The sequence below is a fragment of the Hippocampus guttulatus genome, chromosome 2 (assembly GCF_054856545.1).
Source record: "Hippocampus guttulatus isolate MCC_2025c chromosome 2, RoL_Hgut_1.0, whole genome shotgun sequence".
Taxonomy (NCBI): domain Eukaryota; kingdom Metazoa; phylum Chordata; class Actinopteri; order Syngnathiformes; family Syngnathidae; genus Hippocampus; species Hippocampus guttulatus.
In genome coordinates, this window is record NC_141262.1 from 18584593 (window position 1) to 18723222 (window position 138630).

Consider the following 138630-nt stretch of genomic DNA (forward strand, 5'->3'; position numbering starts at 1 on the left):
GAGGAGAACAATCAGTGCTTGATGAACGCTGGCGCGTTTTGGCTGCCGCTGCTCAACCCATATTGTTTTGTGTTTTTTGTTATTGTAAAGTGTCCTTGGGTGTCTTGAAAGGCTCTTATAAATAAAATGTATTAATATTATTATTATATTGATGGGTGCGCCTTCCTCGGCAGCACGCGTGTACCAGCACTGATTTTGATTTCGACGGGGGGAATGTCAGTGCTATTTGACTGTTGTTGTTTGACAAACCCGGGGCGCGTTTGTTTTTTGCGCCTGTAATGGGCAGTATTTTTCACAACCCCGTTTTTTTCAGCGGAGATGTCGGCACTGTTGGACAGTATCCATTGGTGCGACTGGATGGATGGATGCCGAAGCTGAGGATGAGGAGAGAGCAGCGTCGGTGTGGAGCACGGATGCGTTTTTTGCGACCTGAGAGTCAGCGCTTGGAATTGAAGCGGACTTACATGGGACAAGAGAAGTGAACCAATCTCTTTTTTCGTCAATGGACGGTACAGCTTCTTGCTTACTTTCAAACTTAACTTGTAGCAGACGTGTGCACATTTTGAGCATGATGTCCATGATCCACGGGTGAAAGGACACTTTGATTCTCTCCTCTTTCTTCTACTTTATTTTCACTTCACAGTAAGCTTACAAGTTCCACCTTGAAACCATTAATGTCTTTTAGATGATTTGATTTTGAAAAAGCACAGTGGACGCCGGCCACTTTGCAAACCTTAAAAATATCAATTGAAAAGCAATAACAAGACCTGTCATTGTTAGCTTGCGCATTTCAATAGACACTCAAAAACATACATATGTGGCAAAGACTTTTTTGCAAACAAACCAGACTAAATTAAACTGCTCTCCACAGTCGACAGTTATTGAAAGTGGTTAAGAGTGCACGATTGTCTGTGTCTCATGTGTTGTTTTGTATTGTTTTGTCTTTTTTTTTTGTTAACTTTTCTTTTGATAGCGGCGCGGACACCCGCAGCGGCTCCTCTTGTTTTATGTTGAGAGGGAAGAAATTTCATCTGTGCTGTATGTTACACATACAGTACATTTGACAATAAAGTTTATCCAATCCAATCCAATATTTTAGCATACTTCTTAGACTCCGATTACTGCCTTCCTATTCACCAGTGCCACCATCGTGTAGCATCTTGGAACGTTTCTGAAATATCTCCCAAATATGTGGGTATTCTGCGAATAGGTGAGTATTTCAGCATGTAGTGGTGTATAAGGTCCACAGGAAAGAAAGAAAAAGGGGTGACTTCATGAATGGCACACTCGGCATATGCAGGGTCCTTCCGTCCACCAGGAAGCACCACACTACAATGGACTGTGTTTTATGTTCACTGTATTCAAGCAACCTGGTTGCAAAAACTACTCAGATGAAGTCTGTCTTCCAATCCTCATAGAATATGTGAGACCACTGGACCGTAAATGAATTAGCTGTTCACCAAATTTAGATATACAAAGCGTCACTCTTCCGTTGACTGTGCATGTGCAGCAGTTATGTGCACCCCGTGTCAGTAAAACATCTGTGGCACGATGGGTCTGCCATCGGTGCAAGAAATGCCCCTCTTTCGCTGCTGGAGAAAGGAGCAAATCTTTGCATTCATCCTGCCACATTGTCCTTTCTCCTTGAATTCATCATTCAAGGGTCATGTCTTCAAACCCTTACCTACTGCTGTGCAGTATGAAAGCTGTCAGGATTTTAACAATGCCCTCAGGAGACGACTGGCTCCCTTATTATCATTAAATCCCTGTCAGCTTCCGTTTTGGACTTTTAAACCAAGTGGGGTTTCATTACCTTAGCATGAAAGAATAACATTACTCACGGGTAGAAGGGAAATTGGATGAACATTTCATATCACGGTTTTCATGAACAAATGAAACAGTTTTCATGATCAGTATTGATCATAATACAGTGGAGCCATGAGATACAATCGACCCAGTTTAGGAATTTTATGAGACATGTGCTGAACTTTTTGGGTTTGACTTGCAAGATTTGAGATCCAAGTGTCACATATTCATTATTAACTCATTTGGCCCATAACTACACTGCTATTTGTTTTCTCATAAGTTTTCATAAACAGCAGATAAAGAGCGAGAGAATCAATAGGTTTCGTGTTTTCTGCTATCCCCTCACCAGTGATTAAGTTGGTAAAATGCAGTGTTGTAATATAATGGAGTGCACATACATTTTACATACTAAAGGTGAGATTTAGTGAAGACTTGACTTAACTTGATTGATCTTAGCCACGGTGACTTTGCGACATGCTCAAAACTATGAGGTCAAGACTTGAGACTTTCTTGTAACTTACGAGCACTTCTGCAAATAAGTCTGTGCCACATCCGTTCTTTGCCACAGCTAAATTGGTTCTGGAGGGATTTGACTGAACATGGCACGCTAATCAGTAAATACCGTAAATTCCGGGCTACAGACCGCACCTGATTAAGAGCCGCATGCTCAGATTTATGAAGAAAAATCAATTTTGTAATTATATGTGCCGCACCGTACTATAAACCGCTGGCCAATGAGTAGGCGGGGGTTTGCTTCTGCGTCCCTGCCGCCGTGGAGCGCCTCTGGGTGAGGCAGCTGACGCGGTCCCCCGCTGAGAAAAAAAATGCTAAATTTCTTAAGGTTAAAATAATCCCCATATTTTTATGAGCATGATAAATGCATTTGCACAACGAAAATACGCTGAAACACATAATAAGAGGCCAGACAAAGAGAGATCTTGATGTGCATTTGCGTAATTACGAGGAGAAATACTGCAGCCCACTAAGCTTTAAATAGAATAATGCAAATCATATAGATGGGAAAAGATATATGAAATTATTACTATAGTCAGCCGCTTAAAAATGGTCATCGTTGGCAGCTTTAGGCCCGATGCTGCGCGGCTCAAAACACAGGTAAAATGTGTTCTCTCGTGGCCGCTTGTTTTCAGTATGACGGGGGACGGGGGGGGTGTCACCTTTTTTAATTACAGTCCGAGTGAAAGGCAAATCAAATGTCAGAGGGTCTACGTCCATATTTATTATTTCATCTGGGCTGATGGAATTCTCCGTTATCTTTGTTTGTGTGAATGTGCGGAACGAAGCAAGTTTGTCCTCGTAATTGGGAGGGAGCTGCTGACATAACGTCGTGCGTGCCCTAGTAGACAGGCTTTTCCGTTTCATGAATCTATAACACCATGACGGCCCACCTTTAAAAGCTTTGGTTGTCTTTTTACACTGGCTCAGGAGCCGGAGCCTCCACCTTCGCACCATCGACTCACCAAGATTACGGGCAGCAGCTTGATTTCCTCCTTTAACTGCCAGAGTGATCGCTTTTAGTTTAAAAGCTGCATCATATGCTTTTTGTCTGGTATTCTCCATGTTGATCAGTGTTAGAAGAAAGACTGAAATAACGTAGTTGTGATTACCGGTAATCATACAATTTCATTGGACCCCTATGTACTACTCATTCATTTTATTGGTCGACTGTTGCCGGGTAACACGTTTTTCCCCCGCTACGGCAAAAAGAGCGGAAGTTGTGATAGTCATACAATCTCATTGGACCTCAGTGAAAGAATCATTCATTTTATTGGTCCATGTTTTTCCCGCGATGGAATTTTTTTTTTCATATTTAAAAGTTTCATATTACATGCCGCAGTGTTGAAAGTGTGGAACAAAAGTAGCGGCTTGTAATCCGGAATTTACGGTAATCAGTTTCATATTTCTGTCGCTCCGCCTTGTCACTGTTTTAGATCATTTGTACAGATCAATAAACTTACTCTATCGTTGTCGCCATCAACATAATACACTGTAAAATGTGTGTGTGTGTGTGTGTGTGTGTGTGTGTGTGTGTGTGTGTGTGTGTGAGATTCATTAATTTTGTACAATCAATTCAAAGTGCACTACACAGCAGACACACACAAACAAACTTGCCTTCCAAAAAACAACATCGTGTGCACTTCGCACACGATGTTGAAAATTCTGATTTTAAAATGTAAATTTGTCCAAGGCATGCAATGCAGTTCAAGTCTAAGTCAAGTCTCATGAATACCAAGTGGAGTTTTGATATTTGTGCATGAGCTGCATTATGATGCATGCACTATGCAAGACGGGACTATTTTTGAGGGAAATTATATTCCCAGCATTTGTATATAAATCACCTACACACTGGCTTCTCCATTGAACAGGACATTTCTCCAATGAATTAGTATCAAATTGCAAAAAAAAAAATGTTGCTAGCAGTATCAAAAATTTAAAGTGCATTGATCAGTTTTACTCCATGCTGCATGTTTACGCTGTCCTCTTTATTTCTCCCAAAAAAAAAATTACTTTCTGTGTCTGTCCTGATACAGCCGCGTTTTGGATCTTGTTGTCTCGAGCTGCTGCTTAAAATGTCAACAATGAACGAAGTAGTCAGGTCATGAACTCATTGTGATGGGCGACCAATGGACTTTGCTTGATTGAGCCCCCTTTCGCTATAAACTGAAACGTACATCCAGTTTATTCAAAGCTGAAGGAGATTTCAGACTCTGTTCTTTTCCTTTATCCTCCATTATCAAAAGGTGGAACAAAAATTTGTCTGTGTTCCCCTCCGTCAGTAATTAACTCATTCAGTACCAGCCATTTTCAGACATGTTGAAAAACTCTTTTTTTTTTAAAAAGACTTTCAGTCTTGCAAAAAAGCTAGGAAAAAAGAAAACCTAAGTACATGGGATTGAATGTGTGAAGTCTGAAAAGATATACAAATATATCTTTGGGTGTGAATAAGTTAATGTGGCGCTCCCTCTTTAAATTGTGATCCTGACATCTTGACTCTCCCCTTTTTCTGTTGATGTCTATGAGGAGGTAAGTGTCTTTTTGAGTAGAAGAAGTAGAAACCGTTTTTTTCCATTTACAAGTTTCAGTATTTTAATATATTGCTGTGCCGTATAATTTGTGGAGGGGCACGCTGTATTCCCAAAACGACTGTTAACTGGCCGTTTACTGTTTTGATGTTTTTAAATTGTTGTTTTCACTGTGGGAGCGGCCCAGTGGGCGACTGGTTAGTGCAGTGGCCGCACAGTGCAGAGGTGCAGGGTACGATTCCCTGCTCTGGCCTTCCCGTGTGGAGTTTACATGTTCTCCATGTGCCTACGTGGGTTTTCTCTGGGTACTCCGGTTTCCTCCCACATTCCAAAAACATGCATGGTACCCTGATTGAACACTCAAAATTGTCCCTCGGTGTGAGTGTGAGCACGGGTGGTTGTTTGTCCATGTGTGCCCTGCGATTGGCTGGCAACCGGTTCAGGGTGTACTTCGCCTAATACCTGAGAGACAGCTGGGATAGGCTCCAGCACGCCCCGGCGACCCTTGTCAGGATAAAGTGGATCAGAAAATGGATGGATGGATGTTTTAACTGTCTTTGTTATTATATGTCTGATTTTACTCCGTGTATGGCATGTTGTATGCAGTGATGGTAGTTTTTAAAGTGTTCAAAAATAAAGCTGAGTTCAGTGAGAAATATTAAACACAAGCTTTCTGCTACTTAAATTTAGACTGATGTTTCAGATTTCAGTTATTATTTTACCTTTATTTTAGAATGGTTGTTGTATGCGTTCTCTCTTGGACAAACCAGAAGCTGAACTTTCGAGTCCAATTCATTTTTGTGGTCTGCATTGTGCAGAGTGTAGTGTTCACCATGTTCACTCTCGATAGCATCTGACAAAATAAACGTGGTTGTACATTTTAATCATATTCGAATCAGTTGTACAGCTGCAATGCAGAGAGAGATTCTGACCCATTGTGACCACCTGTCACTTGTTTTTTTTACCTTTCTACAAAATCTTGCACTCCCAAGCGACAATCCATGTCTCCTGTTTCTTGTATGTCTGACCCTCCATTGTCCTGTTATTGTGCAGGTTTGCGAGCAGGCTGCACAGGGAGAGGATGTAAGCAGGACAAAGAGGAGGGAGTTACAAAAGTGCACTGTGGAGAAATTCGTTTGGAAAAGACAGTGCTGTGTGTGTGTGTGTGTGTGTGTGTACGGAATTTTGTTCTGAGAATTTTGTTACCGGGATTTTTGTGTGAAGGTGGACACACACACACACACAAATACTTTCTCTCTCTCTCTCTCTCTCTCTTTCTCTCACACACACATACACACACGCACGCACACACACACACACACACACACACACACACACACACACACGATCTGTGGGTTTAACTGGGCTTGACAGCGACCAAAATAGGTCACAGGGGGAAGTTAGGACATGTTTCTCACACATTATAAGTTGTTTTAGCCGAACTGACTTTGCATGTCGCAGGATTTTTCGGGGAAAAGTCCTAAACCCTATATCCTGGAGTGTGAAACCACCACCTCCCACCTGCCACCCCCACCCCGTAAAGTAACCACAAGCATCCCTTCAATTTACAACAAAAGAATTACCATTTAAGATATGGATCTTATCAGCTTTTTAATGACTTAAAATTAGTTTTATTGTTGGTAAGAGCAAAAAACATCGTATTAAAAGTCACAGCTAAATGCAATCATAAAAATAAATTTGTATATTTGTCCACTATGTACAAATATATACCGGTAATATACTGTAGGTGTAGATGTTAGGATCCGGAATCATTCGGATAGGAGTGGATCCCACAAACAAATACAATACAATACAATACATGCTGATTTATATAGCGCTTTCACAACAGCGGCAGCTGTAACAAAACGCTGAAGAAAACAGTTAACATAAAGTAAAATAATAAACACAACACATAACACAAACATAAAGTAACGAACAAAGACAATTAAGTTAAAGGTCTTTTCACAAAAAATGGTTCATTTACAAAAAGTGCATGACAGGCAATGTACAAATTTGGTCGCTGTTACTCAGAGCCAGGAAAAACCGAAATGAACAAAAAGTGCTTGCAAATGGTGGCAAGGAGAAATAAATCACATGAATCGCTTGTCATAAAAAGAAAAGTAAATCCAATCATAAGAAAACATAAATGAGCATGATGTGAGCCTAAAGTGAGAATAATTTGAGAGCCACGGTCACGCGTTAACTAAAATATTCAGTTAAGAGTAACTATGTGCATTGATTAAATCGGAGCACCCAATTTTGATACCTGGGAGATAAAACCAACGCAATGGAAACGACAATCTGTCATAGGGTTTCAACTTTTTCTGCAATTCTGTGCCATGCCCAGTCCAAAATATGGCATCAAACTCAAATTGGGCGTATTTCCCCGTTAGTGTGAGAGCAAAAATCCATTAAACCGGGATACAGAAGATGAGGAGTGTGTCCGAGCAGTTGAAGTTGCTGGATTTTGGCTCCAGTCTCGTGTGAAGCGTGAGATGGAATTATACCAGTTTTCATATGTGCTGCCAAAGCTAGCACTGGAATTATACCGCTTCAGTCAAATGCAAAAGGATTGTTATACTGTATCAGAGTGGTAAAGTTGCGCAATGACCACACAAATGTACAAGTTTCTCTGGAATGAAACTTGTTGGTACCACAATGGTCCTTATATTTTGAAGCAGAAACCCCATTTAGGTTTTATTTCCAGGCTCTTTTTTGTCTGTCAAAAAACCAAGCACAATTCGGGGCCGGGAAGTCGACTTTACACTGTGCAAACTTTTCTCTAATGAAGCTTGATGGTATGTACCTGTGTGGTCATTAGATTTTGAAGTGGAGACCCCATTTTGATTTCATTTCCAGGCTTTTTGTGTGCGTTAAAAAAGCCAAACAAGATTCTGGACCGGGAAGTCTATTGTACAAATTTACCCCTTTGATCATTGACAGTTTGTGTTTCAGCACAGATTTCAGTGACGAGTAACAATGTTCGTTGATTTGATCAGAGAACAGCAGTACAATTTCACCTCAGGATTGTGGTGAGGAGACTCAGACAGCAGACCCCTTTCTCCTGGTGGACTGTGCAGAGAGAGCAATTGCCAATTGCATGTAGCGCTGATCTCGAATACCGTCGGTGCCGTCCGTCACGCGTCAGAACCATAGTGACACCTTGACCGTTAGGTGTATCGCCGAAAGGCTATTCTTTCTCACAGCTGACAGCTATCATAGCTCATATTTCTCTTCAAATCGTACAAATCTTTCGCCTTTTACTAAAGATTTCCGTGGAGAGAGACAGAATGAGAAAAGATCCATTTTTGCTGTGCTCTGTTTTGTCAGAGCATCTTTCAGTGTTCATGATAAACTTGCCATTATTCCAATTTACGGTTTCAAAAGTGTGCAAGTTTCTCTGGAATGAAACTTGATGGTACCTCCATGGTCGTTAGATTTTGAAGCAGAAACCCCTTTTTGATTTTATTTCCAGGCTTTTTTGTGTCTGTCAAAAAACCAAGCACAATTCTGGGCCGGGAAGTCGACTTTACACCTTTACCCCTTGATCATAGACAGTTTGTGTTTAAAAACAGATTTCAGTGAAGAGTAACAATGTCCGTTGATACGATCAGAGAACAGGAGCATACCCGGGAGGGAGAAATTGAAGACGAGAAGTTGCTGGATTTCGGCTACAGTCTTGTGTGAACCGAGGGTGGGAATTACAACGCCACCATATCAATCTCACTTCAGTACAGTATTCTGCTGATAGCAGACCTGTTTGTCCTGGTGGACTATGTAGAGAGAGCTATTGCCAACTCTGCAATGGAGCGCTGATCTCGAATACCGTTGGTGCCGTCCATCGTGCGTCAGACTCATAGTGACACCTTGACCGTCAGGTGTATCAGCGAAAGGCTAATATTCCCCACAGCTGACATCTATCATAGATCATGTTTCTCTTCAACTCGTACAAATCTTTCGCCTTTTACTAAAGATTTCCGTGGAGAGAGACAGAATGAGAAAAAACAATTTTTGCTGTGCTCTGCTTTGTCAGAGCATCTTTCAGTGTTCAAGATAAATTTGCCATTATTCCAATTTACGGTTTCAAAAGTATGTAAGTGTAAGCTTTTGTTAAATTGTTAATTATTATCATTTTATATTTAAGCATTATATTCTTTTATGTTAGTTACCTTAATTATACTCTGTTTAATACGTCCTGAAATATTCTTATGTTGCTTACATGTGATTGGGGAAGAAAAGCAGGAAGGTGGGTCGTTACCGGAAGGGGGAGTGTTCGTTGGGGAGTGAGGAGGCAGCCGTTAAAAAAAATAAAAAATAAAAAAGAAAGCTGTGTTCAAACGAAGTCGTCCTCTCCTTTTTGCCCATTCTAAACGTAGAGCAATCCATCTAAAACCTACGAACCCCTCAACTTACATTGGTGGCAGCGGTGTTGGTATGTTTTGTGTGGCTTTTTGACTCTTTTTCTACGATTTTTTCGTGCTAATTGTCATATTGCTAGCCACATGGATTTTGCGCTCTACCGAATGGCTGCTGCTAATCGCTAATTTGGATGAGATTTTGAGGCTTCCTGCAGTTTGAATTTTTCCTACCTTCTTCTTGGCCATTGTTTCCATCATTATCCACAGTTTTTGAGCTCGCTATGTCCAATACTGAGACTTCCGTTAGTCAACCCCCTGAAGTGGCTCATTCCACTGCTGCTTCTATGGCTGCTGCGAATATTACTCAGCTAGGCCGCCTCAACATTGATTTACCACCAGCTTTTAAGGGAGATGGGACCGTGTCTTTTACTAGCTGGTCTCGGCGTTTTGAGGTGTCGATGCAAGCCATGTATGACCGACCAACCACTGAAATGTCATCTGTACTGGCTTCAGTTTTACCGACAAAATTAGCTGAGGCTGCATTTCTGTACTGGGATAGCCTTTCCCCCGCAGTCAAGGAGGACTACGGGGCTGTCAAGAAGAGGCTCCAGGATGTTTTTGGTCCTAACCTGTCCCTGCCATTTTTCCAAACCCATATAAATGCCCGCCCCCGCAAGCCTGGTGAGAGCTTAGAAGTGTACAGTGCTGACGTCACCCGCCTCGTTATGGAAGCCTTCCCTGACTACGGCCGCGTAGCACAGGAAGGGGAGAAGTTTCGCCGCTTCGTGGCTGGTTTGGATCCTGCCCTGCAAGCAAAGATCCACGAGATGGGAGCAGGTGACCTTGACGAGGCCCTCGTTGTTGCTGGGCGCTGTGAAAGAGCACGTGCGGCACTGAACCTTCATGCTTCATACCCACCTATGCAGACTATGGACCAGGTGTCAGTGACATGTTCTGATACTGCTTCTGTTGAGCTTCTAGAAGCAATGGAACAACTGACAGTTAAAGTGAGTGGCCTACAGAGTGACGTCCACCAGCTACAGGAGAAGGACACCTACCGCAGCCAGCGCTTTGACCACTGGGCCAATCGATCTTCTGCATCTGGTGATCCCCTCGGTGGTGCACGCCGCCGTTCTCCATCCGACCATTGTGGTCCACACCAGTCCAGAAACTGCTACTCACCTGACAGATGCTACGGTCGAAGTCCAAAGTTCTATCGCAGGCACCGTCCAGACTCTCCTGAGTTCCGGCGCAGCAGACATGACTGGATCCCTGATGATGTCCAGCATCGCCGCCATTCTCCACGCAGACCTGACTGGGACTCCTCTGTGCATGAACGCCAGCGACGGCATTCCCCAAGCAGACGCAGCTGGGACTCTCAGGGGGATGCCCAGCGCTATCGTTCTGCAGATAGTACATCGCAAGGTGACTGCGGTGACTACCAGTCCAAGTCCGATCGGCCATACAGGAAACACTACAGCTCGCCGTCTCGGAGGGAGAGGGATGGGGACCTACCAGCCAGACGCAGTGTTCACTTCCAGTCTCCTGAGAGGCGAGTGCCATCCGGCACTTCCCGATCGACGCAACAGGGAAACGCCCACTAGCTGATGTTGAGGGGCAGACCTCAGCTTGTGAAATAGCGCCCCCTGCCGACAACCTGGAACCTGACAATCAAGACAATAACAAGTATATTCACTCGGAAACTGTGTCCCCCAACATCCTTTCCATTGTGGAAGGCATTGAAGTATCTGCTCTCCTCGACACTGGGTCCACCATTTCTATCATCAGTGAGGATTTCAGAGTATCACATCCAGCACTGAAGAAGCGCCCAATGAAGACATCCTTCACTTTGGCTCGCTCTGTCAATGGTCAATGCTTGGACACACTGGGGATTTTATCATTAGGCATCCGCTTAGGAAGAGAACTGTTGCAGCACGACTTCCAGGTCATCAGAGGAGCTCATCATTCCGTGATCTTAGGATGGGACTTCCTGAATCAGCACCATGCCCTGCTAGATGTCAGCAAAGGCCAGCTGATACTCTGGGACATGAATCTCCCTCTACTCCCTAAGAACCACGAAGTAGCTGCCTGCTGCAACGTCTCCGTGATGTCACCTGCCTGCATTCCTGCCCGGAGTGAAACCATCATCACCGCATGTGTCGCGGGTGCGACGGCCGCATCTCCAGTACCAACCGACTATGTTGGAGTCCTAATGCCCAACCCTTCATCTGAAGTTGTCGTGGCCCATACTCTCAGCGAAGTACAGAATGGAATGACTGTTGTTCGTGTTCTAAACACGACCGAAGAACACATCGAGCTGCATGTCGGTCAACACCTTGGTGAGTTTCATTCCATCTCATCTATTGACACTGTAGCTGTAGAAGAGTCACGCGGTGCTGCTTCGCATGTTTCTGATAAGACTGCTCCTCCTGTTGAGATAGATGAAACCTGTCTGACCCCAACCCAAGCTCAGTCACTGAAAGCCTTACTGTCTAAGTACTCCGTCGTGTTCAGCAAACACCAAGACGACCAAGGTAGAACAGGTATCATCAAGCATCGCATTCGCACAGGTGATGCATCACCAATCAAGCAGAGAGCGTACCGGGTGACACCAGACCAGCGACAGGAAATCCAGCGCCAAGTCGACAAGCTTCTGAAAGCAGACGTCATCGAAGAGAGCTACAGTCCTTGGGCCGCGCCTGTCGTTCTGGTCCGCAAGAAGAATGGATCTTGGCGTTTCTGTTTAGATTATAGAAAACTTAACGCTGTAACCATCAAAGATTCACATCCTCTGCCAAGAGTGGACGATGCCTTGGATGCGCTGTCAGGTTCCGCTTGGTTTTCCACCATGGACCTCCAGCACGGATACTGGCAGGTGGAAATGAAAGAGGAGGATCGCGAGAAGACCGCTTTCACGACAGGGAGTGGACTCTATCACTTTAAAGTGATGCCAATGGGATTGACCAACGCCCCAGCGACGTTTCAAAGGCTGATGGAGATGGTTCTCCGTGGCCTCCCATGGCAGACATGCCTCGTCTATTTGGATGATGTCTTGATCTTTAGCCAATCCTTTGAAGAACATCTCCAGCACTTGGAAGAGGTCTTCTGCAGATTCCAGTGTAGCGGCTTGAAGTTAAACCCTGCCAAATGCTACCTTGCCAAGGACAATGTACTCTTTCTTGGGCACATCGTCTCAAAGGACGGTGTAAAGCCGGACCCCAAGAACGTACAAAGTGTGAAAGATTGGCCCACTCCTCACACTCCAACTGAAGTGAGAGCCTTTCTCGGACTTTGTTCCTATTACAGAAAGTTCATTAAGAATTTTGCACATCATGCAGTACCCTTGCATGGACTGACAGAGAAGAATACACCATTCCGGTGGACACCAGCTTGTGAAGAAGCATTCGCTTATTTGAAACAAGCTCTATCACGTCCTCCTGTAATGGCCTTGCCAAACTTCGCCCAGCCGTTTCAACTATACACAGATGCCTCCTGCTCTGCCATTGGGGCAGTGTTAGCTCAGAAGCGTGATGAGAGGGAAGTGGTCGTTGCCTATGCCAGCCATGTCCTCACCAAAGCAGAGAGGAAATGGTCGACATATGACAGAGAGCTGTGGGCGATCGTCTGGTCTGTCAGACATTTTCGGCATTATCTCTACAAGCAACCTTTTGTCATCATTACAGATCACAAACCCCTCTTGGGCCTGAGAAGAATCCCCATCGACAGCGACAGGACTGGTCGGCGTGCACGTTGGGCCCTGGAATTAGATCCATTTGAGTGGACTGTGATCCACAGAGAAGGATATCGGCATCAGAATGCAGACTCATTGTCGAGGCGCCCAGAGGTAACAAGTCCACCTGCCACCACTGAAAACCCTTCTGTCGTCCCGCTGCCTTTTCATGTCGTCACAAAACCCAGCTATGTGTGCACCGCCGATCTTCAACTGGAACCAGAACCAATACCCCATCAGCCGGTTCCAAACCAGTCCGAAGGATGCCCCTCATCGACTTTCCAGCTTTCCACCAGTGGATTGGAGCTGCAGGAGAAGCAACAGCAGGACCCGATCCTGGCGGAGGTCATCAGATGGAAGACCAAAGGCTACAAACCCCCACTCTGGAGGATGAAAAACAGACCCGCTGCAGAGAAGTCACTCTGGCGTGAATACAGAAGGCTCACCTTTCACAATAAGCTGCTCTGTAGGAAAGTTCATAACCGAACATCCAAGTCAGCAGTCTATCAGGTTATCATACCTCAAGAGTTGCAGGAAGACGTCTTCAAGCTGCTCCATGGTAATCAGGTGGCAGGCCATTTGTCAGCGGAGAAGGTTCTGCAACGTGCTCAGGTATTGTGTTACTGGCCATTCATGTCCCGGGATATTTGTCAGTTGTGCAAGAAGTGTGTGCCGTGTGATGCTCGACGCAATCCTGTCCCACATCAGAGAGCACCCATGAAGACAGTGACTGCAACCTCACCATTCCAGAAAGTGGCAGCTGACATCTTGGAATTAATTGCCAGTCACCAGCCGTGGCAACCGGTATGTGCTGGTGGTTCAAGATTACTTTTCTAAATATGTCAACCTCTACGCCATTCCAGATCAAAGGTCAACAACTGTGGCCAAATGCATTTTTGAGAACTTCATCAGAGAGCATGGAATCCCGGAGAGTCTTCACACGGACCAAGGACGGCAGTTCGAGTCGGACCTAGTCAAACATCTTTGTGGTCTACTAGGAGTGAAGAAGACAAGGACCAGCCCATATCATCCACAATGTGACGGTATGGTGGAACGATTTAACCGGACACTCATCGACCAATTAGCTAAGACTCTTCACCAGCAGTCTGGAGAGTGGGACGACTGCCTCAATCAGGTGGCCTTGGCCTATAACACCAGCCCTCACTCCTCTACGGGATACACCCCCTTTTTCCTGACCCATGGTCGAGAGGCGCGGATGCCTGTTAATGCCCTGTTCCCCGCTGATGTGCCGTTTCCAAACTCCACCCCCGGCACTTCAGCTGACTATGCAGTACAACTGACCCGAAAGCTGCAATCTGCCTTCAGGTCTGCTACTGTGAACAGGGATCAAGCTCACGTGCGACAGAAACATCACTATGACCAACTTGTCCATCACACTCCTTACACCCCAGGGGATTATGTGTGGTTGAGTGACCCTACAGCTTCACATCAAAAGCTGTCTCCACACTGGAAGGGACCTTTTGTGGTTCTGAAGTGTCTTGGATCGACTGAAGAGGAATCTGGCGTGACCTACAAGATCAAGTATCTGTTGGATCCACCTGATAAAGTCCAAACAGTCCACTACAACCGATTGCGTCCTTATTACCCTGATGTAAAGACCGTGCCTTTGGATGCTTCATCAGCACCTGTGGGTCACACACCTCATCCACCCCTGGCCCTATCAGCGTTATCAGGTGCTCTACCTTTCCAGCCCTCCAGATCTTCAGTGACCCTGAGGAGATGCCTGCCTGGCCCTTTATCACCTTGTCTGGCCCCATTGGAAAGGCCTCAGCCGACTGATACAGACTTGCCTGTTCCCTCATCTGTGGACCAGAGGCCTACCGTTCTGCCTGCAGCACTGGGTTCAAACACCGGTTCCTCTTCACGGCCAGGCCACCGCCAAGTTAAACTTCCTTCGCGTTTCAAAGACTTTGTTCTGATGTGATTGTATGTTTCTGATGCCTTTTTGTTTTACCCCCCCCCCCCCCCCTGTGCAATGTTAGTTTGTTGTAACCTGAATTCTACATTAAGTGATCAAAGTAGAAATGAGGGCATTTCTCTGGTGAGAGGGGGAAGAATGTAAGCTTTTGTTAAATTGTTAATTATTATCATTTTATATTTAAGCATTATATTCTTTTATGTTAGTTACCTTAATTATACTCTGTTTAATACGTCCTGAAATATTCTTATGTTGCTTACATGTGATTGGGGAAGAAAAGCAGGAAGGTGGGTCGTTACCGGAAGGGGGAGTGTTCGTTGGGGAGTGAGGAGGCAGCCGTTAAAAAAAATAAAAAATAAAAAAGAAAGAGCTGTGTTCAAACGAAGTCGTCCTCTCCTTTTTGCCCATTCTAAACGTAGAGCAATCCATCTAAAACCTACGAACCCCTCAACTTACACAAGTATCTCTGGAATGAAACTTGATGGTACCTCGTACCTCCATGGTCGTTAGATTTTGAAGCAGAAACCCCTTTTAGATTTTATTTCCAGGCTCTTTTTGTGTCTGTCAAAAAACCAAGCACCATTCTGGGCCGGGAAGTCGACTTTACACCTTTACCCCTTGATCATAGACAGTTTGTGTTTAAGCACAGATTTCAGTGAAGAGTAACAATGTTCGTTGATACGATCAGAGAACAGGAGCGTACCCGGGAGGGAGAAATTGAAGACGAGAAGTTGCTGGATTTTGGCTACAGTCTTGTGTGAACCGAGGGCGGGAATTACAACGCCACCATATCAATCTCACTTCAGTACAGTATTCTGCTGATAGCAGACCTGTTTGTCCTGGTGGACTATGTAGAGAGAGCTATTGCCAACTCTGCAATGGAGCGCTGATCTCGAATACCGTTGGTGCCGTCCATCGTGCGTCAGACTCATAGTGACACCTTGACCGTCAGGTGTATCAGCGAAAGGCTAATATTCCCCACAGCTGACATCTATCATAGATCATGTTTCTCTTCAAATCGTACAAATCTTTCGCCTTTTACTAAAGATTTCCGTGGAGAGATACAGAATGAGAAAAAAACAATTTTTGCTGTGCTCTGTTTTGTCAGAGCACCTTTCAGTGTTCAAGATAAATTTGCCATTATTCCAATTTACGCTTTCAAAAGTGTGCAAGTTTCTATGGAATGAAACTTGTTGCTACCACCATGGTCCTTATATTTTGAAGCAGAAACTCCATTTAGGTTTTATTTCCAGGCTCTTTTTTGTCTGTCAAAAAACCAAGCACAATTCGGGGCCGGGAAGTCGACTTTACACTGTGCAAACTTTTCTCTAATGAAGCTTGATGGTACGTACCTGTGTGGTCATTAGATTTTGAAGTGGAGACCCCATTTTGATTTCATTTCCAGGCTTTTTGTGTGCGTTAAAAAAGCCAAACAATATTCTGGACCGGGAAGTCTATTGTACAAATTTACCCCTTTGATCATTGACAGTTTGTGTTTCAGCACAGATTTCAGTGACGAGTAACAACGTTCGTTGATTTGATCAGAGAACAGCAGTACAATTTCACCTCAGGATTGTGGTGAGGAGACTCAGACAGCAGACCCCTTTCTCCTGGTGGACTGTGCAGAGAGAGCAATTGCCAATTGCATGTAGCGCTGATCTCGAATACCGTCGGTGCCGTCCGTCACGCGTCAGAACCATAGTGACACCTTGACCGTTAGGTGTATCGCCGAAAGACTATTCTTTCTCACAGCTGACATCTATCATAGCTCATATTTCTCTTCAAATCGTACAAATCTTTCGCCTTTTACTAAAGATTTCCGTGGAGAGAGACAGAATGAGAAAAGACCAATTTTTGCTGTGCTCTGTTTTGTCAGAGCATCTTTCAGTGTTCAAGATAAATTTGCCATTATTCCAATTTACGGTTTCAAAAGTGTGCAAGTATCTCTGGAATGAAACTTGATGGTACCTCCATGGTCGTTAGATTTTGAAGCAGAAACCCCTTTTAGATTTTATTTCCAGGCTCTTTTCGTGTCTGTCAAAAAACCAAGCACCATTCTGGGCCAGGAAGTCAACTTTACACCTTTACCCCTTGATCATAGACAGTTTGTGTTTAAGCACAGATTTCAGTGAAGAGTAACAATGTTCGTTGATACGATCAGAGAACAGGAGCGTACCCGGGAGGGAGAAATTGAAGACGAGAAGTTGCTGGATTTTGGCTACAGTCTTGTGTGAACCGAGGGCGGGAATTACAACGCCACCATATCAATCTCACTTCAGTACAGTATTCTGCTGATAGCAGACCTGTTTGTCCTGGTGGACTATGTAGAGAGAGCTATTGCCAACTCTGCAATGGAGCGCTGATCTCGAATACCGTTGGTGCCGTCCATCGTGCGTCAGACTCATAGTGACACCTTGACCGTCAGGTGTATCAGCGAAAGGCTAATATTCCCCACAGCTGACATCTATCATAGATCATGTTTCTCTTCAAATCGTACAAATCTTTCGCCTTTTCCTAAAGATTTCCGTGGAGAGATACAGAATGAGAAAAGACCAATTTTTGCTGTGCTCTGTTTTGTCAGAGCACCTTTCAGTGTTCAAGATAAATTTGCCATTATTCCAATTTACGCTTTCAAAAGTGTGCAAGTTTCTATGGAATGAAACTTGTTGCTACCACCATGGTCCTTATCTTTTGAAGCAGAAACTCCATTTAGGTTTTATTTCCAGGCTCTTTTTTGTCTGTCAAAAAACCAAGCACGATTCGGGGCCGGGAAGTCGACTTTACACTGTGCAAACTTTTCTCTAATGAAGCTTGATGGTACGTACCTGTGTGGTCATTAGATTTTGAAGTGGAGACCCCATTTTGATTTCATTTCCAGGCTTTTTGTGTGCGTTAAAAAAGCCAAACAAGATTCTGGACCGGGAAGTCTATTGTACAAATTTACCCCTTTGATCATTGACAGTTTGTGTTTCAGCACAGATTTCAGTGACGAGTAACAACGTTCGTTGATTTGATCAGAGAACAGCAGTACAATTTCACCTCAGGATTGTGGTGAGGAGACTCAGACAGCAGACCCCTTTCTCCTGGTGGACTGTGCAGAGAGAGCAATTGCCAATTGCATGTAGCGCTGATCTCGAATACCGTCGGTGCCGTCCGTCACGCGTCAGAACCATAGTGACACCTTGACCGTTAGGTGTATCGCCGAAAGGCTATTCTTTCTCACAGCTGACAGCTATCATAGCTCATATTTCTCTTCAAATCGTACAAATCTTTCGCCTTTTACTAAAGATTTCCGTGGAGAGAGACAGAATGAGAAAAGACCAATTTTTGCTGTGCTCTGTTTTGTCAGAGCATCTTTCAGTGTTCAAGATAAATTTGCCCTTATTCCAATTTACGGTTTCAAAAGTGTGCAAGTATCTCTGGAATGAAACTTGATGGTACCTCCATGGTCGTTAGATTTTGAAGCAGAAACCCCTTTTAGATTTTATTTCTAGGCTCTTTTTGTGTCTGTCAAAAAACCAAGCACCATTCTGGGCCGGGAAGTCGACTTTACACCTTTACCCCTTGATCATAGACAGTTTGTGTTTAAGCACAGATTTCAGTGAAGAGTAACAATGTTCGTTGATACGATCAGAGAACAGGAGCGTACCCGGGAGGGAGAAATTGAAGACGAGAAGTTGCTGGATTTTGGCTACAGTCTTGTGTGAACCGAGGGTGGGAATTACAACGCCACCATATCAATCTCACTTCAGTACAGTATTCTGCTGATAGCAGACCTGTTTGTCCTGGTGGACTATGTAGAGAGAGCTATTGCCAACTCTGCAATGGAGCGCTGATCTCGAATACCGTTGGTGCCGTCCATCGTGCGTCAGACTCATAGTGACACCTTGACCGTCAGGTGTATCAGCGAAAGGCTAATATTCCCCACAGCTGACATCTATCATAGATCATGTTTCTCTTCAAATTGTACAAATCTTTCGCCTTTTACTAAAGATTTCCGTGGAGAGTTACAGAATGACAAAAAAACAATTTTTGCTGTGCTCTGTTTTGTCAGAGCACCTTTCAGTGTTCAAGATAAATTTGCCATTATTCCAATTTACGGTTTCAAAAGTGTGCAAGTTTCTATGGAATGAAACTTGTTGCCACCACCATGGTCCTTATATTTTGAAGTAGAAACTCCATTTAGGTTTTATTTCCAGGCTCTTTTTTGTCTGTCAAAAAAACAAGCACAATTCGGGGCCGGGAAGTCGACTTTACACTGTGCAAACTTTTCTCTAATGAAGCTTGATGGTACGTACCTGTGTGGTCATTAGATTTTGAAGTGGAGACCCCATTTTGATTTCATTTCCAGGCTTTTTGTGTGCGTTAAAAAAGCCAAACAAGATTCTGGACCGGGAAGTCAATTGTACAAATTTACCCCTTTGATCATTGACAGTTTGTGTTTCAGCACAGATTTCAGTGAAGAGTAACAACGTTCGTTGATTTGATCAGAGAACAGCAGTACAATTTCACCTCAGGATTGTGGTGAGGAGACTCAGACAGCAGACCCCTTTCTCCTGGTGGACTGTGCAGAGAGAGCAATTGCCAATTGCATGTAGCGCTGATCTCGAATACCGTCGGTGCCGTCCGTCACGCGTCAGAACCATAGTGACACCTTGACCGTTAGGTGTATCGCCGAAAGGCTATTCTTTCTCACAGCTGACAGCTATCATAGCTCATATTTCTCTTCAAATCGTACAAATCTTTCGCCTTTTACTAAAGATTTCCGTGGAGAGAGACAGAATGAGAAAAGACCAATTTTTGCTGTGCTCTGTTTTGTCAGAGCATCTTTCAGTGTTCAAGATAAATTTGCCATTATTCCAATTTACGGTTTCAAAGGTGTGCAAGTATCTCTGGAATGAAACTTGATGGTACCTCGTACCTCCATGGCCGTTAGATTTTGAAGCAGAAACCCCTTTTAGATTTTATTTCCAGGCTCTTTTTGTGTCTGTCAAAAAACCAAGCACCATTCTGGCCCGGGAAGTCGACTTTACACCTTTAACCCTTGATCATAGACAGTTTGTGTTTAAGCACAGATTTCAGTGAAGAGTAACAATGTTCGTTGATACGATCAGAGAACAGGAGCGTACCCGGGAGGGAGAAATTGAAGACGAGACGTTGCTGGATTTCGGCTACAGTCTTGTGTGAACCGAGGGTGGGAATTACAACGCCACCATATCAATCTCACTTCAGTACAGTATTCTGCTGATAGCAGACCTGTTTGTCCTGGTGGACTATGTAGAGAGAGCTATTGCCAACTCTGCAATGGAGCGCTGATCTCGAATACCGTTGGTGCCCTCCATCGTGCGTCAGACTCATAGTGACACCTTGACCGTCAGGTGTATCAGCGAAAGGCTAATATTCCCCACAGCTGACATCTATCATAGATCATGTTTCTCTTCAAATCGTATAAATCTTTCGCCTTTTACTAAAGATTTCCGTGGAGAGAGACAGAATGAGAAAAAAACAATTTTTGCTGTGCTCTGTTTTGTCAGAGCACCTTTCAGTGTTCAAGATAAATTTGCCATTATTCCAATTTACGCTTTCAAAAGTGTGCAAGTTTCTATGGAATGAAACTTGTTGCTACCACCATGGTCCTTATCTTTTGAAGCAGAAACTCCATTTAGGTTTTATTTCCAGGCTCTTTTTTGTCTGTCAAAAAACCAAGCACAATTCGGGGCCGGGAAGTCGACTTTACACTGTGCAAACTTTTCTCTAATGAAGCTTGATGGTACGTACCTGTGTGGTCATTAGATTTTGAAGTGGAGACCCCATTTTGATTTCATTTCCAGGCTTTTTGTGTGCGTTAAAAAAGCCAAACAAGATTCTGGACCGGGAAGTCAATTGTACAAATTTACCCCTTTGATCATTGACAGTTTGTGTTTCAGCACAGATTTCAGTGAAGAGTAACAACGTTCGTTGATTTGATCAGAGAACAGCAGTACAATTTCACCTCAGGATTGTGGTGAGGAGACTCAGACAGCAGACCCCTTTCTCCTGGTGGACTGTGCAGAGAGAGCAATTGCCAATTGCATGTAGCGCTGATCTCGAATACCGTCGGTGCCGTCCGTCACGCGTCAGAACCATAGTGACACCTTGACCGTTAGGTGTATCGCCGAAAGGCTATTCTTTCTCACAGCTGACAGCTATCATAGCTCATATTTCTCTTCAAATCGTACAAATCTTTCGCCTTTTACTAAAGATTTCCGTGGAGAGAGACAGAATGAGAAAAGACCAATTTTTGCTGTGCTCTGTTTTGTCAGAGCATCTTTCAGTGTTCAAGATAAATTTGCCATTATTCCAATTTACGGTTTCAAAGGTGTGCAAGTATCTCTGGAATGAAACTTGATGGTACCTCGTACCTCCATGGCCGTTAGATTTTGAAGCAGAAACCCCTTTTAGATTTTATTTCCAGGCTCTTTTTGTGTCTGTCAAAAAACCAAGCACCATTCTGGCCCGGGAAGTCGACTTTACACCTTTAACCCTTGATCATAGACAGTTTGTGTTTAAGCACAGATTTCAGTGAAGAGTAACAATGTTCGTTGATACGATCAGAGAACAGGAGCGTACCCGGGAGGGAGAAATTGAAGACGAGACGTTGCTGGATTTCGGCTACAGTCTTGTGTGAACCGAGGGTGGGAATTACAACGCCACCATATCAATCTCACTTCAGTACAGTATTCTGCTGATAGCAGACCTGTTTGTCCTGGTGGACTATGTAGAGAGAGCTATTGCCAACTCTGCAATGGAGCGCTGATCTCGAATACCGTTGGTGCCCTCCATCGTGCGTCAGACTCATAGTGACACCTTGACCGTCAGGTGTATCAGCGAAAGGCTAATATTCCCCACAGCTGACATCTATCATAGATCATGTTTCTCTTCAAATCGTACAAATCTTTCGCCTTTTACTAAAGATTTCCGTGGAGAGAGACAGAATGAGAAAAAAACAATTTTTGCTGTGCTCTGTTTTGTCAGAGCACCTTTCAGTGTTCAAGATAAATTTGCCATTATTCCAATTTACGCTTTCAAAAGTGTGCAAGTTTCTATGGAATGAAACTTGTTGCTACCACCATGGTCCTTATCTTTTGAAGCAGAAACTCCATTTAGGTTTTATTTCCAGGCTCTTTTTTGTCTGTCAAAAAACCAAGCACAATTCGGGGCCGGGAAGTCGACTTTACACTGTGCAAACTTTTCTCTAATGAAGCTTGATGGTACGTACCTGTGTGGTCATTAGATTTTGAAGTGGAGACCCCATTTTGATTTCATTTCCAGGCTTTTTGTGTGCGTTAAAAAAGCCAAACAAGATTCTGGACCGGGAAGTCTATTGTACAAATTTACCCCTTTGATCATTGACAGTTTGTGTTTCAGCACAGATTTCAGTGACGAGTAACAACGTTCGTTGATTTGATCAGAGAACAGCAGTACAATTTCACCTCAGGATTGTGGTGAGGAGACTCAGACAGCAGACCCCTTTCTCCTGGTGGACTGTGCAGAGAGAGCAATTGCCAATTGCATGTAGCGCTGATCTCGAATACCGTCGGTGCCGTCCGTCACGCGTCAGAACCATAGTGACACCTTGACCGTTAGGTGTATCGCCGAAAGGCTATTCTTTCTCACAGCTGACAGCTATCATAGCTCATATTTCTCTTCAAATCGTACAAATCTTTCGCCTTTTACTAAAGATTTCCGTGGAGAGAGACAGAATGAGAAAAGACCAATTTTTGCTGTGCTCTGTTTTGTCAGAGCATCTTTCAGTGTTCAAGATAAATTTGCCCTTATTCCAATTTACGGTTTCAAAAGTGTGCAAGTATCTCTGGAATGAAACTTGATGGTACCTCCATGGTCGTTAGATTTTGAAGCAGAAACCCCTTTTGGATTTTATTTCTAGGCTCTTTTTGTGTCTGTCAAAAAACCAAGCACCATTCTGGGCCGGGAAGTCGACTTTACACCTTTACCCCTTGATCATAGACAGTTTGTGTTTAAGCACAGATTTCAGTGAAGAGTAACAATGTTCGTTGATACGATCAGAGAACAGGAGCGTACCCGGGAGGGAGAAATTGAAGACGAGAAGTTGCTGGATTTTGGCTACAGTCTTGTGTGAACCGAGGGTGGGAATTACAACGCCACCATATCAATCTCACTTCAGTACAGTATTCTGCTGATAGCAGACCTGTTTGTCCTGGTGGACTATGTAGAGAGAGCTATTGCCAACTCTGCAATGGAGCGCTGATCTCGAATACCGTTGGTGCCGTCCATCGTGCGTCAGACTCATAGTGACACCTTGACCGTCAGGTGTATCAGCGAAAGGCTAATATTCCCCACAGCTGACATCTATCATAGATCATGTTTCTCTTCAAATCGTACAAATCTTTCGCCTTTTACTAAAGATTTCCGTGGAGAGTTACAGAATGACAAAAAAACAATTTTTGCTGTGCTCTGTTTTGTCAGAGCACCTTTCAGTGTTCAAGATAAATTTGCCATTATTCCAATTTACGGTTTCAAAAGTGTGCAAGTTTCTATGGAATGAAACTTGTTGCCACCACCATGGTCCTTATATTTTGAAGTAGAAACTCCATTTAGGTTTTATTTCCAGGCTCTTTTTTGTCTGTCAAAAAAACAAGCACAATTCGGGGCCGGGAAGTCGACTTTACACTGTGCAAACTTTTCTCTAATGAAGCTTGATGGTACGTACCTGTGTGGTCATTAGATTTTGAAGTGGAGACCCCATTTTGATTTCATTTCCAGGCTTTTTGTGTGCGTTAAAAAAGCCAAACAAGATTCTGGACCGGGAAGTCAATTGTACAAATTTACCCCTTTGATCATTGACAGTTTGTGTTTCAGCACAGATTTCAGTGAAGAGTAACAACGTTCGTTGATTTGATCAGAGAACAGCAGTACAATTTCACCTCAGGATTGTGGTGAGGAGACTCGGACAGCAGACCCCTTTCTCCTGGTGGACTGTGCAGAGAGAGCAATTGCCAATTGCATGTAGCGCTGATCTCGAATACCGTCGGTGCCGTCCGTCACGCGTCAGAACCATAGTGACACCTTGACCGTTAGGTGTATCGCCGAAAGGCTATTCTTTCTCACAGCTGACAGCTATCATAGCTCATATTTCTCTTCAAATCGTACAAATCTTTCGCCTTTTACTAAAGATTTCCGTGGAGAGAGACAGAATGAGAAAAGACCAATTTTTGCTGTGCTCTGTTTTGTCAGAGCATCTTTCAGTGTTCAAGATAAATTTGCCATTATTCCAATTTACGGTTTCAAAGGTGTGCAAGTATCTCTGGAATGAAACTTGATGGTACCTCGTACCTCCATGGCCGTTAGATTTTGAAGCAGAAACCCCTTTTAGATTTTATTTCCAGGCTCTTTTTGTGTCTGTCAAAAAACCAAGCACCATTCTGGCCCGGGAAGTCGACTTTACACCTTTAACCCTTGATCATAGACAGTTTGTGTTTAAGCACAGATTTCAGTGAAGAGTAACAATGTTCGTTGATACGATCAGAGAACAGGAGCGTACCCGGGAGGGAGAAATTGAAGACGAGACGTTGCTGGATTTCGGCTACAGTCTTGTGTGAACCGAGGGTGGGAATTACAACGCCACCATATCAATCTCACTTCAGTACAGTATTCTGCTGATAGCAGACCTGTTTGTCCTGGTGGACTATGTAGAGAGAGCTATTGCCAACTCTGCAATGGAGCGCTGATCTCGAATACCGTTGGTGCCCTCCATCGTGCGTCAGACTCATAGTGACACCTTGACCGTCAGGTGTATCAGCGAAAGGCTAATATTCCCCACAGCTGACATCTATCATAGATCATGTTTCTCTTCAAATCGTACAAATCTTTCGCCTTTTACTAAAGATTTCCGTGGAGAGAGACAGAATGAGAAAAAAACAATTTTTGCTGTGCTCTGTTTTGTCAGAGCACCTTTCAGTGTTCAAGATAAATTTGCCATTATTCCAATTTACGCTTTCAAAAGTGTGCAAGTTTCTATGGAATGAAACTTGTTGCTACCACCATGGTCCTTATCTTTTGAAGCAGAAACTCCATTTAGGTTTTATTTCCAGGCTCTTTTTTGTCTGTCAAAAAACCAAGCACAATTCGGGGCCGGGAAGTCGACTTTACACTGTGCAAACTTTTCTCTAATGAAGCTTGATGGTACGTACCTGTGTGGTCATTAGATTTTGAAGTGGAGACCCCATTTTGATTTCATTTCCAGGCTTTTTGTGTGCGTTAAAAAAGCCAAACAAGATTCTGGACCGGGAAGTCTATTGTACAAATTTACCCCTTTGATCATTGACAGTTTGTGTTTCAGCACAGATTTCAGTGACGAGTAACAACGTTCGTTGATTTGATCAGAGAACAGCAGTACAATTTCACCTCAGGATTGTGGTGAGGAGACTCAGACAGCAGACCCCTTTCTCCTGGTGGACTGTGCAGAGAGAGCAATTGCCAATTGCATGTAGCGCTGATCTCGAATACCGTCGGTGCCGTCCGTCACGCGTCAGAACCATAGTGACACCTTGACCGTTAGGTGTATCGCCGAAAGGCTATTCTTTCTCACAGCTGACAGCTATCATAGCTCATATTTCTCTTCAAATCGTACAAATCTTTCGCCTTTTACTAAAGATTTCCGTGGAGAGAGACAGAATGAGAAAAGACCAATTTTTGCTGTGCTCTGTTTTGTCAGAGCATCTTTCAGTGTTCAAGATAAATTTGCCCTTATTCCAATTTACGGTTTCAAAAGTGTGCAAGTATCTCTGGAATGAAACTTGATGGTACCTCCATGGTCGTTAGATTTTGAAGCAGAAACCCCTTTTGGATTTTATTTCTAGGCTCTTTTTGTGTCTGTCAAAAAACCAAGCACCATTCTGGGCCGGGAAGTCGACTTTACACCTTTACCCCTTGATCATAGACAGTTTGTGTTTAAGCACAGATTTCAGTGAAGAGTAACAATGTTCGTTGATACGATCAGAGAACAGGAGCGTACCCGGGAGGGAGAAATTGAAGACGAGAAGTTGCTGGATTTTGGCTACAGTCTTGTGTGAACCGAGGGTGGGAATTACAACGCCACCATATCAATCTCACTTCAGTACAGTATTCTGCTGATAGCAGACCTGTTTGTCCTGGTGGACTATGTAGAGAGAGCTATTGCCAACTCTGCAATGGAGCGCTGATCTCGAATACCGTTGGTGCCGTCCATCGTGCGTCAGACTCATAGTGACACCTTGACCGTCAGGTGTATCAGCGAAAGGCTAATATTCCCCACAGCTGACATCTATCATAGATCATGTTTCTCTTCAAATCGTACAAATCTTTCGCCTTTTACTAAAGATTTCCGTGGAGAGTTACAGAATGACAAAAAAACAATTTTTGCTGTGCTCTGTTTTGTCAGAGCACCTTTCAGTGTTCAAGATAAATTTGCCATTATTCCAATTTACGGTTTCAAAAGTGTGCAAGTTTCTATGGAATGAAACTTGTTGCCACCACCATGGTCCTTATATTTTGAAGTAGAAACTCCATTTAGGTTTTATTTCCAGGCTCTTTTTTGTCTGTCAAAAAAACAAGCACAATTCGGGGCCGGGAAGTCGACTTTACACTGTGCAAACTTTTCTCTAATGAAGCTTGATGGTACGTACCTGTGTGGTCATTAGATTTTGAAGTGGAGACCCCATTTTGATTTCATTTCCAGGCTTTTTGTGTGCGTTAAAAAAGCCAAACAAGATTCTGGACCGGGAAGTCAATTGTACAAATTTACCCCTTTGATCATTGACAGTTTGTGTTTCAGCACAGATTTCAGTGAAGAGTAACAACGTTCGTTGATTTGATCAGAGAACAGCAGTACAATTTCACCTCAGGATTGTGGTGAGGAGACTCGGACAGCAGACCCCTTTCTCCTGGTGGACTGTGCAGAGAGAGCAATTGCCAATTGCATGTAGCGCTGATCTCGAATACCGTCGGTGCCGTCCGTCACGCGTCAGAACCATAGTGACACCTTGACCGTTAGGTGTATCGCCGAAAGGCTATTCTTTCTCACAGCTGACAGCTATCATAGCTCATATTTCTCTTCAAATCGTACAAATCTTTCGCCTTTTACTAAAGATTTCCGTGGAGAGAGACAGAATGAGAAAAGACCAATTTTTGCTGTGCTCTGTTTTGTCAGAGCATCTTTCAGTGTTCAAGATAAATTTGCCATTATTCCAATTTACGGTTTCAAAGGTGTGCAAGTATCTCTGGAATGAAACTTGATGGTACCTCGTACCTCCATGGCCGTTAGATTTTGAAGCAGAAACCCCTTTTAGATTTTATTTCCAGGCTCTTTTTGTGTCTGTCAAAAAACCAAGCACCATTCTGGCCCGGGAAGTCGACTTTACACCTTTAACCCTTGATCATAGACAGTTTGTGTTTAAGCACAGATTTCAGTGAAGAGTAACAATGTTCGTTGATACGATCAGAGAACAGGAGCGTACCCGGGAGGGAGAAATTGAAGACGAGACGTTGCTGGATTTCGGCTACAGTCTTGTGTGAACCGAGGGTGGGAATTACAACGCCACCATATCAATCTCACTTCAGTACAGTATTCTGCTGATAGCAGACCTGTTTGTCCTGGTGGACTATGTAGAGAGAGCTATTGCCAACTCTGCAATGGAGCGCTGATCTCGAATACCGTTGGTGCCCTCCATCGTGCGTCAGACTCATAGTGACACCTTGACCGTCAGGTGTATCAGCGAAAGGCTAATATTCCCCACAGCTGACATCTATCATAGATCATGTTTCTCTTCAAATCGTACAAATCTTTCGCCTTTTACTAAAGATTTCCGTGGAGAGAGACAGAATGAGAAAAAAACAATTTTTGCTGTGCTCTGTTTTGTCAGAGCACCTTTCAGTGTTCAAGATAAATTTGCCATTATTCCAATTTACGCTTTCAAAAGTGTGCAAGTTTCTATGGAATGAAACTTGTTGCTACCACCATGGTCCTTATCTTTTGAAGCAGAAACTCCATTTAGGTTTTATTTCCAGGCTCTTTTTTGTCTGTCAAAAAACCAAGCACAATTCGGGGCCGGGAAGTCGACTTTACACTGTGCAAACTTTTCTCTAATGAAGCTTGATGGTACGTACCTGTGTGGTCATTAGATTTTGAAGTGGAGACCCCATTTTGATTTCATTTCCAGGCTTTTTGTGTGCGTTAAAAAAGCCAAACAAGATTCTGGACCGGGAAGTCTATTGTACAAATTTACCCCTTTGATCATTGACAGTTTGTGTTTCAGCACAGATTTCAGTGACGAGTAACAACGTTCGTTGATTTGATCAGAGAACAGCAGTACAATTTCACCTCAGGATTGTGGTGAGGAGACTCAGACAGCAGACCCCTTTCTCCTGGTGGACTGTGCAGAGAGAGCAATTGCCAATTGCATGTAGCGCTGATCTCGAATACCGTCGGTGCCGTCCGTCACGCGTCAGAACCATAGTGACACCTTGACCGTTAGGTGTATCGCCGAAAGGCTATTCTTTCTCACAGCTGACAGCTATCATAGCTCATATTTCTCTTCAAATCGTACAAATCTTTCGCCTTTTACTAAAGATTTCCGTGGAGAGAGACAGAATGAGAAAAGACCAATTTTTGCTGTGCTCTGTTTTGTCAGAGCATCTTTCAGTGTTCAAGATAAATTTGCCCTTATTCCAATTTACGGTTTCAAAAGTGTGCAAGTATCTCTGGAATGAAACTTGATGGTACCTCCATGGTCGTTAGATTTTGAAGCAGAAACCCCTTTTAGATTTTATTTCTAGGCTCTTTTTGTGTCTGTCAAAAAACCAAGCACCATTCTGGGCCGGGAAGTCGACTTTACACCTTTACCCCTTGATCATAGACAGTTTGTGTTTAAGCACAGATTTCAGTGAAGAGTAACAATGTTCGTTGATACGATCAGAGAACAGGAGCGTACCCGGGAGGGAGAAATTGAAGACGAGAAGTTGCTGGATTTTGGCTACAGTCTTGTGTGAACCGAGGGTGGGAATTACAACGCCACCATATCAATCTCACTTCAGTACAGTATTCTGCTGATAGCAGACCTGTTTGTCCTGGTGGACTATGTAGAGAGAGCTATTGCCAACTCTGCAATGGAGCGCTGATCTCGAATACCGTTGGTGCCGTCCATCGTGCGTCAGACTCATAGTGACACCTTGACCGTCAGGTGTATCAGCGAAAGGCTAATATTCCCCACAGCTGACATCTATCATAGATCATGTTTCTCTTCAAATCGTACAAATCTTTCGCCTTTTACTAAAGATTTCCGTGGAGAGAGACAGAATGAGAAAAGACCAATTTTTGCTGTGCTCTGTTTTGTCAGAGCATCTTTCAGTGTTCAAGATAAATTTGCCCTTATTCCAATTTACGGTTTCAAAAGTGTGCAAGTATCTCTGGAATGAAACTTGATGGTACCTCCATGGTCGTTAGATTTTGAAGCAGAAACCCCTTTTTGATTTTATTTCCAGGCTTTTTTGTGTCTGTCAAAAAACCAAGCACAATTCTGGGCCGGGAAGTCGACTTTACACCTTTACCCCTTGATCATAGACAGTTTGTGTTTAAAAACAGATTTCAGTGAAGAGTAACAATGTCCGTTGATACGATCAGAGAACAGGAGCATACCCGGGAGGGAGAAATTGAAGACGAGAAGTTGCTGGATTTCGGCTACAGTCTTGTGTGAACCGAGGGTGGGAATTACAACGCCACCATATCAATCTCACTTCAGTACAGTATTCTGCTGATAGCAGACCTGTTTGTCCTGGTGGACTATGTAGAGAGAGCTATTGCCAACTCTGCAATGGAGCGCTGATCTCGAATACCGTTGGTGCCGTCCATCGTGCGTCAGACTCATAGTGACACCTTGACCGTCAGGTGTATCAGCGAAAGGCTAATATTCCCCACAGCTGACATCTATCATAGATCATGTTTCTCTTCAAATCGTACAAATCTTTCGCCTTTTACTAAAGATTTCCGTGGAGAGTTACAGAATGACAAAAAAACAATTTTTGCTGTGCTCTGTTTTGTCAGAGCACCTTTCAGTGTTCAAGATAAATTTGCCATTATTCCAATTTACGGTTTCAAAAGTGTGCAAGTTTCTATGGAATGAAACTTGTTGCTACCACCATGGTCCTTATATTTTGAAGTAGAAACTCCATTTAGGTTTTATTTCCAGGCTCTTTTTTGTCTGTCAAAAAAACAAGCACAATTCGGGGCCGGGAAGTCGACTTTACACTGTGCAAACTTTTCTCTAATGAAGCTTGATGGTACGTACCTGTGTGGTCATTAGATTTTGAAGTGGAGACCCCATTTTGATTTCATTTCCAGGCTTTTTGTGTGCGTTAAAAAAGCCAAACAAGATTCTGGACCGGGAAGTCAATTGTACAAATTTACCCCTTTGATCATTGACAGTTTGTGTTTCAGCACAGATTTCAGTGAAGAGTAACAATGTTCGTTGATTTGATCAGAATCAGAATCAGAATCATCTTTATTGGCCAAGTATGTAGAACACACAAGGAATTTGTCTCCGGTATAACACGCTGCATTAGTATCATCGTAAACAACAAATCATTGAACCATTTTAGAGTAACCAGTAGCAGTATTTGTAGTACAAGAAGAGTGACTACGTCAGTGACTGTTTAAGGAGTTAATGGCTAGAGGGAAGAAGCTGTTTAAGTGTCTACTGCATTTGGTGCGCAGGGATCTGTAGCGTCTGCCTGAGGGGAGTAGCTGGAAAAGGTGGTGGGCAGGGTGCGGGGGATCCAGGAGGATTTTCCGTGCCCTTGTCTTGATTCTTGCAGTGTGCAAGTCCTCAAGAGTGGGTAGGGCGGTGCCAACGATTTTTTCCGCCGTCCTAACTGTCCGTTGAAGTCGGATTTTGTCCTTTTTTGTGGCGGCCCCAAACCAAACCGTGATGGAAGAACACAGGATTGATTCGATGACTGCCGTGTAGAACTGTCGTAGCACCTCCTGTGGCAGGCCATGCTTCCTCAGCAGCCTCAGGAAGTACATCCTCTGCCAGGCCCTTTTCAGGATGGAGATGGTGTTGACTTCCCACTTCATGTCCTGGGAGACTGTGATTCCCAGGAACTTGAAGGTCTCGACGGTTGACACAGGGCAGTTGGATAGTGTGAGGGGCAACTGTGGAGAAGAATGTTTCCTGAAGTCCACGATCATCTCTACAGTCTTGAGCGTGTTCAGCCCAAGGTTGTGTCGGCTGCACCAGAGCTCCAGCTGCTCCACTTGTTGGCGGTACGCAGACTCGTCGCCGTCTTTGATGAGACCGATGACCGTGGTGTCGTCTGCGAACTTTATGAGTTTGACAGCTGGATCTGTTGAGGTGCAATCGTTTGTGTAGAGAGAGAAGAGCAGTGGAGAGAGGACACATCCCTGTGGGGCTCCAGTGCTGGTGGTGCGTATTGATGATGTTGTTGCTCCCAGTCTCACCTGTTGTGTCCGTCCCGTCAGGAAGCTGAGGATCCACTGGCAGATCGTAGGGGACACACCGAGGTGGAGAAGTTTGGGGGTGAGGAGTTCCGGGATGATGGTGTTGAACGCAGAGCTGAAATCCACAAACAGAATCCTTGCATAGGTCCCTGTGCTGTCGAGGTGCTCGAGGATGTAGTGCAGACCTATGTTGACTGCGTCTTCCACAGACCTGTTTGCCCGGTAGGCAAACTGGAGAGGGTCCAGCAGGGGTCCGGTGACGTTCTTTAGGTGGTTCAGCACAAGGCGTCAAAGGACTTCATGACCACAGACGTCAGGGCGACAGGCCTATAGTCGTTCAGTTCCGATGTTGCCGATTTCTTGGGAACTGGGATGATGGTAGACTGTTTGAAGCAGGATGGGACCTCACACAGATCCAGAGATCTGTTGAAGATTTGTGTGAAGACCGGAGCCAGCTGGTCAGCGCAGACTTTCAGGCAGGAGGGGGACACTTTGTCGGGCCCCGCAGCTTTCTTGATCTTCTGCTGCTTGAAGAGCCGTCTCACGTCCTGTTAGTGGATCTGTAGAGGAGAAAAAGAGGGTGGAGGGGTAGATAGAGTAGTCTCTGGTAGAGGTGGGTGTGTGTGGGAAATGGGGGTGTGCTTTTCAAATCGGCAGAAAAACATGTTTAGTTCATTAGCAAGACCCTTATTGTTCACTGTTTGGGGGGATGGCATTCTATAGTTAGTGATTGCTTTCAGGCCATTCCATACAGATGCAGAGTCGTTAGCAGAGAACTGGTTTTTCAGCCTCTCTGCATAGCTTCTCTTAGCGATGTTAATTTCCTTTGTCAATTGGTTTCGGGCGTGTTTGTACAGTGCCCGATCTCCACTTCTAAATGCGGCCTCTTTCTCTTTCCTGAGTTGCCTGAGTTTGGGAGTAAACCATGGCTTGTTATTGTTGAAGGAGCGGAAGGACTTCGTTGGTACACACATGTCCTCACAGAAACTGATGTATGATGTTACAGTGTCTGTGTATTCATCCAGTGTGCCCGTTGAAGTTTCAAAGACGCCCCAATCAGTGCAATCTAAGCATTCTTGTAGAGCTAGCTTTGCTTCATCTGTCCATTTTTTCACAGTCTTAACAACCGGTTTAGCACATTTGAGTTTCTGTCTGTATGTAGGTATTAAGTGGATTAAATTGTGGTCAGAAAGACCCAATGCTGCACGGGCGACCGATCGGTATGAATTTTTGATTGTTGTATAGCAGTGGTCTAGAATGTTGCCTTCTCTGGTGAAACAGTCGATGTGCTGCTTATATCTGGGAAGTTCACGGTTAAGATGTGCTCTATTAAAATCGCCCAAAATTATCAGGGGTGACTCTGGGTATTTTAGTTCGAGTTTGTTTACTTGTTCGGCTAGCGTTTGTATCGCCGTGTTAGCGTTAGCTTGTGGCGCAATGTAAACACCGATTAGTAAAAAGGAGGTGAACTCACGTGGCGAGTAGAATGGCTTGCAGTTTAAAGACAGCGACTCCAGGTCCGGGCTGCAGTGTGCGTCGAGCTTCGTGACATCAGTGCACCATTCTTCGTTGATATAGAAGCAAATCCCGCCACCTTTCGATTTCCCTGATAGCTCCGTGTCGCGGTCGGCTCGGAGAAGGCGGAAGCCGGGTAGATGTAGCGCGGAATCCGGGTGGCGGTCACTGAGCCAGGTTTCAGTGAAGCAGAGCGCAGCAGAACGTGCAAAGGTTTTGTTGGTCTTTGTGAGGAGAAGAAGTTCATCCATCTTGTTTGGCAGAGATCGTAGATTAGCAAGCTGGATCGATGGGAGCGGGGTTCGAAATCCGCGCTGCCGGAGCTTGACGAGCACGCCGGCTCTCTTCCCCCTCCTCCGGCGGCGTTTCCATGCTCCGTACAGCGCAGCCGCTCCGCTTGCGATTAGCTCCGAAAAACCTTGTGGGTTTTCGCGTGCTGGTGAAAAAAGACCGAGCGTAGACTCCCCAATGCGCAGCAACTTTTCCCTCGTGTAAGTAAGCCGCTAAGGGTCGCCAAAAACTAACGAAAATGACAAAAACAGGGATAATACTAGGGAGCGTGTGACCGAGGCTGCGGGCGCCGATTGTTAGATCGGCGCTGATCAGAGAACAGCAGTACAATTTCACCTCAGGATTGTGGTGAGGAGACTCAGACAGCAGACCCCTTTCTCCTGGTGGACTGTGCAGAGAGAGCAATTGCCAATTGCATGTAGCGCTGATCTCGAATACCGTCGGTGCCGTCCGTCACGCGTCAGAACCATAGTGACACCTTGACCGTTAGGTGTATCGCCGAAAGGCTATTCTTTCTCACAGCTGACAGCTATCATAGCTCATATTTCTCTTCAAATCGTACAAATCTTTCGCCTTTTACTAAAGATTTCCGTGGAGAGAGACAGAATGAGAAAAAAACAATTTTTGCTGTGCTCTGTTTCGTCAGAGCATCTTTCAGTGTTCAAGATAAATTTGCCATTATTCCAATTTACGGTTTCAAAAGTGTGCAAGTATCTCTGGAATGAAACTTGATGGTACCTCGTACCTCCATGGCCGTTAGATTTTGAAGCAGAAACCCCTTTTAGATTTTATTTCCAGGCTCTTTTTGTGTCTGTCAAAAAACCAAGCACCATTCTGGCCCGGGAAGTCGACTTTACACCTTTAACCCTTGATCATAGACAGTTTGTGTTTAAGCACAGATTTCAGTGAAGAGTAACAATGTTCGTTGATACGATCAGAGAACAGGAGCGTACCCGGGAGGGAGAAATTGAAGACGAGAAGTTGCTGGATTTCGGCTACAGTCTTGTGTGAACCGAGGGTGGGAATTACAACGCCACCATATCAATCTCACTTCAGTACAGTATTCTGCTGATAGCAGACCTGTTTGTCCTGGTGGACTATGTAGAGAGAGCTATTGCCAACTCTGCAATGGAGCGCTGATCTCGAATACCGTTGGTGCCCTCCATCGTGCGTCAGACTCATAGTGACACCTTGACCGTCAGGTGTATCAGCGAAAGGCTAATATTCCCCACAGCTGACATCTATCATAGATCATGTTTCTCTTCAAATCGTACAAATCTTTCGCCTTTTACTAAAGATTTCCGTGGAGAGAGACAGAATGAGAAAAAAACAATTTTTGCTGTGCTCTGTTTTGTCAGAGCACCTTTCAGTGTTCAAGATAAATTTGCCATTATTCCAATTTACGGTTTCAAAAGTGTGCAAGTTTCTATGGAATGAAACTTGTTGCTACCACCATGGTCCTTATATTTTGAAGCAGAAACTCCATTTAGGTTTTATTTCCAGGCTCTTTTTTGTCTGTCAAAAAACCAAGCACAATTCGGGGCCGAGAAGTCGACTTTACACTGTGCAAACTTTTCTCTAATGAAGCTTGATGGTACGTACCTGTGTGGTCATTAGATTTTGAAGTGGAGACCCCATTTTGATTTCATTTCCAGGCTTTTTGTGTGCGTTAAAAAAGCCAAACAAGATTCTGGACCGGGAAGTCTATTGTACAAATTTACCCCTTTGATCATTGACAGTTTGTGTTTCAGCACAGATTTCAGTGACGAGTAACAACGTTCGTTGATTTGATCAGAGAACAGCAGTACAATTTCACCTCAGGATTGTGGTGAGGAGACTCAGACAGCAGACCCCTTTCTCCTGGTGGACTGTGCAGAGAGAGCAATTGCCAATTGCATGTAGCGCTGATCTCGAATACCGTCGGTGCCGTCCGTCACGCGTCAGAACCATAGTGACACCTTGACCGTTAGGTGTATCGCCGAAAGGCTATTCTTTCTCACAGCTGACAGCTATCATAGCTCATATTTCTCTTCAAATCGTACAAATCTTTCGCCTTTTACTAAAGATTTCCGTGGAGAGAGACAGAATGAGAAAAGACCAATTTTTGCTGTGCTCTGTTTTGTCAGAGCATCTTTCAGTGTTCAAGATAAATTTGCCCTTATTCCAATTTACGGTTTCAAAAGTGTGCAAGTATCTCTGGAATGAAACTTGATGGTACCTCCATGGTCGTTAGATTTTGAAGCAGAAACCCCTTTTAGATTTTATTTCTAGGCTCTTTTTGTGTCTGTCAAAAAACCAAGCACCATTCTGGGCCGGGAAGTCGACTTTACACCTTTACCCCTTGATCATAGACAGTTTGTGTTTAAGCACAGATTTCAGTGAAGAGTAACAATGTTCGTTGATACGATCAGAGAACAGGAGCGTACCCGGGAGGGAGAAATTGAAGACGAGAAGTTGCTGGATTTTGGCTACAGTCTTGTGTGAACCGAGGGTGGGAATTACAACGCCACCATATCAATCTCACTTCAGTACAGTATTCTGCTGATAGCAGACCTGTTTGTCCTGGTGGACTATGTAGAGAGAGCTATTGCCAACTCTGCAATGGAGCGCTGATCTCGAATACCGTTGGTGCCGTCCATCGTGCGTCAGACTCATAGTGACACCTTGACCGTCAGGTGTATCAGCGAAAGGCTAATATTCCCCACAGCTGACATCTATCATAGATCATGTTTCTCTTCAAATCGTACAAATCTTTCGCCTTTTACTAAAGATTTCCGTGGAGAGTTACAGAATGACAAAAAAACAATTTTTGCTGTGCTCTGTTTTGTCAGAGCACCTTTCAGTGTTCAAGATAAATTTGCCATTATTCCAATTTACGGTTTCAAAAGTGTGCAAGTTTCTATGGAATGAAACTTGTTGCCACCACCATGGTCCTTATATTTTGAAGTAGAAACTCCATTTAGGTTTTATTTCCAGGCTCTTTTTTGTCTGTCAAAAAAACAAGCACAATTCGGGGCCGGGAAGTCGACTTTACACTGTGCAAACTTTTCTCTAATGAAGCTTGATGGTACGTACCTGTGTGGTCATTAGATTTTGAAGTGGAGACCCCATTTTGATTTCATTTCCAGGCTTTTTGTGTGCGTTAAAAAAGCCAAACAAGATTCTGGAAATTTACCCCTTTGATCATTGACAGTTTGTGTTTCAGCACAGATTTCAGTGAAGAGTAACAATGTTCGTTGATTTGATCAGAGAACAGCAGTACAATTTCACCTCAGGATTGTGGTGAGGAGACTCAGACAGCAGACCCCTTTCTCCTGGTGGACTGTGCAGAGAGAGCAATTGCCAATTGCATGTAGCGCTGATCTCGAATACCGTCGGTGCTGTCCGTCACGCGTCAGAACCATAGTGACACCTTGACCGTTAGGTGTATCGCCGAAAGGCTATTCTTTCTCACAGCTGACATCTATCATAGCTCATGTTTCTCTTCAAATCGTACAAATCTTTCGCCTTTTACTAAAGATTTCCGTGGAGAGAGACAGAATGAGAAAAGACCAATTTTTGCTGTGCTCTGTTTTGTCAGAGCATCCTTCAGTGTTCAAGATAAATTTGCCATTATTCCAATTTACGGTTTCAAAAGTATGCAAGTATCTCTGGAATGAAACTTGATGGCACCTCGTACCTCCATGGTCGTTAGATTTTGAAGCAGAAACCCCTTTTAGATTTTATTTCCAGGCTCTTTTTGTGTCTGTCAAAAAAACAAGCACCATTCTGGGCCGGGAAGTCGACTTTACACCTTTACCCCTTGATCATGGACAGTTTGTGTTTCAGCACAGATTTCAGTGAAGAATAACAATGTTCGTTGATTTGATCAGAGAACAGCAGTACAATCTCACCTCAGGATTGTGGTGAGGAGACTCAGACAGCAGACCCCTTTCTCCTGGTGGACTGTGCAGAGAGAGCAATTGCCAATAGCATGTAGCGCTGATCTCGAATACCGTCGGTGCCGTCCGTCACGCGTCAGAACCATAGTGACACCTTGACTGTTAGGTGTATCGCCGAAAGGCTATTCTTTCTCACAGCTGACATCTATCATAGCTCATGTTTCTCTTCAAACTGTACAAATGTTTTGCCTTTTACTAAAGATTTCCGTGGAGAGAGACAGAATGAGAGAAGACCAATTTTTGCTGTGCTCTGCTTTATCAGAGCATCTTTGAGTGTTCAAGATAACAAATTTATCATTGTTCCTTTTACTGAAGAATTCCATGGAGAGAGATGCAGTGAGATTAATCAAAATTTTCCATGCTCTTTTTTTGTCAGAGCATCTTTGGGCGTTGAAGACAAACATAAATGCTATTCTTGTGTGCAGTTGCAAAAGGGCAAAGGCTTTGCTACAATGAGCCTTAATAGCACCTCCATGGAAGTTAGATTTTGAAGCAGAAAACCAATTTTGGCCTTTTTTCCAAGCTCTTTTCACATGCAGTGTGCATATACTCACTGTGTTAAAAAAGTCAAGCACGATTCACACTAACAGGGAAATCCACCCAAATTGAGGTTGATGTCATAGAATGGACTGGGAGTGGATCACAAGTGGCGAAAACGTTTAAACCCTATGACAGATTGTCCTTTCCATTGCAGAGGTTGTTGTTTTTTGATTTTTTTTTAATCCCAGGTATCAGACTTGGGTGCTCCAATTAAGATAATACACAGAGGTAATCTTAATCCAACACTTTAGTAAAATGCAAACGAATTGTTATATTAGGGTGATAAAGTTGCGTAATGACCGTTGCTTTCAAATCATTCTCACATGCGGCTGTCTATCCTCAGTCACGCAGCAATTGGTCGTGGAGCACAAAGCAACTGCATTGGTAAATGTCCCACGGAAACCAAATGAATTTTCAGCAACTCAGGTGCACATGAGGCCAATCTGGTGAAGTAAGTGATGTCTGTTATGACAATGAGCGAAGAAAAACTTACGGCGTGGAGCTTGTTGACAAAACTAAGTGTGCGGCCTTCAAAATTTGGATCCGCTTCACGAATTTGCGTGTCATCCTTGCGCCAGGGGCCATGCTAATCTTCTCTGTATCGTTATGCAATTTTTCATATGTGCTGCCAGAGCTAGCACTAACAGATCAACCTACGGGCTTCATTTTAAAGCATCTTTGAGAAAAAGACCCCTCAGTGGCGGTGGTGAACCTTGCCATGGAATCATGGGTGAGCAGCAGCCGGATTCCAGACAAATCCCAAAAATTAGGAATCTGGACTCTAGTCTTGTGTGAAGCGTGGGTTGGAATTCCACCATCTCAATGACACCTCAGGATTCTTCTGAAGAGACACTGATAAAGGACACCTTTGATGGTTGACTGTATAGGGAGAGTTTAGCATGGCCCCTGCGCAAGGATGACACGCAATTTCGTGAAGCGGATCCAAATTTTTGAATTTTTACCTGCCTGCCTGCCTGCCTGCCTGTCTGCCTGCCCTGCCCTGCCCTGCTCTGCCCGGGTCCTGCCCTGCCTTGCCTTACTGCGCGTGTATAATTGAATGTATGTACAGCAGGGGTGCCCAAACTTTTTTGACCGAAGATCTACTTTCCGATCAACCAACCTCCCACGATCGACCCGTTACCACGCACGCGTGCATACGCACACACGTACATACGCAAGCCATGACGGCAATAGCCTGACGCTGAGGCATGCGATGCACTTAGGCAGCCTGTTAACGATCGTAGCTCACACGTACCGTTTTGAAATGCTTCTCTCGGCCCTCCAGATTTCCATTCTTTGCCCGTCCCCTCTGTGAATTGTACAAAACAAACTCTAAATGAGAATAATGATAACGATAAAAGATATAGCGCAACAACTCTGATCACAAGCTGCAACTGTAGACTGCTGAGCGCTAACAACTTCCGGTGACGCATTACACGTCACCGTAGGTTAAAGATGACCTGCTCTATTTTCTTTTCTTTTTTCAATACTTTTTGTGAAAGTGAGACTGACAGAATGATTAGGGTGCAGTGTGTATTAACACAAAAAAGATATTACTAACATGCACAGAGACACAAATGTTTGGGGGGGTTCCCTCTAACACCCCTCGGATTGACTTGGGACCAGTCCTTGATCTACTGGTCGATCGCGATCGACGTAATGGGCACCCCTGATGTAAAGTATACAGATATGTATATTTGTATGACAATAACTGCTTTTTCACAATCAGGTCCTCTGCGAGGAGGGACATTATTATCCATGGTCATGTTACACATCTTTGGTCTACTGTACGGTTTCACTGAGGTTCTGAGTTACTTGGGTGCTTGTTAGTTTGTTTTGATCCATGTTATTTGGGTAGACTGCGATTGGTTGGCAGAAAATGGATTTATTGATGGATGGATTGATAGTAGTTGTTAAGGTAGATGTGTTTGTTTCTGAATTTGATCACCACAATCAAGGCCGGATTTGGATCGGAGGATATCTGATTCCATGCGTTTGTTTCCGTTTATACTGCCATGACACATAACCAAATTGGGCAACATGGGAATAAGGATATTGGAATTGTGTTACTTGGCCCATGTAATGTGAACGCAGCCTCTATGTCACTCCTGTGACTGACTGGTAATAAGTACATGGTGTACCCTACCGTTCACCCAAACTCAGCTGGGATCGACTCCATTTTATCTCATGATAATTCCACCATAAATTGCGCAGGTAATGGATGCTTTGGCGGATTTGCTCCGGTACTAGATATCAATCTAATTAAGACCCTTCAACTGCACTTACAGCCTTGCATGACTAACTGGCCTCTACTGTACTTGGTAAACGTTGGTCGAAATTCACACTTCAGTAGCACGTAAGATCAGTATAGTTCACAAAGACAGCAGGTGAAAATAAATAAATGAATACAGATATACATACATAAATCTAGCTTTATAGATACAAATTCGACAATGAGAAGCACATTTTAAAATGCTCTCTATATCTGTCCGAATAATATTTTGGTTAATGTATCAATATCTGATTCTATTGGGTAAGATTTGTTCTATTGGAATTTATCTTTAGCACGTGTACGAGGGTGAAATATTTTCACAATTATCCATTACAGCTGATGTTACAGGAATTTATCCTCGTTGCGTGAAATGAGCCCCCCCCCCCCCATCCCAGCACGATGCGCACACGACAAACTGAAGCTTGTTGTCTAATGTGGTACTGCCCTCATGTGGCTCTGAATATATTAAACTAAAATCGTACCTATTCCAAGATGCAAGCATTGAAATGGATATGATTTATGAAGTTGAAATGAAATGTGACGTTTATTACATTAAATTGGTCATGTATTAAAACATGTACAGTATATGAATAATGTATATGTAATGTATAATGTAAATAAAATATGAATAATTTATTTAAAAATAAAATTTGTTTTGAACACAATAGAATAATAAACTACTGCTCTTTACAGGTGATCACAGAGAACCTTTTAAGATTCATAAAACCCTCTGATGTTATTGGGCCAGTTTTTGTTCTGTTCTGCCCCAGACAAGAAAGGGGGGGGGGGGGAGATAACATTGGCAACTAACATTTCAGTGCTTATTGGATACACTTTTAATTTACACGAGAATAAATTTTAGACTGACATTTTCAAATCACTCTACAAAAAAATGCCCAAGATAAAAAAAGACAGTTTTGAAGACAACATATCATTGCCAAGGTCTGTGTATAAAAAAAAAATTATGTTTAATTTTGTGGTATCTTTCTTTGCCTTAACTACTCTCCTTGATCAGGTTTCATTCAAACTGAAAGACCTGCAGAGACACCAAAGAATACAATTCAGTTTAAGACATAACCTTTTTGGCAGAACTACAAATTTCAAATATGCAACTATTATATGCTTCACCTGATAACTGGATTATCATTGTGGATTTGTCTTTTTTTTGTTGCTGCTGTTGTTGTAGATAATGAAATACTCTCTTAGACAAACCACCTTCCCTGTATCGAACCAACTACCCCTGACACAAATAACCAAAGTCCTAATATGAAGAGCTTTTTAACATTGTTATCTACATATCCATGCAGGACTCATCATTTTGTTGGTTTATGTTGTCCAAGAGTGACCATTTTTTAACAAAATCTGATTATTTTGTGAATTGTATATTTGGATGCATGCCTGCACACATATGTGTGTATCTGTGCGTGTGTGTGTTTCAGCCATATCGTGATACTAGGTGTGCTCTAAAATACTTCAGGCTAACCAGGTCCATTCAGCTTGTGGCTGTGTGTGACTCTCCTACTCATAACACATGGAATAAAGCCAGCTGCTCACTTAAGCAAGCAGATGCAAATACAAGAGGCTGTGGGGGCTGAGAGCTCTTAGATCTGCAGGCAGCTCGTGACCAAAAAGGTCATTATGATGAATCCCAGGAGCAATAAAGAAGTTGAAAACATAAAGGGACAGCTGCTGATTCCACTCACATCCATAAATAGCATTGGCATGGCATCGCTTTGACCAAGACTATTGCTTTAGATTAGAATTGGATGAAGTACAGCAGGTCGAGCAATGTTCAATGTGCTGAGACATCAAAATGACTTGGCAGGTTTTCGAGGTCTTAAAACATTTAACTCGTGGGTTAAACCAATTGTTGTTTGTCTTGTTGAATGAATGATTGAACATTCAGCAGTGCAGGAGTTCACTGTGAGGCACATCTACACAGTTGTTTCATCCTAAATACACAGGTACTTACAGGTGGACGTGCTAACCAGTTGGCCCCAATTCAGAATCTTACTGAACTTCCTCACTATACTGCTTTTGGACATTCATCCCCATGGCCAAAATTGATAGCAAAGTTTAATCATCTGGGGTCAACATTTAATTTAACATTTGAAGTCATTAACTCATTTAATCCCAGCCATTTTCACTGGAACAACCCCCTCAATCCCAGCATTTTACTGGATTTTGACTGATCTTGCAAGGCCCACAGAATATTTGGTTGTAATGCGATATAAACATGGAGACTACCAAAATAAAGTTTGGACTCTCTTCTTTCAGCTCTCGTCTTTTTCCATTCTTCAGCAATCGGCATTACAGAATGGCTACATTTCATGGAAATGGAGATTCCTGGGCAAAAAATGGAGAAAAAGAGCTTTTTGTAAAAGCATGCATTTCAATCATGTGAGGCGCCACTGCCACCTACTGGTCGCTTTTTACATGATTTACAATGCAAACGGCTTATTCTCATTCACAGATTGCATCCGACCCTCCTCCTCTCTATGACGCAAAAAAATGACTTAGACGTACAAGTACGTCCTTGGTAGGCGGGGCCTAATTTTAAAAAGATGTACAAGTACGTCGTATGGAATGAAAGAGTTAATAATGACTGCTGAGCAAGTCCGCCTCACAGTGCAGTGGTGCAGGGTTCGATTTCGGCTCTGGCCTTCCTTTGTGGAGTTTGTATGTTCTCCCTATGTCTGCATGGGTTTTCTCCAGGTACTCCGGTTTCATCCCACATTCCAAAAACATGCATGGCAGGCTGATTGAACACTCTAAATTGTACCTTTGTGAGTGTAAATGGCTGTTCATCTATGAGTGTCCAGCGATTGGCTGGCAACCATTCAGAGTGTAGCCCGCCTACTGTCCAGAGACAGCTTGGATAGGCTCGAGCACGCCCGCGACCCTTGTGAGGATAAACAGATTAGAAAATTGATGGATGATGGATGGAATAATGATTTGATTTACATTTAAGTCATTTGAATGTTGATTGATATTTGGAATGGTTGCAGTATATCTGGCCTTCATATTCCCAAATAACTGTATTTGCTGAGCGGGTTTTAAATTGTGTGCAAGCTGTCATTATTTGGTAGCCATCACAATTAAGTGGGTTCCCATATACCTCAGCTCAAGCGGTGAAAAACTTTGCAGCCAGTAGTGAAGCTACCATTCAGGTGCAATTATTGTCAACGCACAGTCCTGGCACACAGTGGGATGGTGTGCAAGTGTAGCACACAGTCGTGGTCCCACAGGCAAAGCAATCCAGCAGAGATACTTGTCAGGAACAAAGGTCAAATCCAGTAGAGGAGGAACGTGTGAGAGAAAAGGCAAAAGATACCATAGCAATAATGAATTAGTCTTGTGGAATAAAAACATGTGCACATACAGTACTTCCGTGAGTGAGTGAGCCAACCAATAAGCCAGTCAATAACTGGGTGAGTGAGTTAGTCATTCAGTAACCTTGCACACTAGGTATGGAACGATAACCAATTTGACTATTTACTGTACAGTGATAGAATATGCCTCGTTTTTTTGTTGTTTTTTTACTACTTCTTCAATACCCTGATTACTGTCAAAACACTGCTACATTCTTAATTCACGATTCTACTGCCTGCAATTAGCCACCTTTCATTTGTGCTTTGCCATGACCTGCCGAATCAGCACTAAATGTGGGAACATCATGCATTGCAAAAACATGGGTGAGGTTAGCCCTTAGGTATCACAAACTGGCTATCCAGTACTTCATTGATTTGTTTGGGGGGTTACCTATGTGCAATGTAGAATATATCAGTATCTCTCCACCTCATTTCCCCTTCAGCTCTTTGTGCTGTTGTTCCTGATTGTTTTCCAATATTTACAACAATGCAACAAGCTCACGATAACTTTCTCAGAATTGGTAGGTTGTATTGGGGAATGGTTATGAATATTTTAAATCCCACCACGTCAGGTGAAAATGTATTGCTTAGTCTGAAATGATAAATATGTATCTGAATGTGGGGTTTTAGCTTGATAACCAGAAACATTCTCATATATTGTGAATGTAAATGATGAATAATTGTAAATATGTATGAGGTTTCAAGATATGTTCTCAAACACTTGATTTCCCGGCTCATCCTTTCTGGCTGGGGGTAGGATTTATTCTCATTAATTAATTCTGCAATATGTACTGTAGTTTATCGAATCAGTTCTAGATTCCTGGAGCTATTTCTGTTACTGAAGAAGGTCTGAGGGAAATCACCTTTCTTCCTGCTCACATGTATTACCTTATTTTACATTGAATGACAGATCTTTTCACATTTCACATGGTGACCTCTCACTCTTATTATGTATACTTATCTAATCAACTTGGTGCAGGATTTAGCGGTGATTATCTTCTGACCTTTAAATATCTCTACAATTTTCCCTTATAGTTCCAAAAAGGAAAAAAAGTCCTCCACATTACCGCACATTCGCAAATGCAGTTTGTTTGTTTTTGTTTTTTGTTATAGGGCTCTTGTGCTTGCATGCTGCCTCTTCATTATCACGATTCATTCGCAATCACATTGTGGTTTCTGTTGCTGCATTTGACTGCAGTGTTATTGAGAACACAACGGAAAACTGGAATAAATCCACAAAGTCGTGAGGACGCATACAAATGCACTGAAAAGTAAAACGGGTGAGTGCGGTGTTGAGTTTGGGCCTGCGTTGAACGGGGGAAGAGAGGGATAATCGCATCGAAGCACCGTATCGTAGGGCTGTCCCACTGGCAGTGTGATCTAACGTCTAAAACCGTGATGTGTTATTTTCGAAATGAATCTACAACTTGGAAGTCATCCAGCTATGTGGACAGGATTATGGTGAACTTTGGGGGTTCTGCTCTTGGGGAAAATAATCACACATAATGCGTTGGCTTTGAGAGTGAGGTGTCCACTTGTGTATTGAAAAGCTTCACAAGTGACATCGAAGACATTTTATCTGTAATGCACAAGTTTATTATTTACTCCAACAGACAGCAGTCATCCTTGAGCCAATAGCAGTCATACCACAGTGGTTGCTAACAACCTTGTCTAACTGGACCCAAATTTACCATTCATTATTTCTCCGATATTCCCATTTTCGGGGTAATGACCGTATTTTCAATGAATGCCTTATTTCAAAACTGTTTTCATATATAGGGCACACTGCATTATAAGGCACATAGAATTCAAGCTTCAATAGTGGCTGTGGTTGAGCTATGCATCCACTAGATGATGCTATGCTAAAGAAAATACAATACAATACAATACAGCTTTATTTATATAGAGCGTTCGCAACTGCTGCAGCTGTAACAAAGCTATGTGAACTGGTCACAAACACGGACATGAAACATAAATACAAATGGCATGACAGAACAATAAATGAAAGACAAAGTTATGAAGACAACTGATTCAACAAAAATGCACACAAACCTTGTGGGCTCACATCCTCAAGGGGATAATTATCCTTAGAAGTCTTGCTCGTCTCCTTCTTAATTTGTTTAGTCAGATGTTAACTCTGCTTTTGGTATTATCTTTGTTTCTTAATGACTGACAAAGTAGTTGTCTGTTTGAGTATGTGTTGGCGAATTCACATGTCAATTAGTGTCAGGCAAAACCCTTTTAGGTTATAATTGGTTCCTGCGAATAAACATATATATATACTGTATATATATAAAGTTGTACCTGACTTGACTTGAAATGATCCGATTTCTATTCGGTGGTTCCTACACAATCTACCTTAAGTGTGTTACAGCGATCAGAAAATGACGTTTGTTTATCTGTCCAACAGTGTGCATTGCAGTATTGCCTGGATGGATGGATGGATGGATGGACGGATCAAGCAATCGATCGATGGATGGAGTAGTCCATCCAAGTGAGGCAATGTTACATTATGAATTAATATCAAATGTACAAATAACAGAGAGAGAGAGAGAGCTAATAAAAGAAAATATGGACAAGTCTATTTGCTTTGCACATTTTGATTTACAAGAAATACTAAATGAAAACGAAGTGCAAACATTTGCTTTCATACAGACAATGAGTCCTGACCAGAAATCAGGTTAGAGTTTGCCTCAAGGCTTTCGAGACAAGTTCGGGACATAAGAGAACGACTGTGCTCAAAATACATGGGAAGATTCTCGTCGACATAATGAAATGACAGATCAAAGTTTCCAACATGGCAGATCAAAGATGCACATCAGCAACATAAATAGATCACTCCTCCTCCCGTTCCCATCTCTCGGGGATGAATGAGCTTCGATGGTATGAAAGGAGATTGATGCAACATTTTGAAAACATGAGAGGCAATAGACTTGAGCGCTGCCTTTGACACAATCTCTCACCCTATCCTCCTCAATAGACTCTCCTCCATTGGTCTCTCCCACACTCCCCTCAGTTGGTTCCACTCCTACCTCACTGGCCGCACTCAGTTTGTCCAGCTCAAATCCTTCACCTCAAAGCCCTCCCCAGTCACCACAGGTGTACCACAGGGATCTGTCCTAGGTCCCCTTCTCTTCATCATCTACCTCCTGCCTCTTGGCCATATCCTCCGCAAATTTAATATCCACTTTCACTGCTTTGCTGATGACACCCAGCTCTACCTCTCCTGCAAGCCAAACTCCATACTCCCACCCCCCTCCCTCACCTCTTGCCTCTCCGAACTCAAAACATGGTTCACAACAAACTTTCTTAAATTAAATACTAATAAAACGGAAGTCCTCCTTCTTGGCACCAAATCCACTTTATCCAAAGTAAACAGTTTTTCCTTCAACATTGACAGCTCCCTAGTGTCCCCCTCCCCCCAGGTTAAGAGTCTGGGTGTCATCCTGGATAGCATGCTCACCTTCCACTCGCATATCAACACCATCACCCGCACTGCTTATTTCCACCTCCGCAATATTACCAGACTTCGCCCTTCCCTCACCCCCCGCACCACTGCTATTCTTGTCCACAGTCTTGTCACATCCCGCCTTGATTACTGCAACGCTCTCCTCTTCGGCCTACCTCAAAAGTCCCTTCATAAAATCCAGCTGGTCCAAAACGCCTCTGCTCGCATCATCACAAAAACATCTTCCCAGCAGCACATCACCCCCGTTCTCCAACAGCTTCACTGGCTCCCTGTTCAACATCGCATCAATTACAAACTGCTTCTATATACATATATGGCCATCCACAACCTGGCCCCTCCTTACCTATCCGACCTTCTCCAGGTGCATATCCCCTCTCGCTCCCTCAGATCCTCGTCCTCCCTCCGCCTGTCAGTGCCCCCTGCCCGACTGAGCACCATGGGAGCCAGAGCCTTCAGTCACGCTGCTCCAAAGCTCTGGAACAACCTACCTCCGGACCTCCAAAACTGCACACCTCTTTCCACTTTCAAGTCCCGTCTAAAAACATACCTGTTCAGGATTGCCTACAACACATAGCTCTTCCATTTCCTATGTTTTTATGATTTTATGATTTTATGTCCTGTTTTTATATAATATCTCGTTTACTAATTTTTACATTGTATTTTCTTATTGTCTGTACAGTGTCCTTGGGTGGCATGAAAGGCGCTTTTAAATAAAATGCATTATTATTATTATTATTAATAGAGAATGTAAAAAAAAGTCTCTATAACTCTTTATTGGTCTATCACTGTAGAAACTGCATAAAATCAATCAAGGAACTCGCAGAACAATAGTTTTTGAATGATGCATTTGTATCACAAACTAACCAGGTAATTGTGTCACACAATCAAGGTAACGTGACTTGTAAATTTTAAATCCTTACTGTATTTATTTATGTTTCGATTTATGCATTATTTTATTTGGTGTTCTTCAGATAGCTGCATAGCTCCTAAGTGCTCATCAAAACAAATGTACAGTACTTGAAGTGATAAAGCCTAAGCAGGCCTTTCCGCGGCAAAACAAAGTGTCGCGGCTCTGTTCTGTTGTGATTCAGCTTCCGATGGGATCGGTGGGTGTTCCCTCCAGAGCCGCACCTGTCATTCTTTACAAACGGCTGCCTTTAAAAGATCAGCCACGGCAAGAACTTGCTGTCGGATAATTCAGCCTTGCTCAGTACTTCTCTACCAAGTGCTTGATTATCTAGACCAGAGGTGTCAAACTCCATTTTGTCGTGGGCCACATTTTAGTTACCGTTTCCCTTGAGGGCCATTATGACTGAAACCAAATTTTAAAAAGTCAATAATAACAGTTTATTCAACTATTGTTTAAGTTACTGCAATGAGGGGTTTGGTTCCAATAACATGCTTACAATATGTCTCTTATTTATTACATATGAGAATTTTACATTTTGTTAGAGATTTTAGCAAGCATCATGGAAGTTGACATGTTTGATTTGCTTTCGTGGGCCATATAAAATGATGTGGGGAGCCAGATCTGGCCCCCGGGCCTTGAGTTTGACACCAGTGATCGAGACATTCATGACCTTGTTTCACAGTGCTCTTCTTCATGTATTGTATTTTCGGTTGAAGTAGTGCTTTTGTCACTTTGTTTATCTTTCTCATGATTGGATCACCTTGTCTGTTTATGACAAGCAATTTTGCGTTCTTTATTCTCCTTGCCTTTTGTAAACACTGTGTTCTTTTCGTATTATCCTGGCACTTACCAGGGACCTTTGTTGTACTTTGTAGGTATTTTGGTTTTCCATAATAAAACCTTTTGTTAAATCTTTATGACACAAAACAGAATATTGACAGTTGTACTGTATATAATAACACTATAATGAAAAAGGGTTCTATTGAAGTCTAATTGCTGCCGAGATCTATGCAGTGAATGAATGCCTTGGGAGCGTGTCAGCCGTTAAACGCTCTGACAGGTCCTTCATACAAACAGTCAAAGGAGAGGTGAGTGACAGACTGGAGCTGTCAATCACCACAAACTCATATATACAGCTGGCACACAATTATCCTTGGGACATGTTATAATGACGCTGCCAATGTGAGTGGCAGAATCATCCAGCAGGTGTTTGTATGTATACCAAGTAGGGAGTCTACTTTTAGTAGACTTTTCTGCATATCGTTGGCCACAAAGCATAATTGCTTAAGTCATTTTGGGGGGGCCAAAAAGTGATACATGTATCTGGATAACTTTGCACTCCTTCCACTGCTGCATCAGTCTTCCTTTCTTCCTATGTCCTTGGACAATCAAAACAATTCTTAGAGTCCAAAACCACCATCTGTACAAGTCATCTCTTTGAATTAGGCAGTTTTGATGCTAGACACAAAATGGCAGGAAAGCTGGTTAAGCTTAAACAAGAAGAAATACCTTTGGCTCAGTTCATGTTTGCATTTATATGTAAGAGAAAAACACGCCTAAGTTATGGCACATTCTCCCTAAGTCACTTTTATTTGTCAATTAATGACCCTTGTCTTGAGTGTTTGCTTCAACCCACCCCCCCCCCCAAAAAAACATTGTGTTTTCTAATTATTGTGTTTGTCTTGTTCTCCCAAAACATTGAAAAAATTAAATGACCTTATTTGCTGTGTTTGTAGTATAATTGTTGTTACTATACTGCCTCGTTTTGTTATTTTTGATCACCTGAATGACATTTCTCTTACAGTAAAATTATTCATCTAGCCTAAGGCGCTGTCTAAGGAGAAGCTTTAGTAGCATGCCCACATGCATTAACATTGACTCTTTCAATGCTTGCCATTTTCAAAAAAAGAGAACCTCTTGAGTGCCAGTCAATTTAGAGCATTCTGACTGATCTTCCAAGGTTCACAGAATATTGTGCTTTATGACTATTTAAACATAAAAACTATCAAATGAAAGATTAGACTCTCCTCTTTCATGAATAGTTTGGTTTCACCCAAATCCCCTATTTTGCATGAAAAAAAGCAGAAAAACCTTCGGTGAAAAAATACATTTTACACACAACAGTGACTTTGACGCTAATAATTTTGCTTGAGTGATGCCTCAAACATCTGAACAGTCCTATTCTATAAAATACAAACAATAATGAAAATGTGCTTTGATGGCAAAATAACGGATTTACAATGATTCGCCAGCGTAACAGTTTTACATTTGACAAACTACAACCTATTTGTGCGCTATTTAGTTGTAATAGTGGTATTTAGTGGTGTGTGCGCGCATGAGTGCCATGCAAGAGTGTGCGTGTGTCTGTGTGTGTGTGTGTGTGTGTGTGTGAGAGAGATCTTCTCACACACACACGTCTCAATTTAAATAATCACAGTCATATTTTCACTCTTTGTGAGAGTTTTTGCAGTAGATTTAAGGTGACAAACATTTGGATCAGTCACAAGCTCTTTCTAACAGTCACATTTCCGAGGGTCCGCCATGTATTAGGTGCTTAAGCATTGTTATGAAATATGGTGATCTCATCCGAAACAAATCTATTTTCTACATTTCACAGCAAAATGATCAAACCACAGTTTTTGCAATTTAAAAAAACAAAACAACAACAACAAAAAACGTAGTTGACAGCAATTGACATCGAAGGGGGTCCTCATTAGGATTTCTCTTGATGAGATTTCACATTAACGTTTGCTCAAAATTGAAAAGGTTCACCTTAAAAAAAATTATAGAGGCGTGGCACTTATGAGGTAAAAATCGTTAGTTTATTTTTAAAATCAAATCGATTTTGGCCACACTCAATGGGTCCTTGTATTGTATTTCCCATGAAGCAAGTTGGTCACTCATTAATGGTCAGAGAGGGCATAGTGGTCATCGTCTTATGTTTGGGGCAGTAAGCATTGGTTCAATTCTCATTCAGTGAGTGTGAGTGTAACTGGTTGGACATTTCTCAGTAACAGCCTGTGTAAATGGGTATCTATTTTAGAGGATATCTGTATGAAACTACTCTTCGACCAACAATCACAGCTCACTCTTTTTCTGAAGACGAGTCGTGATTGGTCATTACCCCAGCAACTGTCATCTCATTTTCAGTCGACAGCAAGTGGCAAAATGGTCGCCCTCTGAGATGGATACAAATGGGTGGATTTTGATGCTTTATACAAATTCCACAACGCAAAATTAAACAGAGGACTGCGCTCAGACTAGTGAGACCGCATAGAACATGTTCTTGTCAAGACTTTTTTTAGGGGGGGACTCATACAAAAGAGCAACATTCAGCTACCAACGGGGGACTTATTCTGTCTGACCTTGAGACGTCAAGAAAAGCCTTCCCAACAACTTAATGCCAGCAAGGATCATGTGTGTGAAGTGTGTGCGTAAGTACTATTTAGTAAGCGGTACATCACCCATCACTCACATCCTCTCACACAGCTTCGACTCCTGTGGCTTGTCACCGTTGTTCACCAGGATGTGGACAAGACGTGAGGTTAAGATGGTGCCTGTCAACCGTCAGGACTTCTGTCTGAGCTGTCCTCCTGATTGCCCTAACTGTAGCAAAAGGTGCTGCATCACACCAGCAGCTTGCCGAGTTCATTTCATACCTGACTGCTTCCAAATGGTCATTCCAGACCACTTTTAGGTACAACAAATGCTGCTGCAAACATCTTATTGTCCTTATACAACAACGCGCTTATCTACAAAAGAGCTGATAAGATGCAACGGCAAGTCATCGATAGTCGGCTCACGCCATTAAATCGACTGAGGAATTGTGCTAACATTTGCAGAAATAATCGTGCTTCTCTTGCATTCTACAGCCTCGCTTTTAATTCCGTAAGCTTTTCCCTCAAACGGATTAACGTGACATTTAAGTCAACAACCCTCCAAAATTAATAATGCTTATCTCCGGTTGGGCAAAGGACAACATGAATCCTGACGAGTCAAAGTATGCCGTAGTGTTGAAAAGAACATGAAATGAAAAGCCAACTTTTTAATTGCCTGTGTTCTCTTCCGCCCACCCATCAAATGTGAACCCACACCACCATGTCAATCTCATCATCATCTATCTCCCTTTTACATTTTGAATTTTGTGTCGTCAGGCACTTTCATGTCAAGCCAGAAGGTAGGCAGATCGAGAAGGTAAGCAAGTTCAAAATGCTCCACTGGCGGTTGTAGACAGTTTGGGATGGCAGGAAGTTGTTGAAAGGATGGAGCCCCCCCCCCCACACACACATATATACATCATTTTATATATATATACACACATACGCGTACGCAACAATATATATTCATAAACACGCATGCACACACATACACACTTCTAATTCAGGTTTCCTTTTCTGACTCTCACATTTTATGCATGCCATCTGAATCCTGTAGGCTAATGTTGAGCACTAACCCGGTCATGGTTGCGCCTTCTCGGCAGCACACGTGTACCAGCACTGATTTCTTGATTGGGAGGAATGTCGGCGTCATTTGACTGTCGTTGCTGGACATTCCCGGGGTGCTTGTGTCTTGCGCCTGAAGTAGGCAGCATTTTCACAGCCCCGCTTTGTTCAGCGAAAAGGTCGGTGCTGATGGAGAGTCTGGGGCTGGATGGATGCATGGATTGAGGAGCCGACGATGAGAAGAAAGGAGTGTCAGCGCAGATCGCCGATGCGTATGTGGAACTGGGAGTCGCGGCTTGGAATTGAAGCGGACTTACATGAGACAGGAGAAGAGAGCCAATCTCTCTTTTTCGTTAATGGATGCTACAGCTTCTTGTTGCTTTCAAGCTTAGCTTGTAGCAGACGTGTGCACATTGCAGCACGATGTCTTTGATCCACTGGTGAAAAGGACACTTTGATTCGCTCCTCTTTCATCTATAACTGCTTCAGACAACAAAGTGTATGCAGGAAAGTGGTTAAGAGTGCACGATTGTCTGTGTCTCATGTGTTGTTTTGTATTATTTTGTCATTTGTTTGTTAACTTTTCTTTTGATAGCGGCACGGACACCCGCAGCGGCTCCTCTTGTTTTATGTTGAGAGGGAAGAAATTTCATCTGTGCTGTATGTTACACATACAGTACATTTGACAATAAAGTTTATCCAATCCAATCATTGTATGCTATCCAATCATAATTCTCACCTAAGGGCTACCACCAATGACTATTTTGCTAGTCGACTAGTCACGGATAGCGGTTGCAATTAGTCGACTATGGTAATTTGATCACCTGTAAATTGCAGCATATTGCACCAGAAAGCAGCTGCTCTTTTATAGCCATCATTATCCATCCATCCATTTTCTAATCCACTGATCCTGATAAAAGGTAGCGGGCATGCTGGAGCCTATCCCAGCTGTCTTTGGGCGGTAGCCGGGGTAGACCCTGAACTGGTTGCCAGCCAATCGCAGGGCACATGTAAACGAACAACCATTTGCGCTCACAATCACAACTAGGGACAATTAAGTGTGCTCCTTCAACCTGCCATGCTTGTTTTTGCATGTCACAAAGATGCACTCTTTCACTCCCTCTCTCCCCCAGCCGTCCATTCAAGGTGCCAGCTGGCTATCGAGAGGCCATGTTAATTAAATTGGAGTTATAGAGTATTTTAGTGAAAATTAAATACTAAAAGTTGATTTTACTAAGAAAATAATTAACTTATCTAACTAATTAGACAATTTATCATGATTAAAATAAAACATTGGGAATTGTATATGTACTTGCTTTTATTAATATTCAACCAATTAGATGAGAGAAATGAATCCAAAATAAAATGGCATACATTTGACCACATATTAGGAAAATCAGCTCGATTAACGCAACAGATATCGGACTCCATCCATCCATTATCTGAAGCGCCTTCTCTGCACAAGGGCAGTGGCCGTGCATGCTGGACTGTATCCCAGCTGTCTTCGAGCAGTAGGCAGAGTTCACCCTGAACTAGTTGCGGGGCACACATGGATAACCACCGTTCACACTCCCGATCACGGTCACACCCAAGAACAATTTAGAGTGATCAAAATCATGTAAATATTCGACCAGCTGGATGGATGTATGCAATGCATTATCAGACGTTGCCCTCAGTTTTCACACAACCTCCACAATACCCCTTGTGTAAAATCGCAATTCAAACCTACATTTTAAACACAGACAATGTGTCAACTGAAGATTCGATCGCAATTCAAACCTACATTTTAAACACAGACAATGTGTCAACTGAAGATTCGTAGTAACAGCTGCAGCTGTTGTTCAAGAGCTTTATTAAATAAAGCTTGCTCGTTTGCATTACATGGGTCCTGGCTGGCATCCAGTGCTGGGTGTAACCCATCTTTCGCCCCAGGCAGGTGCAAGATCACCTGCAACCCAAATGAGGACAAGCACTACAGAAATCGGATGGATGGGGATGGGGGTTGAGGGCTCGCTTAAGATGCAGATAAACGTTTTCCTCTGCTGGACAACAACAGTAGGATCCATCACCACGGCTCAGAGAGGCTCATCTTTGTCCCATCACAGTTACAAACCACAATTGGTTCCATCAGTGTCAGGCCTAAATTCTTTTTTTTTATTACAAAACAAAAATCAACATAATTGTAACCCACCTGCCCATATTTCACTTTGAACGCCTGCATACATCTATAACACATACTTACATCCGTACATAATTCTGCTTCACAACATTCACACTTTCACAATCGCCCCCCCCCCCAACAGTCCTGTTGTCAAACTCTGTGACAACAATGCAGTGCAAATTCAAAAGTCTACTGCTGGCCCTCTTTCTTCTCGCCTTCTGAGCCGCTGCCGCTGTCACCACTGCTGCTGCTGCTGTCACGCTCTGACGCCATCTGGAGGAGAAAGAACCAAAGAACACACACAAAAATTATACTTTGAAGTGAGACGGGAAAATATAGGTGTGTATGTCACGAAAAGCATGGACAAACTTTTTGAAACGAACTACACAAAGATTAATCAAGCCATCAAGGCAGACCTTGGGAGATGGTCAACACATGTCCTAGACTTAAGCTCTAGAATAGAAATGGTCAAAATGAACATTCTGCCGAGATTGCTATACCTCCATCAGTCGCTACCTATACCCATACCACAGAAACAATTTATAGGATGGGATAAACTGACCTCAAGATTTATCTGGGGGGGTAAGCGGCCGAGGATTAGACTGACGACACTACAGTTGCCCAAGGAGAAGGGAGGATTGGCGGTACCGAATTTTAAGGATTACTACCGTGCAGCACAACTCAGAGCAGTAGCATGTTGGTGTAACGGAGAGTATAGAGCAAAATGGAACGAAATTGAAGTGAGGGCTGAGGGATACCTGACTCAAACACTGTTGGGGGACAGAAGATTATTTCGGGTAAAGGAGGGCTTGGTAGATCAAATAACAAAATTCACTTTAAATACGTGGTTCACTATAGTAAAAGAAAATAAATTAGAAAAGGAGGTGAAAATCCTAAGGTGGCTATCACATGATGAGGACTTTCAACCAGGGAAAGATTATGGTTTCAAAAGATGGGAAAGAAAAGGTATCACAGCGATGAGTACGATGATAGAGAAGGGGGAGATGCCAACCTTCCAAAAAATGAAAGAAATGTTTGATCTAGAAAGGAGCGACCTCTTCAGGTATCTACAAGTTAGAGACTACTATACAAAAGAAATAAAAATGGGTACGACAACTGAAAGACATGATGTGATACAGATAATGATGGAAGCATATAACGGGGGCAAGAGTAACGTGATTTCGTCCCTCTACAAAGGGCTCCTGTTGAACAAGGGGAATTCGACTCTGTATGTAAAAGAGAAATGGGAAAAAGAACTCCAAACCGAGATAACGGAAGAAGAATGGTTAAATATGTGCAGGATACAACAATCAACAACCGCTTCGAGACGTTGGCGGGAGTTTGGTTGGAAAAATATCATGAGATTTTTTATAACCCCAGAGATGACCGGGAAATACAAACAAGGGCAGAGTGAGTGCTGGCGGTTATGTGGACAGGACAGATCTGTGGATCATGCACACATATTTTGGAAATGTCGAAGGCTGAAAGGTTATTGGGAAGGGGTTTGGAGAGAACTGAAGAAGATACTCGGATATCTTAGTGATGTATCTGGGCGATATAAATCAAGGAAATGTACTGACGAGTGACGAGTACCTGGTAAATGTGTTGCTGGGTGCCAGCAAGAAAGCCATAACAAGAACATGGTTTAAAACTGACCCGCCAACAAAGAACCAATGGCTGGAAATAGTGGAAGAAATATTTGAGTTGGAAAGATTCACATACATATTAAGGGTCCAAGTAGGGAAGTTTAAAACGAGATGGGAAAAATGGGAGGAGTACAAAAACAAATGAAGGAGGGAATGACACCACAAGTCGGGAGAGGTCACTATAGATTACGGATATAAATCCATTAAAAGGGACACTTGTCACTGTTGTTCACAATATTCTGCTATTTTTATTTTTTATTTTTTTATCTTTTCTTTCTTTTTCCTTTTTCCCCCAAATATGTTTTGTACGTCATTTGTTGTTTCCTATGTTAAAGGGCCGTCACAGCCATTTATGGACGCTGTTGTGGAAACTGAACACGGGCGGAAATGTACGACGTCCTCTGTATTCATATGTTCGGATTTGTATGGTCCTATGTGTGGTTGAAATAATAAAGATGCTAGTTACAAAGAAAAATTATACTTTGTAACCTGGCTGTAACTATTCATTTACAGGACGCTTCCTTGTTGAGTGGGCTATTAAACATGCATCTAGTCCAGTGTTGGGATCTGCTTCATGCAAGTATTATTATTTTTTTTTTGGTGTAAATTTGGTACGAGTTTGTTTCTCCACAAACGGCAGAAATAAAGTCCAAATCACTCGAGTGGTGGCGTATATGAAGCCGCCTCATATGCAAGTCTGGGCACTCAAAGGCCAAGGTACCATAGTATTTCTTCTGGATTATTGTTTCAAACATTGGTAACTTTTCATTTCCAAATATCTCTGACTCTCGTTTTATGCTGATGTACATAATCACTATGAACAGTTATTATACACACATAGAAGATAAATTAAAGCAAAATCCAATTAGGCTGAATGTTTCCCCCTGAATGACAATAATCCTGACACCCCTGCGCCAAGCTATCACTTGAATGCTTTTGCTCCTAGGATTGGAACTTTTAAACTAGTCGTGATGGTCTTGTTTCCTAAGACCCACAAATGACCAGGGTTGACGACACCATTGCACACACCTTCTTGTAGGCCATTTCAAAAAGCTTGAGCGACGCCTGCTGAAGGTTGCTGGCTGCCTGCTTGATGTTCTCTCCCGTTTCCGAATCCTTATTGGTAAGAAGATCTCGGACCTTGGTGATCTCCTCCTTTAGCTTGGTGCACTGTAAGGAGGAGTTACAAAAGCTTTCAAGCTGGATTTCAAGGTTATTCCAGAACGGCCAAACATCCCACAGTGTGGCCCTGCGCATACTACACTGCACAATTCCAAGCCCCAGATTATGTTTGTCAACACTTCATACAAATTAATACAATGCTATTTACTGTAACTTCCTCCCGTTTGTGGCTTATTCAAAGTTGCTTCGTTTATCCAAACAACTTAGTATTCTGAAACCTGTGAAAAGTAGCACAGCTACAAGAACGGTGTGAAGAGTATTATCTTCATATGATATAGTAATCTTAATTGGGCAAAACTGTTGTGAAATTCTTTGTTTTAATTCTGGTTACTTGAACTACTAAAAGTATTTTTCGAAATCAAATGACAATGTTGACAAAAGTAACATTTCTTTTTGCCCCAATAGTCTTTTGTTCATGGTGGGGCAGCTGTCAATAACTTTCAGGAACAATCACGTAATTTTTGCCATGCGTCCAAATTGAAGGCCCAAGCATGAACTTGAGCACATAAGCGTCATTTACCACCTCATCTAATCGTATCATCAAGAACAATATTTACATTCTATTTCTTCAAGATTATACATGAAATTGTGATCTATTTATTAAAAACAACAAGCTCCCTATATATAAATCACACCAACAAAAAATAGTAGTTTACTTCATCAGCAGGAAGCTGGTCCTTGAATTCCTCCATCTTTGATTCCGTATCATGAACAATGCCCTCTGCCATATTAACAGCTTCCACACGCTCCTATCAGACACAATGAGTTCAGGAGTCAGACAGACCAATCATAGGCATGATTGAATCGGAAAAAATAAAACAAAATCTTAACATACAAGTTACCACTATTAAACCTGGAATCCTGCGGTGACTATATACGCCCACATTACGATGTGCTGAATGACTCAATGTGCAAATACGCAGACATAACATTATCAGTTATAAATTCTAGTAGTTTAAATAATGAATTATGAATACAATTCATGTTGCCATTTAATCCGACAGATTTGAAGCAATCGTCAAGGAAAATGTTTCATCTACATACTCATTTGGTGAACATGCATTATAATTCAGAGCAAATTGATCACACCGAAAAGGAATCAGCAAAACGTCATGACTCAATGTAATGTAGCTGTAATGTAGCCCCAAAGGAAGCTTGTGATGACCCCTGGCCACTCGAGCTCCTCCCTCAGCAATGCCTTGACTATCCACTCCTTCAGCACGAGGCCCTCACCTTTCTCCTTCTGTCCTCTTCTGCATACTTCTCTGCGTTCTTCACCATGTTCTCAATGTCGTCTTTGCTAAGACCTCCTGATGACTGGATAACAACTACGGACAAAAGAAAAAACAAGCAACACCGATTATGTTTCTAAATCCACTTGTGAAACGTACCATTGCAGAAGTAGTAGTCAAAGTCGGCGTAGAAGGAGCAGCTGTAGGAAAAACTTCACTGCGGTGTCCCATCTACTAACTTTTCATTCTGCATTAGCATTTAACTGTTAGCCCCAGGGTGCAACGACTCTTAAAAGTTCAATTTGAATTGAATTCAAACCTGAATTGGAATGTTTGCACAAATATGTAACATGTCTTTACGTCATTGGGTGTACTAAGATTTGGATCGAACCGGCCGCACTTGCAACGGGGAGAAAAACTCACTCTGCTGTTCCCGGCCTGTCCCTTTGTCCTTGGCGGACACATGGACGATGCCGTTGGCATCGATGTCAAAGGTGACCTCGATTTGGGGAACGCCGCGTGGGGCAGGAGGGAGTCCCACCAAAGTAAACTGACCCAGCACCTTGTTGTCTGCCGCCATCTCCCTCTCACCCTGACACACTTTGATCTCCACTTGAGTTTGTCCATCTGCTGCTGTGGAGAACACCTGAGGGGGAGCGGGAAGAAATGCAGCACTTCAGTGTCCTTTTCTCAAGATTAACAGGCTAAGATGTCATGTGTCTATGTAGACCTTCAACACGTCTGTACCTGGCTCTTCTTAGTGGGAATGGTTGTGTTCCTGTTAATAAGTTTGGTGAAAACCCCGCCCAGAGTCTCAATTCCAAGCGACAGTGGCGTCACATCCAGAAGCAGTACATCCGTGACATCTCCTGCGAGGACGCCTCCCTGGATGGCTGCCCCTATAGCCACAGCCTCATCTGGGTTGACAGATTTGCTTGGTGCGCGGCCAAACAAGTCTTGAACAGTCTGCTGGACCTAAAAGAGGGAGACTGTGTTAATGCAATGAGGCATCAATACGCCTGTGCCAACTGGATGGGCAGAGCTACAGTATAGCATTTATCTTGGGCCAGACATCGAGAATTCCATCAAACATATTGCTGCATACCTTGGGCATGCGTGACATGCCTCCAACCAGAAGCACCTCTCCAATGTCACCCTTGGACACCTCTGCATCTTGCATGGCCTTCTGACAGGGTGCGACCGTGCGACGGATCAGGTCGGCCACAAGGCCTTCGAACTGAGCACGAGTTACTTTCATATTGAGATGCTTGGGACCAGATGCGTCCATGGTCAGGTAGGGCAGATTGATGTCGGTCTACAAGCGAGAGCATACAATCAAGTTACAGAGCAGGCCGGCTAGGAAAATACCCAAATGACTTTATTGACATTAATGGGGGGAGTGAATGATGCTACAGCATTTCGAAAGGAAAGATGCCTCTGAACAATGTCTGCCTGCCCAGAAGATCTTGGTGAGTGGTTGCTAATCCAGGACAAGGTTGTCTTTCTAAATGAGACACCTGCCACTTACAGTTATGTTCAGATTAATCATGTCACGTGCTTAAAAATGTAAGTAAAGATGTAAAGCTCTATGAAGTAATAGCTTTTATTTCCACTGCGTATTTTATTCAAACCAGGACTTACAGAACAATCTAATAATCTTTTTCAAAGTATCAATCCATTCATTCTCTGCATCGCTTATCCTCATAAGGCTCGCACTAGTGATGTGTCGTTCGCGAACGAGCCGGCTCTCAGAGCCGGCTCTTTGAAGTGAACGATGGGAGCCGGTTCCTCATTGGGAGTCGGTCCGAATAGGAGCCGACTTTTTTTTTCTCCTGTCCCCCCCCCCCCCCTTCGGTTAAAGCCGCACGTGATTGGTCAAGACACACACACACTGCAGTTTAGAGAAGGGGGAGGGGTTAGAGAAGAGACACACACAGCAGCACACTGAGCAGCACGCGAACAAGTCAGACGAGGAGACGAGAGAGCTAGTTAGCGAAAAAAACAACACGGTGGAAAGCGGAAACGTGAGAAAATGGATAGGAAACGCAGTGAAATTTGGACTCATTTCAATTTAATTGATAGTTCAAAGGCAGCGTGTAGACTGTGCAAGGTTAAAATATCCCATAGATCAGGCTCCACAAATAACCTGCACAGGCACATCAGAAAAGTCCACCCATCAGTACAATTTGAAGAGAAAAGACAAGCAAGGGAACCAGCTATTAATGAAGGTGCTAGTCGCTAGTGTGTCTGCAAGTGTTGCTGCTGCTGCAATGTCAATGTACAACCCAGAGCTATATGAGCCACTTTATGCAAAAAGCTATAAAACCAGCAAAACAGAACACAATTGACGAGGAACTGGGTAAAATGATTGCAAGTGATTTTCAGCCATTTTGTGTTGTCTGTGTGTTGTCGCAACATCTGTCCCCTCAGAGAAAATCTCCAAAACAGAGAGAAAATCTCCAAAACAGGGCAAATATTAACAGAGGAGAAACAGGATCAACCCCTCAAAGCTGAGACACTTGTTTTTTCTTCATGCCAATCTTCGCTAAAGACAAGCTAAAACCTTTACCTGGATGCTGCTTTTTTCTTTTTGTTTTACAAATTGTAATTTATAATTTGTTGTGTGGTATTCAATGCTTACTTATGTTGTTTTACTGTAAATAGTTAAAAGCTTGTAAATATACACATTCAGAGATTGGAACTTTTTGATGACCTTGTTTTGAGATGGGTCTTTGTACTTTGTTGGTTTTTCTTAATACTTACTTGTTTTTTCTTAATGCCAATCTTCGCTAAAGAGAAGTTAAAACTTTTACCTGGATGCTGCTTTTTTCTTTTTGTTTTACAAATTTTAATTTATAATTTGTTGTGGTATTCAAAGCTTACTTATGTTGTTGTACTGTAAATAGTTAAAAGTTTATAAATATACACATTCAGATATTGGAACTTTTGTTGACCTTGTTTTGAGATGGGTCTTTGTACTTTGTTGGTTTTTCTTAATACTTACTTGGTTTTTCTTAATGCCAATCTTCGCTATAGACAAGTTAAAACTTTTACCTGGATGCTGCTTTTTTCTTTTTGTTTTACAAATTTTAATTTATAATTTGTTGTGTGTTTTTCAAAGCTTACTTATGTTGTTTTACTGTAAATAGTTAAAAGCTTATAAATATACACATTCGGAGATTGGAACTTTTTGTTGACCTTGTTTTGAGATGGGTCTTTGTACTTTGTTTTTATTTTTGTAGCACTCCATGTTGTACTCCATGTTGAGTATGTTCAGAAGAATATAAATAAAGCCATATAAATAATAAATATTTGATGTACTGTCTATTTTTTGCATTAGTAATTCATTTTACACATAATATTACGTTATTTTTGGTAGTAAATTAATTTAAGCAACAAAAAAACTGAGGAGCCATTTGGGAGCCGAAAGAGCCGGTTCTTTTTAGGGAGCCGAGCCAAAAGAGCCGGCTCTCTAAAAGGAGCCGGAATTCCCATCACTAGCTCGCACGTGTGCTGGAGCCTATCCCAGCTGTCATTGGGCGAAAGCCCGGCTGCACCCTGATCTGTTCACCAGCCAATAACTGAAAGTACCGTATTTTCACGACTATAAGGTGCCATTAAAAGTCTTAAATTTTCTCCAAAATGGACAGGACGCCTTATAATGCGGAGCGTCTTTTGTATGCCCTGAGTTCCAAAACCTGACTGACAGCCGACACGCTGTTTATATAGAGAAAAGGCGGAAGTGAGTGTGGACAGGCATGCGGCAAAGAAGTCAGCCAATCAGTGAAGGGTGGGCGTGTATATATACATATATGGAGAGAGAGAGAGAGAGAGAAACGGCGGACGTGAGTGAGAACAGGCATGCGGCGAAGAAGTCCGCCAATGAGTGAAGGGTGGGCGTGTAAGTGGACGCTAAAGGGACGCCCCTAGCAGGTACCAACACCTGTATAAAGTGTGGCTATGTGCACTACTTCTTCCTTTCATAACTTTGCTGCTGTGAATTGGGAATTTCTCCATTGCGAGACTAATAAAGGTTTTCTTATCTTTTCTTATCTTATTATTGCAAAACAACTTCGGTTTTGGTTTCTAAGAACCCCCGAAAATAAATTCTACAAAGAGACACGCCTACGAAGCTCAGTTCAAACTTCAAGCCATCGGTTATGCTTTTGGCATGTGTGCCCATCTCACAGCAGCGGTGAAAAACCAAGTCAAGCAAATGAACTCTGAGCTTGCCGTCATTCCAGGAGGCTTGACTAAAGAACTCCAACCGCTGGACATCGGCATCAACCGGGCGTTCAAAGTAAAGTTGCGAGCGGCATGGAAAACAATGGATGATCGATGGCAAACACAACTTTACAAAGACTGAGAGGCAGCACCGGGCGAGTTACGCCACAATTTGCGAATTGATTGTGGCTGCTTGGACGAACGTGTCTGCTTGCACTGTTGTTCGAGCTTTTGGCAAAGCCGGCATCATTTCTGTGGAGCCACATGGCAATGAGAGTGACTCTGACAACGAGAGGGAACCCAGCGTTTTTGATGGATTACCGGTACTTGCACAATTGTTCAATTCTGATAAATAAAATACAACCGAACTAAGTTTTGCTTCCGTTGCCTTTTTAAAAACGTGTTTTTAGCGTGTATCCGTATGTCTTGGCATGCTACCGTATGCTTCAAGCTAACGTGTTAGCGTGCGCGCATGCATGCCGTATGTTTAAGCTGGCGTATCTTTTACCACTGTAAAACTGCGCCCAATAATACAGTGCGTTTTGTCTATGGTGTCAAATACAGAAATAGCACCCGCTAATGAGACTGCGCCCAACAATACGGTGCGCCGAAAGGTCGTGAAAATACGGTATACTTAGGATTTTCCAAAACTTCACCCTTTTTGAAAACCCGGCGGAAACCCTGCCTGGACAGCTGTCAATTCCTCAAATGACGCATGCATACCTGCAGTGACGATGACAGCTCACACTTGGCCTTCTCGGCAGCCTCTCTGACTCTCTGGAGGGCCATACTGTCTTTCGTCAGATCCACACCAGACTGAAGTGGCAAAATAACATGAATCTGAATATTTCAACTCATGGGGCCGCAGTCAAGATGGTCTTTCGTTAATCACCTCTCTCTTAAATTCTTTGACAATGTGTTTGAGTAGGGGTAGGTCAAAGTCCTCTCCTCCAAGGATGGTGTCGCCATTGGTGGACTTCACCTCAAAAACTCCTTTCTGTATCTCCAAGATGGAGATATCAAACGTACCTCCACCAAGATCATATACGGCAATACTGCAAAACAAACAAGCTGGTTTTACTGTGGAACTCGATGACAGCGAAAGAAGGCATCAGAGAGATTCAAAACAAATTAGAAGCCATAGTCTACTCTTTGCGCTTAAAGAGGAAGTCAAGTCAAAGATTTTCTTAAATATTTTCTTTACAATAATATGTCCATGTGCTCAGCACCAGTGAAAACATGGCATTTTGATTAATATTGCATTTGTGCTTATAAATTCAGTAGAAAAATCCACACGATTTTATGTACAGTACTTGTTAAGTCAAATTTTTGTCAGTGTTTATGTGTTGTGGTTAAGTGATGACACCACTCCGACTGGCTTCTTTCAATTTTGGCATTTACTGATTACAAATAGGCTAATGAGCTAACTCCATACCAAAGTATTAACATTTTTGTTTGACTTGTGACGCATTTAGTTTAGAATCAATTCCACTCACATCTTGTCCTGGGTTTTGTCCAAGCCGTAGGCCAGTGCAGCAGCCGTGGGCTCATTGATGACGCGCAGGACGTTCAAACCAGCGATCTGACCAGCGTCCTTGGTAGCCTGAATGCACATCAACACAGCAATTAGTGACAATGAACTTTCACAGGAGATGACTCAATGAGCTGACGTAGTTTGGTTCGCCGGTGTGTGCGCTTGCGCCTGCGTGCATTTACCTGTCTCTGAGAGTCATTGAAGTAAGCTGGTACTGTGATTACAGCATTCTTCACTTTAGTTCCAAGGTAGTTCTCTGCAACAAACAAAATCACCAAAATAGCACCAGATCAAACGGTGTCTGTTGTCGGTTTGTGAACAAGAAACCCCTGAGAAAAACAGCCATTACCTGCCGTCTCCTTCATCTTCATCAGGACAAAGGCCCCAGCCTGACTGGGGGAGTACATTTTTCCATGAGCCTCCACCCAAGCATCACCATTAGAAGCACGCACAATCTTGTAGGGCACATTCTTCCTGTTGATGGAGAACAAAATTACATTAGCTAAAAGATCTACCAATCATCCTAGATTTGCTTAAACCTACTCACAAGTCTTTCTGGACTTCCGCGTCATCAAAGCGGCGGCCAATCAGTCTCTTAGTGGCGTACAACGTATTCTGAGGATTGGTGACAGCCTGCCGTTTGGCAGGCATGCCAACCAGGCGCTCCCCTTCGGCCGTAAAGGCAATGACTGAAGGAGTTGTCCTGGCTCCCTCTGCATTCTCCAACACCTGCGAAGAAAGGACTTCCAGGTATTACATTGTTTCATGTACACTGTGCTGTATACATGCACTGAGGTCGTTAGAGGCGGCAGTCTTTTGACAAAACATTAACTATGGGATTTGCCAAAATGTGACTGGATGCAATATAGTCTGGTAAAATCTATTTTATTCATAGGGTTGCCATTTAAAAGTTAGTTCAAGGCACTATTTGCTCAATAAACACCAGAACCGACATATTGGGTATCACCTTTGCTTGTTTACCCTCCATGACAGCAACACATGAGTTGGTGGTTCCCAGATCAATTCCAATGACTGCCCCCTTGATGGCTTCCGACCTGCAAAAAAGTCAACTAATATTAGTCATGTAGCTTTTTGAAATGAAACATTGTTTTCCTCCAATTTATTGCTAAATGTAACATTCATCTCTTACGTATGCACAAATTAACAAATGATCAAAAAAGCAACAGACTGTCATTGCTTTCTTTAAGCAGTTTTTCTTCCAAGTTTGGATTGACGATTATATCTAGAGCCCATATAACCAATTGAAATATACTTACGCATAGTCTCTCCTGGACAGGGCTCTAAGAGCATCAGATTGGAAGCCGCTCCAGTGAGCCTGTGGGGAGAACACAATGTAGTTTCTACATCCAAGGCTTTAGGCCGATTAAACGCTCTAACATGATTGGGACAAAAAACACATATCATGACATCACTGCACACACGCTCGTATTTGGCAGCTTGGAAGTACACGACTCAAGTCAAACGAGTGTATGATTCGTCGCATGTTTGTTGTACAGAATAAAACTCAATTCTCCCCCCCCCCCAAAAAAAATCACAGCAATGGTCAGAATAGTTTACAAGTACAGTGATCAAATCATTAAGTGAGCAATGTTGTAAATGGAAGCAGTGCACAGCAACAACTGACAATGAATAAATGCTGACTATTTCGATTTCATTTGGTTAAGCTTCCTTGATTTAACATGTTCGGAATACAGAGACAGGTATTTACATTGGCATCAGGGGTCCTTGGAAAATCTCTACCTGTAAGTGGTCTCTAGACCCACAACCTTTGAGAACGACCCCATTGGATGAAAATTGAATCAGGTAGGAGGGCATATCTTTGAAGGTCAACGAGTCATACATCCGCCACAGACTTGTGATGATACATAAAACACATTGGCTAAATTAACTAGTTAACACTGAAAGCATCACACAACATTGAATACGACGGAGACGATTACAGGTTACATGATTATGGAACTCCACAACCACCAAAATGTCATACGCAGGCGTTCGCATTCATTCGCTCTCAGCAAAAAATAATTATCAAACCGATGCTAGATCAAATTAGTGTGGGTTCAATTACGAACGACTGTGTAAAATACACTGCAGTGCACGTGACGACCAAATGACAAATGGCGTTTTAAAAGTCACGAGAACAAGATAGCCTCATGCTAACTGCTAACATAATATACATCGCAGTGGCCTTACAAAAGTAACAATAAACAGCGAGGAGAATGTTTTAATTGTCGTTTACGTGTGTGGGAAGCTCACCTTTGTTAGCAAAGATGACACATTTCGTGCGCAGCTTCTTGTCGACAGAGTCCTTGAAACACTTCGGGCAACGCTCAACATTTTTAACAGCTCGGCTAACTAACTGTAACAAAACGAGATGAACCGTTTACCAGTAAAGAATACCGACAAATTTTCAACAATCGCAGCCTTGTGTCTTTTCAAGAGCTAGGTGAGGATCAATGCTAGCGCTTGAGTGCCGTCACACTACCGGTAGATAGTCAAGAGAAAGGCGAAAGAACTGCGACGCACCTTCTGGAATTATCCAACACATGTTACACCATGCAAAGCTGGAGGACCCCTAAAATAGGATGTTGAGGTAATGCACGAGTATATTTTAACCATTTGGAAACATGATACCCTTTAGAAAATTATTTAAATCACATGTTGCCCTGGAAGAGATATTTAGAATCTTAAAAAAATATTATAATATGAAATATAAAAAAGAATGTCTTATATATTGTCGGCTTTTACAATCACGATTAGTATCGGGCACCTATGCCTGTGGGCATATGAAGGTCATGATGTAACGGGACAGTTTCACGCGTGTTACATCAGGGATGCAGATTGAAAATAAGTAAATAAAATGACCACCGACATGATCTTATGTCAGGAGTCGCTGATCATTCACGGTAAATCCAATGTCATACTCACGTTTAAAAAAATACCTGACTGAGTGAGATAAAGCCAAAACTAATATCATATTGCTTATTCGTGATCAGTTTGCATTGAATTACACTGGAAAATCTAAGTGGAATAAAGTAGCTTTTTAGTCAGGCCGTGTAAGTTTTATTGACACATTTCTTCAATTGAGTCCTTCCGTTCCCGTCTCCAGTGAATGCAACATTCGATATTCTCGCGAGAAGTGAGCAGACAGGGAAACGTGGCTTTGTGGCTGAAATACAAATACAGTACAGTACTGAAAGACAAAAAAATCTGCACACTTTTTCAGTCATATCAGTAGTTAATTAAGTAACTGAAAGTCACACATAGACATATCAGATAAGCACAACATTTGAGAGACAGTGGCAACTGTCAAGAATCTCTTTTCATTGCTCGCTTGTCAACATAGGGTTTGGAGGCTCTCTCTTAGCAGCCGTGAAGGGAAAGGAGCATTCACTGGTCGTCGTTGAGCAGCTTGTCAGCGATCATGGCAGAGAAGCTTTCTTCGGGTGAATTCTCCAGCTCTCTGACGAGCTCTGCCAGCCTTCCTCCGCCGAGGACTCGTATCTTTAAAATCATCGTTATCGGGGACTCGGGGGTTGGCAAGACGTGCCTGACGTACCGCTTTTGCGCCGGAAAGTTCCCCGAGAAGACAGAGGCCACGATCGGGGTGGACTTCAGGGAGAGGCTGGTCGATATTGACGGCGAGAAGCTCAAGGTGGGCATTGCAGCTCGTGTGAATGCAGATGTGGCACAAATACTCAATTCTCAATGTATGCATGTTTTTGGATCAAACGGAACATTTTTGCAAACCAGAAGCTCATGGTTGTTTTGGGCTGGCACAAGACAACCCATTCACCATTGTCGCCGAAAACATTATCACTCGCTTCTATTGATTTGTTGCTAATGTTGTTATTGCTTCCATGTCACTACTTTCCGGTTTTTTCCTTTCTTTCTACCTTTAAGACCCCATGGTCTCAATCATCAAATCTCGTTCATGGTTGACATCACTTCTGACGTCTATTGTTTTTATGTTGTGTGATCATCTGCGGGGGTTAATAAAAGTAACAAGCCTATCTTGACAAAGTAAGAGTAAGTAAAATTAGTTGTCAGAAAAATAAACATTTAAGGAATGTTGTAATGTTTCAGAGACCTGAAAACTCTACTCATGCACAGTCGTATTTTGTTGCTTTCCACCACACTAATGATGTCGTTCAGTTTTTACTTGCTTAAATTACATTCTATGCTTGCTTGTCCTGGTGACTCAAACGATTGTTGTGAGTTCATCGAGATTGCCTTTTCTTTGGATTTTTTGGGTGATACTTCTTCCAAATGCTACCGCTTCTATCTACAGATCCAGCTGTGGGACACAGCAGGCCAGGAGCGCTTCAGGAAGTCAATGGTGCAACACTACTACCGCAATGTGCATGCTGTCGTCTTCGTTTATGACGTGACCAACGCTGCCAGCTTCCGCAGCCTCCCCGCTTGGATCGAGGAGTGTAAGCAGCACGCTTTGGGCACAGAAGTGCCCAGGATACTCGTTGGAAACAAGTGCGACCTCCAAGACTCCGTCCAAGTAGGAACAGACGTGGCGCAGCAGTTCGCTGACTCCCACTCCATGCCTTTGTTCGAGACCTCCGCTAAGAACCCAAACAGCCAGGGCAGCATAAATTCTGGCAATAGTGACCATGTCGAGGCTATTTTCATGACGGTGGCTCACAAGCTCAAGTCTCAGAAGCCTCTGGTGTTGAGCCAACCTCCTGCAGGATCAGGAGCAAGCATCAACTTGAGCAGCAGAATGGAGGATGGCACTGATGGGTCACGGGGTTGGGCTTGTAGCAGCTGCTGATTGGCAGAGAGACAAGACCAGAACAATGAATCATGCGGATGCACAGACCGATTCTCAGCCACAAGAAAATCAACAGTTGCACATGCTTGCGCTTATATTCATTCATGAGCGTCAAGTTTTGGCTGGATAGCAAGTGGATTACTGTGTTGGAATGAAAATGAGATGAAATCAGTTCATCTATCTTTTTTGGTCTTTGGCCACCAACAAAAAGCCCTGAAGCATAAATACAGAATTTGAAATGTACCTGCGATTGCTGGGACAATGGTTGAAATGTGAAATCTAAGCATGGTAAAGAGTCAGCAGTATTTACTCTCTTTTTTCTTTGTCACAATAAAATACCTCAGTTCTTGAGAACTGACTTCACACTAGTAGATATATGGCAAAAAATTGTTCTCGCGGTACATGCTGCAAACCTTTCTACCTTACTGCGTACCCTGCAGCATGTGATGTAATGATTCACTTTCAAGCATTCGTCTTTCACTGAGGATGAAGGATACAAAGGGAACCTTCGAGAATGACATTCACAAAAGCACTTACACACAATATACCGGTACAGCAGACCCCCACATATTCACGGTTTGGCACAAGAAAATTTGCATGTTAATTTTTGGCGTGGGGGGGGGGGGGGGGGGGGTCCGACATACCACCCATTTTTTTCTGGGGAATACATATTGAATGTGTTTTCTGTTTGTTTGTTTTTTTAAGACTTTTTTTTGGGTAGATTAAAAAGTCCTTCCTCCCCCATCACATTTTAATGACCATCAATTATACATGTATTTCCTCCTGTCAAGGGCTGGCTGGGAATCGCAGTATACGGTGATATTAAACTGTGTTTTCTGGGGTAATGCAAGTGGGGAGGAAAATTATTGGAGTGGTTTTGTCATGTGACATTGCAATAAACAATAACATCCGGTGCCATCTCTATAAACAGCAGGTAAACCAAATGCGACTACTTTTTTCGCAGAATTTATTCATGAAATGGTTTACAAATTTAATACTCACATTGTTACAACAGAGGCAGTGAAATATTAAGTTTAGGTAAATATTACATAAGAAACTATGTACAGTAATCTTTAGTGAGAGAAAGATGCTACTGGAGTGCTCAATGCTTGGTACCTGCTCTGTCAAGAAAACAAATGATTGGCACAATCTTAAGCAGCATCACGTCTTCCAGTCGGGTGTGAAAGTATGAGAAATTTGTTTTAGTTCAGTCTACTGTATGGAGGCAACTTTGAGGGACCTTCCTGCTCTGTGGTACCAGAGTCTATCGTCTGAGCTGGAGAGTTGAAGAGCCTGTCATCACCTCCAGCTACAAGCAGAAAAGCAACATCAGACTCTCACAGCTGACAGTAAAAGGTTCACAATGGTCAAATGTCAGTGACTTGAAGATTGAGAACTGTTACCTTGCCAGGTACACACCATCTCAGCTTCCACTGGGTCACACTGTGGAACCAGTGTCTCCTGCAACACACACACACAGTACAAATGGGGCTAACATGGAAAATGTGAAAATGGCAGGGCTCAAGTATAACACCTTAAATGATTTGTATGCACTGTTCCAAAGGGTATAAAGCAAAATGTGTGGAAGGGTGAAGGAGCTAAAAAAATATATACAAATGTTGAAATGTATTCATTTACAGGTTTCACGATATACTTTAGGCCAGGGGTGTCAAACTCAGGTCCTGGAGGGCCACTGTTCTGCATTTTTTCCTAGTATCCCTGTTGCAACACACCTGATTCAAATGATCAGATCATCAGCAAGCTCTGCGGAAGCCTGACATTGAACCTGTTCATTTGAATCAGGTGTGTTGCAACAGGGAGACCTGGAAAACATGCAGGACAGCGGCCCTCTAGGACCTGAGTTTGACACCTATGCTTTAGCCAGGGGTGTCCAAAGTCGGTCCTCAAGGGCCGCTGTCCTGCCTGTTTTCCAGCTCTCCCCGGAACAACACACCTGATTCAAATCATCAGGATCGTTCTGCTGCTGCTTCAGAGCTGGCTGAGGAGCTGATCATCTGAATCAGGTGTGTTGCAGGCGGGAGAGCTGGAAAACAGGCAGGACAGCGGCCCTGCAGGCCCGGAGCTGGACATGTCTGCTTTAGGCAATGGAAAAAGTGCATGTTGACCATTTGTTGTGGCCTTCATAAAGTGACATGATTACACAGAGTTTAGGAGAACCTACCAATCGTCTCCTAATTTAAGCATTATTTTTTTCTGTTAAAAAGTCAAAATGATTGATCGTCGTTCATCACTGCTCATCTGTGATCCTCATCAGACATATCGCCTGTCAGTAAAAATAAATGTCAAAAATTGACCAAATGCTCTTATCTTGCCTCTGATTATGTTGTCAGGCATCCGTGCAGCTAAAAATAGTTTTGGTTTTTTTTTCCACAAAAAGCGTTCTGTGCCATCAAAACAAGAAAGAAAAAACAAAACAATCACTGGAGCAATGCGCATTCACCGAAGAAAATGTGTACAGCTCAGTGCCTTTGTGAGGATAGAAAATGTAACTAATGCCGACGGTATTTGTAAGCACCAGTCCAGTTCGGGCGTCGTAGCAGCCACACCAAGGTAGACTCCTGCAACCCACGTAAGCGATGAGGAACGACAGGAGCAGGCTGAGAATGCAGCTTAGGAGCGTGGTGGCGTTGGCACCCTTCACCATCCGATGGAGCACAAATGTCTATGGAGAGACAAAAAAGACCAAGCAAGCTTGTTGCACTCAAGTGTGATTATGATAGCAGATGGAAATGGAGAAAGTTTGGTGAATGATTACCACTTCGGGACTGTTATGGTGGTGGAAGACCTCCTTATCTTCCTCTCCATAAGTGAGCGTTAGACAAGAATAGCCCATTACAAAGAAAGAAGCCACGCAAGAAAGGCACGCTGCTGTCACCATCACACTCACCTGGAGGAAGTACAGTCAATGTGTGTGTGTATTTTATTAATATTATTTTTTGTCTTTATGTTACGAAACGGACATATAAATTGATCTATATACAGAGCAGTGTACAGGAATATTTACCAGTGTTGGATTTTTCCTTTGAGATGCAAACAGAGCCAAAACACCTGGACAAGCCATGACCTGAAGATGAAAAAAAAAAAGAACGTAAAAACACAAAGTGGATGGCAAACAGAAGACAAAAGAACCAGCAGGACAGTTTGGAAACTTGGGTTGTGTTGAAGGTGCTTTTCCATTAGCCCCACTCCACAGCAAAATGGCCTCGCTTGGCCTTGGATGTTCACGTTTCCATTTGACTTTTTCGGGGCCAAAGAGACGTTTTTCAGAGGTGGTTCGAGAGCACTGGCCATCTGAGGCAGAGCGGGGCCGCATCATCACTGTCATCTGATTGGTTGACAGAGATGCAGCAAAGAACTCCGCGCCAAATCTGAATATTGAATCTGCTACTGGTATTTGAAGTTATATATGGAATACTTGTAGGCAACAATAATTACTTTTGGCCAGTTTTGTTATCTTACATGTTGTCCTCACACACCCAAAGGTTTGGATGCACATTTACCTACTAATAAAAGTTACTGATGACACAACATTGAAGTTGGACTTTTGCACCATTACCATACCGAACTACCGGTAGTCATGTCTTCCGCTAAATGAAACACACGTTAAACATGGCACGTCTGCGTCAATGCATTTGCCTTGTAGGCCTACTAAATGTGATAATTTTTAATGGGCATATATGCAGCTGAAACAGGTAGCCTTCAACAAAGCATTTTAATACAACATGATAATCATTATGGCCTTTGTAAAAATGTTTGCGGCCAACACTTTTGTCCCTAAAGTCAAGTAAAAAATATGGGGGTCTGAGGGAGAGGGTCATCTCATTAATTATTCTACAAACTTGAGATTCATAAGAAAACTGTGATCAGACTATCAGGTCATTGTATTTCTTTCTCCTTGCATTACTTTTACACTTAGTTGTTTTAAAACCCATTACTTTTATACTTTAAAACAAACAAAAAAAATACTGGAATTGAAATGTCAACTTAAGCCTTTTTAAATCCCAATATCGATACTTCTACTTGAGTAATTAACTGGACCACTGGACTTGCTGTTGTTTTATTATTTCTACTGGGAATGTATGAATATTTCTGAATGTTTTTAAACTCCTACTGTGGGTGTAGGTAACTTTCAATTCTTGTTTTAAAGTAAAAATACTCGCGAGTGAATCAACAGTGCCAATGTCTCAATTACTTGGATGCAATATTACGCAGTGCGCAGGTGTGTTGGTCTCACCATTCCGCCCCACACTGGTGTCCTGGTTGTGCTAAGCGGGGTGTCCTTGCGGAAAACGGCATCCATGACGCCACAAATCAAACAGATCGCCGCACACGCCACTTGGAGGACACCCAGGAAGAGTACGCGCTTTTGGTTAAAAATTAAATATCTGAAGCGGTCCATCGCCAGCCGTCAACCCGCTCGATGGTCGACCAAAGGACGCCACGGCTGGCACAAGCGAAAACTTAATTTAGCATTCAGGCTTCTAGCTGGCAGTTGAAGAACACGATTTGGACTTCGCGTCTCCAAAAATCCAAAGTATGAGTTGTTATATCCAGCAGGTTAAACATGCCTCTGTTGTCCCCAGGTGGCGTCTGAGCAGCAGCGGGCAGGTTGTAAAGTTGCTTTCAGCTGAACTGTAGGAAGTTTATGGTAATGATTTACCTGCCCCAGTGACAAGGGCACCAGCTATTCTGCAATATGTGTCCTGATTTTGGACTCGCAGGATACAACAGGTACAACACCTGTCACACGTTAGGATCCTCACTCATAATTGAGCTTTTAAAAAAATTATACATATATATATATATATGTAGGTATGTATATATACACACACACAAATTAAGCCACTAAACACATGGAAAAAACATAAATATACTCTCCATATACCAGTGTTGAAAGTCCAGGTTGGCAAGGCCTTCTTTACCTCATATGAGTGGGTAGACAGCCCTTTCAGACTTCTTTGACTTGGAAAAGGACAATAAAATGGCCCTTTGAACTGCTACGTCCGAGATGTGAAGTCGGGAAAAAAAAAAGGACAAAAACCTTAGAGTTCTATGTGACGAGCATCGGGGTTTTTTCTGTCTTTTGATTGCTTGGTCAGAACAAAAATTGGAATTTTGATAGGCAAAACATTTTCCACACATAAATACTGAGCCACACAATTTACTTTTTTTTCAAATAAAAGTATATATTTTTTCATGTTCTTAGATAAGTAGTGATGGTTTCCCAAACTGTGGTCATGGTGGTGGGCATAGAGAGGTACTGTAGATTAAATTTGGCATCGACTCAAAAAGGTGCCAAAGGCGCGGTCCACTATCTGTATACATATCAGAATGCATAGGATATATACAGTACTGATCATACTGTATTTAGGTAAAATTTGCTGACAGATTTATTTGGATTTTAGCAATGATAATTTTGCACCATACAACCAACTCACTGAATAAAGACTATAATCCACTCAAATGTGTTTTGCCTAAGTGGCTGCAAGAATTTGACTGCACAATCAACTGTTTCCAAAAATAAATATTTATATACCGATAGTCTACCGTTAGCCAAGGGAATAAACCGACACTTGTGGGTCTAAATTCTACAGATACGATTTTACCAAAAATGAAAAGGTCGAACAAGTCAAAATACCCTCAATTTAATATCAAAAAATATGAGAAGTATATTGAACATAGTTATAACTCCCGGTACATACTTTTTTTTTTTTTTTTTAATCTTGCATAGATTTTGGCTTAATCTCAAAGGGCTGCAGCTCGAAACAGTTTGCCTTGCATGTTCAGCATAGTGACCTTTTATACTGTATTTATGGTACAATATGTGGCTACAGGGAATCCAAAGCGAATCCCAAGCAGCAGGGTGTTATATTGTCCAGAAGGATTATCTGTAGCTTCAGTGGACAGTGGGAACTGCTTGCCCATGTTGGAACACATGCAGCTCCTGCTTGTACCAGTCAGGGGCCTCTGGGCCATTCTTCCCAGTCGCCCCATGATCGTAACCGTAGGCAACCGTCAGCTCCTCTTCCTTTTGTACAGCCCTTAGAGTTCGGATGCATTTTATCGACCCAAAACGGGGGTGAACAAACCTGGAGGGGGCGGACAAACACTTTCAAACTCAATCACATTGTCAAATATTCCAAATGGTTTTGTACTTACAAATCATATTTGCAGTTCGGGGTAAAGGAGTGGTTCGCCTTGTGACCAAGAGAGGCGCAATATCGCTCCGTTTGGTCAAATGGCTGAGGTACATCAATCACAGTGTCCTCGTCCAGTGAAATTGTGTTGCCGTTTAACGCCCAGTCTCTGTTGTCCACCTGAGGATTTGTGGAAAATAGGTTCAATGAGAAATCCACATTGCAGGGAAAGGATACACGATCATCCCGGGACGGTCCACACCTCCGAGTGTGTGATTCGTACTCCATTATAAAAGGCCACCACAGTGTCTCTTTCTGCATCTGTCTTGGCAAACAGACCTTGTCCAGCTCCTTTAATCAAGGAGTCTGCCACAAACACCCTAAATAAAAACATGTAAATATCGTTAAGTCCTGCAAGTCTGCTTCAAAGGGCAATATACAGCTAACCGTCAGTACCTGTGGCTTTCGTAAGGGTCTGGCAGCAGACCGTGGGTCGCAATACAAGTGGAGGTAGACTTGTCGTATGTATAAACAGCATCTTGAAAGAGTTGAATTGCATTTGAGATTCTTTTTAATGTTATGTTAATTCACAGGCGAAGAGTTGACAGTTGAAGGGAATACGGAATAGGGCAAGTCTTCCAATAAGATACTGCTAAGCATGAATCTTTGCCCATTCATCCTGAAGAACATCACAAATGTTTGGCATGAGGGTCTGGCTCTGTTCTGTTCTGTCTGCTGGATGAATAATAAAGATTTGGTGGGAATGACAGAATCTAACAACACCTTGGTTGAATATTTCATTGTGATGACTTTTCGTGCCCTTGCCGGAGGGCCCTTTCCGCTCCTTGCCGGAGATTTGCGCCAGCCACTCGCAAAAGCGGCTTGTTTCTGGAGTGGCAATGGGTTCATTCTAGTTCCATTGAACTTAATGGAACAAATTACGTTTGTGAACCAAGGTCCCACTGAAGTGTACTAGAATTTTTTGTCAGAAAATTTTGACTGACTGACTGAATGTCGAAAATGGCGATGCATTTCCTTGTAAAATATAGCTCTCAGTGCCACAGCTGCTTGCTTACCGCTGGGAGTGACCTGAAAATACGGTCTTCCATTCTCAGTGAGGACCAGGGTGGCGAGCCGAGCTTCGATGAGCTCTCCCTCCACAAAACTTCCACGAAGAGCTGTGCGTCCATCAGGGTAGATGTACGCTAATGATTCACCGGTCATCTCTCCCTCCTCGTTCACCTCCCCAAACACGCAGCCTCCATCCTGGATGCAACACAGTACGCAGCATCATGCAAAATAAATCTTTTTTTTCTTAATTGACATTATTTGACCAATCGGTAGTGAGTCAGATTTGACTCACAGGGTAGTATGCCCAGCATTCACCACAGCGGATGTTGTCTTTGTACTGGCCCTTGAACACCAGACGACCGTCTCTATCCAGCTCCTGAGCAGGCCCATTGAGTTCACCGTCCACATACGTGCCATGCATGACACCTCCATCTTCATACGAATACACCCCTTGTCCCTGAAGAACATCATCCACGTAGAAGCCTTCCAAGGTACTGAGCAGATGAGACAGAGGTCACTCAAGTAAATCACCTGAACTCAAGTCATAACTTGGTGACTAACTTCTGATTGTTTTTGTTTGTTTGTTTTTATTTCTTCAGATCATGAACATCAAATAAAAATAATCAAATAAAATATAAATCAGCAAATTCAGATACTGATGAAAAAAATCATTAAAAAAATAATTGATAAAATCTTTATCAAATAATAAATTAAGTCAAATTCAGCCCTGAGAAATGGCTGAGGCCATTTTGTTTTCCACTTGTTAAACAGCACAACGGTCTCAACAAAGCAAGAGTACAGTAAATATGGCTGTTCAAATGCCAGATTTTTAATGAGAAAATAAATGAAACCAAGATACATCATTTCAAAACATTTTCTAGCCTTAATATGACCCATAACCTGTACAACTCAATTGAATTGTCAAAAATCTTTGAGAGGAGAGGTAACGATAAAACACCTGAAAACGCGGTTGAACAAGTGTGAAAACCCTGTTATAAACTGTTATGTGGTTGTGCTCCGAAGTAACCAATCACATGCTGCTTTGTTGACCGTAAAAATGTCTCATCAAAGTAACAAAACTCAATTAACTATATCGTCAAACGAAAGTACAGTACCTTCCATCAAAGAAAAAAAATTTGCCCTTCCCATTTTTCTCTCCGTGTATAAAGTGTCCTTCAAAGCGATCACTGGATGAGTAGGTCACCGTGCACAGTCCGTGAGGTTGCTCATCTTCATCCAGTGGACCTAAACACAATCAATGATTGAACTTGAGTAACTAAAAAAGAAAGGCTTTAGTTTCTCACCACTGACTTTATGTAAATCAGGCTGATTTTTGAAGTGACAAGTTCTTTGAACTTTTCATTTCAGCATTGCAGCCGCACTTTGTATCCCATCTCATTTATTTTACTCTTCATAATTCCTCGTTCTGATCCAAAACAATATTTCCTATGCATTGAAGAAATACACTTGTACCATTTTGGATGTCTTGTCAGGTTACTGACATGGCTGCTTTCAGGTGCTACCTGCCACCATTGCGCTTGGAACATTTTTGCCAATGCTTTGTAGTCACTTGTATGAGACTTTCCCCATTTTGTTTGATATTCTTTGGTCGAATTTAGTTAAATGTACTTTGATACAGAACATCCCTGTGACGTGTTTCATACCTTTATTGAAAAAAAACGAGAGGACCTCTCCAGTAAATTCAGTCATCAAAAGCGATTATTTTTCCTCATCCAACTCGACCCTAAACTCCACCACCACCCAGCCCAGGGGAAAAAAAATACTGGCGCTGTGGATGCATATTGAGTGACAACAGCTGAGAAACACTCATTGTTCCAAGTTCCAAGAGGTATACGTGACATTATTATGAGCTATCAGCAAGATATCGGTTTGCGTTGTATTAGTCGCCTATTTATGGACTGTATCTGCGAAATGTTCATTCGTAGACATGGTAAGTTTTTTAAATTGAATCCCAGAACCAAGCCAAACAAGACATGTATTCATTCACTAATACCGTTACTGGACAACTGCCATACAGTACAGGTGCGTGCCTTGCACGTTTTTCTTTGGGACGACACGTAGCTGCAGTGGGAGGCTGGGAAAAGCCAGACCGCTCTCGCGCGCCTGTCGGGCGGTTTTCTCTGTCAAATCGAGGTCCTGGCTTGTCATGTTGCAGTGAAGGCCCACTAGCGAGCCGACGTGCGGAGAATCGCAAGAGCTTTGTCACCAAGATTTCTACGGTGGAAATATATAATGCAAATGTGGTGGGCGTCTATTTCCTTACCTTCCACCACCTCCTCCACGTTCTCATCCTCGCTATCCATCCTGCAGGACGCCGCTAGGAAGTGCTGTGCAAAACACAACTCCCACAGCTATCCGCCACGCGTGGGGCGTCGCCAAGATATGGCAATGCCGTATGACAGCTGTGGCCACTTTTCACACAGGCATGAATTACGATCAGAATGCATATAATTACCACGAGTTGTCAGTGGACGAAAAATTACGCACTTTCTGATCATTTCAAATAAAGTTTAGTTAAGCGTACTTTTTTGTTCAAGTTAACAACAGGGACATACAGATTATGCGACAACAAAAGACGGAAAGACAAGAGTTATCCTGATGTAGGTCCGGAGGTTTTGGACCTCAACACTTGTGGGCCTTGTTACACGCTTTGCGCAACACTGCAATAAACAAAAAAAACATGTTTTTACCCCAAATCTAATTGCCATTTTCAAAATAGTCATGAATCAGTTGTGAATAACACAACATTGGACGATATAATTATACTGGTATATCACTATCTGTCATTAAATATCATAATCAGGTTTTTTTTAGGATTAGGTTTTTATGCAACACCCTTTTTCTACAGTGGCTGCTGGTAAAAGCTTTTCTAAAAATTCACAAAAACTTACAAAAATTTCCATGTGGTCTTCTATGATGCAAACCTGTCTTTGAGGACCTTTGATAATATACATAAATCACGTGGTCTCCAGCAAGGTATGTATGTTTGTAGCTTTATTTATGTAGGTATTTGGAAACAGATTCTCATTTGCAATGCTGAGACACCTGTACAATCTATTCTAGTATGTTTACATAACACGTTATATTACAATGTAATGTTCAGTGAACACCGAGAAAATGGTGTTGTACACCCACTAGTTAGTCTGTGTTTTAGCCAAGTAAATGCCCAGCAATTAGTCAGAAGTAAAGAAAATCGAGGAATTTGTTATGATGTTATTTTCTGCCCCCTGTCGGCTAGATTGAATGACTACATCAACAAAACACTTGAGGGCGGAAGTGAGGTGAGAAGTTCCACTCGCGCTTCCGATCTCGTAATCCACTTGTTGAAGCGGAGCGGGTTAAGAAGGTTCGTTAAACGGATATGTTTATTTAAACAATAACAGTTTCATTTGAGTGAGCGCCATGTTAGGCTTTCGGGAAGCTGGCGTTATCGGTGTCTCCGTGGCTCTGGCTGGGGGGCTGGCCTATATCGTCTGGAACTACGCGTTCTTCTCTAGGGAGTCCGGTGAAACTCGCCCGGGGCACAAGGGTGAGAGCTGTCGGGAGAGGCGAAGGCCCGCCGGGGAAAAAACGAAGAAAGAGGTGGTGGAGAAGAGTGGGAAAGACGCCGAGGAAGCCGTCGATGCCCGCGTTGAGACTATTTACTCCGCCGAGAGAGCCCGGAGAGTATCCGAGGTAAGTGTCACCTCCGTTGGGCACACTTTCATCCACACCTCGGTGATGTTTCAAAGCACCAGAGAGTCACACACCTTTATCATGATGTAATCATGGAATTCAACTTTTAACTTTTTTTAAAACTACCATCAAAGTTTCTAATGACGCCACGGGAATTTTTTATTTGAATATATCGAAAAAATATCAGTATTGCGGTAATGGCCCATGCATTTTACATATCACAAAGACGTAATAAGTTTCACGTGGAATTGTCTGCTTTTATTTAAATTTGACCAGTCCAGCGCAACCTTAAATGCACAATGCCATCCAAAATGTGAACAGTATCCACGAGCATTCCAATTCCATTTGCTCAGAATAAATTGAGCTTGCATGTTTTGTAGTATGAAAAAAAAGTAATTATTTCATTAGATGATAAAAACATTTATTTTGGTACATGATAAATATCGCAATAATAATGATATCACAATATTCAACACCCATCTTGAATGTTTTTTTTCCAATATCGTATATGTTAGCTCTTAAACATCCAGCAATTAGTCCGAGTCTTGAGTACAGAACACAGAAAATAGTGTGTATCTTAAAGCCAACCTTCACTTTTAATCAGATTTGTGCTTGTGTGTGCAGCAGTCAGCATCAGTTAAGACAGAGGGGACTCAGGTGCTGGTTCTGGGTCTGGATGGAGCTGGTAAGTCCAGTCTGCTCTACTGTTTAGCCATCGGTAGCCTGGATGTGGACATTGAGCCGACACAGGGCTTCAATGCCGTCTCCATCAACAGAGAAGACCTGCACATTGAATTCCTTGAGAGTAAGTCCATTTTGAGAACCAGTCATATATTTGATGAATAGCTCTCAAGTTTTTGAAAGTTCAAGTTAGTCTGTTACTTTCTTTAAGCCAGCAACGGGTTTGTTTTTCAACCGCCTCGTCTTGTGTATGTCACCAGTCGGCGGAAAGGCAGAGCTCAGGCCTTACTGGCCGAGGTACATGTCCAAGGCTCTGCTGCTGGTGTTCGTGGTGGACTCGTCTGCTCCGCAGCTCTTCGGCGTCGCCAAGGCACAGTTGCACGAGCTGCTCACTGCCGACCCCTGCTTGCCGCTAATGGTACTGGCCAACAAGCAGGTGAGGATGACAGAAACACTCGAAAGTACTGGTGTCAAACTCCGGTCCTCGAGGGCTGCCGTCCCGCATGTTTTCCATCCATCAGTGTTGCAACAGGCCTGATTCAAATGAACGAGATCAATATCAGGCTTCTGCAGAGCTTGCTGATGAGCTGATCATTTGAATCAGGGTGTGTTACAAAAGGGTGAGATGGAAAACGTGCAGGAAAATGGCCCTCGAAGACCGGAGTTTGACCAAAAAAAAAGAGATTTTATATGTATTTTTTTATTAATCAGCTGATTAATAAGTTTGAATTTTTTTTTTGCCAAAAATCAGGATCGTCCTAAAAAGCAAAAAATAAAAAATAAATAAACCCAACATATTACTCGGGCCCTAATGATTGATTTCTATTTGGAGATGATAAGTTTGTTGGTTTGGAAAAATGGGATCTGTACACTGTAAGTGCATATCAGTACACGATACAATATTTTTGTCCAATTTATCTTGCTTTCTCTCAATATATTAAATGTGTCTGTAAAAGTGTGTCTAAAGACTTTAAAAAATGTGCCGTAAAAAGGTAGCTCGGTACTATTTAAATAGGGTATTTCTGTCTTGCAGACTTTTTTTTTTTGAAGGGGCCAGGGGTCTGTAACATAACCCCCGAGAATGAGCCGAGTTCACTGTAAATCAGAAAGTCAAGGTAGCAGTGTACTTCCATGACAAATTCCAATTTTGAAAGGCCTTTGGCACCATCTTGTACAGATGAACACAAAAACAATGAATATGCAAGTTTTTATATAATGGCGAATCATAATAAAAAGAAGAAGAAATGGCATCTTTCCTTGAAAAGGCACACCAACAAGTGTTGTCTCGCAGGATCTTCCGGGCGCCTGCAGCATCACCGACCTGCACGACGCTTTGGAGCTTTCCGAGGTGGGAGAGCGCAAGATGTTCCTCATCGGCACGTGCGTCAAGAAGGGCAAAGCTGAAGTCAACTCGGGTGTGCGGGACGCCCGAGAGCTCATTATCCAAATGGCCAGCGGCAAGTAAACGTCGGTCGACCTAATTTTCTATTTCCGCGCCTTTATGCCCGCCGGCGTTATTATTGTTCTGTTGTACTCATTTTGCCGTGTTCACGGGTGGCCGCAAAAGTCGCGGTAACTGAAACAAAGTTGAAACTGAACCAAAGATGTTTTCAATGAATTTGTAGTATAAAAAGATCATTTTTGGACCACTTTTTTATGGGTACAAATATGACTTTCATCTAATATTGTGACTTGTGACTTTTTTTTTCACAAAAGGATTATTTTTTTCTTGTAATTGATCTATACAGGTAATGTGACCAAGAGTTTTTCTTAAAATACGCAGCTATAATTGCGAGGAAAAAGGTCATATTTTAATACATGATAATTGTAACGTTGCAATTCCCATTTTTTTTGGAAAAAAAAATTGTAAGAAAATATTCTTAATTTTAAAAAGATAAAGTCAAGATATTGCATGGAAAAAGTCATCATCGAGCAAAAGTATTATTCTGACTTTATTCTGGTGTCTTTTTTTTCTGTTTGTAATATTACGAATTTCTGCTCATAAAATTTCAAAATATATGATTCTGGAAACATTGTTACTTTTTCTCTTGTATTACAATGTTATTTTTGTCACATTGGTACTCTTTAAATAGCCATCTACAGTGTGGCTCTGATCTTCCTCACGCTCCATTTTAGCTTTGAGCATGACACCTTAATATACCACAAGACGGCGCCAAAGTTCAATGAAAGATTTTCAGGAAACAGCCAAGCAAAAACTTCTGAAAACGTTTTTTTTTTTTTTTAAACAACAGTTCTGAAGTGAGGGGGACTATTCCGCGTGTGAATTGCTACTTGAAAAGTTATATGACAGTAACTTATACTGATGAATGTCAATATGGTGATTTATTTTTCAACTTGAACTTTTAATTTAGAGATTTTCAAGATAGAAAATTGTAGATTTTTTTTCTAAAAGGGATTTTACAAGAATAACGTAATTACTCAAGTTTAAAATTATCGAAAAATGTAGATTTTCAAGTTAAAAAGTCGTATATATTCAATATTAAAGTCATGTTTTTGAGAAAATGCTGTATATTTTTGATATTATACAACATATTTCACATAAAATTAGGTCTTTAATTTCTTACATTAACCTATTATTTTTCTAATTTTATCCTTTTCGGATTCTAACCAAAAATCCCCCAAGTGAGAAAAAAAGTGTTTTTTTTAAACCAATTAAAATGAAAGAACATTGTGTAATGAATTTGTTGGTTTTTATTATATTATTCACTTGATGTCCTGTAGAAGAGCGTGACTTGGGTTTCACGTGTGTGGTTGCTACGGACTCACGTCTCCATGGCAACAAAGGCCGGTAAGCGAGGCTTCTTCCTGACTTCTTCCAGTTGTGTTTGTGTTCGGAAAAACAAGGTAAAGTGAGAACAGGATATGTCATGTGCTAATCTTAAAATATTTGACAAAAATGTGCATTGTCTTATTATTTATTGCAAGGATCAATATATAGTTTCAAAAATTATTAAAACAATGACAATCTGAAAATGTATTGTTTTTATCTTATTGTTTACAAATGAAGTTTAATAATGTTGTGATTTTCATTAAAAAAGAAAATTCTTATTCGGTTTGATTAATTGAACATGATTTAAACGGTTTTACACTCACACACACACACACACACACACAGACTGGGCATGAACTCAATTTCTGTGCTTTTATTTTGGCCATCACTTCCCCTCCCCTGTCAGCCTGTCACATTAAAAGCACACTCGAGCACCGTTGTAATCGGATCAAGAGCCCACACAGGAAGCGCGGCTCCTGGGACCGATCCTTCCCCACTGTAATTAAACACGACGTAATGTCATTTATTAGCAATGATTGCTGACGGCTACGCTACGATAACACATTGTGGCTTCAAATCACGCACAGCAATAATCCAGTCACAGTGGAACACTGCTATTCGCCTGGCGGTCGAACTGGCAATCATAGACGGATTGTGTTGTTCCTTTGAGCTGCTGTAATAGATTCTAGTGTTTCTGATGTTGGATTTAGTCCTAGTTTGGTGAAATTAGGAGCCAAAACAGCTGCAGCAGACATTGCCAAAGATTCCCTGTAACCTATGCTTACTTACGCAGGCTAATCCTGGCTCCTCCCCAACACATAGATCTTTGAACATTCAAGATGTCACTTCATACTTTTTTTTGACAATGATGTACTACTTTCCTACGTAATAAGGCTTTGGCGTTTGCGGGAGATGACTGTAATAAATTTAGATCAAGTTGGATTTTGTATCTGTGTATAAACAAGACAAGAGTGCATGGAGAGTGCAGTGCGTAGAAGAAGTCAATTAAAAAAAAAAACAAGTTGCTTCCAAGTGACAAATTCCTCACAGCTCCGCTCGCTCCTCTTAGCAACAAACAAAAACAAAGCACCATTTGCATTCGGGTTGCAAAGTGCTCCTAAACATTACAAAATGCTCTCTCAGACATTTGACATCACTTTGCTTATTATGTGAAATTAGTCACCAATGTGACAAAAATAAATAGTTTTTTTAAAAAAACAGAAAACCTTCCATTTATATTTCATTTAAGGTGGAGAAACTTCTTTCACTATATTTAGTACATTTTACGGACAATAATCATACAGGATTTTGGGTCTTGTAGCCTATAGTACACACATTTAAATAGAGGCTACAAATTTAAATATTCAAGATGGCAATTTTTAAGACCTAAACAATTATTGTAATACATACAGTATATCACCAGATTTCGTTTGTTGTTCAAAAATATGCATTTATAAAATTATATATAGCTACATACAGGTATAATGATATTTGAAGCTTGAAAAATACAAGTATTAACCACAGTTTGGCATTACTGAAGTAAAAGTCCATCATGAACATTGAAATGTACAACTGTATAAAAAAATGTACTGTATGTCATTAAAAACAAGAACATTTAAAGCTGACTTTAGCATATTGCCAGCTGCTTTACAGTGTTTTGATTGATCTTTTCAAGTCCCAACCAATATTGTGTTCTGTGATAATATAAGCACCAAACCTACCAAAAGAAAGAGTAGACTTATATCTTACATTCTTTCGTCACAAGCAGTAAGTAATAGATTGGTTTCACCCAAAACAGGTTTCGGACCAAAAAGCAGAGCAAACATGTTTTTGGGCGAAAAAACATGTCAAGCACAACGGTGATTTTGCTACTAATATTGTTTTTCTGTTTTTCGACACGTCAAACTTAAAACAACAAACGCAGGTCTGAGATCTCAAAGGGCTTCAAAATAGTCACAACTAAGAAATGCACTGTGAGCGACATTAACTCACTGCATGGGTCAAGTTGAACGTCCTTGGCTTTTTTCCACGGCATTCGCCATTCACTCCATGAACTGTTCTCACAATTGTGACACACACTTTGTACCAACTGCTGCAACACACACAGTTTATGCCATAATAATGCACTCTGCTCAAGTGTTACTCCAAGTCAAAAGATTTCATTTTCAAATGAACTCAGCACAGGTTTGTGACACTAACACAATACTGCAATATAACACACACTTGATGAGCAGCATACCAGAAGTACCTGTTGGGTGGTTTCAGCCAAGCAGGTTGTGCAAGCACTTTCTAACCGCATGCACTTTCAGCAGGAAACCTCAACCTCCATATGACCCTGGCCCTCCTTCTTTTAAACTCACTTCACAAACTCTTTCACAATGCTCTATAGAGGAATGAACCGTAGTTACCAACATAAAGGATTGCCATTTTTTCATAATTTCACACAGTTCCTAGGTGTCTCTGTAAAATTCTGGTTGAAATCACTGTTTTGAGGGGGCGGTACTTTCTCATGCAGCTGCGTCAGGGGGTATCGGTCTCATGGTATCGTACCATTTTTATTCGTACAAGTACATATGTACAATATGCCCCCTTTAGGCATTTTCAATAAACTCCAGTGTCCAAAGGAGTGCTCATTGTTGTACATTGTTTATCAACAGTACACCAAGAGAGAGTGCCAAAGCTAGCGCACGACTATGAGCTCACATCCTTTTTCCAGACGGGCGGACAATGGAATGACATCACCTGTCACATGTTTGTCCCGTGATGCCGAGCGTAGCGTCCGGCTAGTGTTTCTGTCTGTACCATGGCCCAGAGCCTTTGAGTCGGGCCCACCAGATGACAAATAATACGTCAGAGGAAATGTAAAATACCAGAGGTGGAAAAAGTACTCGATACTGAAGAAAAAGTGTGTAAAAGCAAGATTTTGGTAAAGTACTGATTCAACTCCTTTACCAAATTAAAAGGAAAAAGAAAAAGTTCACTCTTAAATGTACAATGCAAAAGTAAATAATATTCTGTGGTACCTTAGAGGATTTTTACTTAGTGGCTTCCCATCATGGGAAAAAAGTACAAGTAAAAAGTACATATTTCAAATGAAGGGGGGTTCAGGTAAAGAATGGTCAAATAAAGGACAGACACGTGAAAAATTGGCAATACCGTTAAAAAATCTTTCTTCGGTTCTTCCTGCAACTTAAAAAAAAAAAGAGCCTGTAAAGTACAGACACCTGAAAAGTACCGTAACAAAGTATTTGTACTTAGTTTCTTCCCACAACTGTTGAAATGCCCCCTAAACACGACACAAAGACCAGGCTAGCCATGTTAACGCTTAATTTATTAACAATAATCTTGTCATTTCATGTAAACATATTGGTTATATAGTCAACAGCACACAAGAACCTTCACAATCCATAAATTCAAACAGCTTCATAGATCAAATGAAAAGAGTCACGAGGAAGAGGAAGTTCCAGGAGAAAGGTCCAAATAGGAGTTGGGGGAGCAGGGGGGTGTGGGGTGGCTCTCAATCCAACACAGAGCCCAGTTCAGCCGGAAGACCCTCGGCCTGGCGCCACTGAGACGTGCGCTGCTTGAACCATTTCTGGAGGGAACACAGAAGACGGAGGGAGGTGTTAAGACAATTGTGCTGTTTTTTCCCCCCTTTGACAAATTCCTCACTACCTGAAAGATGTGAAGTGATGATGTAACAGACATGAATAGTCCTGAGAACAGGTGCACTTGTGATTCCCCCAACAATGTTTTTAAACAAAACAGTGGCTCCTGTAAACATGCAGCAGGGTACTTGACATAATAAAGACTGTGGCACCTAAGCCCTTACCGGGACTAAGTGCCAAATCACTTGGTCGAGTTTTTCAGCACTTCTATGTTGGTTTATAGCTAATTGTATGTTCCAAGACTAAAGTAGGATCTAAATCTGTTTGTCCAAGTCAATAACAGATTCTAAGGCATCTATGTCAGTGTCCAAACTAGAACCCAAGTCAGTTGGTCAAAAGTAACATATGTATTCTTGAAAAAGTAAAAAAAAAACAACAAAAAACATTTGTGCGTACGTTTTCTCATGAAGACCCTGAGAAAAGCCATGTTGGCATTCGGCTATTTTGGAACACTACTCTGCTGTATACGTATGTATATAAATACCATAAGTGGAAGTACAGTAAGTCTCTAGGCACTAATTCAGTAACAGTTTATTCTGTGTATATTTTTCTCAGTAGTTTTTATTGGCCACTTGTATGTCTTTTTTTTTTCTTGGCTCTTGGGCCTCTCGCCGTTTCATAACCGAGGCAAAGTTGACTGCTTTTACAGCTTCCACTCCTCCAAGCAAACAAGAGGCTCGAAGTCGCCGTGCACAGAGGCCGCGGCACATTGTAAACGCTGTTTATGTGAAACGGGGAGTGGCGCGCAGCCTCGTGTGTTACTTCTATATGTGTTCCTGTCTATATGTTACTCCGTGTGTGTTTGTGGAGTTAAACCTTCCCCAATGAGGGCTTTGTTAACCATCCAAAAACACTTTGTGAGAGGAAATGAAGTCAATTCTTTTGATCAGGTGCCATATGTGAACCTTGCACACTGCCCAGACTGCACCAAGCCCTCTCACACACAATGAATAGAGGCACTTGTAAACACGTGATGTGTGTGTGCGTGCGTCTGTGCGCGTGTAAGCCATGTGTGACTTTTTACAATAATAACTCACACACGTTCACCAAAACATGCAGACACATATGAAGGGAAGGTGCCATACCTTACTTTGGGGGGGAGAGGAGGGGGGATTCACATTTTATTTATTTATTCATTTATTATCATCTTTGATATCCTTTTATTGTATTTGCAAGATGATTTGGTTTCGAAAAGTCCAACATTCCCCTTTTCAGATAGGACACTGGATTTCTCATGAATATTTGGGGAAAAAAAGGCTTGACTGATTGGAGTGCTGTGGAACACCGCTTTGCTCTGATTGGTAGTAGGCGTTTTGAGGTAGGCAAGCGTTCAACACCCCGTTATGTTTTGACCCTGCAAAGTAAACTCTTCAGGTGGAATTCACCAAGCGTTGGATTTTTCGGCACACGAATACCAAACGTGAGCTGGCTCTGGTCTCGACCATCGTGACCGTGTTGTTGCAAAAGTAATCATGGAAACCGCTGAGATACTGTATACCGTGTCATCCGGGCCATAAAACGCACTTATAACACTTTAGTTTTTTCAAACATCCGCAACGCACCTTGTAATCTGGTGCACCTTGCATATGGATGGTTGTCCACTTTTCAATTCATTTTTAATTCAAATTCCTTCCAATTACGTTGGGGTTCTCATTGTAATCCACAATTAATTGCTCGCAGGCGTCCATGTTCTCGTCATAATGAAACTACAACTACTTCCTGCTTCTGTGCCTAAGAATCATGGGAAATGTAGTTTTACGAGCCAGATGCCTCGGTCAGACAACGTGAGCTGAGCTTTTCTTTTGGTCAAAGGTGCTAGTGATGTGTTGTAGTGCAATATAACTTTTCGAATGCAAAAACTTAACGGCTAGTGGGGAGAGGTGGGAAACCTACGAGACATTAAGAAGTCAAAAATGTGCCCAAACACAGCAGCATTCTGGTTCTGATATACTGTACTTTGGAATTTCCCACCATATAAATTGAAGCAATTTATTTCTCGACTCATCTGAGGTTTGCAGCTGTTCCAAAGTTTTAGCTTTGCACAAGATTGTTGTCATTTTTAAAGTGAATATCCAATCTTGAATTGAACTTTTTTTCTGTTCCTGATTTAAATTAGGGGTCGGTAAATAGGGTGCAGGTAAATTTTTCTTGGGCGAGCCTCAGTTTATGACAGTTTTTGCTAAGAATGCCAAGTGTCTGATCAGGTTTATTTACGCTGCCGATTCGTGCTGGTAAATGCTGTCAAGCCTGGCCTAACTGGTTTGTCGGCTTAGCATGGAAAAAAAAAAAGATGCACAATTTGCAGAAAGATGAAAGTGTTTTAAAAACATGACGTGAAAGGGAAAACAGATATATGTTGTCTATCCAGAACAACTTTGCAAACATGTCTCTTGATTATTGATGTGGGCGGAATATGATGTTGATGATGGTGAGTGATACCGGACGTGTCTACATTACTGTGGTATCTTTACAAGGGAGGACAAATTTGTTAAAATTAAAAGGTTTTACACCTACTAGGGTGTTAAATGTTTGTTAAAACCTGTCAAAACCTTGTTTGTTCCCCCCACCCCCCACCCGCACATATTTTTAGGCTTTGTGATACTTATAGTCTTTTTCAATGTGAAAATAGCTTTCAAGTCCAAACAAATCTGTATCCCCAATTTATCAACACCCCTCTTTGGTTTTCTGTTTCATACTTGCTGACTAGAATAATTCCATTCCAGTGCAATTGTTTTTTAACCCAAACTCAATTCCAAAACTGACCACAAGAGAGCTCACATGGGCCAAAATGGTTGCACAACATTACTTGTAATGCAGTGCACTTCTTACTTGGATAGTTGAAACAAATACTACATAGGATGCATAATTACGAAATAGAATAAATGCAAATACGTTCAAAGTCATATTTTCATCGTTACATTTAAGTGTGTAAAATGTGATACATATTTAATGTAAAAACATTTTTATGATCAAATTCTGTATACATCATGTTGGAACGGGATAATCATGTCTTCTCCTGGAATACAAATACAATTCACATAAAACAACATAGTAGTTGCATGAAAAGCGTGTTTTTTAATATATATTGTCATGTACATGTATTGTGTTTGCTTTTAGGTGTTCTAATATTCACTGAACTAATTATAAACTATTTACTAAATTATTATCAACACACTAAATTATAATAAAACTTGTGTTTTTATTAATCAATTTCACTTAAATTCAAGCACTAGACGAGATTAAAATGGGATTTTTAAGAGTGCCACTTTTGCGAAAATAAAAATATATTGACAATATGAATATTAAACGAATCTAATATTTACATTATTAAATGTTAGTATCATAACAACATCAAAGTATTGAAAATAGACATCGTCGAATTGTAATGTACGATTCCACTCGCGCAACTGCACGACTCACCTGCGTCTCCTCCTCCGAAAGTCCACACTCGGCGGCCACCAGCGTGAGCGTCGTCGCGTCGGGAACCTTGCCAGGTTTAAAATTCTCCTCCAAAACTTTGGCCTGGTACTCGGACAACTTCATGCACTCCATGTCGTCGGTATAGCGCAGACTGGAGGAGGGAGGCAGGGGGGTTAGCTGCGGGCGGGCTGTACAATGCGGAGGCTCGGTTGTGTGTTCTTGGACGACTCGCCGTTCGCGTGTGATGGCTCCCCGCCGGCGGCCGCCGAGCGGGAGTCCCGAAGGTCGGAGCGCTGCTTTGGAGGAGGCGGAGCTCTGACGTCAGGAACGACATGACACCCGGATAGTGATGTCAACATTCCTGTGACAGCTTGGATTGGTCGCAATGCAGAGATGTCACAAGTCATTTAACTGGAAATGAATAACACTCAATGATTCAGTTTTATTTTTAAAAGTAACTGCAACTCCCTCGTTTGAATTTCACCAGTCAACGGTGCTACATATACTGACTGTCATTTGGACTAACCAAGGAAGAATCAGTGATGTAAGTAGCCATTTAAGGGCACTGCGTAGAGACCCACAAATGACAAATTACTTAGTAGACTTAACCAATGACGATGTAGATTTGTTTTTAGGAAGTGTATGAGGTTGTTTTTGAGGTAGTTGTATGTTTGAGTATTCTACATGTTTTATATACTTAGTTCTTGTCAACATCCTTGTCTGTTTGTGAATTGCATTGTTCAATTAAAAAAAACTAATAAAAAAGAATTCATAGCAAAGCCAAAAAGTAAGTCACCCTCTTCCCCATGAAGAACAAAACAAAAAAAGATTTGCCTTTTAGTGCCCCCCCCCGCCTAAAAAAACAAACAAAAACAAACAAACCCAGGATCACGGTTTTTAGGAATAATACATGCAGATTGACATAATTTTTTTAAGGTCCTAAAAAGAGTGCATCTCTAATCCTCTTCCGTACATCTCTGATTTGACTAAAAATAAATGCATTTAAAAAGTACGTATTTGAACTACCAAAATAGAATACTATCATTGTAAATTTACGTAGCCTCATGTTACCATGACGACAATTTGCTTATTGACACGAGTGAAAGCGTCAACTTCCTGATTTCACTCCGAGTAAAATGAGATTTTATTGTGGCGCACGTGCTAGTCACACATATAATCACACGTATACTTTTGGTCACCATGGTAACCCAGGATATAGGTGCGGATAAACTGTCAGTTTATGATGGCCAAACATTGTACAATACCGAGGAAAGCATTAAAAAGTGTCACTGAGGTTGCGATATGAAAGGTGATCGGCTCTTACGATGTTTTTAGCACATGAAGCGCTTTATTGCGATGGCAAATGTACGCTAGATAACATTTGTGATGTTAAACTGTCGTAGAATAACAAACGTGCAAGGTTGTTGCCTTTAGCCTTATCCTCTAGTCTAGCCTCTGAGCAGATATAGAATTAAAGTGACACATTTTTCAACTACAGCTCATGAACATAGTTTGGATTAGCAGTTGACTAACAGTGTGAAAATAATGCTAAAAACATTCAGTTTAAATGCATTGAAATATATTAAAAATGAATAGATAAAATTGTAAATCAATAAAATATAAAAATAACATAAAAATTGAACTAAAAATCAAATATTCTTTTACGTATTTTTTCACCTTTTTAATTGAAAATGTATGAAACTTCAAGTTAAACATTAAATAAAATCTGGAAATAATTCAGATGAAGTGGAAAAAATAAAATACAATGAAATGTAAAAAATATATGACAGTAAATACATTCATAAAAATAAAAGCAAAATCAAAATACTGTAAATGGGGAAAATGAAATGACAGCAATTCAAAAAGTGTATAAATGAATAAAAATGAAGATAAATGAGTGAAATCAAAGGTTACAAAAATATAATTTGTAAAAAGTATAAATACTGAAATAAAAGGGAAAAATCAAGTAAAATATGCCAATTAAAATATAAGTGAAGAAATGAAAGAAAAAACTGAATACATTAATAAAACTAATTAAAATAAAGTGCAATGACAAACAGCAAAATCTTTAAAGCCAATCCAATCACTTATTTTGATCCTTTGTATTAAGCATACACACGGAGAGACAGACGGCAACCAGTTGGTGTTGCTGATGAACCTCGAAGTGGAACAAGCGAAACGTGATGATAAGAGCCCGAGTGCGAGTCCACAATGAAGAGTGCACATGACGGGCCTGCCTGAGTAAAAATAACACAAGTCATGACCCTTCACTTCCTGTGCTGTGCGCTCACTTCATTTGGGAACAACAACAACCACCCCAGGAGATTTCTAGGTTGTTGTTGTTGTTTGTTTTTTTTGTATTTTATTTATAAATTCCCTCCAGGAATGTGGGAAACCGAAAAACATCCCAATTCATGTTCCACTGGGAATGAAAAAGTGCTTGAGCCACGGATCTGCTTGGTGTGAAGGTTTGGTTTGTGACTAAACCGGGATGCCGGGGGAAGTTGATGAGCATGAGGACGGCATGGCGTTGGATAAGGAGGTGTCGTTTTGTGGTAGGCAAGAGTGTGGGCGGTACAGAATCGGGATGAGGGAGATAAAGGGGTCAAAATACTAAAAGAAGTATGCAAAGAAATAGTTTGGATGGGAATGGAGTGGTAGTGAGAAGGAAGATGAGTAGGGAGGAAGTTAAGGTAGTACTTACATTTAAGAAGGAAGACGAAGGCATAAAATGTAGCCCTGTGGCATTGAGTAAGGAAATACAAAATGAAAATAGGAGAAGTGGATACAGTGAATTTACTAAGGAATGGAAATTTGTTGTAAAGATTTTTATAAAGTGTTGACTTTGGTGTATATTGGGAGAAAAATGATAAGTGAAAAGAAGGTACTGGGGGTGAGAGGTACAAGTAGTGATTACGGGATTAGGATGAAAGAAATGGTACGGGAAATTCAAGAAATATGGCATAGAATACAAATGATGGGCTTGATAGTTGTTTTGCTTTGTGTCCCAGCTCTTGTTGGTATCGAGGGAAACCAGAAGATGGAGAGAATAGTGAAGTAGTCAACAGTGTAGTCTAACAAAACGTAAGTATTGGGGTAAGTACAATGGATAGTTAAACAGATATTGATGAAGAGATGTCAAACGCAGTGGAGTACTGAAAGTAAAGGAAGATGGTTTTACAGAATTAAGAGGAGTGTGGGAAGAAATAGATGGAAGGAAGGTGAGAAAATGCAAGAAGTAGTAACATACGGCATACGCCTTACCAATAGGTGGCGGTAATGCGCCTGAACGTTTCTTTCCAACTGCCATAAAAAAAATTAAGAAGAAGAAGAAGAAGAAGAAGAGGAAGAAGAAAAGAAGGAGTCTTCGTTGCTACCATTTCGGTTAGCAACAGATGCTGACCCAGAGCGCTGCGTAGAATATTGGCTCGCTGTTTTAGACTATTTGTTAGGAATGAATTACTTTATAAGTCGCTGACGCGATAGTCGTCGTCTTGGGTTCATTCCTGAGCCCATCAACGACCACCCCGGAACTCCACAAAGGTATATGGGTTTATTGGTCATTTAAATACTGTAGTTGTCCGCCTTCAAATTGTGACCCCGACGCGATGGGAAAGGAATGCTAAACACGCCTCGTTTGTGATCACCCAGGTTAGTTGGGACACCACCTTCTGAGTCGCGAGAGACGCCTTGATTGTTCTACACTTTTCCACGTCGGCGGCCGCTAAAATAAGGTAAGCAGAATGCATTGTAATTCTGTAAGTTCAATACAACGAATGAAGGTGTGGAGGGAAGTATTACGGCCCTCTAAAAACCGATTGCATTCCACTTTCGATCTAACTCACTGAATTGACTATGGCTACTGTTGAGAAGTTCGAAGAAATTTTGTTTCAAGTTTTGAGTAATCTGGATGCCCTCCCTGTTGCATTCCTGCACATTAGACCAGCCATCAATCGCAGCACAGGGTAAGCCCCATTAAAATTGCTGACGGGGAGACAAATGTTGATGCCACGACAATTACCACAAGTCTCATCTCCAGTGACACGCACAAGGGGCTACAAACCACAGTGAGACCAGTTAGTTGCATGCTGAAGCTAACAGTTTGTCTCTCTAGGTGGCGGAAGGTGAACCAGAGTTGCCACAAACATCCGCCTACTTGAGAGTCCTCAGCAGAAAGTGGAAAACACCAAGATGGACGAGGCCAAGGAAGGTGGTCTCCAGAACCAACAAAGCAGTCCAGCTGGAGAAGTGAGGGTCACAATGGTATCACCTGTAGATGGTCAGACCGGCACGCGACAGTACAAAAACATTCAATTAAGTATAATGGTGATTGCATGCCTTATGTTGGCTATTTCAGTAATACAAACAGCGACGAAAGTGGACAGACACACAAGAGGGGTTGCTAGACACACTTCTGAATGTGGGTTACCCCACCAACTAACAATACATCATGTTAATGGGACAAACAAGGGGTACATATTTGATTTGTGTGACGTGATTGAGTGTGGAGGATATAACAGTTCTTATCGGGAAAAGGATGTTTACCTGTGTTTTGATCAGACTCTACAGAACCTGTGTTCAACTCATAAGAGTTACACTGGGCCATGGTGTCAGACGTGGGGACAAGTGACCCATTACACTGGGTTATGGGTCCCGAGCAAACAGGTAAATCGTGGTCTGCTAGCACAGAAAAATCAGAATGAGATTATGGATCGGATAAGTTTCGAGCGCATTTACAGTCTGTCTCAAAACCCGGTGATGTTAAGTGTAATGGGAGAAGCTATAGGGGGGTCCAAGTCAACATTTGTCATCGTGGGGGTGGACATAGCAGGGAGGGATCCCCTGGGAGTTGTTCAAATTATCGTATAAACAAATACCCCCCCCACTTATCCACAGGGAAACAGTAATAAGGCCACCATCAGCGAGAGAAGCTACGAGTGTATGCGAAAGAATCCACCCCATAGAACTGTACCACCCTAGTGTCTGTGTTTTCTCCAGTGGACAATTAAACAACACCAGCAGTGCGGTGATTTGAAAAATGACTGCACTTGTTTCAACTTAACCAGGGACGTGGGATCGCGGGACGCATTCTGGTGTGCCTCCTTTTGGGAATGCCTCACAGATCGGGCCCTGTGCCGGATCTGGTTTGTTTTAGTTATTGCGGAGAGCGCTGCATCTTGGCACAAATGGACTAGGGCACGAAAGGGAGAGGCACCATTGTCCGTCTCGCAGCTCCTGTGTCCCTTGCTCGGTCATCAAAATAGTCGAATGCAAAAAAACACACCCGCCACATTAAATACTCTGCGACGCAGAAACAGTTTGGCAAAAATATCTTCCGGAAGTATCGGCGGACGTGCATTTGACCCCATGGTGAATTCACCCACATACATGGATAGATGCCATCGGTCTACACAGGAGGGTTCCAAATGAATTCAAATTGGTGGACCATGGTAGTGCATGTTTTGAAAACATGCCAATCATTTCAGCAATGTAGACCGCATCAATCCCGTTCGTTCCAAAGTGCAAAGGTTGGCTAATTTGACTACAAACGCTGTTGAGGGAACTAGGGAACGAGGCCCATCTTCCTTAATGGTGATCCAAAGGAGAAAGCTGCTAGATATGCTGCTGGCTAAGGAGAATGGAGTCTGCTCCATGTTTGGGGACTTGTGTTGTCCATCCATTCCTAAGAACTCTGCCCCTGATGCCTCCAAGGCCTGAGATCCCTCTCGGTCGAATTCAAAGAAGCCTCTGGCATCAATAACCCTATTGACGATTGGTTTCACAACATGTTTGGAAGGTGGAAGGGACTGAAAATGTCTGTCTCGGCTTCCTTTCTAGCTTTCTCGGCAATTTTAATCACTTTTGGGTGTTGCTGCATTCCTATGTGCTGTTCTCTTTGCACCAAGTATACTCTACCATAGAAGGGGCCAGCAAAGAGGATCCCCAACCCATGACGCCTTTGATATTCACAATATACTTGCTTTCATATTCAGTTTTGCCTTTTGTAATCCTAGTTATTTCAGGTCAAAGTTTCAAATGTATGACTGGAAATTTGTTTCTGAGAACAAAAGAGGGACTGTTTGTGGTGGGTGTGTATGAGAACTGAGAGAAGGTGCAGATGCTGTGCCAGGAACAGACGAGTGGAGGTGAAACCACAGGGCTGACTGAACACACACACACACCCTCTTTGTAGAATTGTATTAAAGGCTGGGTCAAAGGAAAGGTGTCTTTGTCACTCTGCTTCGCTACCTTAGCAGTTAGTAACAGCTGCTGACCCAGAGCTCTGCCTAGAATATTGGCTTGCTGTATTAGATTATTTGTGAGGAATAAACACTTTGCTGTGTCGTTGATGCGATAGTTGCATGTGTGTGTGTTCATTCCTGAGCCCATCAACGACCACCCCGGAATTCCACCAATTTATATAGGTTTATTGGTCATTAAAATATTGTGGCTTCAGTGTCAATTAAATAACATTCAACATCTACTTTGTAATTTGTTACACTGCAGTGACTGCATGACATCAACTGTTTATTTTGCATGAAACAAATCCACTACACTCCGACAAATTTTGATCATAAATCTTTTTTTTAACTCCCAAATGTAATAAATTACTGTTTTAACAAGCTAAATGTTTACTGTACAATATACAATATTAAAATAAGTCATAACATGACAAAACTAAAGTGAAAAAAACCCCAAAAAGAAAAAAAATGCAAATGAAACGGTGGGGGAAAAATGCCCCACTTGTTATTCAACTAACCCTCGGTGACTGTTAAAACAAATAAGAAAAACCTATAATTTTGTACAAAAAAAGTAATGCACACTTGGTCGAAATGTGACTTTTTGGGGTCATTTTCTTGAAAAGGCTTTTTTAAAATATTTTTTCCTCCACTCCGGAAAAAAAACATGAAAAAAGACAAGAGTACTTGACAAATTCCTGTCATCTGCTTTTTTTACCTCTCTGTTTCAAACACAACTAAAGGCAAATTGTTGTCGAAGATAAGACAAGCGCATTCATTTGCAGCTGCGACATCCTCGCTCATTAGCGCGGCGAGCAGATAAGAAACCATGCGTGCAGTGAACTCGCTCTTATCTCCTCTGATTCACTCGCACATCTTGCGGGGGCGATCATTTTTACATGGAAATCAGACGTGTTGTCGCACTTTGCTCCTCAAACGCTTCCGTTCATTCACGACGTACAATAGCATTTCAGTTTAGCTTCAGCACAACAGCGTTCACGCGCAATTCGTAGAGAAACTGCAATTCTCCGGTTGATGGTTTGTTTCCCGCGAGGACAAGTAAAACAACCTGCGTGAGGCAGTGACGAAGCCCGACTGAGTCACAATGCTGCTGCAAGCCAGACATCCCCGCAAAGCGCGGCTTGTTTTCACACGTCATTACAGGCGGGACAAGGGTCAAGTTCCTCACAGCGATCGCAAGCGACCTGATGTAAGCCGTTATGACGTTATGCTTCTGCAAGAGTTTTCGAGTGTTTATTTAAAAAACAACAACATACAGGCGATACAGCTTCAAGTCCACGACTGGCTTTGAAAAAATGTACTTGACTGCTTTTGATAGTTAAAAAACAAACAAACTAAATTTCACTGTCACATGCACATCCCGTCCACCAAAATGTATTTGAATTGAGAAAGCAAATGTATTCATTTAAATGCTTGTATTCAAAATGTTATTACTTAACAGTGGCCCTATTATAATTTCACCTCATGACTTTTTTTTTTTTTTTAAATCATGCTTGTCAACAGGCAAAATCTACTCCTAATTTGCATACAAGTGGACCTGGCAAACAGAAGCCAGTCGAACAAGGCTGGAGCAATACATTTGTCACGCTAAGGGCACGGCGGATGTTAAGCAGCCGGCTGTTGAGCAGACGGAAACGACGACTCAATCCAGGACAGACAGTCGATGTGCTCATTGAAGAAGATTTACTCATAAAGAATCCGATACAAGCGCAACAGTCTGTGGTTGCTGTGGGGAATGGGGGAAGCCGTTGGAGACCCCCCACCCCCACCTCCTTTTTGGTTCTCACCCCAGTGACACACAATGCTCCGCGAAGGAATGCAGCACATGGGCATTACATAACGCCCAAATCCTGGTCCTCCCTTGTCTCCATTCCAGCTCACCCACCCTCCCACTCACGTAAAAGAACATCTGGGAGTGAAGAAGCAGATTCCAGAGGCGGCAACTTCTGTAAGCTCAGAATTAGCAACAAACTTGGACGGATTTGGATCTATAGTACAGCGTTGCCATGACTTTGGAGATCTTAAATTACGCTGGTCAACAGTTAATTTTAATAAGTCCCTTAACATATTTGTTGACACAGATTAAAAAAAAGTCTTTATTCCATCGCGATTAGTTCTTTCCGTCTTTTTATGCACCATATAACAAAGACAGCATTTCACCATTAATGAAGTAAAGATGTTGGACTTCCTATTTGCTAATTTTTCAGAGATCGTGTTCTTGGGCTGCAGGATGTTCACTTGGCCTCTGAGGAAGCTCTAAAAATGTATGGACCAGCCTGAGAAGGAAGCAAAGACTTCCTGAGCATATAGTCCAGATTCCAAAACAAAACAGAGGAAGCCATCACGAAGTCACTGTACAAAAACCAGACTCTAAAAACTTGGGCGGATTTCAAATGTTCCACATGAAAAAAGGTGGCGTGGGCCCCTCGCTAGGTCACTCGTGCAAGCCAAGTTCCAATCCTTGTTTTGAGTGCCTGCAAATTGTGACCACATTGGGACTGCTGGAGCCCATTTTAATATTTATTTATTTTTACTCCTTGTTTGGATCGATCTCACCCCCATGCCCCACATTATTATGTCCACTTTTTCTTTTTGAAAGCCCAACGTTAGCCCATTCAAAGTTGCACCAACATTTCCGGGCAAACTATGCCTCAAGTCATCATGTTAGCAAATCTTGTGAGATTTCAGCTTGGTGGTGTTGTCAAACTTTTTCCAACATGTATCACCTAAAAATAATAATAAATAAGAGAAAAAGAACTGAAATATGGATTCATTGAAGCAACATTGCACATAGGTTGAAGTTTTTAAAAATGTGGCTAAACAAATGTTTGAAAAAAAAACCCCAGTTCCTAATGATTAAATCCCAATGTATTGTGCTTGAATTAAATTCACCGGAACTGTACTTGACCTGTTATTCTTTTGCCAACGACTGTGATTGGCTAATGTCCGAAAAGAGGCGGATCTTAGTGTTATCACAAATCTACAAGATTAACATAACTTTTGTAAACACTGAACAATGACCAAGAGTCATTGTTCAGTGTTTACAAAAGTTATCAGTGCTGACTGTCTTTTCACTCAATCAACTTAGTGTGCCAGAGGAATTAAATCCGGATAATGTGCCCGACTTGTTTTGTGGGGAAACAAGTTTTAAAAAAAAAAAAAAAAGTAAAATGTTTTTTAGGATGAGTCACTACTTATTAGTAATGCAGTAAAAATGAGAGGAAATGACTACAGTGATCCCTCGCTATTTCGTGGTTCGTTTATCGCGGCTTCGGTGCATCGCGGATTTTTTGAAACATATTCATAAAAAAAATTAAAAAAATTTAAAGTCCGCGAGAAGCAGTGAAAGTCAGGAAAACAACAGTGAGTCACATAGAGCAACATATACAGTCCATGCTGGGTGAGGGGGGGGGGGGCTGAGAAGATGTAAAGCCATGTTGATTGGCTGTGCATCTTCTTCTGTCTTATCACGGTGGGTTACTCTTTGATCTTTAATCAGTGTCTAAGGATGCTGCGAGTGTGTGTGTGCGTGTGAGTGTCTGCGTGTGTGTGTGGCTGAGAGAGAGAGAAGAGTCTTATAAGAACAAAAGCAGGTCTATCTATCCTTAATTGTCTAACCATCCTTAATTGACTAATCATAAGCACGTCTGCTGCACGCAGTGGGATCGCTGGCCTGTGTGTGTGTGTGTGTTAGTGCGCTCTGCTCAAGCGCAAAGGCCCACGTGGAGCAATTTTTTAAATGTACATGTTAATTGGTCGCTACCTCGCGGATTTTCATTTATCGCGGGTGGTTTTGGTCCCCATTAACGGCGATAAACGAGGGATTACTGTATTTATTTTAAGAGACGTCCTCATTCCATTTTTTGCACCCAAGTGAAAGTCACTTTTTTTGAGTACGTATTTGCCAATACTGAGTTTTGAGCCCATACCTGGGCAGTGCATTACAAAGAAGAAAACAAAAGAGCACATCAAATTATTCCACATCAAATTATTTTCAATTAGAATAAAAGTTTCCCAACAAAACATTTTAGATGGCTCTAAGTCAGTGGTTCAAATCAAGTAAGCATTTTTTTTCTTGACTTGAGAAATAAAAACAATTCAAATAGGCGATCTTTTCCAGCTGATTAGTATCGGCTGGAAATATGGGATTGGCCTTGATTTCTGATTACGTGATCGAATCTGGACAAATATTTTTCCAGTAAATTTACAGGGTGTGCCACTGATGTGATGTGCCACACTACCAGGCCCGCCTCTTAAAGGAACATGCATATACAGACACTGTAATATTTACTGCATTTCCTATTCATTTTATGCTTTGATAGGTTTTTTTGTATTCAAGAAAATTGTTTACAAAGAGTATTTTAATAAGTTTAAAAGGGTTTCAAGCGGATGAATTCACCTAAGATTACTGCCTATGGGCCACTTTATCTTAAAATAAAAACAACTTGGAAGTCAACCGGCATGTTCTACAGTAACACACAACAATCTGTTTTTAGTTTGACATGCTTCTGAAGTGAGGACATGACTGGTGATTTAGTCGGCATGAACGCTCTGTGGTGGAAGCCCAAGCAGATGAGAGGAGAAAAGCGGCAATGAAAACCTCCGCTGGGGGTTCTGAGGTCTCCACTCACGGCGCCACATTCGTATTTTCTCTCTGTGAAGTGGTTCCTGCGTGTGGGCAGTTTTGAGAGGAAGGCGCAGCCAAATAAACCTCAGCCAAGGTTTCTTTGACAAGTTAAAAGGGGGGGGGGGTGATGGGGAAGGGCGGGGTCGCTGTCAGGCTGCAGGGAAGCTGAACAAACAGCAGCGATAAGTAAGGAGTGATGAAAAAAAACACAGACATAATTATGTAACCAGGATGGGAGACAATGATGTGGTGGTATATCTCAAGACAAAACACTGTGGCACATTTAAAAAAAGCCAAATGGCGGCCCTCAGGGCTAAAAACAAGGCCCACAACTGCTTATCCTCCTTCAAAAATGATGTTTCTTCTCAATATATTTCGAGAGCTGTTTGGTTGCATCAAAGAAAATGCTTTGACACTCCCAAACAGACAGAGATGGCGAAATAGCTTACATTTAAGTCTCAGTACAGATACTGCCCGGATTCCTTCGAAGAAAAAAACAAAAACTGACAAGTGCAACGTTTACACAAGTCTCTGATGAAACCATCCCGTCTGACTGCCTGATTTCAACACAAATGTCCTCAGATTTTTTTTTTTAATGGATTTCACATGAACACAACAGTCACTGACTGTCTTGAGCGTAAACCTGATGAACAATACGCGGGATTAACACATCAGTTACTGCTGCTCCCGATTTAGAATTTGTAGAAGCAACAGGCACTGTTACGCAAGCTAAATAAATCTTAAAGAAACAACTGGGTAGCCCCAAACTTAACACTGCTCTTGAATCACATTTTTCATCAGTTTTTGTACGTCTTCTGCCACAAATTACCCAAAGATATTGAATTAGGCACAAAACACAGTATATTAACAGTTCAAATAATGTTAACAGTTCTAAACACTTTGTATTGCTAGCATTAATCCTGAATGTTTGGTTTAATTGCATTTGTTAGCATGGTGTTTCAACAGTATTCCATTATTTTTCTTGCGTTGTGTTAGCATTAATGCTAGCATTACCATGTAGAATAGAATAAATTGTACCCAAACGGTACTCCAAATACTCTAACTATATATGGACAGTTCTGAACACATATTGTGGTATATTAGCACAAGTGTCAATGCTAACATTATTGTTCGGTTGACTTTGGTGTATTAGGGCAGTGCTCAAATGGTTTTATTTCGGGTATGTCATGAGTAAAAGGTTCCACAGTTGTATTGTGCTGCTTATGCTAGTTTCAAGGCAAACATTATAATTAGGTGCATTAGCACGATGCTTAAGTAATTGCCAATTATTTTAAGAACGTCTTTTAAAAATAAACAGGACCACGTTTTTAAAAAAAATATTTATCCAGGCTAAACAGCTTACCATTTTGCTTTAATGTCAGTTTGCTTCACACCTGTCTGGGGAGCAATTATAAAAACCTGATTGTTCCTCAGTTTCTAAAACCCAGCCATCTGTTTTTTGCATTTTCCACCACATCAGGAAAATATGTGAACAGGGTTTTACTTTTTATGCAATTTGGATTCCAAACTCAGTTTCTGTTACTTTCAAAGGAAGTAAAAAAAAATGGTACCATGTACACCCAAACATGTCAAATAGGGTTTTGCAGGAATGCGTTGAAAGGGGATCTGAGGGCTTTTGGGGTGTGTGTAATGATTTGAGGCGTGGATAGGTGTTGGACCAGTACAGTCTGATGTTAAATATAGCTGACAGTGCAGCAGGCTGGAACCAATGAGACAAACTGAGAGAACCTGAACAAATCAGATTTGAGAGTAAAAAGCATGACAAGTAGGGGCCAGGTTTGAGATTTACACAATTTTCCGACACATTCCCAGATGGATTTGCACATCATCTCCAGTTTTCCATCTTTGTTTTTTACCATTCCAAAAACAGTTGGAAGCTGATCAAAACACGGTGATATATAGTTGAAGCCAAAAAATAAATTTTCCCTTTAGAACAGCATCAGTTAGGCCATGGTGGAGCCACATTTGTTAGCAAATGGAGCATGTTTGTGTGCATAGCTTGATAACATTCCACAGTGACGATTTTGTTTTTGTACTACTGGAGAGAAATACAAGCTCTTTTGTTTTGAGAATGAAGACATAAAACTCTCCAAAAACAAATTTTAGTAAAATAACTGAACATTTTGACACTTTGAAGACATCTGAAACACAATGGTGATGTGCTTTCTTGATTATTATGCTAGTAGTTAGCCATGCAAACATGGCACTTACTTATCTAGCACGTGCAAGGTTCAAATATTTTGTGTATGTTTTTGAGATTTGAGGAATTAATACTGCTATTGGCCACACCCCTTTTCAATTTTCTGTTTGGTCTATTTTCAAGATCCCTTTCAGAGGTTTTATCGACACAAACAGAGCTGTTTGTCATGAAGTCAAACGCTGTATGAAAATGGCAGCAGAAGTGAGGAGGTAACGGTGGGTGTGGCCGATGATGCAGGCGGCGATGGTTCATGATGTAATGGGAGCTTTTCGTAAACGAAAATGAACGTGATTAAGAGTCTGTCAGCCTTGGGTTTGTCATTTTTATTTAACAAGCTCGTTCATAAATTATCGCTCGTAAAAGATTCTTTTCAGTAGTTACAAAGAGGATAATAGACATAGTGGGAGGAAAAATAGTTTGTTGACAGGTGTTTTTTTTTTCTTCCCAATGATTGGTCAGTGAGGGGTATTCAACATCCCATCGCTATTAGTTCTTCCCGACAGGAACATAATGTTCCAGAGTGCGAGTCAGTGAAATGTTTCCCATATTCAGTGTTTTCATTTAAAATTCAGTAAAATCTTCGAAAATGAAAAACAAAAAAAAGAACAGCACTACAGCGCTACGACAAAGGTGGCATCTTCTTGGCTCCATTTTCCCTTCTAGTCCCATTTCGAGGGGAAGCAGCAAGGCAGCGGGTTCCTTGGTGGTTGAGTGTCATTCCCCCCCGCCCCGCGCCCCTCCCCCACGTGGTCCAATCATACTAGTGTTCGGACTACGATCCCCGTGCTTGTGACTAGGGTACCTGCTGCTGGATGTGCTGCAGGAACTCACAGTAGGACGATGCCGACTCGGAACGATCTTCCACCAGGTGCTGGAAGAAGGTCACTTTCGCAGAGGCATCGTCCCTAAAGATTGAGAAACAGTCACAAATTTTAATAGCTAGTCAGAATAGAAGCGCATCTGGAATTGGGTTCATTTGGACGAGTTTCAAATGTTTGTGAGTGTCAAATACCCTGGGTCCTTTCCAAACAATTTAACTTGTGTAGAGTATTCATATCGGTCGTGACATAGGATCTTACCACAGCACACGTTATCTCTTTGGATTAAAAGGGAAAAATACTGTAAATCTACACGCTACCGGTATTTGTTTATCAGTCCAAATGTTGGACGACAACACTGCTGAGCTAGACGACAATGGTGCTCAGGAAGGAGAAGGGGGAGGCGGCCTAAACAATCGACTCCCTGAGGAAGCAGTCGCCCCCGTCATAGAAAAGAACTTCCTCTCAAGTAATCACTGCGATTGTGCTAAAAAGATGATGATGATGACAACACGTGCAGTGTGTTTTATCGACCGCCTTTTTGGTTAAATGAAGTTATATCATGTAAGTCTGTCACGATACAGGCAGGCGTAAAAGTAGTGGGCCATTCCTGGCGTGCCAGATCACATGATGTCCTTTCCTCGTGTTTACGCAAAACAGCAACACATGGAAAAAATAGTGGAGACTACCTGCTTTATCAGGCAACGTTGAACGGACAACTGTGACACCATGTTTTAGAGCTTACTTGACGATGTGCACGATGGAGCTGAAAGCTCTGTTGTCCTGCAGCCAGTCGAGGAACGCTCGCACTCTCTCCGACAACAGTGTCTGCAGCTCAGGAATGCAATTCTGCCCGAAACAGCATCACCACAAACAGCAATAAAAATCAACAACAACAAAAACACGCGTTTCACGCCCACAAATCTGATCCAGCCACACAATGCGGCGCAGGGCGAAAAAACAAACAAACAAACAAAAAAAAGACAGTTTGGAATGTTTGGCATTTAGGTGGTTCTGGGAGGCATCAACCCGCCTTGTGAAAAAGGGAGATAAACACGCTGACAGCTGCTATCCACCCAGTCAGCCGGAACATTCTAGAGGTGAAAAAGCGGCAACAGCAAGTCTGATTTGCTGCACTTGCTTTTTTTTTCTCTTCTGCATGCAAACATACAGCACCTTTCAGTGAAACTCATGTCCACTGCAGCCGCCAGCTATTTGCTATTCACCCACATACAGTGGCTTTTGCTATTCGCTGCTGCAGGGCTTGTTCACAATTACTGTATAGAATCACTGATACACGAAGGGCTCATTTCCTGACACCAATTCAGCAGTCTTACACATTTTAATGTAGTGTGTAGAGAGGGCTCAACACTGACCATATTTGGGGGAATTGAAGCGTAGTTGGGGTAGTCCAGAACGTCTCGGATGAACATTTCATTACAGCATTTGCCGATCCAAAGGTAAAACACCTGCACAGATGTGAGAAAAAAAAAAAAGAATCTATATAAAGGAAGATGAAAAATAGCATCACCAGAGGTGGACAAACATGTTACACAATTGCTACACAAGTACTCTTTTTGCAGTATGAGGCATTTATAAAATATATCCATTATAATCACAGTTTTTTTTCTTTCCACTTTTCAGGACTTATGAAAGGAGTCAGTCGCTTTGTATTACTCCTCTCAGTGACTTGGGTTTCCGTTTAATCCACTTGTACCGTGTCAATTGAAACTTCTAAGTCACTGTTGATGCAACATGGGATAAAATAGCTGTCAATCATTAATGGGGCACCGCTGATTGCTGAGTCTTCTTACTTGGAAACAAGTGTTAGTCACAGTTTCTTGTTTCTTTAGTTTAGACTGATAGCATTCATATGGGGCTAAAATACAGACTAAAACCAAATAGTTCATGTTCGATTTCACGGATGAGGACGATAGTTCAACGGGACTCAGGCAATGATCAATCATTTGTTGTTTTGGAATTGTTTCGTTAAAGGTCATCTCGGTTTACGGTCATAGTGGGGAATCCTTTAGTTCAGGGGTGCCCATTACGTCGATCGCGATCGACCAGTGGATCAAGAGCTGGTCCCAAGTCGATCCGAGGGGTGTAGAGGGAAAAAAACATTTGTGTCTCTGTGCATGTTAGTTATATATTTTTTGTGTTACTGCACACTGCACCCTAATCATTCTATCATTCTCACTTTCACAAAAAGTATTTTAAAAATAAAATAAAATAAAGCAGGTCATGTTTAACCTATGGTGACGTGTAGCTGTGTCACCGGAAGTCAGTCTGCAGTTGCAGCTTGTGATCAGAGTTGTTGCGCTATATCTATTAGTGTTGTCATTATTCTCATTCAGTTTGTTTTGTACAATTCACCGAGGGGACGGGCAAAGAATGGGAATCTGGAGAGCCGAGAAAAGCATTTTAAAACGGTACGTGTGAGCTGCGATCAGTGCGTTTCATGCCTCAGCATCAGGCTATTGCTCATCATGGCATGCGTGTGTGTGTGTGTGTGTGCGTATGTATGCGCGCGTGCGTGGTAACGGGTCGATCATGGGAGGTTGGTTGATCGAAAAGTAGATCTTCGGTCAAAAACGTTTGGGCACCCTTGCTTTAGTTGTTTTGCTTTAAGTAACACAAAAGTAGTAGACACATTCAACTGATGGTAATATTGTAATGTAAGTGACCGCTTTCAAAAGTCAGTAACTTGTTATATGTCATACGTAGTCTGAGAGTCACACTGCTGATGACAAAATTAAAGTAGGTTAAATAAATCTTGACAGACAGCAGAGGGATGCAAATAAAAGCAAAACGAGCGAGAGATATCTGTGACTGCATCACTGAGTACTAAGAGGCCTCAAAGATGAATACGTACGCTGCCGCAGTCCATGAGGAAAGCGCCATCTCGACTCAGCCTCTCCGCAGACAGGTGGAGGAGAGGAGGCTGCGGGACCAGCGTGTCGTTGAGGTGGAGCGCCCCCTGCAGGTCCAACAAAGCCATTACAATAACCATGTTGAGGGAGGATTTCTTTTTCATTTTTCTTTTGTTGACTTCTTCACCTGGTCGGACATATTGTCCAGGCGGTACAAGTCGGGGTGGACCATCCGCATTAGCTGCTGTAGCGGTTGCGTCTTGAACTCACACATGGCGAAGACACGCTCGTCCAGGCGTGTGCTCGTTCCCGTACGAAATGCTTTCTGAGAAGCAAAACACATCAGCCAGCGTTGAGTCAAAGTGGGGGCCATGATAAGGCATAAAAGGCAGCCACACCTGTTTTAGGAGAGAGAGAATGTAAAGCGGGAAAAGGCGCATGGCGGCGGGCACCACGAGGCCAGACTGCTGCAGGTTGGACACATTGTTCTTGTAGGCGCTCACAAAGTCCACTGCCGCGTTCGTGAGGGCGTCCCGAGCATCCAACAGGCTGGATGATACGGAGCGGTCAATCGCTTTGAAAAAACACATAAGGAATAACATCAAACATTTAGCCCACAAAGGGTACGCCAAAGTCCAAAAGCAAATATTGGTAACACACCCATATTTGCTAGCAGGCAAGTAATGGCCTGGACGTCAGCGCCGGCGTACACGTCGCTCAGTTGGTTGACCACAGGCAGGCAAAGAGTGTGGACCCGGATACGCCTCTTCCCTGCAATAATAAACAGATGCAGGGTTAGAGGAAAACGCTCAACGAAATCAACTCATGTTCTACGGCTGTTTACTAGAAAACAGAAACATGGACGATATTTTTTTGGTGAAAGAAGAGAGCCTACACTTTTGTTTCGATATCATTTACTATACTTGGATTTTGGATTGGATACAACTTTATTGTCAAATGTGCTGTATACAGTATAAGGGGAACTCTTTTGAAAATGGCAGGCGGTGAACGAGTTAAAGACACTTGTACCTTTACTGGAGGTATAGAGCAGAGCCGCCTGGAAACATGCCAGAGAAGAGTCAACCAGAGAGTCATCGATCGACATCTGGACCGCACAGGCCGAATCTGGGTTGACGTTAGCGAGGGACAGCAAGTCGGTGGAGCGCACAAAGAAGTTGCCGTGGAACGTGTGGATGGATAAACCTGAGGGGGGGGGGGGGGGGGGAAGGATCATCAGCTATTTCTAGTGGCACAGTAGACAACATAGTTTGGGGAGAGCAACCTTTAGTGCATCGTATTCTCATGACTGCCTCAAAGCCCATCTTCCTACTGAGGTAGCGCTCAAGATCCTTCTGGAACTTCTCCAACTGGGCTGGGTTGTGGATGTGATGAAAGGAGGGATAGTAGAAGATGCTGCCAGCAGAGTACTTGGAGATGCACGCTATAAAGCAAAAGGGAAGGGAGAAAAAAAATGCACAAAGGTCTTTGTCATGCTGGAAGCCATTGTGGAAAGTTGAGACCCTTACCCAGTGAGGCGAGGTCAGCGTACTGAGAGCTGAGAAGAAAAAGATCAACCCCAATCTGTTGTCCTGAGCAATCCAGTGCAAATTTTTTGTAGAAGTCTGTGGCGGGGCCAAGATGCTGCACTCCCTGCAAACATGTCAGAAAAAAAAATCTCAACAAAAAAGATGTTTTGAAATAAGCTCAAGTGCTGATTACGACACCCGGGCGAGTCCCATGGAAGTGTCTTTCTCATGCCTCCTTGCTCTACCTTGGCACTGGCACGCTGACTGGGATCCTCCCTGGACTGCAGCGAGCCGGCGCCCAGCGTCGGCAGCTGCGTTTGGAACACGCTGACGCGTCCGCCGGTGGGCGACATGAGCTTGAAGGCGGCTTGCAGGGCGGGGCCCAGCGCGCTGTGTGTCTCCCTGCTCTGGCTGAACGAAGCGGGGAGGGAGGTCAGCAGGTCCTTGATCAGCTGCACAATGATGGAGGACCGGACAGACAAAAGGATATAATTCACCCTCAAAAGCACAAACACAGTAGAATGAATGTTATGGAATCATTTAGTAAGTTGGAGTCTACCTCTTTACTCTCCTTCCAGTTCACCATTAGACTGTCATGAGATGGTATGAATACATCTGCAGTTAAAAAAGTAAAATAAATACCATTACAAGTTGAGAACTTTTTAAAGGGAATATTTAGGGGGAAAAATGAATGGTGATGTCACACTACGGCTAAATTACATAATTCCACTTTCACACCATCTTTCTCCAAATATCTGGCAAGTATGTCTTTTCCAAAGCCACGCTTGGTTAGAATATATGCTGCCTGAAACGGACACACTGATCAGTCTGAGCTAACTAGTGATAACATTGAGGGTGGGACTGCGCCACATGGTTTGAAATAACTTTTTTTTCTTTGAGGAACAATTTTGCTCATCAATGACTTCAGTTGAGGAGCAATTTTTAGCAGGTTAATCCGAGGGGCCTGAAGCAGGGGTTTTATTCAACAGTAAAACCGTCAATAGAACAGAGATGTTGAATGTGGAGCTACAGCTGCTGAATATTTTAGGATTTGATTATCCTACTGAAAACTCTATGATAAATGTTTATTCAGATACATGATAATTTTACTTTATATATTTCACCTAGTATGAACAATTGTGGAAAAGAACTGTTCTTATGTGGTCACAAAGGGAAAGAAATGCTGATTATGAGAGGTCAAACTCTCAGTACCGTCAATATCGGTCACCACCAGCATCTGTGGCTGGGACAGTCCCCCCTGGAGGTTGTAGAAGTGGACGCTGCTGTCAAATGTGAGGAATCCCACCTTGGTACGTGAGTCACCAGGCAACCTAAGGACCACACCTGTTTTTTTAACCCCTACGATCTGCTTTTAAGCAAAAAAAAAAAAGCGCACAGCTTTCTCGTAACGATCCCGACACTCACTTATCCAGGTTGTCCAGGAGCGACTCGCAGAAATATTTCAGGTACCCGCTTTCCACGGCACTGTGTGACACATCCAGCACAAACAGGTAGACAGCTGGCTGAGGGGGCCGCAGCTGTCGACACAAGGTTGTTATTAGAACTGTGGTGAAGTTAGCATAAAAACATATTTAGCGGCCTCACAATTAGATAGACCTGTGTATAATCTACATGCACATCGAATACAACAGCAGTTTTGAAAAAAATGATCAATTACTCACCAGACATAATGTGTTTATTTGAGTGGATGTGGATTTAAAACACCTATGATAAATAGCTTAATGATAGTTTCCTCACAAATACAGTTGCAACTGAATATGTAGGAGGGCCTCACCATATAGTCTGATGACGCAATGAATTCTACAGTGGCGTTTTGGACTTCTGGTCTCTTGTGGGGTTCACCATAGGACCTCGTTACCGGGTTGTACATGAACTCATCCGGTACTGGGAGAAAAAAAAAAGGACAGATAACTGATGTAGGGCTAAATGCAGCAGAGATGCATCCATACAAAGTGGCGTGAACATTTTCATACCATCGTTGACCCGATAGCAGAGGTTACACTTCCACCTTCGCTGGTCCAGGAAGGTAACAAAGGGGTTGATGTAGGTGCGACAGTAGCGACAGCGGACTATGGTGTTGGACGTGATGACTGGCAATTGCTGCAGGGAAACATTTATTGAAACACTAAGTCATGTGACCCGCTTGCCTAATGACACCTGTCATTTGTTGAAACATTAGGTCATGTTTAAAGGGTAAACTGACTTTTTAAAGGCATAGTTGAGTCTGTGGAGCGTTTGTCTCTGTAGTTCTGCCCTACTGTTACATAACATGGCTACTTTTCTGTTGTATTCTATTTTGTATCAAATTGTAAAACATAAAATAAAAACCTCACACGCAAAAACACAAAAGTCCCTTTCTAAAAGCACTCCAAGATGTGTTTTAGGAGTGTAGAGAAATTTATGCCGGAGGACAGATGTCCTTGTCGACTTCTATCAGTGACCCTCTTATCAAGTAGCACCTTTAAAAATAAACTCGCTTCCCTCACATCGTCCTGCTGTCTATGCCGTTGCCAGTCAATGAAACCAAACCTTCTCCTTCCCTGTTCATCTTTTTTTTTTTTTTGCAGAGTGTCAAAATTCTTTGAAAGAATATATTTCATGAGATTCAATCAAACTGGCTGTTTTACAATGGAACCTCTGAAGTCGAAAACTCCAAATTGTGCAACCTTTGAGGCACTGGACAATGGAGGTTTGACAGTATTTATTTCTTTTTTTTTGGAGGGGGGGCGGGGACCGTAGCCTTTCTACTTTATAGCCCACCTCCAGATCTCTGAAGGGGTGAAGGAGGAGGCCAAGGGGCAGTCTGGCCTTGTTGAGCAGAGCCTGCGTTTGAGGGATGCTGGTCAGGGTACATCGAAATGTCCTTTACATGGGAGGGAAACAGGAAGTTTATTTGCATCCTATGATAATTTTCCTCGACAGACTTTTGGAAGCAGTGAAAACTCTTTACATACTGTGGGCTGCAGTTGACCTTCTTCAGCTCCGAACTCAGGTTGGGTTCAGGGGCTTCCAGATGTCTTGGGGGGAGCAAATTCCTCTCCTGGAGCAGGTTTAGAGGCCTGAGTGCCTCCACCTCCAGCTCCGGGACCCCGCTCAGGCCCCCCAGGGCCGCAGACAGTTGGGACAGGCTCGGAAAAGGCTTTAAGCAAACCAGGGAGTGAGTAGCAATTATTCTGCCGTATAACTGATGTACAGGTTTAACAATCCATTTGATGGAAGGCAGAGGCCAAACCTGGGAGTACTGCTGACAGCCGGCCGGTCCAAGCAGGTCCTGAGAAGCCGGCAAGTCCGTGAGTGAGGTTGGTCCTTGCGGATAAGCGGGCTGCACGGCTGGAAAACCATAGCTACTGTAGGGTGGTGCTTGATTGGTCGGAGGGGGCATTGAATCTGCGTGACAGTTTGTTTTGCCATCAAATGAAGACTGTTCACATTTTGATCCAGACGGAAAGTATGTATCTACACGACTGTGCCGAAGTCTTTGGTCGCCATTAGATCTGTTCTTTTAGCAATGACATTAAGGCCAGAATAATTATTTATACATTTTACACTAATGAATATATATTTAATTAGTCCAACCAAGAAGTGGGGAAAAAAAAAGCTGGAGTGGGCAAATTCTTGCACTCAAAAGTCACATTCCTTTTACAATGAACAAATGGGCTACATCAACTGCAAATCAAGTAATAAATAAATAAAAGTTCAATTATATGGATGTAAAATAGTTTTAAATTTAAAATTGCAAAATGGATGGAATGAATGACATGACTCTTTATGATGTAAAACTCTTATCGGGCCTGAATTTTAAAAAAATGGAGAGAACTACATGTGCTTCCAGGCTGTAATTTGTGTTCAAGCACCACTGAGTGCCAAAGGAACACTGAGGTGATTGCTGTGAACAACAATGTCAAACAACCATGCCAGTGGTGGTCCAAAACTTTTGCACACTGCTGCATGACTGACAAGGTAATAAAGACCATGTTTGTGACCCCGTGCATACCTGGAAAATTGCCTCCTTCCAGGGAATCGTAGCTGTTGGGCACCGGTGACGCACTGCCGGTGGTGGACGAAGATGTGTCGCCGCCTGAAAAAGCATCACTGTGACAAAATCAAGGGGAAACTTCCATCCATCTATCCATCCATTTCCTGAACCGCTTTATCCTCACAAGGGTCGCTGCGGGGTGCTGAAGCCTATCCCAGCTGCCTTCGGGCAGTAGGCGGGGGACACCCTGAACTTGACTGATGAAATTAAATAAGGACATGGACATGTAAGGTGGGAAGGATGTTTGCACTTCTTATCCCGAGAGAAACAGGATAAATGAGAATATATGGTTTATTTCATTGCTTGGGTTATGGGCGTGACTCATTTGGAAGCTATAATCTAAAAACTAAGAACGAATGCTTGAAAGAGAAGATGATTTTGTCCCACAGCGAACCCAAGCGGCAGGCAAGAGAAGCTCAACGGATGCAATTCGTGCCAACGAATTCGAATTTACGAACTAGTGGAAAAATGCTCTGGTTGGTACACGTAAGATACCTGGATGGCTGAAGAATGTGGAGGTCAGTGGGCTGGGAAAGTGACAGAATGATCAATGTTAAAATGCTAAAATCGAAAGCAAACCTGCTTCCTCATCCTCCTCCTCCTCATCATCATCCTCATCATCCTCCGAGCTGGATGACGAGGGGGCTGCGGTCGCACCCGAGGCCGATCTAGCGCAGCTATTAGCGACATATCCATATTGCGTCCCTGTCGGAAGCGGGAGCAGGGGGAAGAAAAGGAGCAAAACTAATCAGGAAAGTCTTCTTGGCCAAAGTCTAGAAAAAAGCCACAACACTGCAGACACAAATTACTAAAAGAAGTAAAACCTTTTTATTATAAGTGTAAATTTGGGCCGATAATTTGGGTAAATTTTTATAACCGTGTAAATGATGGTAATAAACAACCAACAATCAACCAACCAATGCCTTGCCTAATCGCTAATTCAACCTCAACTATTTGTTGAAAAACGAAACTATTTGCAGTTTTGTGCTCATGCTACAATGCTCTTAGATGCCATGAGAAGACACCAAAGCCCTGGATAATTATAATATATTATTCCGTGTGAAGGAGTTACGATACTGTGACATTACCTAGTATCTTTTTATGTCGGGGAGGTTCTAAATTGTTGCAGGAAATTAAGGGTTGCAGTAACTTGAGGAGTTTCAACGAAGTACAAGTACCGGTAATGCTTCACCACCATGTTCTAATATGTACAGGCAGTTATAAACTCTGCCCGAAGACAGCTGGGATGGGCTCCAGCACCCCCCGCGACCCTAGTGAGGATCAAGCGGTTCGGAAAATGGATGGATGGAATAAGGGGTTCGTCATTTACTGGTACTCACAGATTTTTGCTAATTGTGGGAGGGCTCGTGGAAATAATGGAGGCTTACAGTAAAACAACTTACAAGCTGAAATAAAGTGGACCCCAGTTCACACTCTTATCAACACATTTGGACGCGAGGTAATAGTCACAGTGCAGGATATACTGAATTTGGAAACCATTCACACAGTGAGCAGCAGAGCACAATATTGAAATCATACTCAGCTGTCACCTATCTATAAATCGTATAATGCGCAATATGGAGACAATAAGTTTACCTTGATGGTGGCCAGGTGAGGAATGTACTGATGTTGCGGGAGTTCCTGATGCTGGTCGCTCTCCGTTCGTCCCGCCTCCACCGTAGGAGTCATAGTTTAGAGAGGCCTGATGCTCATAGTGTTGGTGGGCTGTATTTGCGGCTGCGATGGGAAAACGGACAAGAGAAAATTAATTGAAAGTGTCGCAAGTGAAGACCTGTTTTAGTGGAACCAAGTTCTTTGTTAAATGTTTGAAATCAAAACAGGACAAAACAAACAAAATAAGAGCAACGTTTGGTGAATTGAGGAGCATTGCAACTTTCACATGTTAACCTGCTCATATTCTCAAGATCAAAGAGGCTGCATATAATGAAGCACATTTATGGACGGCATTCAGCACTTTAGTGGTTCGCACAACTGCCTCACAGGTCTCAGCGTTTCCTGTGTTGTGGAATTCACACTCCTTCTCTGGGTACTCCTGCTTTCTCCCATATTCCAAAAACATATCAAGTTCACTGAAGATTATTTTGTCCATAGCTGTGGATGTGAGTGTGAATGGTTCCTTGTTTATGTGCCCTGGAAATCTGGCCAAAGTCAGCTGGGATAAACTGAAGTTCATCTGTGAGAAGCACGAAAGATAACGAATGGATTGATAAGCCATATACGGTACAGACCAATGAGTGTGCCACAAGGCTCCATCCTGAGACCACTGTTTTTACAAAAACTAGAACATAGTCATTGTCCAGAGGTGTGAATGTATGAAATCACTCCCCTCGATCAAAGGAAGTACTGTCATTTTGAGAAGGCATCGTGCTTTTTAAATTTCACATTTGACAGAAAAATATGGAGAAATTATTTCATTACGTCATACAAGTCACATTTGAGTTTACCTTTTTTCTGCTGATATACTTTACAAAAAGTCACTTTACAAAGCAGAGCCCAAGGTTTATAAACAAGCTCATACCTGTGCTTCTTTGACCATTGACAGCTGGAGCCACCTGAGAGGGAGGAGCCACATTATACCCCGGGTGCGTTGCTGCTGCTGCTGTTGTAGTAGAAGAACCTGGCTGGGGGTTGCTGTATTGCATCATTCCCGGCGCAGTGGCAGTCTGGCTAGAGACAAGAGTGCCATACTGGCTCGTCCCTGGCGCAGATGGGTAGGAAACGATGGGATAGACAGGTGCCCCGGGACCACTAGGTGGCGCTGGCAACAAAGTGGGTTGCTGTTGCTGACACTGAGCTTGTGGCATGTGGTATGACATCTGTCCATAATAAGCTTCTTGAGTGGCATAGGGCGGAAACTGCTGTGGGAATTGGGCGTAGTGGCCGCTTGACGGCGGTGCCGAAGGGGCGGTGTGTCGCTGGGGAAGGGGCGCCGAGCAAGGGGGTGCTACATGATGGTGGTTTGGGTCGTAGTTGTTCACATGAGGGGCACTGTTCGTGACGGGGGCTTTGCTGGACACAACAGTACAGTGTGACGAGATGGTGGAGTAGTTTTGTTGTTGAGGTGGGGCTCCATAGTAACCCATGGCTGGATATGTGGCGGTGTATGTCTGAACTGGACCTGGGAAGTAAATAAGAATAATTCTGTCAACATTAAATGCAGAGGTATAAAATCTCATAGCTTTAGTTATCATTGTTTGTAGTAGTCATCTGAAAAGAATCACCAAATAATAGCAGTTCAGATACTAATGCAGTGTTTCCCAACCTTGATTGAGTCAAGGCACACATTTTATATTAGAAAGATCTCACAGTACACCATCAATTTCAGAAAAAGTATGGAATGTAAAGTGAAACAATGATTTTGTCTCAGTTTATTCAAACATTTACCTGAACGCTGGTCATGTTAATTGAACACAAAGATGATATGTGCGCATGACTTACTGTGCAGTACACTAGTTTATAAATCTAAAATAGCTTAAACAGCACAGGTTAGCAGATAGACTTTACGGCAGCAACAGTAATCGAAAGAAGCTTTCATTTCGGGGGCGGTCACTCTCGAGCAGAAGGCACGGAGACCGAGAAGGAGAAGGACATGCCTGTCCAGTAGTCGCTTGAGTTGTATATACGTTTTAAAAAGAACCAACACGACAGCTCATTTGTTTTCTGTCGTTTTGCTCCGCTGCAGAAACTGCCCTGTGAACGCATGTGGGGCTGCACCGACGCTGTGCCGGTGCAGACACGCTCAGCGGCTTTGTACGTGTGAACGCTCCACACAATTTGCTGCGGTGCAAAATATATCGCAACAAAATACAGGTACATCTGTGCAGCGCCGGAGCAAATGTGTGCCGTGTGAACACCCCTCATGTCATGCTTTGTTCCTGTTACAACTATAACACTTGGGACTGTCTTATGCCTATTTAATATGTTGTAAAAGCAACGTTTAATTCAGTTACAGCGGAGCTGTTAGTTCTTGTCATTTCTTAAATTATTGCTACTTCTGGTATGAAATTATTGTGACTCTGTGACACAATTAGTAACTAAGATTGGCAGTCAATGCTAAATATAAATGTAATGGCCTGCATTAAGCACCGTCAATACTTTTGTACGACAAGGTGATCGCTGGGCTCACGTGTCTTGGACGCACTATATTTGCTGATTTCAAAACGGAGCCGCTGGCCAGAAGGAACTAATGTGCAGACTGGAAGAAATTAATGGGTCGGTTGAGGTAGGGGGCCCAGCGTATGTTGGGCTCAATTGGAATTCAACCGAATGTCCAGATTACTCATTCTGGCCTGCTGACTGCCATCAAGTGGAAAACCAATTAATTGTTATACCTGTCACTATATGTCACTGGCATAGATAGATGAACAGAGACACATTATTTGTAGCAAATAAATAATTGTATAATGTAAAACATGTACAAAAACTCAAAATAGGTTTGGAAATTTTGATGTAGGGTATCTTGAATGCATCATGTTAAAAGTCCTGCACCTGTTCTCTGTGAAAGCCTTTCATTTCTTCTTTTCTTTGGTCAGTATAAAACCATAACTGCAATGATAATGATTTCAATAAGATTATCAAAGCAGTGCCTAAATGTCTGTGGAGCTGCAAACAAGCTTTATCAGCAGCTGTTGCTTGAACTGTTCGGTGAACTGCTCATACAAATACGACAACACTGACATTAAACACTTAACTACACACTGGTGACCATATCAGTGTCCAACTGGAGCAGATCATTCAGGCAAATTGTTAAACAATCCATCTTAATGCAGCGCAAAGTTGCCAGCTCGCTCGCCCATCGACGCTAGGCTAACGTTATCATCCTCCTTGCATTTGTTCGCATCACGGTGCATATCGAAGTCTTATTTTGGCTTAAACTACAACATACTGCAAATGTAACACTGTTGTCGTTTAAGTTTATGATTGCATGAAGGTTGGAAGTGACGAGTATTTATCCATTCCATTAGCATTAGCATGCTAAAACCAAGGGATCTGGCTAATCGCATCATCCGGCCTGCTTTACCATTCTGTCGGGGGGGAGCAGCTCCGCCGTTCGGCGTTGGGCTCTGGCCGTAGCCGAAGTAGCCGTTCACCGGCGCCGACATCCCTCCGGCAGCCCCCCAGTCCTCACAGTCACACTGCTGGATCAAAAATAAATATATCACATGAGTGTCACCCGGCGATGAGCAGCGTGTACCGTATGTCTGATGCAGGAGAGATCGCAGATTGAAAGAAGCGACCCAGGTTTGAGCTGGGTCAGCGGCCGACCTGAGTGAAGGTTCTGGGAGCAGGATGTAGACGAGCCTGAACCGTCTCCGCTGGTCCTTTCGGTATGTTCCAAGGGAATTGTAATTCAAAGATTAAATTGGGGAACAAGCAACTCCGACGCAGTCTAAATTTGATAATCCGACTGCACGTTATTTTTCAGGATAACAACCTGACCTGTTATGAGTGAGTGGAAATCATACAGATTCAGACTATTGGTAGTTTTGACAAATCGGCTATTTTATTCAATCTGAACACTTTTAAATTGTCTGAAATACGACTCGGAAACGTTACGCGAATGCAACACCACTGTCCAAGATGGCACCTGTTAAAAGTAAGTGAAAAATAGACGATAGAACACTATAATTGTGTTACATTTCGCCAAAGCAGTCAAAAGCAGTTTGTTTGTCGAGAAAAAAAAGACAAGGTTTCTAGTGTATTATAAACTTTCATGATAGCCTACACCGTGGCAATGGCTTCATGCTACAATTATAGTATCAATGGCCTGTAAATAGCAATAATTAATATTGTGTTAGGATCAGCGTCACGTTGTATTACTTTGGTCTGCTTTTTGACAAATGTGTCTGAACAGAACTCATCAGTTATGTGGCATTTCGTTTGATCCATGCTGCAATACTGCCACCTTCCGCACAACGAATCGCATTACAACTCTACTGTTTGTAGAGCAAGCAAAAAATGCAACGATTAAACACACAGAAAATCAAGGAATGTGTGTTAATGACAAATGCGATGAATGATGCAATAATACAATTCAGCCAGATGCAACTCATACACCTTTTTGTATTGGAAGTTTTTTTATGTTTCAAGAAAACCAAGGTTGAACTTTCTGCCAATGATTTCAAAAGGGTATGTTCGCCGCAAACACATCTCATCTGCAAAAGAACGACACTGAAGCATGTTGGTGGTGTCATGCATTGGGGCTGTTTTTCTTCATCTTGAACTGGGGCCTTAGTCATGTTTTAGAGAATGATGAACAATTCCAAATAAACTGGCGGTGTTAGCTTCTGCTGGGGAAAAAAACAGACCAGGAATAGCCTACTCGAACATAATTTTATTTAGGGTTATAAGAGGTAATACGAGGCAAATCAAAGGTGAGCATTTGTGTCTTGATTCCCATTCTGCATGGTGTTGAATGTGATCGGTCATTTCTAAACATGGCCAAATCCCCACTTATGATCACATGATTTACAGCAAAATGTGCCTACTGACTTTGAGCGGCGAAAATCGTGTTGTAGCGAACGAGACCATTTAATGACTAACTTAAGGCAGCTTTTCCTAACATGCCTCAGTTAAACGCTGCATAATTGACAAATAAAAACAAAGAGCTTTATTTCATTAAAAATAAAAAAAATAAAAAAACAGAACCCCGCAACGCATGGCAGCTCAGGATCCCGCTGCAGTAGTAAAGGGCATTACAGTTAATGACCCTCTCCACGTGGGGCTTGCGTGTGACCTCATCTCCCATTCAAACACTTTCACATGTGCGTGAATTATTGCCAACTAAGAAAATGTCCTGAAATCCTTCTAGATCCTGCTGCGTACGTGGCCACGCGCCAAGGCCATTGTAAATGTTTGAGTCAATCAACAGTGCGCACTGGCAGTGCATCATTGACCATGTGGTTGTGCTGCTTGAAACTATCATTAAAAAACTCACATATACATGTACATGTAGTGTGGGAGGAGTGAGAAACAAGGGCGACATGTGGACCAAGCTTAGCGTTTAAAACGCGGTGAGCTCATGACCGTAACATGAATGTTAAGTGCTTGTAAAATCTCTCTTTACTCTGCATTACCTCAGAACCAGGGGCCAATGAGAAATGCGGTAAATAACAGACCTGTTATTTTGAAGGTTTTAATGAAAGAGTCCAGAGCAGGGTAACCTGAGACTCTCAGGGTGTTTCAGTATTCCTCGCAGAGAGGAACACTGAAACACCCCCCCTCCCAATCAAACACGACCACTGATGAAATATTTGGAGCTCTGTCCAGAGATGCACCGCTGATTTGCAAATAATTGAATGTACAGTGAACCCCTGTTTGTAAGGGTTCAGAATTTTATTTAATTAATTTATTTATTTTTTAAACCAGTCCCCCGTTTGTGTAAAGATTTGCTGTTTTTGAGCTCAGGTCAAACCAATAACAGTATTCTGGTAGCACCTGAGTACCAAGGAAACAGTTTGCCTTGAGGTTCTTTTAGACAACATTTACTGACATCTTGTAGTATCTATAGGAAATTGCAAACCCACATGCAAATTATAAGTCCAGGCTCCCTCCCGTGGGGAACTTTTGAATTGCTTGTATACAAATATTTGGAATTCTGGGTGGTTGACTTTTGTTTGTTGATGTCTCCGCTGCATGCATCATATATATGGATCCACACACTAATGGACTGTGGGGCCAAGGTGTGATTATTCAAAGTCACCTAATTATGAGTTGGCTTTCTGTTGTATTTCCACTTGCTCTGCTCTCTCCATAAATCTTTATATTTATCTATTTATTATTACGGAGTCTGGGGACGAAATACCTGTCGTTAATATTATGGGCCTCATTGTTCACTTTAAAGGGGAAGTCAACCCCAAAATTTTCTTGACAATATGTTATAATGCCCTTTCACTAGTCAAAACACAGCATGATCTGATTAATATTGCGTTTGTGGAATATGAGTAAGGCAGTAAAATCTGCTGTATTTTTGGCCATCTCAGGAGGCAGCCATTTTGCCAGTTGTTGCTTTCGACTGAAAATTACATCGCAGTTGCCCAAGGATCAGGTAACAACCAATCGCCAGTCACCTGTTTTCTGAATTCTTATTCTCTAACTCAATTTATCCCCTATCGCCTCCAAGTGAGCGACTGAATTCACCGCCCCATATACTGCTGGGCCAATCGTATGTCTGGTGGGGCTATCGACTAATATAATCAAATTTTCACCAATAGAGTGTCCTAATACACTGTGCAACGGCCATGAGTAATTTGAATCCTATCCAGTGAGATTTTATGTAGACTGGAAATGTCTGTCTCAACTCTGTAACTTGGTGCCGGCGAAGCCTCGGTGCGAAAGGTTTGTGTTGAACTGTTTTTATGGTCAACTTAGTCTACTTATTTTCAAAGCTCTCATGTCTGGCTTTCGTTACCTTGACGACCAAGGCTGGAGCCCTGGTGTTCCAGTTGGGATTTCTTCAGTTGTGTGTTTAAAAAAGAAAAAAAGATGAATGCCCATAAATTAGAGCTGTCAGTTTAGCGCGTTTTTATTGGCATTAATTTAAATGAATTTTAACGGGATTAAATTTTTTCTTGCGAGATTAACGCGGCACACGTCACAGCGGATGTTACGTTGCTCTATAAATAAACCAGAAACAAAACAACAAGCGCGCTGCACAGGTCCACGCACGAGCGAGAAACCGAAAACGGATATTTAAAGAGTTTATGAATGGAAAGTTTACTTTTAAAAAGTTGCCAGATTGTTCTACTGACAAGACCCAAGTTACCTGTATGTTTTGCAGTCGTAAACTGAGCTATCATCATAGCACGTCGAGTCTGAAATACCACTTAATGGCCAAGCACACAGCTGACGTGAGTACTCCGCCCCCTCGTCTCAGACAGACAGCTATGGAACATTTCAAAGCGAAGAAAATGGATGACATGACGAAGAACAAATTTGCTGAAGCCATAGCTAAATGTATGACTACTTCATGCAAGCCTGTCAACATTGTTGCGAATGATTTCAGCTCGACTCAAGCTGAAATCATTCGCATTGCATCTAACGTCTCCACTGCGGATTGCCAGCGAGAGCGTCCATTACAAGCTGTGTACAGAGATTGTACGTAGCGGAGAAGGCTAAGGTACACCAAGCGGGACTAAGACACTATTTCGGGAGAGAAATAAGAGACTAGGTTGATGAGCCTCTGGTGAATACAGAGCAGGTAGCCTGTCGAATACGATGTATGCCACTGACGCGATTGTTACTTGTTTGGAACTATTTTGTGTGGAAGGTTACAGTGTTCCACCCTTAAAATTGGGCCCTTAAAATTGATTGTGAGTGAGGAAGGTTGTTCGTCTTTGTGTGCCCTGCGAGTGGCTGGCAACCAGTTATGGGTGTACCCCACCAAAGTGCTCAAAGACAACTGCATGCCTGCGACCCTCGTGAGGATAAAGCTGTTACGATAATTGATGTTTCTGTATCATAGCTAGAAAGTGGCTCCAGATCTTCCCTGAGCCGAGCTGATTGTCATGGGCAGAGAAACTCATTGTTTGGGTGGTTATTAGGTACATTTTTTTAATTTTTTGTTGTTTTTCCATTTCACACTTAATGGGTGGACAGAAACGATAGAGCCCCAAATGTTTAAATACAGTAAAACCTCGGTTTTCGAACGTCTCTGTTCTCGGCCAAATTGGTTTTCGACCAAAAATTTCGAGTTTTTTTATGCCTCGGATTACGGCTCGACATTGGTTCTCGACCAAACTAAGCGCACTTGAATGCGCCACTTGACTCCTCTCGCCTTCCTTACACGAGGAAGTGACGCTTCCTGCGGTACACGGGGAAGTGACGCTTCCTCCAGTAGACGAGGAAGTGACGCTTCCTCGTGTAGCATTCCATTGTGAGCAGACGTGTTCAATAAAGTTTTTTTTTTTTAAAAAGAGTGTGGTTTCGGTTTTCGAACAGCCTTCTGGAACGGATTATGGTCAAAAACCGAGGTATTACTGAAAATGCTATTGAAAAGTCCATCCATACACCCGTTCGTCCGTCCGTTCGACTGTCCGTGTGTGCGTCCATCCATCCATCCATCCATCCATTACCATTGCCTTAATAGAAAAACTGTGCAAGCTGATAAGCCCACCTCTCTCTCTATGTTTGCCTCATCTGTTTGTATAGGAACAACAAAATGGGGGGAAAAAGCAGTTTGGGAAATAATCTCGGCTTCAATGGGAAGGCCATTAGTCATCCAGACATCAGCGAACATTAAATCTTTTCCTGGGAGAGGCGGGTGGAAGGACCATCACTCTTAAAAACATTTTCCTCCACAAATGTTTTGACGACTATGTCATTTTTCAGTTTGTTTTTAATACCACAAAGTCTTAAATATTTTTTTCTTGACGGGGGAGAGGGGGAATCTTTTGGCACAGCTTTACCATTCCTCCACTTACGGTTTGTCTGTAATAGGTTTTTCCCTCCCAGGAATACCTGCTTTCGTCGGAACCTTTATCCATTTACACTCCCCCGACACAAAATTAGCAACACCTTCAGACAGTTTTGATGAGGCATTTTGGAATATTAAACAATATTAATACCACATTGCAAAATATCTCAAGTTAAGTACAAAACAAAATAAAAAAGACTGTTCTGGACTGAAGGGTGGTAGGAACAATTTGTCTAGCTTCTCAGTGTCAACGCAACACAACGTTGTGAAGTGATCAGTCTTGGCTCCTCCAAACTTTAATTCATCTAAGAGACTGCTTATGTGCCGTGGAAAGTGCTGCTGTTTTTGTTAGCAACATAGTTGAAATGCCTATGCGTGCAAGTAGCATTTATGACCTGAGGTTATTTCTGTTACTACCTATTTTTCCGTCTGATAATGACAATGTCTCAAAGAAAAAATACAAAGACTTAAAACATATATATTTTTTTCATTTATTACATGCACTGAACAAGGGCGGCACTGTGGTTAGCACATCGACCTTACATTACAGATGTTCAAATTCGGGGTTTGAATTTGGGCTCTGGCCTTCCTGTGTGTGGGTTGCAAAATCGACCTCAGTACACAGTAAAATCATGGATTGTGTTTTCATCATCAAGCTGAAAAATTGCACTTGTCTATTAATTTGTTTTTTGGGGTTTATTATTTTAGTACAAAACTGTCCTACATCATTCTGCTCATATTCTGATTACCTGATGGAACCGAGGACTCAAATCCATCCTTTCCATTCTTGAAATCGCGTGTCCTACATTGGTGGGTTGCTGGTGACTTAATTTTGACTAAATTGTAAAAACAGTGGTCTCAGGATTGAGCCTTGTGGCATACGCTTTGTAATGGCCCTTTACACTGACGAATCAGTTTGTCCCAGCTGACCATGTTTGTAACCTAGAATCTCAGAACTGTGAGGCAGACGTGCTTAACCACTGGACCCACAATGCTTCCCAGTACACAAATCACGAGGCCGAATAAGAGAGGGGTGAGATGAGTAATTAGGAAGAGTATGGAAGTCAATGAATGGATATGATACGCTGGCTGCACAGACATGAAGCTCAATTAGAAAAACTTATACAGGCAGATAGATACAAATAATACGTTTATGAAAGGGAAGAAAAGCGGAAACAAAGCGGTTCTCCCCCAGTGGCAGCTCTCCTGGGAATCTGAACACTTGACGAGCGCCCCTGGTGTAACGTTAGCCCCCTCAACCTCCCCGGGCACTTAACGGGGGAAATGACCACCACACTCTGGTTAATTTGCGCAGTTAGCCGCTATGGCAACCACTGATGTCGTTGTATCAGGTGTCCTTTAATCAGGCTGCAGGCATGCTCTCAGGTAATGCCGGGAAACATGAGGAGGTGTGCACATGCATGCAGTGTATTGGAAATTACCCTTTGCATTCCTATGGTTTACACCAACATGACCTCACTGAAGCAGACTGAAAAAAATGAGATTACATGTAAGAGTTGAGTCTCATGTGAATTTTGTTCAAAAAAAGCAATGGAATAAGTAGTAAATTGATTTTTTTTTTTACCGCGAAAAGTTGCCCTAACTTCAGTACTTACATTTATATACCCATCATGTTTAGCAATTTTGTTGCGACTTGATTCTTTTGTACATAATTTGATTGTCCAGTTAGAACTGTGAAATAGTTTTCCACCGTATGTAAAATTCCTCTCATGTCTCAAGTGATGGGGTTTTTTTTGTGATTATTTTTAAGTGAACAGAAAGGCAAAACAAAAAACAAACACCAAAACACTCACAAAACAAACAAAAACAAGGTCAAATGCAAGATAAAATACCACACACGAAATGTTTACAAATACTGTAGTCTCATTGGCTAAATAAGTGTGCCCATTTCTTCCCAAAAAATTCACCCAAATGGTTTTGTTGACACATGGACAAAGTAACGTACTCCAGCCCATGCAGATTTGTTTTACAATGTTGGTAAAAATGTCTACTGTGGGGGCAGTGTGTCTGGAGTCAATGTTTTGTGATGGGCGTCTAATTCGTAGCCAGCAATATATTTAAGATAAATGTTGTCCTTCTGGACAATTTCCAAGATAAAGGGTTGTGAATGGTAAACAGATAATAAAACACAAAACCTTTGACATAATCTTTGCCACTTCACAATGTGTTCTTTCTTCGTGAGACCAGCTTTTGAGTTTTCTAATTTTAAGGTTCCACTCGAATTTGTTTTCATTGAACGTTACATCATAGTGATGGTTGCCCTCAGAGGGCATATTACAACGGTGACAGCACATAAATGTGTACTCGCGAGGGGTGTGTAACGGTACGACAAAAATAAACAAACAAACCATATTCTATGTGTAACTTAATGTTAAATTATTTTTTGAGGTTATATTGGGTAGAGGAAGGAATTAAAACAATTATCTTGTTTTGTGCAGGAAATATTTTAATGCCCTATTTTTTATTTCTATTTTTAAAAAAAGGCTTATTCCTATGACTAATTTAATATGACTGAACAGAAATGAAGGGAAAAAAATCTTTCAAGGGCCACATAAAATGAGAGGGAGGATTGGATCCAGCCCACAAGCCTTGACTTTGACACCTGTGCACTATACGTCAGATCGTGTAAATCTTTCAGTGTTAATCACTTGGGGAAACGTGTCAGCTTTTACAAACGTTCTTAACTTTCCCTTTGAGCGCAATTGAAGTTGGATCGAGACGCGGCGAAGGTTCTCCCTCGCCCAAAAAGTGTCCGACATAGATCATAAAAATGCTCTCACCACCGCTGCCATGGCTCCAAATGAAAATCTGTTGGTGTGGCTTTCTGCTTGTCAGGGGCCCACTGCTGGCTCTCGCGATCTGTCATGATTTTTCAAAAACACATTCGCATGCCACAGGAAGCAACCGCTTTATGGGGGAAACATGGTCTCAATTTTGAAAAACCCAAATGCTGCAAGCACCGCGGCAGCGCTATGGTTCAATATGTGTGGCCAACTCGAAAACCATTGTTCTGACGCAGTAAACGCTACCCATGTGGTTTGTACCTGGATGTGTGCCGACGAAAAATCCCCATCCTCGCAATGGACGTCTGCTGCGGGGAAAGAATGAGTAATGCTCTCACTTCTCTTAGCATTGTTACGATATTAAGATGTACATGTTTACCTTAGCAAAAGATCACTCAGTCATTGCTAATTTGACAGCCAGGCTTAACGGGCGTACTCTGGCTTCGCCCCACGTTGGAGAGAGTGACAGCAAACGGTGGGGAAAGTGAAGCTGGAAAACGGCCTGTTTCCAAACCGTGGAACACTTACTTTGGACCTGAGTCGTCTGGACCAATGATATTTTTTCTGGGAAAGGCTATCCCGACACGACCAAACCGCACAGTTACAGGTCGATTAGTGCCTCACTTGCTGCTTGAAGTTTGGAAACAGACGTTGGAGTCAGGCAATGGCAAAAAGTAATAAATTTTCGGAAGTATGTAATCGAGAAACGAAAGTTTTACATTTGGATTTGAGTTCCATTTCTTTTGCCATACTAGAGCGAGTGAAACCGAACAATGCATACATAGACCAAACCCCAGTGGAAAAGATCACACTTGGGACATATTTTGTCTATTTTTGTCTCTGGGCTGACTATTTGTCATTCGCTATTTAAATAAGTGGGTCCATTTCTGTTTTATATCAAGAGGAACCACCCAAAAGGCAGATTTTCAACCCTGTTAACCCAGTCTGGTCTCTACTCTGGTCACTTAATGGTGACTCACATAAGTATTCCTTGGCCGAAACCCAAATGTCTGGACTTAAGTGGGCCATCATGGACTCAGAACCACCCTTATACAAAAACCTCGACCTTAAAATGATCCAGTCTCGTTTGACAGTGATGTTAGAATGCTAACGGTTTGGTTTGGTCAGGTCTGGTTCCAGAATCAGTACCTTGCTTGGATGATATAAAGACACGTTTCCATAAAGCGGTTTTATATAGTATAATTTAGATCCAACAACACAAACAATAAATTCATCACATACACTCTATTCCCATCACACACTGAGCGATGTGGCCAAATGTGACTAAAGTGGACCATCGCAAAAAATTCGAGTTGGCGACACCCACACACCAAGTAACTGAGCAATGCAACATCTGCAACGGAAAAACTGTGGCTTTAGATTTTAAGGCCCCACGTGCTGTTAACTCTACTATGTATTTTTTTTACATAAAAAAAAATTGAACCACAAAAACATGTCATGTTTGTCAAGGAAGAAGTGAATTGGCAAAAAGAGAGAAAATGGGTAACAATAAATGAGTGTGAACATTTGGAGAGGCTGTTGGCAATGATCGATTCCCTTATTTACTGGCTACACCAATGCTTTTCAGCAACAGACCCTCCATGCATTGCTTTCCCACCACAGGTAAATAAAAAATTATAAATATTAAGTTTTATTGGCGATTCAAATCTCAAATCACACTAAAACCCGTGGCCAACAGTTGGCTCATGCCAAATGCTAAATGTAACACACTGTGCGACAGCCCAGTCGATTTCAGCCGTGTCACACGGTGTGTAAGGCACCCCAGGGCAATTGAACCATACTGTATCATGGCAACCAGTAGACTAGTGAGTGGCATTGTTCCGCTTGGATATTTTAGGTCCAATTTACTGAATCCAACCGTACTCCTGGGTTGAAAATATGCACCAGAGTCTCAGTAGTCCAATATTGTATACTTTTCGTGGTTTAGCGGCTTAGCTTAGCTTGTAGCATCTTCATTGGGGTTTCTCTCCTTAGTTCGCATTCCAAACTGACAATTTTGAACAGGCGTATCTGCTTCCATCTTGATTTAAGACTTGCAGGAAATGTCAAAATGGGAGGGGACAATTCTCTATTTCGAGTCACTGACGTTGTAGCGGTTCCCTCGTGTAACTTTGTGCAGGCAGCGTGGTTCAAATCCATCTTAGTGACTGTGAGAATATGAATATGAGTATGAATTGTTCTCCCTCTCTGGATGTGCCTCGTGATTGATTAGCGACCAGTCCTGGGTGAAGTTTGCTTTTTGGCTGGGACAGACTTCAACTCAGTGCAACCCTGAACAGGATAAGGAGTGCAGTCTCGAAATTACAAATGTGGTACTCATATACTGTACTTAGACAGAAGTACAGGTACAGTACTTAAAAAAAGAGAATGCTAAACATACTTAGGCTTTAAGATCGTGAAAAATCAAGCATTTGTGTTTGGTTTCAAACATTGTGGGCATGGCCGCAGAATGCGCTGAAACTTCGCCCCACTGGACTGTCAACTGTGAACCAAATACTATGACTACAGCCTGGAAAAATGGATGCTAGCATCTTTTCTTATGCCAACACCAGGGTTCACCAATGTGGTGAACACGGGCATCTCGTAGCCCCCAAGGAGCAAATGACTAGCCCACATGCCGATTCCAAAAATAGCTAATCATTGCTATTTCCTTGGAAAAATGATCATTTGAAAATGTCGCACTGATCAGTAGCCAAGAGGAGGCTCTCAGTTTCAAAAAAAGTTGGTGACCTCTGGCCTACACGTTACTGTCTTTGAACCACAAAAGTATCTCAGCTGAAAGCCATCGGTGGATGGAATATTGTATTCTGTGTGGCTTTTCCACTCTGTGACAGCAAGGTTCTCTAAATCAGCCACACCTGCGCGAATCCTCTGTTCACATATTTTCTATCAAGTCTGACTTTTTTTTTAGAATCCCCCCTCTGCCCCTCGTTGTTCCTCTTCCTTCTTACTCTTCGGTATGTGCACACATTCACACACAGGCATGGCTAGCTAGCTAACTGCAAGTCACAATTGTGCCAAATAACGTCTGGTGCAAACACAGGCGCTCATGTTCGTATACAGCAGAGAAGGGGCTACTTATCGACATTTTTTTTTCCACATCCATCAAATCAAGAAAACTATATTTCCACAACTGAATGCTATCTAGTTCACAGTCTTTGCACATTTTCAGCAGTTATCTTCAAATATTTGTCATGTATTAAGAAACTAATCTCTGAATTCACTTTACAGGGTTATTAACTGCAATAACAAGAAACTGTTTGGATGGAATTCTCAATTTTAGTTTCCTGGCTATAAAAATGGTCATCACAGTTCGCCATGGGGAGTCCTGAGGCTTCAGCGCTCCTGTTCTGCCCCGACGATCGTTCATGAACTTTTGGGCTGCGGAGATTCCTTGCCATCCCAGATGTGTACTTTACATTAAGTATAGATCTGTCCCAGAAGGCAAAGAAAAACGTGGGCATTTCATCTCCACCCACAGGATTGTTGACATATCACTGTTTTTAATATAGGCCAGAAATGGGAACCGCCAAATCTGTATTTCACTGGGTACGATCAAGTTGACACATCCCACTTACTGATGTATCACCAATGATGAATGAATGGTGCCTGCCTTTATTTTTAAGAACAGAATTGTGGGAAATGTTCAACGTCCACCAATGACGCAAGCTCGTCCCCGGACCCACGCCGCATCTGGTGCCGTCACGTTTAGATTGATGACAATGCGACCACAGCCTTGATTACGCGCGTTACAAATCGGCATCCGAAAATTGCTCGGTGTAAGTAACCCCGGTCACTTTACACCACAGTGGAGCTGAACGAGTAAAAGGACGTGGTTAATCTTGGCGGGGAACAAAGTCCAAAGGTTTCTCGGGGGGCATTGTACATGGATTTAAAATGAGGATTACATTGAGATAGTTTGTGGAAATTTTAAATTAAAAGGGATAAAGGCCAAGATTGGGCACTGGTTATTGGTTATAAATTGATTCAGTTACACAAGGGGATCGCAGCATGCGATGACCTCAGTAAACCAACAAGGCTTATCAGTATTAGTGCTTTGGATCATATTTTCATAGTTTGACTTTGTGACTCCTCAGTCCAGCTGGCATCTTCTTCCCTGCTGACTACTTCATTATGTCTGCTGTTCGGCACAATGCGAACATGAGAGCTTTGATGTTGAGCGACATTGCCATCAACTTCTCGGCATCTGCCAAACATTTGAGCAGCCTCTCAAATTCACTTTGACATAAGTGCTCCTACTCCCAGAGAGTGGAGATGTAACTACTTATTGGGGATTTGGACCTTTTTTTTGTAAAAAAATCCCCTAAAAATCCACAGAAAACTGAAGCATGATTTTAAAAAGAAAGTGGTTTTCTTCCATGCTGAGCTAATTGCCCCATTGTTTTTTTGTTTTTTGTTTTTTTCTAATCGAACAAATGTCTCTGGGAACAAAATAGAGACCCTGCAGCATTGAGTCAAAATTTACTGAGTGAGAAATTGTCACACTGCAGTTACTTAATTAATAACATGGTGTTATAATCTGCAAAAATCTGAAAAAAAAATTTAACACCGCATGCCAGGTGCAAGTTAAACTGCCACCCACACTCACTTTGGGACACGCGTCGAACATCATTTAGTCAGAATCAGATCCCATCCTTCATTCCCATTGTGTTTTCTTCCCTTGCACACTTCATTGCTACCGCGAATGGCTCTACGGCAGCCTAATAAAGAAATCAACATATGTTGGAGTGATTATAAAAGTATTATTTTCACTGATCATCCTATAAAAATCTCTAAAAAAGTATCTCTTAAAATTAAATGAACATTTACATCTTTAAAAATGAAATGAAAAACAACTTAACCACAGTTAAGTTATTAGTGAACTAAACTGTCAAGCTCACCTAGCTAGTTTAGGTTCACGGAGCAATCTTATGTGCGTCAGGCAGATGACTTGTAATGAGGGAGGGGGTTGCATGACCATGTGAAATGAAACGTACCCCTAGTTACATTACTTAGCTCTACTTACAATCACATATGTTTTTATTGGTCCCAAAAAAATTTTGGATCGCGAGCTAAACTGTGACATTAGTCCAGTAGTCCAGTGGTTAGCACGTCGACTTCACAGTGCAGAGGTACCGGCTTCGATTCCAGCTCCGGCCTCCCTGTGTGGAGTTTGCATGTTCTCCCCGGGCCTGCGTGGGTTTTCTCCGGGTACTCCGGTTTCCTCCCACATTCCAAAAACATGCATGGCAGGCTGATTGATCACTCTAAATTGTCCCGAGGTGTGAGTGAGGGTGTGCATGGCTGTTCGTCTCTGTGTGCCCTGCGATTGGCTGGCTACCAATTCAGGGTGTCCCCCGCCTACTGCCCGAAGACAGCTGGGATAGGCTCCAGCACCCCCGCGACCCTAGTGAGGATGAAGCGGTTCGGAAGATGAATGAATGAATGAATATTCTAGCAATATAAAGCATTTGTAATTGATTGATTTATTCATGTATTTTTTCTGTGAAGTTATCCACTCAATTAGCTTTTTTTGTCTCTCTCTTTCTGTAACACTCCATGATGCTACAAGATAATTTTGGCTAATTGGAAAAGTAGTAGTAGTGTCAAGGAAGTATACTGAAATGATACAACTCAACTGAGAGTTGAACTTTGTATGTTGGGAGAAGCTAAGATTAGCCTGGGTTGTTTATGGACACGGTGGGCCATTAAACCTCGCAATAGATTAAGTCTATTTAATTCACTGCCAACCGCTATCCATCTATCCATTTTCTGAAATGGTTTGCAGGGGATGCTGGAGCCTATCCCAGCTGTCTTCAGGCAGTAGGTGGGGGACACCCTGAACCGGTTGCTAGCCAATCACAGGGCACACAGAGATGAACAACCATCCACGCACACACTCACTCCTCGGGACAATTTGGAGTGTTCAATTAGCCCGCCATTCATGTTTTTGGAATGTGGGAGGAAACCCACACAGGCCCGGGGAGAACATGCAAACTCCACACAGGAAGGCTGAAGCCAGGATCTAACCCACAACCTCAGCACTGTGAGGTCGACGCGCTAACCACTGGACCACCGGGCCACCCGCCAACAGCTATATAAGGCAAATATCCGTTGTAAAGAGTTGGCAGTGGATGAGTCAATTCCAATGCAAATTACTTTTCTCAAACAAACAAAGAAAAAGTTTGCTTGATGTTATTTGTCACACTTGGGTTTTCCACTAGATGTCACTAATTCCCACTCAGAAGAACCCGTTGCTTTCAAACATCAAGCAATACGCCCCACTGGCTCAACAATTAGTTTTTCATTTGTCATCTTTATTAAAACTGACATTGGAAACAATAGACTTTGACTGCCGTACTATTATCAAAGGCCAACTATGACTGACACCTAGCCTCGGTTCAAGAACCCAAGTCATGGTTTGGACGCTCTTTGCCTAGTTCATGTGATGTGGGGCACTGGCAGAGCGTATCTCTTGTATTTATCCGGCACTGATCCACTGTAGCTTCGCCTGGAAGCTGTAGCCTAGGCAGGAATTCAGAGTTGTGACAAGGTTTATGTTGGCTCAACTTCCTGAAACTGGAGCTGAGCCCTGCAATGTAGTCAAATAAATCACATAAAGAGCGGGACGGCACGTAGAAACACAAACAAATAGCTTTGTGCAAAACAGTGTTTCCAATAATGTGCTATTTCTTGCCAAGAGAGAGGCGGGACACCAACTTAATGAGAGCTAGATCAATGCAACGACACATTCAAGGAAGACTGTGTCACCCAGTTCTAAATGCATGTCAGACACATTTAAAGTCAAGTCAAGTCAAGTCAACAGTATTTATAGAGCACTTTCAAACAGCCATCCCTGCATACAAAGTGCTGTACATGGAGCAATTTAACATGCACAATAAACAGTAAGACAAATCGGTAATAAAGGCGGTAGAAAGCACCAAACAGTAAAACCAAGAACAAATCTAAGTCATGCTGAGTCGAATGCCAAAGAATACAAGTGAGTTTTGAGGAGGGTTTTGAAGATGGGCAGCGAGGAGGCTTGCCGAATGTTCAGTGGGAGGTCATTCCAGAGAGAGGGACCAGCAACAGAAATGGCTCGATCCCCTCTGAGCCTCAGTTTAGTTCTTGGTACTTCTAATAAGGTCTGGTCCACAGATCTGAGGCGCCGGGCAGGTGTGTAGGGGCGGATGAGCTCAGAGAGGTAAGGTGGCGCGAGATTATTCAGAGATTTGAAAACAAATAAGAGGATCTTGAAAATAACTCTAAAATGAATGGGGAGCCAGTGAACGGATGCCAGAGTAGGAGTTATGTGCTCCCTCTAACGAGTACCAGTCAAGAGGCGAGCAGCGGCATTCTGGACCAGCTGAAGGCGCTTAATGGAGGACTGGCTGACTCCAAAGTAAAGGGCATTGCAGTAATCGAGCTGGGATGTGACAAAGGCATGAATTACTGTCTCAAAGTGTTCATGTGAGAGGAGAAACTATAAAACTATAAAGTCAATTTATAGTTTAAAAAAAAATACACATTTGAAGACTGTGTTGGTTGGTGTCATTATGCGGTCAAGATGTTTCATTTAAACATTGAAAGCATCGTCATCTGAGACAGCCAAGTCCTTCCCTCCAGTGTTTAAACAATAGTCGCTTTTTGAGGACTTGTATGATAAAGGACGGCAATTTCCAAGACAGACGAGATGGTAAACAGCTGGAAATGTTGATGAAGCTGCCAACTTTTTTTGCTTGTCTATCACAAGTGGCAAGATACAACATTGAGGAGGGAGGGTGACGTACACTCTGAGATAAAAAACATTTGATGCACTCACTTACACTTATGTCAGTTATACAAAAACACAATATTGAGTATTGGTTATACTTAGAGTGTAAACCAGGCAGCCCGGGGATCTAGTGGTTAGCACGTCGACCTCACAGTTTGATGTTCTGGGTTCAAATTTGTGCACAGTATGCATGTTCTCCAAATGTTAGAGATTCCAAAACTAGATGCATGTTTGGTTCATTGATGACTCTAAATTGACCTTCAGTGTGCATGAGAGTGATTGATTCTCTATACTGCAAAGTATATCTGCTCTGCAATTGTTTGGTGACCAGTCTATGATGGGATAGGCCAAAGCCAGCTGTAGTGGGCCCCATTTCATCTGTAACAAGCGCTAAAGAAAATAGATGAGTGAATCATCTATATGCAGTATAACGGGAGTGCCACAAGACTCAATCTTCAGACCATTGTTCTTATAGAATATAGTCAAAGCTATCATAGATGTTGTTTGTTATGCTCAATCATTTACACTTTACAACACTGAATTTTATAATATGCCTTAAGTGTCCTTTTGTGTTTTTCAAATGTTTATAGAATGCAATTTAATTTAAGATGAGCGTGACTAACATTGTTTATTAGGTGGGAATGTGGATCACAAGCCTTTACCCACCCCTCTACCTAAAATAAAACCAATAGTAATTTAGTCAGTCGATCTATAAAGCTTTCAAGTAATTCACAAATTCAGTATCTATCATTTTCTGCTCATTTCCTGCTCACCATTTTCTTTTGAAGGCCCACTTCTTGTGAGCAACTGATATTTCTTATGCCTCAGCTTGACATACCTCAGAAGAAGCCTAATTTTTCTCAACTATTTCCTGCACTATAGTACCAACTCTGCCCTACATCTCCGTGCCAAATTGTCACTTGTACTTGCAGTTCCTTTTTTTCCTGGAACCTGAACCTGTTTTTGGACCCGCCTGATCTTGGACCCTGCCTGTTTTCCCCAACTTCTGCCCCTATCTGCTGTTTGACATGCTTTCTACCTCCTTGCTGGCTTTGGAAATTTGACTCTGATTTTGAATTGCGGATTTCTACCTCTAGCTCCTGGCCTCTCTCTGAGCCCCTAGATATTTATGTTCACCTATTTGTCTTTTGCGTCTCCTCCAGGCCACTTCCCTAACTCAACCAGTGCGTTCTTCACCTTGTGTCAGGCTGTTTTTTTAAATTAATCTTCATCCAATACTCATCTGTGAGTAAACTTCTTCTGGAGATTTATTAACTTGTCATCATATCCGACAAATATTTGTCTCTAAAATGCCATGAATTTCAGAGGCATACAACACCAACTGAAAAATGGATGGATGATTTGACATAACACAGAAGTTAAATTAAGCATTTTTTTTCCAGTTATAGCAAAAAATAAACAACCAAACTATCAAATGAAAATCAACCTTGTTTATATTTTCCACTGGAGGCAGTCACAAATCAGTCAATTGCTGTTGAAATATGCAAAGCAGTACAGAAAATATATAAAAAAAATAAGTGCTTTTGTGGAATATTTTGGTCCCACAAGACCGTCGCTCCCTTCATAGTTGGAATGTTTGGGTTCGGGTTGGGAATCAACCATTTTTGCATCCTTACACACATTCTTCTTGCCCCGACTGCTGTGTTACACCAGCCGGCTAGTCCTCATTTTTACCTTCCGGCGAATATTCCGCCCCCTGAACTTTCAGAGAGACGAATAGGCTGGCGAAGACAAACCGAGTTCACTCGTTTGACAGGGAAGGTAAGATACATTCAAGTGGGTGATACAACCCAGCTGTGATAAACAATGACACCGTTTCGACACAAAGCAAAAGGCTGGAACCAGTTATGAGGTCACAGCACTGAAATGCATTCAGAGGAAACAGGTGGTCTGTGGCCACAAACACGTCCGCATTCATTTGTATGCACTGTGAAACCCTCCCAGGAAGAGTTGGTTCACAATTTTAGCCAGAAAACGACACAGCCTCCTCCTTCTGTTTCTCCTCATTTATCTTGACTTTCATCATTAAATCGACCTCTGTTTTCCCATCTTTTTATTATTTGCTCCCTCTCCCCTTCTCTTCCGTCCACCCGCTCAACATACCAGAGTCTAAGTATGATAAATAAAAAATAAAGCTCAAATTGAATTGTTGCTGTTCATGCTGCTCGTCGAGACACAAACGACAAGCTTTTTTTTTGTGGCTTTAATAAAAAAAAAATAATTAAAAAAATCACAGTCCTTCCAAGCGGCTTTAAGTTTGATGCTTTTGTCTCATTTAAGTACCATCATTTCTGTGAAGCTAATAAAAGTTAATAGAGAGAGTTCAAATCTGTTTTCGCTCTTGTAAACTCAATTGTATTGATGATTTGTAGGCAGTGTTTGGTTCATTGGGATGTTAAAAGGGAGAACGAAGAATGGATGTGCATACTGGAAAAAAAAAAGACCACCCCTGCGGTCCCACCCCCCTCCCCCCAAAAATCTGCAAGAAATTAGTTGTAAAGTTAAACAAATACTAAAGGACAAAATAATGTAAACCAGTCAAATTTATTGTTGTAAGCATTAAGGGACCAATCAATAAGTTAATATATTCATTTTAGGTTTTAATTCATCTTCCAATTAATCCCCTTGACAGTGTCTGCAATCGTGTTTAAATTGTTACACTGTTGTGTGCACATGTGGAACAGAACATTCTAACTATAGTGCTCACTGGAGTCATTAACGGTTTCTGGGCTTCTTCTTGAATAGCAAAGCAAAGTTCAAGTAGTTAAAAAAATGCCGTAAGCGTTGCATTAAATGCTGTTTGTAAGAAGGGAGGTCGGCGGGGGTGGAAATGATGCTTAAACAAGAGCACTGTGGCCTCTGCTGTCACAGACACTAACTCAGAGTTTTTGTTCTCTTGTAGCCCTCAGTTCACGCCTCTAACTCAAACCATTCCTGCACTCGTTGCCGGCTACCAGAGAACATAATGGCACCCCAGATTGTTGCAACTTCACTGTAAAAGTGCACACAAGGCACATCTGGATACACACACACACTCAGAGTAGAGTAGAGTCAAAGTAATTGAACTTGTAACTGTTAAGAATCTGAGAGTGAGAACAGGAAGAAAGTCTGTAAATTCTTCTCTTGAGAGCATCTTCAGAGACTTTTCCTAACGTTTGCAGTAGGTTCTGTGAACCGTTTGGTGTTGAAACAACTTATATGACCGACAATTTGAGTGAAAATATGGTGTAACCAACACGAAAAACTAGACCCGATCAAAAACATGTTTTCACAGAGTGGTAGTGGTTGAAATGATTAGTCGACTAGTCATTGAGTCAATTTTTCTACCACTGTTTTATGTTTGAAATAATTGCTCATCACAAGTTGTTAGCATATTCCAATCTGCCAATTTACAGAGAAAGTTCAACGAGCCAACTAGCTATAATGTTTTGTGGAGTGGCAAAATGTCCAGCCAACGTGCTAACAAAGTCTATTTGTCTGTGTAGGGCAGGAATACGAAAATAAAACGATGGCGGCTGAGTATAATAGTTAGCTTATTCGCTTTGTTGTTTTTTTTTTCTGGGGAGGGGCGCGGGTTTTGCTATCGCCGCCAGTCTTGAGAGCTTCAAATCAGCCGGAAAACAGGAGGAACGAGGGCAATGGCACAAATTGAAACTCCATCTTCGTTGCCAATGACTGTGTGCTAATAGGAACTTTATTTGTCAGAGAAATCATTTGATACAGCACATGCCACCAAGGCAACAGAGGTAACAAGTCTATCCCCAAATATGAAAGCACTGAAACATCAACAGAAAAATGCTGAATCCAACTAAACTTAGTTCATCTTGACATACAAAGCTGAACTTGGTCAAGACTTATCATTACAGCGTACTTCCTTGACACCAATATAGATTTAGACAGGGGTTTGAGGACAAAACAAACACAACAACAACAGGAAAAGTGAACATGTTCCATAAAAACCCCTGCTGCCACTCCCACACTTACTTGTAAATCTGATCTATGCGCTACAACCTGTTTTTAACATTGCTTTCTAAAGCCCATTAAAGGCGAGTAAGAGTATGGTACCTGTACACACACTAAAACCCATCTGATTAGCTAATAGTGCTGCTCCACCAATCACAGCAAAAGAAGCGTTTAGCTCTCACAAGAGAGTAAGGCCAATTAGAGAGGCCGCTAATGCAGCCCGTGTGAAATGTGAGGCTTCTGCGTAAGCCCAGCGGGTGTTGCCTTGATTATGACTTAACACTAATGAGAAGCATACCAAATGCGAGATGTGATGCATTTTTCATGGTCTGGTAACAGTTGACTTAGAATATGTTGAACCTTGTGAAAACCTTTATTAATTAAGGTAGCCAAACCAACTGACACTTTTTCATGTCTTGTATACAAATAGTTGAATTTAGAGTTCCTGCCCACCCATCAAGTACGTATAAAATTAAACAACCAAGTAATTCTTTGTTATGTGCTTATTTCTGAAAAAGTGACAATGTGGCATTTTCCCACTGCTTTGCAATATTGAGGCTAATTAACAAAATAACCACACGCATGCCGCTTTAATGCCAATAGTCTGTTCAAAGAGGTTGTTGTTTTTTCCTCAAAAATTTTGTGCGTAATCTCATTTGTAAAATGAGTCATTCGTGTATCGCAGTTCCATGTGTTATCTGTTTTCCTCTAATTTATGCAATGTGTATGGGGGACAATACATGGAAATCTGCTCACAGAGTTACACGCAATCATTGTCACTTCAAATTTGTTTAGTGGTGAGCATGGGTTCACCATCTTATCCT

The 138630-nt window shown here is 42.2% G+C and overlaps 7 protein-coding genes, 1 long non-coding RNA gene, 29 other non-coding genes and 1 pseudogene across 42 annotated transcripts; 32 read left to right on the forward strand and 6 right to left on the reverse strand.

Annotated features, from left to right (window-relative positions):
- The first annotated feature begins 8067 nt into the window (after positions 1 to 8067).
- LOC147208752 (U5 spliceosomal RNA) lies at positions 8068 to 8181 on the forward strand. The gene has a single exon (XR_015100362.1). It is a non-coding gene; the product is annotated as a U5 spliceosomal RNA (small nuclear RNA).
- Positions 8182 to 8772: 591 nt separating this feature from the next.
- LOC147208753 (U5 spliceosomal RNA) lies at positions 8773 to 8884 on the forward strand. The gene has a single exon (XR_015100336.1). It is a non-coding gene; the product is annotated as a U5 spliceosomal RNA (small nuclear RNA).
- A 6989-nt stretch (positions 8885 to 15873) lies between these two features.
- LOC147208754 (U5 spliceosomal RNA) lies at positions 15874 to 15986 on the forward strand. The gene has a single exon (XR_015100356.1). It is a non-coding gene; the product is annotated as a U5 spliceosomal RNA (small nuclear RNA).
- A 654-nt stretch (positions 15987 to 16640) lies between these two features.
- On the forward strand, positions 16641 to 16754 carry LOC147208755 (U5 spliceosomal RNA). The gene has a single exon (XR_015100343.1). It is a non-coding gene; the product is annotated as a U5 spliceosomal RNA (small nuclear RNA).
- Positions 16755 to 17346: 592 nt separating this feature from the next.
- On the forward strand, positions 17347 to 17459 carry LOC147208756 (U5 spliceosomal RNA). Its single transcript, XR_015100363.1, has one exon. It is a non-coding gene; the product is annotated as a U5 spliceosomal RNA (small nuclear RNA).
- Positions 17460 to 18113: 654 nt separating this feature from the next.
- Positions 18114 to 18227, forward strand: LOC147208757 (U5 spliceosomal RNA). Its single transcript, XR_015100345.1, has one exon. It is a non-coding gene; the product is annotated as a U5 spliceosomal RNA (small nuclear RNA).
- A 592-nt stretch (positions 18228 to 18819) lies between these two features.
- On the forward strand, positions 18820 to 18932 carry LOC147208758 (U5 spliceosomal RNA). The gene has a single exon (XR_015100361.1). It is a non-coding gene; the product is annotated as a U5 spliceosomal RNA (small nuclear RNA).
- Positions 18933 to 19586: 654 nt separating this feature from the next.
- LOC147208759 (U5 spliceosomal RNA) lies at positions 19587 to 19700 on the forward strand. Its single transcript, XR_015100346.1, has one exon. It is a non-coding gene; the product is annotated as a U5 spliceosomal RNA (small nuclear RNA).
- A 599-nt stretch (positions 19701 to 20299) lies between these two features.
- Positions 20300 to 20412, forward strand: LOC147208760 (U5 spliceosomal RNA). Its single transcript, XR_015100337.1, has one exon. It is a non-coding gene; the product is annotated as a U5 spliceosomal RNA (small nuclear RNA).
- Positions 20413 to 21066: 654 nt separating this feature from the next.
- LOC147208761 (U5 spliceosomal RNA) lies at positions 21067 to 21180 on the forward strand. The gene has a single exon (XR_015100347.1). It is a non-coding gene; the product is annotated as a U5 spliceosomal RNA (small nuclear RNA).
- A 599-nt stretch (positions 21181 to 21779) lies between these two features.
- Positions 21780 to 21892, forward strand: LOC147208762 (U5 spliceosomal RNA). Its single transcript, XR_015100338.1, has one exon. It is a non-coding gene; the product is annotated as a U5 spliceosomal RNA (small nuclear RNA).
- A 654-nt stretch (positions 21893 to 22546) lies between these two features.
- On the forward strand, positions 22547 to 22660 carry LOC147208763 (U5 spliceosomal RNA). The gene has a single exon (XR_015100348.1). It is a non-coding gene; the product is annotated as a U5 spliceosomal RNA (small nuclear RNA).
- Positions 22661 to 23252: 592 nt separating this feature from the next.
- LOC147208764 (U5 spliceosomal RNA) lies at positions 23253 to 23365 on the forward strand. Its single transcript, XR_015100357.1, has one exon. It is a non-coding gene; the product is annotated as a U5 spliceosomal RNA (small nuclear RNA).
- A 654-nt stretch (positions 23366 to 24019) lies between these two features.
- On the forward strand, positions 24020 to 24133 carry LOC147208765 (U5 spliceosomal RNA). Its single transcript, XR_015100349.1, has one exon. It is a non-coding gene; the product is annotated as a U5 spliceosomal RNA (small nuclear RNA).
- A 599-nt stretch (positions 24134 to 24732) lies between these two features.
- Positions 24733 to 24845, forward strand: LOC147208766 (U5 spliceosomal RNA). The gene has a single exon (XR_015100339.1). It is a non-coding gene; the product is annotated as a U5 spliceosomal RNA (small nuclear RNA).
- Positions 24846 to 25499: 654 nt separating this feature from the next.
- Positions 25500 to 25613, forward strand: LOC147208767 (U5 spliceosomal RNA). The gene has a single exon (XR_015100350.1). It is a non-coding gene; the product is annotated as a U5 spliceosomal RNA (small nuclear RNA).
- Positions 25614 to 26205: 592 nt separating this feature from the next.
- LOC147208768 (U5 spliceosomal RNA) lies at positions 26206 to 26318 on the forward strand. The gene has a single exon (XR_015100358.1). It is a non-coding gene; the product is annotated as a U5 spliceosomal RNA (small nuclear RNA).
- Positions 26319 to 26972: 654 nt separating this feature from the next.
- On the forward strand, positions 26973 to 27086 carry LOC147208769 (U5 spliceosomal RNA). Its single transcript, XR_015100351.1, has one exon. It is a non-coding gene; the product is annotated as a U5 spliceosomal RNA (small nuclear RNA).
- A 599-nt stretch (positions 27087 to 27685) lies between these two features.
- On the forward strand, positions 27686 to 27798 carry LOC147208770 (U5 spliceosomal RNA). Its single transcript, XR_015100340.1, has one exon. It is a non-coding gene; the product is annotated as a U5 spliceosomal RNA (small nuclear RNA).
- Positions 27799 to 28452: 654 nt separating this feature from the next.
- Positions 28453 to 28566, forward strand: LOC147208771 (U5 spliceosomal RNA). The gene has a single exon (XR_015100352.1). It is a non-coding gene; the product is annotated as a U5 spliceosomal RNA (small nuclear RNA).
- A 592-nt stretch (positions 28567 to 29158) lies between these two features.
- LOC147208772 (U5 spliceosomal RNA) lies at positions 29159 to 29271 on the forward strand. The gene has a single exon (XR_015100354.1). It is a non-coding gene; the product is annotated as a U5 spliceosomal RNA (small nuclear RNA).
- Positions 29272 to 29862: 591 nt separating this feature from the next.
- Positions 29863 to 29975, forward strand: LOC147208773 (U5 spliceosomal RNA). The gene has a single exon (XR_015100359.1). It is a non-coding gene; the product is annotated as a U5 spliceosomal RNA (small nuclear RNA).
- A 3754-nt stretch (positions 29976 to 33729) lies between these two features.
- Positions 33730 to 33843, forward strand: LOC147208774 (U5 spliceosomal RNA). Its single transcript, XR_015100342.1, has one exon. It is a non-coding gene; the product is annotated as a U5 spliceosomal RNA (small nuclear RNA).
- Positions 33844 to 34442: 599 nt separating this feature from the next.
- LOC147208775 (U5 spliceosomal RNA) lies at positions 34443 to 34555 on the forward strand. Its single transcript, XR_015100341.1, has one exon. It is a non-coding gene; the product is annotated as a U5 spliceosomal RNA (small nuclear RNA).
- A 654-nt stretch (positions 34556 to 35209) lies between these two features.
- On the forward strand, positions 35210 to 35323 carry LOC147208776 (U5 spliceosomal RNA). Its single transcript, XR_015100353.1, has one exon. It is a non-coding gene; the product is annotated as a U5 spliceosomal RNA (small nuclear RNA).
- Positions 35324 to 35915: 592 nt separating this feature from the next.
- On the forward strand, positions 35916 to 36028 carry LOC147208777 (U5 spliceosomal RNA). The gene has a single exon (XR_015100360.1). It is a non-coding gene; the product is annotated as a U5 spliceosomal RNA (small nuclear RNA).
- Positions 36029 to 36663: 635 nt separating this feature from the next.
- LOC147208778 (U5 spliceosomal RNA) lies at positions 36664 to 36777 on the forward strand. Its single transcript, XR_015100335.1, has one exon. It is a non-coding gene; the product is annotated as a U5 spliceosomal RNA (small nuclear RNA).
- Positions 36778 to 37286: 509 nt separating this feature from the next.
- LOC147208779 (U5 spliceosomal RNA) lies at positions 37287 to 37400 on the forward strand. The gene has a single exon (XR_015100364.1). It is a non-coding gene; the product is annotated as a U5 spliceosomal RNA (small nuclear RNA).
- An 806-nt stretch (positions 37401 to 38206) lies between these two features.
- Positions 38207 to 38315, reverse strand: LOC147208780 (U6 spliceosomal RNA). The gene has a single exon (XR_015100333.1). It is a non-coding gene; the product is annotated as a U6 spliceosomal RNA (small nuclear RNA).
- A 241-nt stretch (positions 38316 to 38556) lies between these two features.
- Positions 38557 to 38625, forward strand: LOC147208781 (U6 spliceosomal RNA; annotated as a pseudogene).
- A 14813-nt stretch (positions 38626 to 53438) lies between these two features.
- On the reverse strand, positions 53439 to 66678 carry hspa9 (heat shock protein family A (Hsp70) member 9). 2 transcript variants are annotated; one of them, XR_015097664.1, is made up of 17 exons: positions 66392 to 66678; positions 65395 to 65453; positions 65085 to 65172; positions 64665 to 64846; positions 64467 to 64591; positions 64300 to 64373; positions 64080 to 64186; positions 63476 to 63638; positions 63307 to 63399; positions 59465 to 59674; positions 59107 to 59334; positions 58783 to 59005; positions 58361 to 58455; positions 57784 to 57876; positions 56975 to 57115; positions 53918 to 54572; positions 53439 to 53863 (listed from the first exon to the last, which is right to left on the reverse strand). XR_015097664.1 is itself a non-coding variant. In XM_086100399.1 (16 exons), the coding sequence occupies exons 1-16, from the start codon at positions 66470 to 66472 to the stop codon at positions 54489 to 54491; spliced, it is 2046 nt and encodes a 681-aa protein (XP_085956525.1). In that variant the 5' UTR covers positions 66473 to 66678; the 3' UTR covers positions 53439 to 54488. The 2 variants fall into 2 exon arrangements, 1 of the variants encoding a protein (XP_085956525.1); XM_086100399.1 differs by having other exon boundaries at positions 53439 to 54572.
- A 613-nt stretch (positions 66679 to 67291) lies between these two features.
- Positions 67292 to 69284, forward strand: rab33ba (RAB33B, member RAS oncogene family a). The gene is made up of 2 exons (XM_086100415.1): positions 67292 to 67790; positions 68427 to 69284. Exons 1-2 carry the CDS (start codon positions 67560 to 67562, stop codon positions 68919 to 68921), a joined length of 726 nt encoding a protein of 241 aa, XP_085956541.1. The 5' UTR covers positions 67292 to 67559; the 3' UTR covers positions 68922 to 69284.
- Positions 69285 to 69871: 587 nt separating this feature from the next.
- On the reverse strand, positions 69872 to 73589 carry LOC147208784 (uncharacterized). Of its 2 annotated transcripts, none has more exons than XM_086100425.1 (6): positions 73177 to 73589; positions 71947 to 72006; positions 71698 to 71829; positions 71458 to 71604; positions 70325 to 70382; positions 69872 to 70230 (listed from the first exon to the last, which is right to left on the reverse strand). In XM_086100425.1, the coding sequence occupies exons 1-6, from the start codon at positions 73339 to 73341 to the stop codon at positions 70124 to 70126; spliced, it is 669 nt and encodes a 222-aa protein (XP_085956551.1). In that variant the 5' UTR covers positions 73342 to 73589; the 3' UTR covers positions 69872 to 70123. The 2 variants fall into 2 exon arrangements, with proteins under 2 accessions (XP_085956551.1, XP_085956560.1); XM_086100434.1 differs by having other exon boundaries at positions 69872 to 70257.
- An 862-nt stretch (positions 73590 to 74451) lies between these two features.
- Positions 74452 to 78706, reverse strand: setd7 (SET domain containing 7, histone lysine methyltransferase). The gene is made up of 8 exons (XM_086100447.1): positions 78435 to 78706; positions 77266 to 77395; positions 76443 to 76644; positions 76156 to 76345; positions 75536 to 75617; positions 75342 to 75459; positions 75102 to 75259; positions 74452 to 75031 (listed from the first exon to the last, which is right to left on the reverse strand). The coding sequence occupies exons 1-8, from the start codon at positions 78472 to 78474 to the stop codon at positions 74839 to 74841; spliced, it is 1113 nt and encodes a 370-aa protein (XP_085956573.1). The 5' UTR covers positions 78475 to 78706; the 3' UTR covers positions 74452 to 74838.
- Positions 78707 to 79442: 736 nt separating this feature from the next.
- On the forward strand, positions 79443 to 83596 carry arl9 (ADP-ribosylation factor-like 9). 2 transcript variants are annotated; one of them, XM_086100466.1, is made up of 4 exons: positions 79443 to 79846; positions 80474 to 80651; positions 80788 to 80963; positions 81819 to 83596. In XM_086100466.1, exons 1-4 carry the CDS (start codon positions 79574 to 79576, stop codon positions 81990 to 81992), a joined length of 801 nt encoding a protein of 266 aa, XP_085956592.1. In that variant the 5' UTR covers positions 79443 to 79573; the 3' UTR covers positions 81993 to 83596. The 2 variants fall into 2 exon arrangements, with proteins under 2 accessions (XP_085956592.1, XP_085956585.1); XM_086100459.1 differs by having other exon boundaries at positions 79447 to 79846; positions 80471 to 80651.
- A 3035-nt stretch (positions 83597 to 86631) lies between these two features.
- On the reverse strand, positions 86632 to 90687 carry hopx (HOP homeobox). Its single transcript, XM_086100479.1, has 2 exons — positions 90407 to 90687; positions 86632 to 86913 (listed from the first exon to the last, which is right to left on the reverse strand). The coding sequence occupies exons 1-2, from the start codon at positions 90536 to 90538 to the stop codon at positions 86836 to 86838; spliced, it is 210 nt and encodes a 69-aa protein (XP_085956605.1). The 5' UTR covers positions 90539 to 90687; the 3' UTR covers positions 86632 to 86835.
- Positions 90688 to 93727: 3040 nt separating this feature from the next.
- Positions 93728 to 99408, forward strand: LOC147208788 (uncharacterized). Its single transcript, XR_015097669.1, has 4 exons — positions 93728 to 93949; positions 94058 to 94140; positions 94521 to 97855; positions 98170 to 99408. It is a non-coding gene; the product is annotated as an uncharacterized LOC147208788 (long non-coding RNA).
- A 4412-nt stretch (positions 99409 to 103820) lies between these two features.
- sec24b (SEC24 homolog B, COPII coat complex component) lies at positions 103821 to 118201 on the reverse strand. Of its 3 annotated transcripts, none has more exons than XM_086100501.1 (25): positions 118075 to 118201; positions 117830 to 117944; positions 115328 to 115927; positions 114385 to 114525; positions 113368 to 113493; positions 112747 to 112830; positions 111985 to 112139; positions 111707 to 111891; positions 111513 to 111615; positions 110726 to 110852; positions 110527 to 110636; positions 110157 to 110269; positions 109944 to 110062; positions 109291 to 109346; positions 108977 to 109183; positions 108732 to 108855; positions 108488 to 108646; positions 108235 to 108408; positions 107866 to 107976; positions 107604 to 107779; positions 107393 to 107530; positions 107208 to 107312; positions 105709 to 105801; positions 105078 to 105181; positions 103821 to 104419 (listed from the first exon to the last, which is right to left on the reverse strand). In XM_086100501.1, exons 2-25 carry the CDS (start codon positions 117909 to 117911, stop codon positions 104308 to 104310), a joined length of 3504 nt encoding a protein of 1167 aa, XP_085956627.1. In that variant the 5' UTR covers positions 117912 to 117944; positions 118075 to 118201; the 3' UTR covers positions 103821 to 104307. The 3 variants fall into 3 exon arrangements, with proteins under 3 accessions (XP_085956627.1, XP_085956645.1, XP_085956636.1); XM_086100519.1 differs by having other exon boundaries at positions 117830 to 117947; positions 118075 to 118123; XM_086100510.1 differs by lacking the exons at positions 113368 to 113493; positions 118075 to 118201 and having other exon boundaries at positions 117830 to 118068.
- Positions 118202 to 138630: the final 20429 nt, after the last annotated feature.

What these genes read in the sequence shown, in the direction of transcription:
- hopx (XM_086100479.1), bottom strand. Translation starts at nt 90,538, where the DNA reads ATGGAGTGCATGAAGTTGTCCGAGTACCAGGCCAAAGTTTTGGAGGAG. An exon ending in TTTCGGAGGAGGAGACGCAG is followed by an intron (nt 86,914 to 90,406) that starts GTGAGTCGTGCA and finishes TGTTCCCTCCAG; the next exon opens with AAATGGTTCAAGCAGCGCAC.
- setd7 (XM_086100447.1), bottom strand. Translation starts at nt 78,474, where the DNA reads ATGGATAGCGAGGATGAGAACGTGGAGGAGGTGGTGGAAG. An exon ending in TTTTCAGGTCACTCCCAGCG is followed by an intron (nt 75,618 to 76,155) that starts GTAAGCAAGCAG and finishes AACTCTTTCAAG; the next exon opens with ATGCTGTTTATACATACGAC. An exon ending in TACGAATCACACACTCGGAG is followed by an intron (nt 75,260 to 75,341) that starts GTGTGGACCGTC and finishes ACAAATCCTCAG; the next exon opens with GTGGACAACAGAGACTGGGC.
- arl9 (XM_086100459.1), top strand. Translation starts at nt 79,574, where the DNA reads ATGTTAGGCTTTCGGGAAGCTGGCGTTATCGGTGTCTCCGTGGCTCTG. An exon ending in GAGCCCGGAGAGTATCCGAG is followed by an intron (nt 79,847 to 80,470) that starts GTAAGTGTCACC and finishes TTGTGTGTGCAG; the next exon opens with CAGTCAGCATCAGTTAAGAC. An exon ending in TGGTACTGGCCAACAAGCAG is followed by an intron (nt 80,964 to 81,818) that starts GTGAGGATGACA and finishes GTTGTCTCGCAG; the next exon opens with GATCTTCCGGGCGCCTGCAG.
- hspa9 (XM_086100399.1), bottom strand. Translation starts at nt 66,472, where the DNA reads ATGTTGAGCGTTGCCCGAAGTGTTTCAAGGACTCTGTCGACAAGAAGC. An exon ending in CTGTCCAGGAGAGACTATGC is followed by an intron (nt 65,173 to 65,394) that starts GTAAGTATATTT and finishes ACTTTTTTGCAG; the next exon opens with GTCGGAAGCCATCAAGGGGG. An exon ending in GAAGATGAAGGAGACGGCAG is followed by an intron (nt 64,374 to 64,466) that starts GTAATGGCTGTT and finishes TGTTTGTTGCAG; the next exon opens with AGAACTACCTTGGAACTAAA.
- sec24b (XM_086100501.1), bottom strand. Translation starts at nt 117,911, where the DNA reads ATGTCGGCGCCGGTGAACGGCTACTTCGGCTACGGCCAGAGCCCAACG. An exon ending in TCCTCATGGACTGCGGCAGC is followed by an intron (nt 105,802 to 107,207) that starts GTACGTATTCAT and finishes ACATCTGTGCAG; the next exon opens with GTGTTTTACCTTTGGATCGG. An exon ending in CTTCAATTCCCCCAAATATG is followed by an intron (nt 105,182 to 105,708) that starts GTCAGTGTTGAG and finishes TGTTTCGGGCAG; the next exon opens with AATTGCATTCCTGAGCTGCA.
- rab33ba (XM_086100415.1), top strand. Translation starts at nt 67,560, where the DNA reads ATGGCAGAGAAGCTTTCTTCGGGTGAATTCTCCAGCTCTCTGACGAGC. An exon ending in TTGACGGCGAGAAGCTCAAG is followed by an intron (nt 67,791 to 68,426) that starts GTGGGCATTGCA and finishes TTCTATCTACAG; the next exon opens with ATCCAGCTGTGGGACACAGC.
- LOC147208784 (XM_086100434.1), bottom strand. Translation starts at nt 73,341, where the DNA reads ATGGACCGCTTCAGATATTTAATTTTTAACCAAAAGCGCGTACTCTTC. An exon ending in AAAGGAAAAATCCAACACTG is followed by an intron (nt 71,830 to 71,946) that starts GTAAATATTCCT and finishes TACTTCCTCCAG; the next exon opens with GTGAGTGTGATGGTGACAGC. An exon ending in ACGACGCCCGAACTGGACTG is followed by an intron (nt 70,383 to 71,457) that starts GTGCTTACAAAT and finishes TGTGTGTTGCAG; the next exon opens with GAGACACTGGTTCCACAGTG.